This window comes from Oreochromis niloticus, linkage group LG7, assembly GCF_001858045.2.
Source record: "Oreochromis niloticus isolate F11D_XX linkage group LG7, O_niloticus_UMD_NMBU, whole genome shotgun sequence".
NCBI lineage: Eukaryota > Metazoa > Chordata > Actinopteri > Cichliformes > Cichlidae > Oreochromis > Oreochromis niloticus.
Genome location: NC_031972.2, coordinates 61,644,923 through 61,775,256, shown reverse-complemented (window position 1 = coordinate 61,775,256; position 130,334 = coordinate 61,644,923). Strand labels below are relative to the sequence as shown.

The 130,334-nt window shown below is 41.0% G+C and overlaps 1 protein-coding gene and 2 long non-coding RNA genes across 6 annotated transcripts; 2 read left to right on the top strand and 1 right to left on the bottom strand.

Moving 5' to 3' along the window:
- Positions 1-38,646: 38,646 nt before the first annotated feature.
- LOC112847395 (uncharacterized) lies at positions 38,647-42,542 on the top strand. Its single transcript, XR_003220924.1, has 2 exons — positions 38,647-38,705; positions 40,025-42,542. It is a non-coding gene; the product is annotated as an uncharacterized LOC112847395 (long non-coding RNA).
- Positions 42,367-129,083, bottom strand: tmtc2b (transmembrane O-mannosyltransferase targeting cadherins 2b). Of its 2 annotated transcripts, XM_003447120.5 has the most exons (12): positions 128,589-129,082; positions 88,037-88,613; positions 70,287-71,133; positions 68,641-68,755; positions 68,082-68,167; positions 66,301-66,485; positions 65,182-65,260; positions 59,481-59,602; positions 54,889-54,970; positions 52,164-52,278; positions 48,614-48,677; positions 42,367-44,404 (listed from the first exon to the last, which is right to left on the bottom strand). In XM_003447120.5, the coding sequence occupies exons 1-12, from the start codon at positions 128,669-128,671 to the stop codon at positions 44,225-44,227; spliced, it is 2,535 nt and encodes an 844-aa protein (XP_003447168.1). In that variant the 5' UTR covers positions 128,672-129,082; the 3' UTR covers positions 42,367-44,224. The 2 variants fall into 2 exon arrangements, 1 of the variants encoding a protein (XP_003447168.1); XR_002062952.2 differs by lacking the exons at positions 42,367-44,404; positions 59,481-59,602 and having other exon boundaries at positions 128,589-129,083.
- LOC109202945 (uncharacterized) lies at positions 120,842-124,005 on the top strand. 3 transcript variants are annotated; one of them, XR_003220923.1, is made up of 5 exons: positions 120,842-121,128; positions 121,846-121,924; positions 122,509-122,666; positions 123,041-123,127; positions 123,509-124,005. It is a non-coding gene; the product is annotated as an uncharacterized LOC109202945 (long non-coding RNA). The 3 variants fall into 3 exon arrangements; XR_003220922.1 differs by lacking the exon at positions 120,842-121,128 and having other exon boundaries at positions 121,643-121,924; XR_003220921.1 differs by lacking the exons at positions 120,842-121,128; positions 121,846-121,924 and having other exon boundaries at positions 122,079-122,666.
- Positions 129,084-130,334: the final 1,251 nt, after the last annotated feature.

Below are 130,334 nucleotides of genomic sequence, written 5' to 3'. Positions count from 1 at the left end.
GCAGTTAGTCTTTGTAAATGATTTTTTAGAGCGATGGTGACTTTGGTTTTTGTTGGCTTTACTTAGAGACAAATGTGGTGCATATCCATTACAATTTAAGGTCATTATATCATTATAACAATTGCCACATGTTTAAAAACAATGCAGTCTCACCCTTTCACCCTCACCCCTAAATCGGTTCATTTAAAAACGGCAGACAATGCTTACGTGTTGGAAAAAGGCTTTAGATGTATATTTGACATACATATATATTGCAAGTTCATTTATTGAAACAAATCTGCGCTTTTAAGTCTTAATTGTCCTCCGGTAAAGTTGCTTGACCTTCCCTTCCCGCTGGATGTGGCAAAACATGATCAACGCCGCAGGCAACAAACTCTTTATTACATCCAGCCATGCTTCATCTGTTGTGAAACTGTAATGTTCCCCTGCTGTGCTGAACTCTCCACACCATTTCTCCCCAAACATGATGAGTCTTACCCAAAGCACATTAGTCTTAATTAAGCTAAAGTGTTTTCTCTCATCTCACTGCATCCTTCCTCTGCTCACCCCCCCTTTCACTCCTCCAGTCCCCCCCGTTCTGTCCCTTCCTTATTCCCCCCCTCCGTCCTTCCAGCAGAGCTTCATCACATTTAATGACTTGGTCTCATGGGAGGTACAACCAGTTTACATTCATTTATTCACAGAAAAAAACCCACTTTCAATTCACAACACATTGGGATTCTGCCAAGGCGTTTGCAGTGGCTCTGGTGTAAATCACTGGCTATGTATGTAAAGCCTGGTGCAGATTTCGAGGCTCTTTGCAGAGTATCACAAGTAAATACAGAAAACATGCAATATAAAAAATGTTTTTACATTCCCAGTAGATACTTTCTGCATTGTAAGTAGTGCTGGGGGAGCAACCTCTATCACTGTAAATATCATGACACATTTTGTTCAGTTCTTACTTGGATTCCAAATAACTTGAATATAAACACTGATTTTTATTGTTAAAAGATCATTTATACATCGTGTTTCTGTAGAAAACAATAAATCCCATTGTCTGTAATCTGTAGTTTAAAAACACTTCAGTGCTGTGTCTGCCAGCTTCCTTCCTGTCCCTGACCTCAGAGGTCAGAGCTGCATAATGAGCCTCGCTCTCCAGTTTCTCCCTCTTTTCCCTCTGTGTTGTCCGTCCTGTCACTGTGTCTCTTGCAAAATAGCACACTCTGAAAGTTGTTACCGTTATGCTGCTTGCATTTACAATTAGCGATAAAATCAGGCATGACACTGACTTATAGCAAAGGGAAACTGCAGCAATATCAGTAATTACGACGACCCGCGCACACATTAAAGTAACATACCGAGCTGAGCACGCTGCCACCTCAGAAGAATGTTTGTAGCTTTAGGGCCATTTATCCAACAAACTATCACCAAGTCCTTTAAACATCTCAAAGGTTTTTTTGAAATAATGAAATCATCTCGAGCATCAAAGAGACTGTTAGCTGTTTGGGAGACCGCAGTAACTTTGGGAGGCAAATTTTGGCAAACCTCATTAATGCTGGCCAGATGGAAAGGCTGTTTTTAAAGCCATAAACTGTGCTGGATCAATAGTGTCTTTATTTGTCTATACGTGGCCTGTCAGCAGGTTCTCTGTGTTGTTTTCTTGAGAGTCACTTTTGATTTAACACATAATCCATTTTCATACAGTGGTGTGAATGCAGAGCAGTGAAGCTTACATTTTATCCTGAAAAAAAAATTGCAGAGGAAATTCAGGCAGTGACTCAGTTTTAAAAGTCAGTGCACACAGTGTGATCAGATTCTGGAGGATTTTTTTGTTCACAGCCAAACAAGAGTTGTGGCTTCATGTCAGGTAATGATCAACCCTGTTTTTACTGTATTTCTTATGCAGTAGCCTGCTAATTCTTATTGGTGGCTTCAGATTTCTTATTGTATGAACAAGAAAGAGAGGTTTGCAATCCCAGCCTTACTCTATAGTTTTTCAGGCTTCTGGGAATATTTCACAGCTACATGCAACATCACATGATATGGTGCTTCATTGTGAGTGTTAGAAAGAGATGTAATGAAATTGCATTTGCCATCAAAATAAAATCCACAAAATAAAACATGTGCAGAGGTTTTGTTTGACTGTGATGTAAGCTTAGCAAAAGTATTTATAAAAAAAAAAAAGAACCTGGACACTGGGTGGGAGAGCGGGTTTGTGGGGTGAGGGGACACAAACAAACAAACAAACAAAAATCCAGACTGATAATGGAAAGATCAGACAAAGGAAGGGAGTGGGCAGTGTGTACACAGAAGGCTAATTACAAAACAGAACAATGGCGAGGGCAGAACAGAGGACGAAAGCATCGCAGGTGGAAACAATAAGCAGACAATCAACAGAGAGGCAACAGAAAGAAAGAAGTAAAACTCAAATGAGGTAACACAGAACAGCGGCTTTCAAATTAAAACAGGAAATGACCAAAAGAAAACTTACACTTAGACATGTAAGATGGCACTGAACAAGAGGTCAGGGACAAGTACACACAAAAAAGTCCAAGCGCATAAATGAAACATAGATTAAAACACAGTGAGGAGACTGACACACTTAAAAGATGAAGAATGAAGAAGAACGCCAAAAACTTACATGTAAGAATCACAAATTCAACACTAGAATGAAATGAAGAATTCAAATAAAACAAGAATTGCTGCTCAGCATGACTAGACGTGTGATAACCACACAGTGATCCACATAACTCAACAATAAGCACAAAACTCTGGCACCATGACAGAAAGGCCTGGACTGCAGTCATTCTGAACGTTTCATGGACTGTGAAAAAGTCCAAAAGAATTAAATAATTTGATTTAATTATTTATAAAGGACAGACTACACGGTGGAAGACAATGACCATATGATCTGTCAGTCAGGGTTATAGACTTGCAGTTCTTGCAGTGTATTTGAAGATATCAGTGTCATTGCGTTTACAGTAGCGTGAAACTTTAAACAATTTAAACAACTAATTTAAACAATAACTTTTATGCAACAAGGGGAAATCAAAGCACCCAGATGAAGATGAAACTTCAAGAATAGGAAAGAACTCAATGGTTTCTATAACAATGCATGCACATGTCTGGAATGTCTGTGGAACGTTTGTAAGTAATGCTTGCTGTCCCACTGTGCTGTGGATCCTTGTGGCAGACAAACCCCTCTCTCTCTCAGTGACCCTGCAGAGCCGCTTTTGTCTATAACATAATTGTATTCCCTGCCCATGTTTTTTTTTCCCAGTAAAAATGCTTGGTGTAGCTGCACAACTCATCACAAGCTCACAGTGTAGGCTGAGGCCTGGTGAAGGAGGGCAATAGTCTGCTGGTGGATGTATGCGTAGTTACAATGTGCAGTGTAACTTAAAATGACAAAACCTTTGCCTTCAAGGTTGTGTGAGTGGTAGTGCAGATGCCTTTGTGGGACTCTATGAATAGCACGGCAGCTGAAGTCAGAGAGGTGCAGCACATGCTGAGATGTTAAGAGGAATAAGCTGCTGATGAGGATTATTCTAAAGGAGGTTTAGAGAAGTGGGTGGGCAGATGAATAAATAAGTTGTTTGTATTTTTTGAAATAAAGGGGCTAGTGTTCTTCCTGAAACCCCTCCTGGTGGAAAACTATGAAAAGCCTAATCCAAAGCAGAGCTTTTAGTACCACAGTTGGCATTTCCCCTCATCTTAAAATGATCACATGCCACTTTCAGTTTTTTGTCTGCACTTTGTATATCATCTCTCACCTCAGCTGGATCAGGCGGAGGTCTGGCACCAGCCATCTTGATAATGAGGAGAAAATGAGAAGAGCGGAAGCTATGAAAGGAAATATCCCTTCAAAATGCGCCCCTTTCTTCTTCCCCCTCGCCTCCACTCCCTCCTTTCTGTCCCCACTCCAACCTCTCAACCTCTATTCCCGGGCTACACACCAAGCTGGGCCCTCCGTGGAGATCAGGAAGCTGGTCTGGGAACTGGGAGCCTGCTGTCTCCAAGCCAAAGGCAAGTGGGTATGAGATGTCTGCCTAGGAGAACGTGGCCACTTTCCCAGCTATGAGCCAGAGTTAAACTGACAACCATATTCAAGAGACCTGGGGGAAATTACAAAGTCTGAAACCCCGAGTGCAAAGGGGCACAACATGAAAATCAGCACCCAGTGGATGAGCATAATAACACACATTGTGCTTGCTGGTCCCATCCTTTGGGAAATAATTAAACAAATCTCTCTCTGGCACACAGAAAATCTGGGAAAGATTTGTTGGGCTTATAAGTTATTTAGGAGAATTGGTAAACCACAATACAGAACTTTAAGAATCCAAGTTTTGCCATAATTACAAATGCAGATCATCGTTCGTTGTTACCCTCTTCGTGCATAGTTATGAAATATGTTGCTCCTAAAAGTCGCGTGAAAGTATTTACGTCTTTGGTGCCGATACACAATGTCAAATACTGCTGAATCTCCTTCTTTACACCAAGGAGTTGACTTACTGACATTATTCACTGCTTTTCCAGAGTAAAATAATACCGTATGTAATGTGAAGATTTCGTAATTGTTACTGTGGCATTTTCTTTTCTTGGATCCCACAAAAATGCGCATTTTGCCTGAAGGAGGGAAAGTGTATTTTTGCACGAAAGTCCAGTAATCCACAGCCGGTTTGATCTGAAAATGAGAAACTTGTGAGAAGTCTTTCTGGCTGTCTGATTAGCAACGAGGGAACAAAAGGTGTGTTTTATTTTCTCAACTGTGACTCAAAGAGGAAAAAGAGCATTATGTGTACTCGGTAACAGGCAGCTAAATGAAGCAACCTATGGTTGAGCTGGTTTCATGTAATTGAAAACATACTGTTCACTCGCATTCTTGTGGGTAGGAAGAGGCTTGTTTTTAAAAGGCCAGCCTCTCTCTTTTTGTCCTGTTTCTCTTATATGTCAAGTATGGTGGAGATATAAGATTTAATAGCTTCTCACCCCGTAAGCCCCCTCAGGATGTTTTTCAACCACATTGCTGAACGTCTTAGAAATCAGTTTTGCATTGAAAATTATTGAATTGCTACTATGATTTTTTTGTATTTGGTCCAAGGGTTTTCCATAAAACATCTTTTGGATTTGAGTTTTAACAGTAAATGTGAGCCCTGTGGGAATTTGGGGTTGATTTAGAAATAGCCCTCACATGAGTACTTATGACATGTGCAGATCATTTCAAAAATCATTCACATAACACAAGAGATTCTAACATTCAATGGATCTGACAATTTGTTTGATGGTTTTTGGTTTGTAATAGACGCTTTTCTTTTTTTTTCTCCTTCCTCGATTCTGGTCAGCTAGTCAAAAACAGCAGTGCACTCACATTGGCCTACTTACCGTAATTTAGTAATCTGCAGCTGTTATCGTTGATATGTGGATGCCATGGAGAAACTAGCGCACATTTGGTTGCTTGGTTACACAACAGCATTTACACTTTTAGGTTTCGTTCGCTCTGGGTCGGATAACCTGTTGTGCCATTTTAGTTTCGTGGCTCAGTGTTTTTAAAACCCACATTCTATTTGTCTTGTTTGAGAATTTTTGTGGCAAAGCTTCTCCATTTGTTTGCCTGTGTGGTTTCTGTGTTTTTTTTTAACAATTCTGCCTTAAGCAAATAAAGCTTGTGTTGTGTTTGGCACACTTGCTTCCTGTCTCATGCATTTTGGTCCGTTCTTTGAAATGAACCTCAACAAATTGAATTATACTCATGTTTTAGCTCCCTGAAACTCACTGCCTCTGTCTCCAAGGAGCATGTATCCAAGGAGATTTGATTTTAGATTAAGCATTGTCATTTATCTTTCAGTCCATCATAACACCAGAGTCTATGATTGCTCTCCAAAAAAGTAAAGGTAAGAAAATGTTACAAATGTTAAGGGTACATGCTGCTGCTGATGCCATAAACCTTTTTAAAGGTTTTTTAATGAATGACAATTTATGATGAAGTACAACTGGCTAAATACATTTTTGACAGAATTGATGATGCATAATTATACCTCTCTCTCCATCAAGCTGTCTAACTAGTGGCTAAACCTGAAAGCTGAAATGGTCTGACATCAAAAACAAGACATCGAACAAGTAGGCCTACAACAAGACAAGCCATAGCAGCTGACATCTGACCACATTATGTTCTGCTGCTGAACTATTATTCATACTCCAAAATATGTTTTTGCTGGCATGCAATATGTGGAGAGTTTCTTGGGAGTTTGTGTTCAGAAGGGTGACATCAAGTTAAAACTCGGACTTTGCCAAGAGTTCCTTTTGCTCTGGCACTAGTTTTAGCCAGAATGGGTCAGATTTATTCAGTCTGCAAAGTTGGCTGGAAAAAACAAAGAGATGGCTAATGTGACTGTGCTTGCCTTTAGCTGGAGGTTGGTCTGTCCTTCCCTTGCCGCAGGGCTTTGTGCCCTTGTTGAGGTAATCTGATGAGCTCTGGAGATTGTACCCACACAGCCAAGCTACAAGGATCTCCAAGCATTAGTGTAGAGTGGTTGCAAATGAACGAGATTGCATTTGGTCTTTGTTTATATACGGCAAGGTGGTTACATATTAATGCATCAAATGTTTACTTCTCTAGTTTCTCACTCTATTGTGTTATCCTCTCACTAATTTTCTCCTCTAGCAGTCAAAAGAATTGATGGATTGTCTCCTTGTCCAGCAAACTGACACTTGCTCCCTTTTTTCCCCTCTGTGGCCCACTTACCAGAAAACTATAATCAGCTTTGACTGAAAAATATCAGTGCGAAGTGCAAGACGAGGGTAAGGTGTCACGGCTGTGTTATGGCAAAGATATTAAAGAAATCTGTCTTCATCTCTATCAAGGAAGAATTGCCAACCTTGCATGCCTTTGCTCTTATAGAATATTAGTGGGTGATTGATGAATATGAGAGTCTTGACACACACTCATAAAGCGAAAAGAGGAGAAAACAATTTTTTGGTTTGAAATAATACAGTATTTCCAGAAGTGATGTGGAGCTCATGTAATATGTGCCGACATAAACTTTCAGATAGCTGAAGCATCAAAAGCCCATTTCAACACAGACTCTGAAATAAATAAGTAAGTGAGTAACGTGTAACACCCAACTTTCTCACTATTTTTTGAACATATTAACAGTTTTTGCGCAATAAAAAAACAAACCAACCAAAAAAACTTCAGCAGTTTGACTACACAGAGATCAGTGGCATGTTTCGAGAAAGGATGACGAGATCTATAATTTACAGTGTTCTGCACTCTTTTGCAAGGGAAGCAGCAACACAACAAATCCATCTCTGCCATATATGTAGTAATACATAATTCGTGCACCTATTAGAACAGGAAAAGAGTATAGCGAAAAGTGAAGACGGGTAGAGCAGTAAGCAGGATCAGATCACAGCATAATGAATCATTACGCACTGATGGACTGGTGCAAGAGGAAGCTGGAATGAGGCCTTTTGACGCAGCCTGTCAGGCTGGAGTCTTCAGTTACTGTGATTTGTGAATTATCTGAATGTTCCTAATATTTCAAAGTGTCTTACTGAATGACAGTGACATCCAAGGACGAGTGCAGGCATCGTGAAGACTTCAGAGGAGAATTATCGTATTAAATTCTTGATCTGCAGTGAGACTAAAACCAAAAGGCTAAGTCCCCTCTCGAGCATGTGTACAAGATAGAGTTGAGTAAAAATGCTTGATTTTAACCTCAATAAAGGAATGTCTCAGTTTTACTACCAATCCAACATTTGACTCCATATCTCCATTCTTGAATAAATCTATAACCGCTATGTGTCGAGATATATCTTTAGAGACTTGTAGTAATGTTTAAGCATAAGAAGCAACAGAGTTTCTCCTTATGTGCTGCTGTAACAGAGGGAGGCTTTCCACCTTTGAGGATAAATGAAGGCGCTTTATTTCTCTTTGACTTCTACAGGGTCATGGAAGTAGGGCAGCATTCATAATTATGTAAGAAAAGTCTTTTTCTTTTCTTTTTTACATTGGGTTACTTGTCAGTACCAAGAACAGAGATACTTAATTACAGAGATCTAATAAATGTGTATGTGTGTAGTGATATGTTGTCTTGTATGAGGCGGGGGACGATGATGACGACATGTCCAGAGGACGGCCCCTAGAAGACTGGTTCAATTGGCCACCCTCATTTCCAAACATCCTGCTACAGGGTGGGAAGAAGTCAGCGTAGGCCCAACAATGACAATAAATGCCATTTAAGAGTGCTTTTTTACAATATCATTACTTTTTTCAAGGTAATTCTGTTAAGGTAGGTAGGTAGGTTAGCCAGTCGGTCAGTCATTCCTTCTTTCTTTCTTTTATATCCATTTCTTGGGAAAATAGCTGCAGAAAACTGTAGTATTACTTAGATTTTTGTAAATCTTGTGTAGATCTAAGATTGCAGTTTTTATTGGCTAAATAACGTATTACTTTGTCATTATATTCAAAGTCCTTCTATCCATTTATTTTATCTGCGGGTGAACCTCGGACAGGTCGCCAATCTGTCACAGAGCTCGTCTCAGTACCACAGCAGTAAAATCTTCTTAGAGCATGTTATTATACTTAATAGATTACCATTTATTATCCTCGTTGACCCTCTGCTGCTGGAAACTGTAACACCACTCACATCATTGTAAACCACATGACCCTTGGATGCAACGATAGAATACAGAATGAGAAACTTTCCTCACCCACAAACATCGCAAAGGGACAGAAGAAAAAATGCTTAAAAAAGAGTTTTAATATAGACTGCAGGTTGAATCCCTCCCAAAACTGGAAATTCTGACAGACCGCAAGATAATTGGGATTTCATGAAGGATATAATGTGATATTGTTTAAGGAACATTACTGATCAAAGTTTTTAATCAATTTAATACCACAAAGAGGCTTATTCTTTAGCTTCTAGGTTTTTTTTTCATTGGGTGGTTCTGCTTTAGATGCACAACAAATGTTGGCAACCTCATGGAGTCTGGATAAGTCATCTTTGAACAATTTAAGGGTAAAATCAGATAAGATGAAAGTTGTTGTGGCTGCAATGGATTTTTACAGCAACTGTATTAAGAAGAATTTCCTGTGGGCCACTTTACTTCACTTCTAATTTCACATAACTGACTTAAATCCTTTACTGGTCTGCTTGATTAGATTTAAAACCTGCTTTTTTTTAGAAGATTGTAAGTAAAATTGTGCTCCAGGTAAACGTTTTAGCACTTTAAAATATAATTTGATCACACGTGTAACTAAGGTTACGTACACAGACAGTATCAATGTTACATAATAGATCTTACTTAGAAAAACTGTGCAAGTTTCACCAAATCTGCTGTTTTTTTTCTCTAAAGGAAATGTTCAGCAATATTTAGTCGATACCACAAACCCACTCAGCATTTATCCTACTTATCATCATTTTTCCATCTCGGCATTTTAACACAGTTACTTATTACTGTAAATGACACTGACCACACTAATGGATTATGAATTATCTTTAAAGATGGAGTATCTTTAAAGATAATGCGAGCCATGTGTTCTTTATAAAACATCGTGCTTGAGATGATCCAGTAGACTTTCTGGAGTATCGGGGAATTTCTCACTCCTTTTTCCTCGCCTACAGCGAGCGCCTACCGTTCATCTTCTGTAAATGGGGCTATACGGGACACAAATATTTGCTGAAGGGGAACTTTTAGCTGCAGAGAATACTGCACTAAGGTGTAATTACTCTTCTGGAGAGCTTTACAGCTTTGACTTCAATCAGGCCTTGAGGTGTTTGATGAGACTTCAAGCAGCTTCCAGTGAAAGCTTCACAACTGTGATGATACTCAGACTCCATGAAACGGAGGAGAGGAGCTTTGTGACACAGGTAGTTTGGCTCATTTGTTTTCATCCAGTCATCGCGTCCGTTACAGGCATTTTCACTGTAATCTAAAAACACTGCCCTCTTCTTTTCTTTGCAACTTTAAAAATAAGCCGACCGAGCTTTTAGTGCCAGTCATCAGGGTGCCGCTCTGCTGTTTCACAGCTGCTGCCCATTTCCTCTTTTTTTAGGACTCTTCCCACTTTACTTGGCAACAAAGATCTGCTGCATCGTCATTGGCTGATCGTTGAGTTATTATGTTGCATTTTGTACTTGTTCGAAAACTTTAATGATGAAGTATATACCTACATATTTAGCTTGCTAAGGCCAAATGTTTTGAAGTTGGAATAATGGCATCGCTAAATGAATTAAAGGTAAATTCACAGATATTAAAACAAGCCCACACAGTCAGCCAGCAGCTTGTATAAAAATACTCCAGCAAGACACTTGTGGCGACATCTCTGCTGTATTTGAGAATCTAATATTACACTCACAGACACTGTGTGATAGCACCCCAGGCTAAGACATGTTGAGAAGCTCATTAATAACCAACCTGCAGTCACTGTGATAGATTTCAGTGCTAAGACAAAGAGAAGTCTCAGTCGCTGTGCTCGTGCGCTACCCGTGTAATGTTTTCTATGAGCAGATTTAACCCTTTCCCTAATTATGAATAAACTGACAGCTCATGCCATGACTGTACACAAACAGGGCATGACTTACAGACCACCTCGAGGCAGATGGTGATTCTGTTAACATCTGCGTCAGGCTGCCCCTGCTGTAAAATATATTTCCCTTCAAGGCCTTAGACATGACTGTGCTCAGGAGCACAACATGCCATGTAATCACACGGAGTCTGTGAATGTCATTAGCCTCCCTTTGAAATGTTTGGGGAAGGAGGAAGCAGGTTTTAGTTTTTAAAAACAGGTGTGCGCTCATTTACTCCTTCCTGCTCGAAAAACAGAAGAACCCAGAAAACGTACAGCTTTTAAACTGGAGACTGCAGTGTGACCCGCCTCTTTGCAATACACACACACACACACACTTAAACTCGGTCGCAGGAATAAATCAGGAAGCACGAATCCAGCACTGTTTCTCATTTATTCATCCTGTGGTGAGATCTTAATCAAACCGGGGCAGACGTATACCGTACAGAATATGAAACAATCTCTGACTGTATACTAATGAGCTGTAAAAAAACCTTAATTTATCAAATCAATGCTATTTTTCCTTTCTGACTACTTACGCATTCCACGAACGAAACAAACTTTGCTCCTCACACTGGGCCAGTCTTCTCTTCTGTGGGCTTGAAATTTACGATGCTGAGGTGCAACAGGGGCGCTTTCCCTGAGTACTAAAGGGAGAGCGGTGGAAAGGGCATTTTTGTGAGCAGTCCTCTGACACGCCACCCACACAGTCCTAAGAGGGGTGTTATCCTCTGCCATAAATCACTCGGGTCATTAAATCACACCCCAGACACTCTTCTGCCCTTTCTCATCACAGTGGTTTCTCTTCATCTTTATTCAATTAGGAAGATTAATGGCTCAGTATACAGCGCCCAGGTTGACATTCTGTTATGGGGGACATGACTGAAATGTCACAGTGTGAGTGGGACACATTTTGAAAAGATGGGCAGGGGACACTCATTTACCTTGGTTACTCCTCATTCTAAGCCACTCGGAGAGATCTTTATCTCTGTGCATTAAGCCACCTGTTGCAGTGTCATGCAATGGTTTTCTGTTTATAACACAAAGCCATTTTTGTATTGTTGTTCCCATTTGAACCCTGGATTCAGTTCAGGAGATTTCTTCTTTTCTGCCTAATGGCAAACAGACTAAAACTTCTGCCTCACACTGAGTCAAACGTCATCACACGCTGCAATCATGCTTTCAGTCTAAGCAGGAGCAGTGCTCTGTGAAGCTGTAATAGACCTGAAGACATGGAGCTCGCTCAGCGAGTCAGCGAGACATGCCAGACAGTATTTCCCTACAATAGAAAAAGGAAATGGAGTGGGGATTGACCAGTGCTTCATCTGTCAAACAGTGGACCACATCTGAATAGAAGCCCTGGGCAAAGCCTTTGAAGGCTCCTTGTTAGTCTTTCTCCAAGAACTGCCACTGAAATGTAAATTAGGTGGTCAAAGAAACCCTGTTAGGGAAAAAATATGAAAATGTGAAAAGGAAAGACATGAAGCAGGAGCACTCGGTTTCCTGATGTATTGTTCAGTTGCTAAGGAGAGCATAGCACCAGAAGGGTCTTTCATCCTGATTTTATCTAAATATAGACTTAAAATGCATATTTTATACAGGTCTTTTGGTAATGGTCTGGATTTGGAGGACAAGCTACAGTTGAAGGGCTGTAATGGTAGAATAAAGCCTTTCATTTCCCATTAAGTGAAATTTTCAGCCAGGCCTGTCATGTACACGATTAACCGAAGAAGGAGAAAATAGGATTTTTGTGGATGAATCACTAATGCTCGATTGCATGAGAGCAGCTTCTGTTTACTGTGGTTTTCAGCCATGCTACTGGCAGAGATCCAGACGTGGCAAATCTGCCTGCTTGCTGGTCACTCAGTGCATCCACCAGAGGATCACTCTGACTCACTGTGGAGATGAGTGGGATCTTTCCTCAATGCCACCATATGGCTGTTATTTGTAGTTTAAGGCACAGGAGCTATCGCATGAATGAGCATAAAATTTGATCCGAACACAATTTCCAGAACAAATTAATTCAATTCAATTTGATTTATATAGTGCCAAATAAAGATGACCGCCTATAAGCACTTTGGCGACAGTGGGAAGGAAAAACTCCCTTTTAACAGGAAGAAACCTTTGGCAGAACAAGACTCAGGGAGGGGCGCGGCCATCTGCAGTTACTGGTTTGGGGGCCAGGAGAGGACAACAGGACAAAGACACACCATGTGGGAGAGAGCCAGAAATAAATGCAGATCTTTATCAAAAAGGAAAGTTTTAAGCGTCTTCTTAAACGTAGAGAGGGTGTCTGTCCCCTCAATCTAAACTGGGAGGTGGTTCAACAGAAGAGGGGCCTGGAGGCTGAAGGCTCTGCCCCCCATTCCACTTTTAATTTGTATTCTTTATTTTTAATAACAGGCTTTGTGTGAAATGCGACCTAGCATGGTGAACATTAAACATCAAGTTTAATCATGGTAGTCCCCAAGTACAACTTCATGTAGATGACACTTTAAATTTAATGGATTTATTAAAGTGCAATATACATTCATTGATTAGATGCATTTTTACTCGTATAGCCATTTTACTCTAAGAAGATCTCAAAAAAAAGGTCACAAGCCTTTTTGCTTTTGTATCACCTTGACAGAAGTGAGGCAGCTCAGATGCTGCATGACTCGCCTACCATCATAATCTGGTATTGATTCAAGCTGCTGCTGAATGTTTGGTCTGTGTTGTCGTCTGACAGGTGACTGACAAGAGCAAACACTGTGGCAGTCTTGCTATTGTTCATTGGAGGGAAATCTCATGGGAACCCCTCAGCAGACTCCCCCCAACATTTACAAGCTCTTACAAACACAGACGGGATTGTCTGCCATTAGTTAGTATTCATTTCTTCTCCTGACTGATTGTAAGGCTCTGGGTAGCTATTATTCAGTTTGTGTAGTGTGGTTTTAAATGTTGTGTAATGTGACAGTTATTATTAGTGAAGCAGAATAGAACCTGGCATTGAGCTTGTCAAAGACAAAATGATGAAAAAGCATCATGCATGAAACTAATAAAATGATAAGGTCTTGGAACAAAATGCAAAAACTACAGGACATTATACTGTTTCTGTGACTTTGAAGGCTACAACTGGTTATTAAGACCATTATTATTGAGCTTGGTCAATGGGTAAATGGGTCTGATAGAGAAATAAATAAATCACAAATTCTCTTTTTTGAGGGGAAAATGCTCTGCTTGCATTTTTCTGGTCAGTGAACAACATGGCTTCACTTTGCAAAGGCTTTATCAGCCTGGCAGTTCAATTCAGTTCAGTTCACTTTTATTTATATAGTGCTAAATAACAATCACAGCTACCTCAAGGCACTTTGTATTGTAAATTAAATAGTGAGAGAAAACCCCAACAACCAGACGAGCTTCTATGACCAAGCACTTGGTGACAGTGGGAAGGAAAAACTCCCTTTTAACAGGAAGAACCCTTTGGCAGAACCAGGCTCGGGGAGGGGTGGGGCCATCTGCTGCGACTGGTTGGGGGTCAGGGTAGCGAGACAGGACAAATGATGATGATGATTAATGAAAAGTGGTGTATAAACACACAGAGCGTGAAACGAGGTAAGTGAAGAAAAAATGCTCAGTGCATCATGGGAAGCTGTCAGCAGCCTAGGCCTATTGTAGCGTAACTTAACCTCTGGTTGGATTAAGATCACCTGATCTAAGCAAAGGAAAACACCACAGAGCCTCGTAAACAGCGAATGACACACAGGTGTGAGTAAGAAGAGGCAAAATTGATATTATTTTCTTCTTTTCCAAGCCTAATTAATGGCAATGTTGCTTCAATATTGTGATGCTTGTGGTGATTCTGGGATAAAATTGCAGGGGTTTCCCGGATGATAAATTTGATTTCAAAGTCCAATTTAATTAAATGATGTACTGCAGGCCTAATAAATGTGTTTTTCTTTACAGCTTTTGTTTCATGAAAGAACGACTCACTAATCTCAGCAAATATACATTTTTTCCATTTTAATGTATTGTTTTCTTGCTCCACCTCCATATTTTCTTTGCGTTGCCTGGAATGTCCCTACTACACTGTCACAGAATGAATAGCTAGTTAATTCAACATTTTAATGCTGCTGACAACTAGAAATCCCGTGTGCATTGTTTATATAATTAACCTTTACTTGCCCATATGAACCACAGCAAAACAATTATACAAACGTCTTCATGCGCACAAATAGTTTGGCTCTAATAACATGAGGAGGAGTAGAAAGATCTTCACATGGGAAATATGATTATGCAGGAACTCACAGGTGTAACATTTCCAATTACTGCTGTTCTCAGTTTAATCAAAACACAACTGCCCAAGAGAATCAGCACTGAAATGTTTCTGAATTACAGTTTAAAGGCTTGGCTGCACACTGTGTAGTTGTTTTAATTTTGAATGGTACACTGTCAAAAATGCTTAAACAATTATTCTCAGTAAGTCTTAACATAAAAAAAATCACAAACTCCTTGTATTCAGTCTGTCTTTGTAATGAAAAGAGCTGCTTAGTTTAGGTATTTAACAAATGTGTTGATTTGATTTTCCTGTTTAGTAGGCAGTTTGGCACTAGCTGCTCGTATCCAAGCTGACTGTTTTGGCCATCGAACATTTCAGATGATTCCAAAGCCAAGACAGCAAACAATGGCAACTGACTGCAGCTTATGGTAATGAAGCTAAACACTTGCACAGTACAGAAAAAAAATCTTCAACACTTTCGCTCTGCAAAAGCTTGTGACTTCTACACCGTGAAACTCACAAGCTTGTGAAAGCAGGGGGGATTTTTGTATCTGTGCAAAGCCGTACTGATAATAAATAAATAAAAACAAAAGTGAGAGAAAGAGAACATTTTTAAGGATTGCACGGCTTTCCATTATTAATAAGATTAGCTTTTCAATATGCTGTTTCCTTGTTTTTCCTAACATGTGGCTATATTACCTAAAAGCACGATAAGAAGCCCCCACCTGAGTTAGTATTGTACACAAAAAAAACAAAGTGGCAAAATTTCAGCTTGGCATGTGAGAAATTGAAGCAAAAGTGCCAAATATCGCAGTTCTTTAAACGACTGCTTGATGGTTGCTCCAAATTTGAGTCAGTCCCCGTAGATCCCATATTAAAATGACCACTTTACACCATAAATAAACATGTTTACAGCCTGATGCAAAGATAATGTCTTTACGTATTAACTGCATGGGGGAATTTTTTTGAATTTTATAAATTTCTCTGTTCAACTGTATTAAGGTCTTAAGCTGTGCATAATTATGGCTGTGTCCAGTGAATAGCAAATAAAATGGAGAGAATGTTGTCTCCGGGAGGGTAGCTGATTTAGAGTAGCAAGGCATGCTGGGTGTGTTCCAGTTAAAGAACACGGAGGCAGATTCCAAGTTTGGTTGATTTATTCAGCTGTGGTCTGTAGTAATGATACATAAAGCAAACCATCAGTACAGCACGCGTCAAACATTCAATGCATCCATCCATCCATTCGCTTCTGCTTCTCCTTTTTAGGGTTGCGGGGGGCGCTGGAGTCTATCCCTATAGGGCGAGAGGCGGGGTACATCCTGGACAGGTCGCCAGTCTGTCGCAGGGCTAACACACAGAGACTTAGACTTAGATCCTCCCGCGCCGATTGGCGCATCGGGCGACAAGAGAATGCCATCAAACTCGGTCTATCGCGGCAGTTGTTGCTTCATCCCTTGACAGTTCGACTGAACGTAAATCTTCAAGGAAAGTCCTCCTCCATGTTATTTTGGGTCTTCCTCGCCGTCTCTTTCCATTCTTCGGGTTCCACAGAACCGCGACACGGGCAGGTCTCGGGTCCGGTAGCCGAAGGATGTGACCGGCAAATCTGAACCGACGCTTGGTGACTTGGACATGGAGCGGCTCTACTCCCGCACGGCGATATATTTCATCATTGGTAATGCGATCCCGATATGTGATCTTGAGCAGCCGTCGAAGACAACGTTGTTGGAAGACATCAAGATGGCGGTTGATCTTTGCAGTTGATTTCCAAGTCTCTGCTGCATACAGTGCCGTCGGTATAACGATGGTCTTCTGGAGCCGCAACTTGGTTGATAAAGGCAGTGCGGTGGTCATCCATATAGGTCGTAGTCGTTGAGAGGCTGCCCATGCTTTCCCAATTCTGCACTTAACGTCATGCTCCACGTCCCCGTCACTGCTAAAAGTGCAACCCAGGTACATGAACCTGTCCACCTCTTCTAGCTGCTGCTGCTGATTCACAGTAACCGCTGTGTTTGATGGTGTAGCGTAACCAACTCGCATAATCTTCGACTTCTCACCGCTGATCCTGAGTCCTATCGGTGCTGCTTCGTTTTCCAAAGATGAGGTTGTTTTCTGAAGAGCCCGGAGTGTTGGTGCAAGTAAGGCTATATCATCCGCAAAGTCCAAATCTGTGAACTGCTGCAGGGGATCACGTCCGGCGACCCCCATCGTGTTCGGTCCAATTGCTCGGCGCATGACATGGTCAATGGCGATGTTAAAGAGGAATGGCGATAGGACGCAGCCTTGTCGCACACCAGTATCGATGTTAAAATATTCCGTGATGCCGTTGTCTGTTCGGACGCAACAACTAGAGTTGCGGTACAACGCTTGGAACGCGGTAACGAAGCGGTCGGGTACGCTGTAAGACTTGATGATTTTCCAGAGCGTGTCCCGATTCAGGCTATCAAAAGCCTTTTCAAAGTCAACGAAGTTCACGCATAGCCTTTGCTGGAATTTGAGGCTTTGCTCAGTAATTGATCTCAGCGTGAATATTTGTTCAATGCAGGACCTTCCACTTCTGAAACCCGCCTGCTCCTCGCGTAGCCGTTCTTCCACCGTTCTCAATAGTGGCCGAAGTAATACCTTTCCGAACACCTTCCCTGGGATGGAGAGGAGGGCGGAGGGTGAGGAGGAGGAGGGTGAACACACAGAGACAGACAACCATTCGCAATCACATTCACTCCTGCATTCACACCTATGGGCAATTTAGATTGATCAATTAACCTGTCCCCACTAATTCAATGCAGCCAAACATAGAACCAAGATTACAGAAGGAAACTATCAGCACTCACATCCATCAGCAACTTCAACAATCACCTCACACAAGGTTTATAACTAGCATCATTTAGCTTAATAGCTTGCATAGCGTATTAGCGTGAGATAGCATTAGCGTACTCACAACTTAAAAAATACACACAATATCATTCAACCTACACAACATAAAGTAAGCAGAACCCACCTTCTCGCATTCACACATAGCAATAAACCAAGAAAACACAGGTTTCTGGTGAGAGGACAAAGGGAAATATACTGGCTATCAGCAGCTGAGAAGGCAGACTAGCAGCCACTGCATGGCATCGAGTCCCTAACTGTGTCCCAAAACGTAGGCTGCGTCCTTTGGAGGCCGTATTTGAAGACCGATTACGTCACAGCCAGGCGACGAAGGCTGTCCCAATTCGTCGACTCCTTTAAATGTGTCCGACAAATGCGTCCTTCATTTCCCCGAATTTGAAGGATGGGTCGGGTGTATCCCTCGTGGCCCACCATATCCCAGAGTTCATAGCACGGCCCAGCCAATTCCAGTTTCCAACAATGGTGACCGCTACTAAGTTTTAATATTACTCTTATTAATCTTTCTGGGTTACAAAATAAGCTTTTAACATATTTTCAGGCAAGAAAGTAGCCGTGTAAACTTCAAATATCTGCTTGGTTTATCAAGACATCACATATTTGCAAAAGTGCGCCGACGTTTTCGGAGACGTCCATTACCCACCAGCTCGATAGCTAGCCGGGGTGTTCAATGGTCACTCGAGCCGGCGAGAGCAGCAGACTCCCGGATTCATCGTTTTCAGACCCCCGCTGTTTTTCGCTACTCAGGTTAAACATAAGTCACTCGGATAACTTAAAAATGTTATTGTTTGGCTTTTTTCTGTGTTTTATTTGTTCCGGAGTAAATCGGTTTGGCTGAGATCAAAGTTATTAAATTAGATTAGATTAAATAAAACTTTATTAATCCATCGGGTGGGTTCCTCCGGGATTTTCACACAGCTGAATAAACGTCAAACAAAAAACTGATTAAACAGAAGTGTGAGACGGTCGAGAATTTACGCCAGTGTCCTGTTATACTTTAGATAGCAAGGAGCAGACGGCTGAGTTTATTAAACTCCACTGAGACATCGGTGACGCAAATCTGAAGGCTAGACTGTACCATTTCACAGCCTCGCACTTCTGGCCTTCTCGGTCTTCGAAGGACCCGGCCCACGTAGACCGTCCGTGAAGGCCGGGTCCTCCGAAGGATGCGGCCTACGTTTTGGGACACAGCTCCTATGTGGTGTGTTCAAGGAGCGTCAGCATTGGCATGGTGAGTTCAATGATGTAGGACAGCGGTCCCCAACCCCCAGGCCACGGACTGGAGTCGTTTGGTACCGGGCCACAAGAGTTAAGGCTCGGGTGTGAAATTTATGGTTTTCAGGGTTTTTATCGTTAACTCGGTTTCCCTGGGTCTTTTCCCGTGTTGTAGTTGTGTGTCTTATTTTGAAAGAAATGTTTACACGTTACCATAGCGACCAGAGAGCATTAAGGGGCAGAGAAGAGGATGTTACTCACACAGTGAATTCGTGTTTATTATTATATTTACAAAATACCACAGTTTTTGTCTTGGTCGGATCAGTTTATTTTATTGTATTTATCCGAGACACCTTAAAGGCTGGTCCTTGAAAATATTGTCTGACATTAAACCGGTCCGTGGTGCAAAAAAGGTTGGGGACCGCTGATGTAGGACATATCAATGTCTATGGCAAAAATACTATCAATAAATGAACCATAACACTCTAGCCAAGTAAACAACATGTAAACAGTGGGCTTTCTAACAGCAAAGAAGTGCCATTTTGCGTTAGAGTGGAGTTTACTAAATGCTAGCTTTTGGTTTGCTAGGTGAATTACTGATGCACCTTGCTAGCCATGTCAGTGCTAGCCTTAGCTTACCCTTTGGAACAGGATGCACCAAAAACAAAGAACCAAAATGCCAAACTCGTGGATTCTAAACTTGGTATATATGTCAGTCACAATGAAACTCAGCTACCTGCAATTTGTTTGATGTGCTAGGAAATTAGCTGCTATGTAGCCCTGAATTACTAGCCTGAAACTAAGTAAGTGTGCAAATTTGATCACTTCCTAAATTAGCTGCAATAATGACTCAAGTGACGCTACTTAAAACACTTAACAGAGTTAACACAGCTCCCTCTGGATCCATCCAAGTCTTTACATAACTTTTTAAATTGTCATACTGTTTTAAAGTGATGTTTAAAACCAAAAGAGCTCCTTTTAGTGCCCTGATGAGAGGTACACATCTGAACACTTTCAGCATTGCTCTAAATTAATGTACTTTTACCAAATGTGTGAATAAAATCCAAGAGATGTTAAGTTTAGATGTTTTTCTTGAGACAGTTTCTACGCTTTTCATAGTGTACAATGACAAGCAGGATTACTCTTTGGAAAAAAAATGCTTTTAATAACAGTTTCCCTTGAAACTGTATTTCCTAAATGCTCGAAACAGCTTGCTGACTTGTCTGCTGTTGACACTGGCACATTTTTATGGTGCTATTTGGAAGGTTAACTCAACTGTGAACAAAATTAAGCATTGGTTTTGAGTTGAAATAGAAGAAATAAACTGATTATAATTACATGATAGTAGAGGTGCCAGTGAAAACATGGTTTACTCCCTTGGCTTTCCATCATGACCACCGTAATGGCGACATCACAAATAGTTGCTGCCCTCTTTTCATTAATTGGTCATTTGTCATTGAATAGGAAATTATGCATAATGGCGCATGCCGTTTATGAAGCCTTTTCACTTGCCTTTATGGCCAAGGTGGACACATATGGTCTGATGAAAAGCACAGTTTTTCCATGAATGACAAGAAAATTGAGTAAATCAGACATTCTCCAGAGGTGAATGCAAATTAAAGGTGGCTGGAAAAGATTGGGCCTTGCTTAATAAAAGGAAAATGCAGTATCATGCCAGAATATTTGCTAGGGCTATAGCAATAAAGAGCAACGTCACAGAGCAAATATGGAATATAGAAACTCGTTCGAAATACATTTCAATACACCTACCTGGCGGACTGTCTATGTTCATGTGAACTAAGCAATTTATTATCAGCGTTGCACTACACCCCATCTCTCAATAAACTCATACATTGTCTAATATAAGGTCTATATGCTTGCGCTGTACTATTCTTTCATAGCGTTGATACTTAGTAGGAGGAGAAGCAAACTAGTAGCTTGGCAACATCATTAGCATAATTGCATCATTAATTGTGAATCCTTTTCACTGTGAGAAATAGTAGCTGGTACCGGGTGTAGCTTGTAGTCAAGCGAAAGGGTCCACACACAGCGGTTTGTAGCGAGCCAAAGAAATGCCTGCTGCCTCATTAGTGCTAGATCCCTGCAGGCCTCCTTTTCTGAATACAGGGGGGGTCTGATGCCTGTGAATGACAAACCCGTGGTGTTTGGTAGAGTGGAAGCATTCAGGTGAAAGTTATTACACTTTTCTTCCCACACTCAGCCGCATAACTCAGCTTTAGTGTTTCCCCCACAGGGACACTCCAAGGTTGATTGTATCTCTCCAAGTAAAGCAGCTACCAAACCTTTGTTTGAAGAAGTATTCCCAAACTGCTGTCTCCACTATAATGAGGACACTCTCCCAGCATTCCTGGCTGCTTTTGCAGCGAAACAGAATGGAAGAAAGACTGTGTGAAGAGGATGAATGAGTGAGTAATTAGGAGTGTAAGGCTGATCTTGAATTAGCAAAGGAATGACAAGTGTGAAAGCCAGCTCTTTATTTTAACACAGAGAGAAACTTAGTGAGTGGGCAGAACACGATTCACAGCGGGCAGCATCAGCTTCATTCAGGCAAACAAAGGAGAATGTGTAAAATTACCCCACAATTAAAGGTTGTTCACATCACTACGATGCTTTAGCAAAATATTTAGTGCCTTGCTGAGAGTTAGCACAGGTTACAAACATACTAATCTAACACAAAGGTAGCTAGCAATGCAAAGTTTTATTTTTTATTAGACAGACATAATTAAACCAGCATAGTTAGAGTAAGACTAACTGTTTCCCTGTCTTCAGTTGAGTTACAGCCTTACAGAGGTTTGCCTCTTGGCATTAGTTCAGTGAAACAGCTAGCTTTGTTGCTTCTGCAGATAACATAATCTGTCTACCAGCACCTCGAAAGCTCACAGCACAATAAAGAAGAAATGTTGTTCACCTTGCCTACTTTTAAGTAAGTGGAGTAACGGAATACATGTACCAGCGTTACATATTTAAAATACAAAATATGAGTAACTGTATTCTGTTACAGTTACCGCTTAAATAGGTGATAATTAGAATACAGTTACTTTATTGAAATAAATGGATTACACAGCGGTCTTTTCTTGTTTCATATGTTAGGCTATTCTCTCTCTAATTCCACACATATAACACACAAAAAGAGGCTCTAATGTAAGCGTCCTGTTAATGTTAGCAGCGTCAATTGCATAGTGAACCCGAAGTCAGCACAACAGAGCCAGCAGTGCACAGGCAGGAGTGCATTTCTTACTTGGAAATTCCGACACCACTTTACATTTAAAAAAGAAAGGGATGGGCCAAATCTGACCGTTCAATGCAAACTCTGTTTGTCAGCAACCAAGCTGCTCTCAGCGTCAAAAGACTCCAACCTAAAGAAACATCTTGCAAGTACGTTTAAAAAAACTAAAATAACATTACCCTGCTGCAATTACCTTGTTTTAGTTGTGGTAGCTATAATCATGTGCAGTTCTGAAAGCAGACAGAAATAAAACATATTACTGATACAAAAATAGATTTTTATACGAGATCACTGCAAAAAGTGCAGCCTTACCTAATGTGCACCCTAATGTTACTCATTTTATATTAAGATTCAAAAATCAAGTTGCTATTGCTTTCAGAGCTGCACATGATTATTTGCAGCTAGCAAGTTGTTAATGCTATCCATCAAGTCTAACAGTCTGCAGTCTATGAACTAACCTCAGCTAACGCCAGCTAACAATGTTAGCTCGGTGGCGAGTAGCCTTCAGTAATAGTAATAAATCACACACCAATATTACATTCATGTAGTTGTAAAGAGCTTGACAATACATCAAATACTCCAAAGTATTCAGAATACGTTACTCACATTGAGTAACTTAACAGAATACATTACAAAATACATTTTGGGTCATGTATTCTGTAATCTGTAGTCGAATACATTTTTAAGGTAACCTTTCCAATACTGCAAATATTCAAGTTAGCATACTAGTACAATGAAGCAAAATGGCAAAACAGCATTCCCAAAAGGAATTTTTGGTCTATTTCAGTGTGCACACACTAATACGGTCTATTGAGAGCGAGATGAACACAAATGTGTTTTGTTAAAATAATTTTGTCACAAAAGAAATGCAGTTCAAAAACTAAAAATAGAGAATTGTTTAGTTTTGGCACAAATAGAAGCATTCTCTTGCTCCTCAGGGCATTTCACACACCTTCATCATTAAAAAAATGTTAAATTAAATATTATTTACTTTCCCAAGAAGCATTTATGAGATGTTGATGGTGATTTTTTTTTTAACCTTTCATTGAAAACATCCATGTATTGGCTGCAGTTTTTCGCTTGCAAAAGAGTCATACAGGGAGAAATGAATAATCCTCTGGCTCCCTAAAATGAACTGTGCACATTTTTTTTATCTGCTGTGTCAAAGGGTTACACAAGACTGCTGTGATGTTTGGTTCATTATTCACGAATAATAAATAATGCAACAAGTGTCACACTGGGTCAGCTGCACATCGACTTGTGTTTGGAACGTTGCACGCAGTTTGCATTTAAGAACAGTACTTTTGTGTTCCGTGCACCGGTGTGGAATTAGGCTTCTGCAAAGTATCAAACATAAGAGAGAAACAAGAGACTCGTGATTTAATTTTAAATACACAAACCTATTCATAATGAACCATGTCCGCATGAGAATGTGGTCTCCAAGTCATGGAAAACCAAGCACACTATAGGCTTGCCTGTGCTTGTGTTGGATGAAGGCTGTGATGAAACACAAGGCAATCTGAGATTTTTGCCAGTTTGTAAGCACTCAGGTGTGGGTGAAAAAGAGCCTTTCAAACACGTCTTGCTATTCTACGGTGTAGATCTTCGCCTCTCAGAAAATCGGTGCTATTTTTTCATGTTCCTAACAAATGGAGCGTCATGCCTACTGGGAACCTTTTAAGAGATAAGCTGCATTTATTTCCCAAATGATTTTTTTTCTTGGTACGAAGCCGTGGACATCTGTTAAAGCTGATTACTGAAGCAGACCTTGTTCATGCATTTGTGCTTTTCTCCCCCGTGTTAACCTTTGGGATTGTTTATCCAAAAAAATGCGAGCAGTGAAAGCAGTGATGGGAAAGGATGCCGATGATAAAACACAGATGGTGAAGCATCAAATTCTTGATGATGATCGTGCAGACAAGTGTGTTTAGCAAGTCAGGAGAGCAACTGGAAACTAATATATTTGATTCATGTGCAGAGGTGCATGCCACAGCCTTGAATCTGGGTGCAACTGTAAGTCATGCTTGATACCGTCAGCTCTGAAGGTTAAGCCAATTTGTTTTAAGCTCTTACTGCTGCAAAGACGTATGCCTTTTGTCAAAAAGTGTGATACCGATAATAAATGCTAGCACAAAAGTCTCACACTACTTGAAGTAGAGGCAAAATGTAGTTGCCTCTTATATTCAGCCCTGCAAAAATCCATCCATCAATCTGAGAGGCAGGGTACACGCTGAATAAGAGTCATGCAAGAAAAGAATGGTTATTGCCATGTTTGTCCTTGTTTGCATCCATTTTTTAATGCAGTTAATAATTTCTCTCCTCCACTGTACCTTTTCTTTCTACCATAGCAAATGAGTAGAACGTGTTTTTCTTTTTCCACGATCCTTCTAAGAAACAACAGACTCTAAAACCACAATCACCTTCTGGTAATATTTTCCTTCCTACCCTAAATTAAGCTAACTTTTGCATGTGGGAAACTGTTGAAATAAGATAAGATAAGATAAGATAACCTTTATTAGTCCCACACGTGGGAAATTTGTTTTGTCACAGCAGGAAGTGGACAGTGCAAAAGTTATATAGCAAAATTAGAATACAATAAGAATACTGTATACAGTAGAATAAATAGAATAAAACATACAATAGGATAAAAATAGAATGCAAATGCTTTATAAAAGCGCTATATAAATACAGGCCATTTACCATTTATAGAACTGAGTAAAAATACAACTATGTCAGAAAAAGATTATTGCACATTAGTGTTATTGCACATGTGTGGATGTGTGTGTTTGATCAGTTAAAGTCTTTGTTGTGGAGTCTGACAGCAGTGGGGAGGAAAGACCTGCGAAATCTCTCCGTCCCACACCGTGGGTGCCACAGCCTGCCACTGAAGGAGCTGCTCAGTGCTGTCAGAGTCTCCTGCATGGGGTGGGAGATGTTGTCCAGCAGTGATGACAGCTTAGCCACCATTCTCCTGTCACTCACCACCTCCACTGAGTCCAGAGGGCATCCTAGAACAGAGCTGGCCCTTCGGATCAGCCTGTTCAGTCTCTTCCTGTCCCCGGCAGAGATGTTGCCACCCCAGCAGACCACACCATAGAAGATGGCTGAGGCCACCACAGAGTCATAGAAGGTCTTCAGGAGTGGGCCCTCCACTCCAAACGACCTGAGTCTCCGCAGCAGGTACAGTCTGCTCTGCCCTTTCCTGTAGAGGGCGTCTGAGTTATGAGTCCAGTCCAGTTTGTTGTTCAGATGAACACCAAGGTACCTGTAGCTGTCCACAGCCTCGATGTCCATACCTTGGATGTTCAGTGGTTGCAGTGGAGGATGTTTGTGCCTGCGGAAGTCTACCACCAGCTCCTTGGTTTTACTGGCGTTGATCTGGAGATAGTTCAGCTGGCACCAGTCCACAAAGTCTTGAGTCAGTCCTCTGTACTCCTTGTCGTCCCCATCAGTGATGAGGCCGACTATTGCAGAGTCATCAGAGAACTTCTGCAGGAAGCACTGGGTGGAGTTGTGGGAGAAGTCTGCAGTGTAGATGGCGAAGAGAAATAATGGGTCCCCCGTACTGCAGACGACCCTGTCCGACACACAGCCCTGAGTCCTCACATACTGTGGTCAGTCGGTGAGGTAGTCCAAAATCCATGTAGTGAAGTGATGGTCCACTCCCGAGTTCTTCAGCTTGTCCTTCAGAACCGAGGGAAGAATAGTGTTGAAGGCACTGCCTCTGCAGTATGCAAACAAAAGCTGAGCTCACATTTTGAGTGTCTAAACAAATAATGAAGGACTTAACATTTGACCAGAAAAGAAGCATGATTTCAAAATTAGAGGTCTACATGGTAAAGTTCTACAGTAGCGGTCCCCAACCTTTTTTCACGGACCGGCCTTTAAGGTTCGCGGATGAATGCAACAAAATAAAACCAGTACCAAAAAAAAAAGAAGATTTATTTAAACACACGGGAAAAAGACCCAGGAAAACCAAGTTAATGATAAAAATGATTAAAAAAAACCAAAAAAACGATAAAAACCAATAAAAACCCTGAAAACCATAAATTTCACACCTGAGCCTCAACTCTCGCGGCCGGGTACCAAACAACGGTTCATGGCCCGGGGGTTGGGGACTGCTGTTCTACAGTATGGACAAGATCAGCATAGCAGCTGGATCCACTTTGGTTTAGTGCAGAATGTGATAAGAAACTCGATCTCTGTTGAGTAATCCGGGCAAAGCTTCTCAGATCTCTGATGCTAAGATCGCTTCGTTAGGTTATCTTCCTTTGATTCATTGTTTGTTCACTGATAACATCAGGCACATGTAAAGACCTCTCAGAGGACGTTGACATGATGGCAAAATGTAAAAATAAAAAACTCGTTTGCATGTTGGCTCCTTTTCATCTGCTATACAAATTATCCCCCCACGAAGATATTATGTACTCATATGAGGCAGCAGGCACTGTTGAATGTTTGTGTTTACCTTACAGATTTATACAATCATCTTTCCTACAAAGTTCTAACAATTTCAGTTGGACTGGGAACAGAAGATGGTTTGAATCATTTACTGATTGCAATAGTTTATTTCCATGAAAGCAAACAACAGAGACACACATCATTCCCCCACAGCACCGGTGTTTATGAAACAAAGCCTGTGAGCTGGTTCAGGCCGTCATTTCAAGGCCTTTGCTATTCTCATATAACATAATCTTATGCTATATCTCCAAACAAGAAGATCAAACTTCCAAAACCACAGAATGGAAGAGTGAAAGTTTGGGTGTGGGAAAATGATTCCACTATTGTTTTCTTCAGTGTCACGTGCCAGTACAACGGCACAAATACTTAAACTGTTCTTCAACACAAATCAGTCATGTTGGTGACGGTGCTACAGCATCACAGATGGCCAGTTTGTTCTCCCCACTGACACCTAATGCTTGGTGAGACACATCATTAGTTCTAAGCATTATTTCTCAGTCTTGGTCAGAGGCTATTTTCTTGTATTTTAATATGAACAACATTTTCTGAGATATGGATATTAACACAAGGGGCACCCTATTAGTGTAACTGGAAAATAATACTTTTTACTGTTGATTTTTCAAGATACAAGACACAATTACACAACCCTCAGAAGAGTCCTGTCTCTGGCTACTCTTTTGCACCTCTTTTTCCTTTTATTTTTGTCTTCTTTTTCTGTTGTTATTAGTTTGGATTTGAGAATTAAACTTGCAATAATGATGCTCCGTTAGGTTAAGGTGCTAGAACTGCTTGGGTGAGTGTAGACAAAAGGCTATGGTTTGGGTTGAAATGTCAAAAACATCTTCTTTCATTTGCCCTTCTCAGCATTTTCTTTGCTGCCACACTTAGTCTTTCTTGGTCACCATGGTTACATCTTCAGCAATGATGACGAGTACAGTGACTCGCTTTAGTGAATGAAGAATCTGAACAAATGGGTTTAAGGTGACTCTGACACAGCCTGACTGAATGAGGAGTTAGGAGTGTGTCAGGGTTGGAACTGTTAGGTTTTCCTTTAAATTATTGTCGACACTCTACAATTGAAAGTGCCCTGAGATGATTATGAGAGATGTGAAGCAGGGCTGTGGATAGTATCGTGCAAAAGTTTGGACTGTCATTAAAAGACATCCCAAAGCTCTTCTTTGTTGTGTTCTCTCTCAAGATGATCCAACACTGCTTCCGTAATGTTGAGGTCCGGGATCCGGAGAGGCCGATCAATGACTGATAGTGGTGCACTGGCCGTTTGTTAGGGTTCACTGTCATGGTGTAAAAGGGACACCACATTTTGGCTAAAATGCAGGCCCAAACCATGCCTCCGCCATGTTTTACAGATTGTTACAGACACCTACTGTTGTACTTAATTATGCCGATTTAAGCCAAAGTTTTCAAATTTTGATTTATCACTCCATGAGACTGATTTTCATTTCTTGTGTAATCTGACACACCCCAGCCTTTTCTTCCTGTTTCCTGAGAGTTGCCCTTCCACTGAGACCATTTCTGATGAGGCCTTCAACCTAATAGCTCTTTCGATATTGCCTCATTGGTGCTAATAATGCCGTTTTAATCCTGTTATTTTTAGCCTTTTTTTGTAGGTTCAACTAAAGAATCGGGAACAAAATGTGCCTAAAGACACGATTCAAAATTGGTTCTTTGCTAAGTTGTGCCTCAGTGTTAACAAACAACCAAAACATTTCTCTAAAATGGTCTGGTGCAAGGACTAAACTGAAGATGAGTGAAAAAGCAGACAATGTCCAGTGCTCAAGATCAGTTTAGAAAAGCAAAAGAAAGTCTGACTCCTTGGTAGCAAAATCTAAAGAAGGTGGCTCCCACACAGACCTTTGGACAGCACTGTAAATAAAATTAAAACAGATTAATTTCCATATTATCTGACTAGCTAAACTGCTGTAATTGTGGTGGTTAATCTGGTGTCTCAACAAATGCCACTGCATGCGCCTGTGGAACCGCCGAGGAAAAGGCCACCAAGAAGAAAATATAACAACACCCTTGAGACAGCTGCCACGGTGGCAGAATATAATTTTGTTTTCATTTCACCTGCACATTAAATCTTTGTTTAGTCATTTGTGAATCACCATCACCTTTCACATATGGTGTCTAGCACTAAGAGCTTGGAAAGTCTGTCCAACATGGTCCACAGATGTTGATTTGAAGGGTCATTTGCTCTTGAGGTTCTATTAACACAAGCGTTTTAGTTGACTGACCCAGCAGTGATTTATGATCTTCTGGGAATTCCAGGAAATTGTGGTGAACATGTAATTGCTTGGGAACATTTTTAGCACCTCTCAGGTCACTGGACATTGTTGTCGGGTCATAGGTCTGGCAAACCAAATGGCACTTGGATCAAAAGGGTTGTTGGATTCTAGTGAAGCCACACCTACTTACATGCTGTCTACTAATGTATTCAGTCTAAGAAAAGCCCTAAACCCGACCGTAATTCATACAGAGAAAAAAAGAAACCTAGCCGCAGAGCGCAGAGCAGCTCTGCCTCTCCACCACCTCCATCCTCCTTATATATATTTCCACCAGGTGTCCGTCACACAAAGAGCTGCTCTGTGAAGCCGACCGTACCTGGGATAATTACACAGCAGCGCTTGCACAATGAACCTCTTTGTCCAGATCGTGTAGGTTTTGATGTATTCAAAGAAGTTTGAAATTAATCAAGAAAAGATCACACTTAAATTCAATGCTTATAAGCTCATTGGGGTGTGTCAGTTTCATGTGGAGAAAAAAGACCACTAGCAATGTAACAGTGATAGTAGCACACAGGGTGGCTGCAACTTCTAAACTGTGTTTGCTGCAATACTTTGTTCTTGTCTTGGTCACAAAGCTTGCTGTCCCCAGTATCTTTCATAGGTTAAACCACATTTGCAGAAGCACAACAGAGCAAAATGTTTTATATCAAAGACGTTGATGAGTGCACTCTGCGATGACAAAGTGTATTCTGTATGTAAAGAAATCAAACAACCATCTTTAAAACATTGCTAAGATAAAAAAAAAAAAAGAGTTACTGTATATTTCTAACTAACAGAGAAATCTGCTTTGGGTGCAACAGATTTTTAACTAATAAAAAACCACACAAGTTGTAAAACATCAAATCAGTTTTCAATTTAGGGCCAGCAGTATGTGCCCCTAGAAAGTCCTATTAAAGCAGGATTCACTTTTAAAACCCTATTAACTGGTTTAAAACACAAAACAGAATTTCCCAGAAAAATGTAACTGGACTCATCATTATTCAGACAACACTTTGTCACAAAACACAAAGTTATACAAACAGGCCTTTTTTAAGGTGATCTACCAGGATATTGTCACAGTCCGGGTGAGTGGCTGGAAAATTCCACTAGGCTCCCGAGTCACCTGCTCTCCACACCTGGAGCTGGTTTGAGGCAATCAGACCTGGGAGATTTAAGCGGCACGTTGACGTTCCCTCACTGCCAGTTTGTCAACTACCTAACGTTGGTAACCATCTCTAACGAGTTGTGTTGTCATCGCTAAGTATTATACTCACCTTGTTTTCTTGTGCTACAGTTTCCTGGATTCACCACGACTCATACCTCTGGCTCTAGCTCAGCTCTTGGACTTCTGGATCATCTCACCACCTCCCTTTGGAAATCTCTCAGTGCCTCACCTGCCTGCCCTCCTGCCACCACTGTTTCCTGGAACCTGTGGAACTCACCCGGACTCGCATCTCCTTCCCACCGAAGCTTATCTCACTCTGTCTTCAAGTAAGCCATCAGTTTAGTTATACTTGCCTTCTCCTGGACTCAATAGCCATTTCCACGCTAACACCTTTCTCCTCTCTCCTCAGTGTGACCACTAGACATTACCTGATTCGCTCCAGTGCCCCTTCCAGGCCCACGCCAAGTTCTCATCACGTCCAATGCCACGTTGTGTCAGTTCATGTTATCATTGTGCTTACATCTAGTCAAATAAAGGTTGTTAAAACTCTCTGCTGCCTCCACTCTGGGTTCTCTGCTCTTGGGTTCAGTTTTGGTACCAGCCATCAGTAGTTTTGACAGATATAGGCATTTCCTAGGACACATGGATGCAATCCGTTTACAAGTGTGTAGTCATAGAAACGGGCTTTTTAAGGTTCCTGGTAAACTGACTTAATCTAAATCCATGCAGTTAATTCTTTAGAAATAATTTTACCAGAGAAGATTGTAATTACCTCTTGTAGTGTATGTTGCACCACAAATACGAATATTACAAAGGTGACTTCTAACCAAAAACATTATGATTTGGGAACAGTTTAATTGTCTTTGTATTAAATCATTGCATTCCTATAATATGCAACACGTAAGATATTGTTATACAGTCTTAAAATATGATAAAAACAGGGATTATACTTTTCATGTCCATGATTCCAGTAGTTCTACTCGGGTCCCAGTGATGTAAATTTCATCACGAGACTGTTAGTGTGAGGGTTTGTGTGGATGTGTACATACCTACCCTACCTGGTCTGTGGTAAATTTACATTACAATGCACCAACTATGCATGCTACCTTGGCAGTGGACAAGCAGACATCAAGGAAACATAACAGCAATAACTACTCGGCTATCTGTGAGTGTAATCTAGGCTTCAGACTTTTTGTTGAATTCAAGTGCCTGTAAAGCTGCTGACAGCCCTAATATCAATGATGGTAAGAAGTGAACCACCAGTTGTCTCAGTTCCAAAACAAATAAGCAAATATTATTTTACCAAACATCTTCTGATTGCTTCCACGGCACCCTTTTAAGTCTTCCTCCCAGCATGGAATAACACATCAACTCCATTCATGTGATGACTGATATTATAAATGAAAAATTGTTACTGTACACAACATCTGACTTTAGGAGAGGAAAATATGACATTACTCAAAAGAAGAAAAAGTGTTTTTCTGGTGTCTCATGACAGCAGACAGCTGGACCTCACATTGGATCTTATTATTTCAACCCCATTCAATACACAACATGCATTTTTCACAAACCTTGGACGGTGTTCACAAGGCACCGCCTCATCAGTCTTGCGCTCATGCTGTAAATGACCACAATCTACAACTTTTGCATTTGGTATCTTGTTTATGACTGGTTTGACAACAGATGCAGTAGTACTCTCATGATTAACATGAAACTACTTGCATGGCTGTGAATGGTAAATGTCACACAATCAAAGGCAACAATTACAATCAGTCATGTAGCAAAAAAGAGCATATGTTCAGTTTTTTTGGCCTTTCCATGTGAGAAAAGAGGCTGCATGTGTGTGAAGCTAACTGAAACAGATGTGAATCAGGTGTAATCTCAGCAAACAGGGAAGTGAAATGTGGCTTTGCATGTAAATTGGGTTACTCTTCATTGGCTCAAATATTAACTGTAATGGTTTGTGCATGCTAAAACGTTTAAAGGTCCAAATGCTTTATCGAGACTCTGTCATAAGCAGATTCCAAGTCTTCAAGAGAAACGATGATGGTAAAAACAATTGCACAAGAGAATGTGTTGCAGGAAAGGTATTCGTAGTATTTTTTTCTCAAATCTTTTAACGTCTAAGTTGGTGGTCAGTGTCACTGATTTCTAATTCCAGTGGTAAATAGTCATAATCATCAACACGTGAGAATTTCATGTTAAAAGTGTATCAGAAAAGGGAAACATATTGTTTGTATCAGAATTAACAGCCCCCTGGATTTTTCTGGAGCTCAGGCAGGCCCACTGGTAGATGTCCAAACCGCAACTTTGAGAGGTTTTCCATTGGAATTCATATCAGATCTGTCAGGAGGCCTCTAGGCTGGAACCCCAGTGCTTAGCGTCCTGAAGCCTATTTGCAAATTACCTCCTTCACCAGTCGAGTGTAGAATAACACATAGCGGCCAGCCATCTGTCCAAGACCAAGCTCCCTGGGTCAGCTACTGCAAGGAGAAGGGATACGGGGCAGGACTAAGGAGGGTGTCAAATCTGGCTAACCAAACCCTATTGATATGAAACCTGTTGCTGCTTTTACAGTCACCCACTGGTGTCCCATTTCTCTTATTATGGGCGTTTTTTGAAGGAAGTGTCCAGAGTTGTTAGCACTAGACTTTCTTTTACTGGTTTTTGACATCCGGGTATAATAAAGCAGACCATAGGAGACTTGAGTGTGTGTCCGTGTTCTAAATTTGCATGATGAATGGTGGCAGTGGCTGAGTGTGACAGGTTGCCTGCTATAATGGGTCTCTGAGGAACCTAATCAGCCATTCCCACTGCACTAAGGATAAATAATAAGCTGGTCAACTCTACTCTAAGGGGGTCCAGCCACAAAACAGCTGACTGATGGCACTTTTGCAAAAAATACTAAGAACTCTAAAGAATTACATTGATAAAAATTATATATAGAGAGAGCACACAAACCAAGACCTCAATTCAGTTTGCAAGTCAACATTTTAGAGTACACAGGCATGGATTTGCAAGTACAGAAAAAGACTTCAGCAGAAGGGAAGACAGAATCATGAGGGTAATTATTTAAGCGAGAGAATGATTGCTGTGCTGTGTTGCTTAAAGTATGGCTGCAGTAAACTGCAGAGGAAGGAAGCCGGTTTCTACTGGCCAACATATCTCATTAATTCACTTGTCAAGTGTATGTACAATATGAGCTAATAAAATGAGAAACAGCGCAACTGAAAAAAAACCCCATGAAAACTTTTTATTAGCTCATTGAGGTCTGAGGTCAAAGCTCTATGGCTGCATCTCAACCAATCCCTCACATCCTCTTGTCACACCACCTGCCACACCAACCTTTTGCATGTTCAGCCTTGTTTTCTCTTGCTTGACTAATCCTGTCACTCTAAATCTTAACAAAGGCACAATGAAGCTTCTTCCGACCTTCTCCATGCTTCTCCATCAACACTCTCAAACCAAACATTGCATCTGTAGTGCTCTTTCTTGGCATGAAGTCATATCAGTAGTAATAGTTACTACAGCTTCTCACAGCACCCTTGTTCTTGAAAACTTTTCTTTCTTAGGAATCCTCTCACTTTTGATGAGTAAATGAAACAGTCTAAAAAGTTCATTGCCCTCTCCCACAGACAAACCAGTCACCTTTCCACTCTTCATGTTCTTCGTGGTTGGCCTCATTTCTTTCTTACTAATCCTCTGCACTTACTAATTCACTAATTTTCCTCCATCAGTTCTGTTCTCTTCTCTAACATACTCTTTCCATGTTCTGAACTCATTCTCTTCACTTGTGATTACATTTCCATCTCTATTCTTAATCACCCTATCCTGCTGCTCATCCTTTCCATTGTGATCTCTCCTTCTAGCCAATTAATTCAAGTCTGTTTCTCCTTTCTTAGTGTCCGGTCTTGCATACAACTCATTATGAGCCTTTTCCTTTTCCTTTGCCACCTCTCTGTTTGCTGTATGCCCAGCCTCCAGTACTCCTGTCTACTTTCTTCATCTCCCTGACTATCAACCTTTTTCTTTATCATCTTCTTCCTTTGAGTGCTTTCCTGTATTTCGTCATTCCATCGCTATGTCCACCTGTCATCTTTGCTTTGGCCAGAGAATACACCAAACACCTTCTTGGCAGCATCCCTCCCCATTTCATTTCATTTCCCAGTCATCTGGTAACACTCCACTTCATCCCAGAGCCTGTCTCAAAAGCATACGTCATGTTGGCAGAAGCTTCTGGAGATAAATTGCGACATATAATTGTAAGTGTCCTGTCAACAGCGATTATTATAAATACCCGAACTTCAGGGGATGAAAATGTGCTTTATGATTTGTTGTTCAGCATTTTGCTTTTCAGATAATATAAGGTACACTTCGTCTAAGACTGTTACGGCCGTAGCAGGGCCTCCTCCTTTAGTTGCCCTTGTGTGGGTGTGTCCCTCTGTCTCTGCCACCGTTTTTGGTACAGCTGACTCCCACCAGCAATTAGAAGTATTTAAGGCCAGGGAAAGGTGAGCTCCAGGGCCATATCTCATTATGTAATAGATGTTGAAAAAAATTGGTGGACAAAGCATAACAATATTTCTTTTTCTGAGACTGTGGCTGATTTAACTTTAGTTTCTTATATGCTCTAGGCAAGTCAAACATTGATCAACAATTATGTGTCTTCATGCTCTCTAGTTCTACAGCCTTCGCCACAGCATACATGTGCATATATGTCACTTTCTATTTGAACTGTCAGCATTCATCCTGCAAGTCATGATGTTCCAGCTCCAATGTACATCTTTTGCACCCAAACTCAAATTAGATTGGGTGCCACCAACAGCTTAGGCACGTAAAAAAACATAGCTGAGACTTAAAGTTACAGATTCTCCATTGACAGTCACCAAGTGGGTGTTTATTGGTGTTTACATACTGTGTTTACTTTGTAATGTTTGATTCATTAGGACCACACTATGTAATGGAGGAAGGAGAAATCAGGAGATCAGTGGAGCCTTTGTTTAAGTGGGGTGGCTCTACTCCAGTGACAAGGCTACACTATGCTAGACAGATGGGAAACCTGCCCAGTTGTAGAGGCTTAGCAATTTGCGTCATGAATCACTCGGTGAAAGAACTTCTGTTTCATGACTCAGATACTGGACAGAAATGCACAATGCTAAGGCAGTCAGATACAAAAGGATGACGCATAAGACTAGTTGCAGGTTGGCCGGCAGATGTAAATAAAATATACACAAATAAAGAGACTTGGAACAAGAAAACAATGACAGAAGAATAAAGCCAATCTGGCAAAACATTAGTTAAGAGGAGCTTGTAAATATATTGAGGGGCTGATTAGGTGGAAACAGGTGAGATGGAAAGTAATTAAGATCAGGTGATCTTACTGGAAGGAAAGCAGCTCAAGGGTATTGGCAGGGTTGGAAATAACAATGAAGTAATGAAGTGAAAAGACAAAGGCATAGCAGAATGACTGAGTGCAAGAATATCACTAAATTAAGACTCGAGCTGCCTTCTGAAACTCTATTAATATTACTTAGTTTGTTCTGATGGGGTGCTGAGCTGGAGGAAAGACACCACTTCTTATCTATGAATACACAAAACTATCACCTATCATGTTAGTACAAATTACTACAATCTGTTTTGGCACAAACACAAATGATGGCAAATGAAGATACAATACATTTTAACTTATCCTGCAGAATGTGCAGCAGAATGTTAAAGAAAATAATAACTTGCAAATCACCTCTCAGTGGATATTAGGTAGAATAAACAAAGTCTAGGGTGCATATAAGCAAAAACTGTTCCAGGTAAAGAGCTTCTGGCAGCAGCAGCAGTGGCAGTAAATAAGAAACACATCTGCATTCAGATTGGATGTGAGCATAAAGACGTCAAACTGGCTTCCAAATCACTGTAATTAAATGTGATGTTTGTGGTGAACTGGCTGACAGTTAATACAGCAGAAAGACGTGTGACTTTGAATATCCTTCCAGAAAAGATTCACAATAGTTATTAAGAGCGAGTCACTTTGTGGTTACCGTGTCCCGTTACAGCCTTCTGAACAGAATCTCATCTGTCACTAAAAATAGTACTGCCTCCATACAGCACTCTTATTCAACTATGGAGGAGCAGAAAGGGAAATTACATGTATGACATAACTGTGACAAAAGTACCAAAAAAGTAAATAGATGATAAGGCAAGCTTGCACATTTGGATCTGCAGCTTTTTCTTCAAAGGTACAGTATCAACAGTGTTCCCACATCGCAAGTCTAGGGCTGCTTATGGACCTCTTGCAGTTGACTCTAAATTAAACTTGTGCCAAGAATCAAGTAAAGAAAGTGTTTAGCAATGACATACAGAAAAGAAAACAGTTGATAAAACAGAATCTTCCCAGTTTTGTTAACCTATTGATCCCCTATCTAATGAGCGCTGCAGTGGATTAGTAGCGCTGTTGGTTTAGGCGACCGAGGACCGCCGCTATAGCTATCAGCATGTGTTAAATCACCTGGAATCACCCGGGTCAGATGAGTAATTCCTTTTTATCATGCTGCTGCACAGCAATGAGTTTAGAGCCCACACTGGCTCACACACCACTCACCGATAAATATTATCCCACGGAGTCCTTTCCTCTAAGCCTGTGAGCCGAACATGTGACGGTCTGAGTGGAAATCCAGCTGTGTGGGGAAGAGCCTGTTGTTTTGACAATACACTACTGGATCTTCCCATCTTGTCTCTTTCTCTGGAACTAATCAATCCTGACATCTCGATATGCACAGACCGCACCTGCTTCCTCCTTCGCCTCCACACAGACAACACACGCACACATTTGTGCAGTCGTAGTAGAGCTCTACAAAAATATGGTATTATTACAGCTTGAGCATTTGGGGAAGAGGTAAGACAAAGTACATTGTGTCAGTGTAGAAATAAAAAACGATACCATTTCCTGAGATGTGTGAGTTTAGAAAGCCTCAGGGATTTCTTTGTTAATAGCTCTCTGTACGTCTTCAGAGGTGGCCATTTGCGGGAGATGGGGATCTGGGTTGTGTCTCAGACTCCTTTTTTCTGCATACATTGTCCACCTGCACAAGCACACATAACCAGCCATGCAAGATCGCGTACACGCAGGCATGAATGTGTGTTCACTGCAGTAGCTGGTATCTATAGGGATAAAGTCTATGCCCTGTTGGAGTGGATCAACAACTAGCAGTTATTAGTTACAACTCCTTAGGGTTTTGGAGGATTGTGTGAGACGTGGCACTGAAAATGTAAATTTGAGTTGTGGGAATCACACGCATCAGCAACTTCAGTTTTAAACTTTTAATAACACATAGTGTCATAGTGCCTTGTCAGTATGCTAGTGTGAAAGCTAAAGCTGAACGTAAAGCACTGTAAGTGTTGAAAAGAAGATTTATGGCGTGGACGACAGAGAACCACCCGATGTGCTCATTTCCTGCGGAGTGCCAGAGCACTCGGTACGCTAATTTCAGTGATAACATCAAAAACTCATTCCACTTGGATATTATTACACTGCATGCATACATGCATGAAATCCAAAAAGTGAAGGATTTGACAATGTCACTTTGATGAATGTTTTGTCATTTAATACTAAATGAATGTAGTAGAAAGGATAATTTGGGGACAAACTTGCAATTTTGTGTGAGGAGAATATTAATCGAATGTTTTATAGCATTATGTTCTTATGTGGCAAAGAGAAAAGAACAAATCATTGCTGAATATTATGTCTCTTCGAGCATGCTGTCCGCTCATGGTTTGCTCACTTGGTGCTTTCTGGACACATTAGAGAAAAACCAAGTACCGCATTTTCTGCACTATAAGGCACACTTAAAATCCTTTAGTTTGCACAAAAATCGACAGTGCGCCTTATGTTTGAATTCTGGTTGTACTTACTGACCTCGAACCAATTTTATGTGGTACACGGCGCTCAAAAATCTGTCAAAAATGTTTTAGTAGGACTTTGGTAAGCTACGAAGCTGCACCGCTTGATGGATTGTCAAAGCATTATGGCTGCCGTAGTCAGGAGCCTCGCGGAGTATTCTGGGTCCTAAACTCCGTCCCTTTCAGGTCCCAAAGTCAAACAAACACTGCATCACTGAGAGTTAAAAACTGTCTGAATTCTTTCATCTTTAATAAAATGATCAGCGTTGCTGCTTTACCAGGTGTAACAATTAAGTTTAACATCCAGGCACCCATGAAAACAGGATTTATTACATTTAACGGAGTTAGAAGTTAGCAGGAAGTTAGCTCGCTAGTTTCCACCTAAACATGATATAGCATGTTCTGACTGAGAGATTTCTGAAACAGTTCAAACGTACAGCTCTGCTATCACTTCCAACATAAATGAAGACAGAAAACTAAACAGCAGTGACGTTTGTAGGGTTACTGAAGTTGGGCTAGCTGGTATATAATGATGTGCTACGTGATCGCTAGCGACACAGCTATGCTAGCATAACATAAACACAGTGAAGCTGGAGGATGAACGCTAACTTTTTTTCCACTCGATAAAAGTTAACGTGAGGGTTCCCGATGGTTAGGGACAAATGCGATCGCATGGCAGGATGCTGTAAACGGACCAAACTTCAGTCAGGAGAACAACTGAGATAATCCATCCACAATACCAGGTTAGTCATTAATATACTGCAACAACATGGGAATAGAGCAGCTGCCAGAGAATTCAACATTAATGAATCAATGGTACAGAAGTAAAGGAAGCAAGAAGAATGAGTTGAGTAAAGTTTGACTTATCTGACTGTTTTGTTTTGCTTAATGCACCTTATGGTCCGAAAAATACAGTAAATAAAACTACAGCCGACGGAGTCTACAGACATGTGGGGACTCTGTATAACTGTGCATATGCTGTAATCATTATATCAGCAGAATGCAAAAACCAGTAAAAAGGTGGTTTTAGTGCCAATCATCCTATTAACTGCTTTTGTTCTACAAACTATGAAAACTCAGGTGAAGAAGTAATCTGCATACTTTACCATATTTCATTTTACCGCTTTGCGTTTAGGAACAGTAGCTCCTGTATAAACAGCTGCAGTACAACATGTGCTGTAAAATGCCAAAGAAAGACAATTTCCTTTCTGGACATCAAAACGCTTCAATAATATGAGGCAAAATCTAGATCTCATGGAGGAGCTTCATCCTAATGCCTCTTCTATCAAATAATAACAGTGGGTATTGGGTCCAGAGGGGAAGACTTCTCTGCATCACGCACAGTGAACCACTCTAAACAAGCTTGGTCGGGTGCTGTGAGCGCCTGGCTCAGGTGCTTGAGATCAAAGTAGCGATAGTCCATCGGCACATACCACGAAATGTTTGCTTGATAACAGCAGGCAGATTTTCCAGTTCACAGCATAATAAAATGAATTCCTTTCTCCCAGTTTGAACAGTTGGAGAGTGCAAGAGGTCATATCAAGCAATGAAGTGCACTAAAGTCATAAGAGCAGAAGTCATATGACTCTGATTTCCTTGGGGCCAGGCTTGAGACAATCCTTTATCTCTTACAATGAGAGAAATGTGGAGCGTATAAAAGAAGCAGGGAAACCATTTTTACATCTAATTAAATATAAAAGCAATTCTGACATACATTGTTAAAGAAATGTCGCTTTTAGCATGAAATATAAATCAGTTCTGTATAATTTATACTACGGCCATGTCACTTTATATCAGTCTAAAATTCTTGATTGAAATCAATTTGCAGGGTTTTTTGCACCACATAATGACATTGTCAGTGATTTGGCCTTGTTGGTACCACAGTCATCCAAGCTGCAAAGTACTAATGAGAACTCGCACTATTATGTGCTTGCATAAACACCCACGTGTTGAGAGCTTTAAAGGCAGACGAGAACCCAGAAACACTACTGTTTGCTTAAAGGCCACTGACACAGAAATCCAAAGTTATGTGCTCACTGTGTGTCTTCTTACCTCATTTTAGGAACGCTAGCTTAAGTGTTTTGGCAACACTAACACAAGCGGACTGTGGTACAGAACGCTGCTGCTCGCATGCTGACCGCTTCCAAAAAGAGAGACCACATCACTCCGGTCCTCTGCTCTCTCCACTGGCTCCCAGTTGCTTTTAGGATTGATTTTAACGGTACTGCACCTCCTTACATGGCAGAGCTTCTTAGCATTTACTGCCCCAGGAGATCTTTGAGGTCAGCAGACTTGATGCTTTTAGATGTTCCCAGGTACAGATTAAAGACTAGGGGAGAGAGGGCTTTTGCTGTGGCTGCACCCAGACTGTGAAACAGTTTACCCCCCCCACATCAGCCTAGGAACTTTTAAAACTGCTCTTAAAACTCACCTCTTTTCATTGGCTTTTAGCAAGGTTTAACCTATTGTTTTAATTTCTTGTTTTATCAGTGAGGTATTTTATGTACCTGTGTTTTATAGTATTTTATATTTGTATTTTATTGTACAGCACTTTGGTCAGCCTTGGTTGTTTTTAAATGTGCTTTATAAATAAACTTGACTTGACTTGACAAGCGAGGAGAGAATTTCATTCTACAGTGCAGGTGCACAACCTGGATTCAGGTGCATTACTACAGTGAACATGTCTTAACCCGCTTTAACTCTAGACTTTTACATCTTTCAGACGAGTGCACAGGGTTTACTCTTAAGTATTTTGAGACAAAAAACAACTATGACTAAAAAAATGGCATGAAATAATTAATAAGCACATTTAAACAATTATTAAACATTATTTATTTTAGCTAGCTCACTTGTTCAAACCTACTGAAAATTCAGTGCCTGGACCTGGATATTTTTATGCTACTTTCTAGTCATAATCTGTCCATTTCCCTTTTTTCCATCCGTCCGTTCTCTTTTGCTTATGCTTGTCAGGATCGTGTGTGTGGGGAGGGCGGGGGCTATCCCAGCTACCACAGGGTACACCCTGGACAGGTCGCCAGTCTCTCACAGGGCTAAAACATAGAGACAGACTCACATTCACACCTATGGACAATATAGAATTACCAATTAACCTAACCACACTAAGTGCACACTAAGAACCCACGCAAACAGGGGGGAGAACGTGTAAACTCCACAGACCCTGGCCAGGTGTGAGGCAACAGTGCTAATCACCGCGCCACCATGCTGCCCCTATTTTATTATTATTCCCTTCCTTTATTACCACTGGTATGATCAGAAGTTCAAGTTTGCCTTGTTTTAATGTCTGCATGAAAATCTACTTGTCTGGTTGCAGACTCTACTGGAAACACGGCATTCCCTACTTTAGGGAATGGTAACTATGTGAACTGACATGTAATTTCACAGTTAGCAAGCTATGGGAAGACATTCAAATGCCTACCGTTTCATATAGCAATAAATAAAACTACATCGCATTTGTGGCTTGACTCCACAACCCAACAAACTGTCAAATTTTGCTATTTGATGCAGAGATTAAGTGAAGCGCACCTGTGTTATGAGAAGAAGAGGCAAACTGGACTGGACAGTGCAAGCAGCGTCCACGCATTCCAGCTCGATAAGGAAATCTGGGCACCATGGTGAGCTCGGTTCATGGATGCAGACCTTCCAAGCAGAACATGTGAGAAACATCACAAGGCAGACTGCTTCGTTCACAGGGAAGGGCCATTTACTTGTCAACGGGGTCTGAATTGTGGGACGGGTGGAATCGAAACACACCGACCATATGTGGCTCCACACTGCTACCCTTTCCATATGGGAATATTTACATGTCTCCTTTGTTGTACAAAGATCAAAGCAGAGGAAATTCATTTGAGTTGATTTTATGACACATTTTAGCAAATTTACAGGGGGCAACTTTATATACCCTGTAAAAGCTGTTCCACAGCATGGAAGATCACCCCATTAAGTCTTAATACAACGGAAATTTGATGTTAAACTTGAGCTGTTGCTCCAAAGTGTGAGTGGCAAAACCTTGATATCAATCTGTGACCTACACTATCAGCAATAATGGCTGCAGAGGCACTCCTCAAAGCAGAACACCATAAATTTATTGTGGAAAAAAACAAACAAAAAATTAAGCAGACAAACAACCAAAACAAAGAAAAACACCACTGGGAAGAAAGGTCTACTCTGGCACATGGTTCATTTTATAATACAAAAAGGAGAAAAAATGGGGCTACAAAGCTTGATAATTTATACAAATACAACAACTTTCAAAAATAAATTTTAATTTAGTAAACGCTCCGTGAACAAGTTTCTGCAATAGCCCGCCGCTTGAGATCCCTGAGCAGAGACACAGAGTGAAACATTTTTTTTCTCAAACACCTTCATTAAAACAAGTTGTCAGTGTTTCTTCATGAACACTTTATATATACATGTGATAATAACACGATATGTCTGATGTGTGTGACATACAGTGCTGGGAATTAATGTGAACTGTGAATCTTAGTGAAAATTTCACTGTCGCCATAATAGTTAAAAACAGAACGGTGTTATAGCATTATGACTGTAACAAATGACTTAAATTCAAAAAACGACGCTGCTCTGTATTTACCCACGATGGGCCACATAACTGGGTATTTACTCCATAATGACCACAGAAGTAAACATAACAGCTGTCGTTTCCTTCTTTTTACATCTAAAAACACAGTACCAGCTGGTTCTGCTGCTCGTTAACACAGAGCAATAACTTAAAATGAAATAAACAAAGGACACGGATAGCTGAGAGGTTTGTGACCAATAACAAACAAATTATTACAAAGATGGCACATGCTGATACCTCTGGGAAGGTGCTGTTTCACTTGCTGACAATAAACAAAACAAACAAATTACACAGAATATGTACAAATGAGACTGAAAGACTGACAATGTGAGAAATACTGTAATAATGTAAAAAGCCAAACTTGCTCAGTAACACAGAGTCAAATTTGTGTCTGGCTACTTTTTTGCTGCTTTTGATGATTTTTTTGATACTATACACAATGTAGGTATATATTAGAATTAATTTATACACACACACACTAAACTTACTTATATCAACATAAAGGCATTAAAATATTTCCCTCAAATGCACCATGACTGTGCATTGTTCTGTGGTTAAAAGGTGTGCATCAGCATAGTTTTTGTATTTGGTTAGAAGAACTCCTTCATCTGCTTAAGGTCCTTACACACTCTTCTATAAAAGCTTCGGGCATGTAGCAAGGCGGTGTACCTGAATCTACAGTACCTACCTATTTTTTGTCTGTTACTTCCACAGGAAGGTAGCTTAACATTTCTATGTATAGTTTCTTAACTGCCATGGTGACTTCTTAACCAAAGCAGAGAAGATCTGTAATGATAAAAACACTTCCTGCTACACTCATGAAAAAGATATTACACCTTTTAAGTCATTATAATGCAAATTTTCCTCCACTTTTTGAGCTTACCTGCCAAAATATGCTGGGTTTTGCAAAGCGGAACGTTTGCAGAGGCTACCGTTGTGCTGCAATGGCTAACAAATTAAATTCCCTTTTTCAAGTTGTCACCGAATATTAGGACAGTGCTACAAATGGTTTGTAATAATAGCAAAGTGTGTATATTCTAATGAACAAATTTCATCACCGAGACTATGAATCGGTACACAAGCTGGAGATTTGAGATGAGTTGATTTTGAATGTTGTTAGTTCTTCATATACTGTCTTCATGATCAAAGTGGAGTATCTGGTCAAACCAAGAACTTCATTTAATGGTGATGGAAACTACCTGTTCCCCCCCAGTGCAGCGTTATGAGATTCTTTCCTCTCTTTTATCTCTAATATTAAATTTTACCCAGTTCAACAATTCTTTTTGAGAAACTTTTGAGCAGAATTGCTTAGTTTAAGTATAATTCATCTCAAATGTTAAAGGATGTACCTGGTCTTACTTCAAGTGCTTTTGTTATGAAGGAAAGAAAAGCCTTAATTTTGAAAAAAGTACTTAAAAGTCCAAATACCACATAACGTCTGCCAAACTGTGAGCAATGATTCTGAGGAAAGCTGCTGGCCTGAGGTGTATGTGAAGCTCAGGAGTCATTAGGAGAGCTGTGTGGTACAGTCACGGCCTCTGTGAGCAAACATTCTCCCTGAGTCTCTTCCATCTTTCCTGGATGAGAAGAGCAAATGAGGAGCGTGTAGGCTGTCCTTTTCCCAGGTCTGGTGTGCAGATGGCGAGTAGGCGGGGTCTCTTGAGCTCAGGGGCTTGTGGTCCTCAAGCCCTGTTTCTCCATGATGTTCCACAGCTTACGCAAATTGGACTGGGTGATGGCATCATCTGGTTTTAGTTGAAGTGCTCGGAGGTAATTGGCTTCAGCTTCTTGCAGCTTCCCATTGAGGTGGAGGATTGCCCCAAGATTCATCAAAGCTGCAGGGTACTGAAATTTAAGAAGAAAAAAGAGAGCGAACTTAGTTATTTTAGGGTAAGACCAATTGGATTCAGAGATTAAGCTTAAAAGACAATGCAACAGTTTATAACCTAGTACAGTTGGTACAAACACAGCTGCACGGGACCTAGCAAACGGGAGCTAACATACACATAAGGACAGTGTTTTAGCTAGAGACATGTTTTAATAAAAAATTCAAATTTTACTACATCCATGGGCTGATAAATAATGCACATAAAGTCCATCTGTTCACACTTTGGGATGTACATAATTTAATGGAAATGGAAAAAATGAGTAACAGTAACTTGTTTCTTATGACAAAAGCAAGAGAAAATGCCCGAGGTGAGGCTTAAATAAAGAAAGTAGTTTTTCATCACATGATGATTTAACACAGTGGTTTGTGTTCGTCTGATCACCCAGACCCTGTTTGGAGTTTGGTAACTATGCTGCTTTGCATGTCTCTGTGTCTTGTCTGTGGCCATAGATGTCAGGGCGGGCGACCGCGACTTTGAAGTGGGTTGAGATGAATATACTGTTTATTCCCGTTAGTGCCGAGGGGCAAAATCATCAGCGGTGCAATGAGTGAGTCATGAGGACCAAACTACAGGAAATGTGTCTGGGGTGCAATCATGTCAGAAGCATGGGATATCCAGGGCTAGGGAAGGGCCACATCTGATCACTATTTCAGTTTAGACTTGTTTTTCACATTTCAATCGTGTAGTGAGGCTACTGCTGCGGACTATTGTGATTTCTATCATTGTAATTCCTGGGATACAAGGATGTTAAAATTAAAAAAAGAAAGAAAACTTTTTTACTAAAACAATCATCACATCCACCAGTTACTTAAAACAGTGCATGATTATGATATTTCAAGAGGTGAACAATTTCTTTTGGTCCATTAGGTAACCCAAAGTATTTCTCTTGTTGAAAAAGCGAATGGAGAAATCATAATAGAGGAAAACTGAACAGATAACACTCTGAATCTATATCAAGATATAAGAAATTTTCCAAACAAACAACCCCAGATGAATAACTGAACAGTTTACATTCTTATATTAATGTGAATCTGGAGTTTAAGCTTCACACTTTTAAGCACAGAAGCTCTCCTAAGAGTGTTGGCCTTTGTCTCATATATTCCCAACTACGAGGAATTATGTGAACGGCGCCGTTTGCTGGACTGTTCGCTTACAAAACATTTCACTGTTTTTCCAGTGCCAGGGTAGGATGAGTGATGCTCCATGCATGATTTCCATTTTAATGGGAAGGAGAGTGCTTTTCTCTTTGGCAGAATTCAACCAGTATAGTCCAACTATGCCACTGTCCCCTTGAGAGAAAACCATTTTCTGCTGTAAACACACAAAATGTAAAACATAGAACACATGCCTGGCCCAAAGGAAGGACTGACACGACCAACACCTCTACTGTAGCTCGTTGGAGAGGATCTTTTTTTAATTTAAAGCATCCTGGCAAAACTAAATTTGTTCTGCTAGCAGCCAGGGTTCTTGAATTTAATGGTTGGGGTAATTCTGAGGCTGGTCGCACTTTAAATGACCTTCTTTTTGACCCATCATTGGATGTTTAAACCACAGAATAACCGTCAGGCTTCACTTTACAAGTTGGTGCATTTTAAAAGTCAGAAAATTGTGAGTCAAAGTATTTTTTCTTATACAGATGGACACAGTTGAAAGTAAAAGTGAGAGGGTAACACATAAATAGAGCCACAATCTATTGATGTGTTGTGTGTTAACAAAAACCCCCAAAATGCCATTGCCCCTGTCTCTGTCTGATACATGTGTGAGTTCACAGAAGCAGGTGGGCAGTAAGCCTTTAACAAACAAACTCTGTCCAGCCGAAGTCAGGGTTTGAATGGATGGGATCCTGGAGAATAGAAGTAAATGTTTTCCAGAAAGCTAACAAAGCTTGTATTCACACTTTTTACCGCTCCCCAGGACACTTACTGATGAGTGGTGTAACATGTGAAACACTGTGCAGTGACTCCTGGGTAGAAAATCCACAGAGTGCTGGTTTTCTTCTTAGCACAGCTGCAGCATAGCTTCAAAGATTGCTCTTTTCACCCATGCACAACTTAGCAATCCCTGAATTTTGTTTCCCTCCTAAGGTCTACCCTGCAGACTCAAAGCTAAAGACTACTAAAAGCCTTTGCTTCTCCCCCTTCTTCATATATCTAAGCCGTTTGTGATTTATACCCCCGTTTCTGCATTCTTCCTAGCCCTTGCAACACACTGCAGAACACTGGCTTGTCAAAAGCTTTTATTTTTTTCTCATTTCCTGCTGCTCTGTAACCTCTCCGCCTCCCCACCCTTGCTGAAATCGGCATGCAGGAGCAGAGGCATGTCCAGATGCAGAGCATATTAGCCTAGACTGTAAAGCAACATATGCTACAGAGGTTGTGAATGTTCAGTGTAAAACCAGGTGTTGAATGACCTGGCTGTAATGACTTTAAATAGCCATTTAAGCAAAGACTATCAATATAAAGTTGGAGACTTTGAAAGGGCAGATGTCGTAGGTTATAGAGAGCGACTGATGCTAAGCAAGCATCCAACCGGATTTAGTTTATCTAGATTGAGGGAATTGTAGGACTGAAGGATTAAATCCTTTGAATGGAAGGAAGTGTCCTCTCTCACTCAAAGCAAGCAGACATATGTGCCTAATATAAAACACCAGGGCCTTTGGAGAGCAAAGAGTCAAGTCGCAGTAAAGCATGAAATGACAAATGAAGATAGACAGTGTACATGGCTTAAGTCAAATCACATTGGAAAGAACAAAGGATAAAGGTAAAGAAGATGGATGAAGATGCTAAATTATAATAATGCCTCAGCTGTAAAGCAACACAAATAACAAAAAGTTTCCCAAAAAATGGACCCGACAGGGGCAAAACAGTGTCTCTGCATGTGGACGAGGACTACGGAGTACACGAACATCTCAAGACTTTAATTTATAGACGAACTGAACAACACTGACACAGAAATGGGTTTTTTTTGCATTTCATACACTCTCCAAACAGTTTGAAGAAAAACTTGTTAACTCCAAACTGGCTGTAGTTGTGTATGTAAGAGTCCCTTATGGATTAATTACAAGATCCTGATGGGAGTCTCCATGGTGATGTGTGTTTTGCTGTTCAAATGTATTAAATCACAAAATTGATGTGTTATCAATAATGAGTTTGTACTCTTTAAACCTTGCAGAACCCAGTTATGCTTTAAACACATGCACACGATTCTGCAAGGGTTGATTTCTTATCTAAAAGTACTCGGAAATCATCCCATCATATATCAAAAACTGCAATATTTGATGTACAATACCGACGGGATTCATTAAAAGCTATAAAGTGTATAATTTTTATTATTATTGTTGTTATTTAAAGAACAGTATTTCACATCTCCTCGTTCCTCACTTAGCTGGGCACACAGAGAAAGAGACTGCAGCTCTACCTCAGTCTATTGTCGGCAATGTGGAGCACAATAAGTGGCCTCTAAACATCTAATCAACGATGGCTGTGCATTTTGGGTGGAGGCAGTTGACAGTAATTATTTAGACATCAGAAAAAGTATCAGTGGGAATGGTCAGGGTTTTGAACAGTTAAGCTCTTTGAATTTCGTCATGTATGGAAAAAACATCTAATTCCTCTGTTATACTCAAGTTTTGGTTGCTCCATTTGTCATTATTTGTTTGCGTTATACCAGGGTTTATGTGGTCCTAACACTAGACTTTGCTTTGTCTGTATATCATTGTTCAGATATAGTTGATCATTAATCGCAAACTGATTTCTTTTAATCAAGACGCAGGAATAAACAGGGTGACCACATGCCAAACATACTTTGCTCCTTCTGTGACCCTCACTTAAACAACTTGACCCTCCCTGTCAGAGCTCTCAAAGACTGGATCCCATTCATTTTCAAGACGTCACCGTCCCCTGACTCAGTGTTATTATCATTATTCTTTTCATTCTGCTTACCCTGGCCTCTCCTTTGAAGTTGGTGATGGATGTTGGACAAGCAAATCTCTGGGCTTAGTAAAAACCTAGCATTCATCTGTCTGAGATCCACTGACAATGCATGGTGTTGTGCAAAAGCAGATCAGAGAGTAATAATACTGGAAAGCCACCCAGACTGCGATTGCGCATTGTCCATCAGAGTAAATAATAACGGGGGAAGATTAGCTAGCTGCGGTTTTACTCACGTTGGGTCTCAGGCTCGCTGCTTGTCCGTAATACTTCTCGGCTGCCTCATTTAGGCTGGCTTGTCTGCAAAAGGAAAACAGAGAGGCGGTCATTACTCATTTTTATTGCTGCTGGCTTCGGATGAGGCCTTGAACCCCTCGTGTTTACTAGCGCTCGAGGGTCAGTGAGAAAGTAACGCAGAGGAACAGCATGAGGGATGAGAAAAGCCAATCCAATCGCCCGTAGGCTTCTCGTTCGATAGCATCTTTCAATAACATCTGCGCCGAGCAGTGCACTGCAAGCACTTTCTGTTCTAATTGAACCTTGAGGTCAGGACTTCTAGTTCATTGCATATCAAGACACCGAGGCTCATCTGGAATATTCACTGTACATATCTGTTTACATTTAGTCTGGAAAAATGTGGGTTGCAACACTTGATAGATATTGAGATAGTTAAACTGTGCAAACACCATTAAAACACAAATGTAATCATACCATCAATAAAAACCCCCCAAACCAAAACAGGACAGCAGAGTGTACAGATCGAATGCTCCGAAATACGCTGCATATGCCAAACTGTGACAAAAAGGATTTTTGAGCAGATGGCTTGTCGGCATGAGTCCCTGGAACCAGAAACACACTGTTCCCGAGGACACGAAAACTACAGTTACAACACGGCTGTGCTGCATCATCTTCGTTCATAGCCCACTGTACTATTGCACATAAACCGGTGGCTCCTCGTTATTAACTTTCTGGCATATCAGAAATCACCTTTATGACACACAGCTTTAGGCTGTGCACTTATGGTAACAATTTCCCAATTAAAAACAATTTAACACTGTAATAGTCAAGGACGGAGTCAACAGCGGCCGGCTGTGGAGCCCCTTAAGTCGGAATGATCAAAGGAAGCGAGGCTTTTATACCCACGCTTTCATTCAAGCTGTCGTACTTTATTATGAGATCGTCATCTGGGTAGTTCCAGAGAAAAGTCTGGACCTGCGTATACATCTATGTTTTGGTTTTGTGAAATCTTAATCCTTTAATTTTAACAGATGAAGGAGATGATTTATAATTCAGAGTTAGAAAAAAATAGCTATACCTTTATACATTTATATTATATAGGAAAAAAAAATCCCCCAGAAAAACAATGCCAAGCGAACAGTCGTGCTCGTAGCTCTCAGAGGCTAAAGTTAGTCACAGTACTGGGTTTAACTAAATGCTAACGCTAACGGGTGTCTACATTAGTGAACATTCGCTGTCAGTCCATTCCACTTCACTTCAGCTTACACCATGAATAAGGAGATCATTGTGATACTATAGAAAAAAAAATCACCCCGGTCAGTAGTCGTTTCCTCTCAAGACTGTTTGTACAAAACTTGATGGTAGTTGTTGAGATATTCAAGTCTGTGACCACAGTGGGTCAACTGACTGACACTGCCAAAGTGTTGTAATTGGATCTTAAATGAGTTATACGTTGTGTTTGCTTATATATTCAGATATACAAAAGAATATGCTATGGCTGGGTTTCTCCCTTTTTTGTTTCAAAAAGAAGCATTTTACATTCCGACAGGGATCCAAACACCAACTTGAGTTGCTGAATTTGTCCTGAGATTATAAATGTGGCTTTCACATTCAACCACAACCATATGTTTGTTTGCCAGCATAATATTTAGAAAGCAGATCCTTCACAGAAGAAAAATGCACAAATCTAATTCCATAATATCATTATCACATTTATAAACACATTAAGAGAGGAGAACTGGAAAGCTGCCACACTGTAACCAGCAGAGCTACAGGACCTCCTAGAGCCGTCTGTGGGTTGTGAGAGCACTGTAGACAATGAAGGCCAACCACTGGAATAGGAGCTAGTGTAAGGCTATACCAGCACAGGAACTGGGAGAGAGGCTGATGAGAAAACGAGGCATTAATGAAATAAAAAAATAATAATAAAAAAAAACCTTGAGAGGAATAAAAAATTCTTGACCATATTTAAAAACGAGTGATCTTGTTAATGACGCCATCTAAAAAGCAGAGATCACAACAAAGACAAATTCTGCTGTAAGCATGACATTGGACAGCAATTTCAACGCTTAGTTGCAGTCATCAAATATTTCACAAAATTTACATTTGGTCTCATAGTTGGCATGCTTAAGATTATGGCACGATAGCAACGTACAGTACTCAGTAATCTCGCAGATATGGTCTTTAATAAAATTACATTGGGCATATGGTTAGTTTGGGAATCTATGAGGTAAACTGCGAGTGGATAAAGTGCTTGTGTGTATTATAATGTTTGCTTTTCCCAGGGCTGCCTTTGGAAATCTACAGATTGTACTTTACTCTACGACTTCACAGTGTAATTTTTCACTTTCACTGGCATTTGACATGCTCATGGGAAGTACAAGCATGTACCTCTTGGCCTTACTATTGCCCAACTTTTCCTGTCCTACATTCGTAGTGAAAAAAATAAAACTCTTAAAATGAAGCAGATGAAAATTATTAGTTTGAAAGCAAAATAGTCAGAACCAAAAGCCCAAAGGGGTAATAAACAACATTTGCAAATTTGAGAGCTACTGCTCCCCCTTTTAATCTCTTCCCCTCTCCTGTGCAGATTCACTTGTGTCCCCACCAACCGATGGGCTTTCCACATCTATGTCCAAGACAAACACATAAAGAACATGAGCTGTGGAGGGAGTGAGACCCCATGCCAAGCAGGCGGAGATGAGTTCAACTCGAGCGCTGCTTGATGCTCTCTTAGCTGCCAGGAGTCTGGACTCTGGAAGAGGCTCTCTATGCCTGAAACTGCTGGTGGTGAAGATACTACACGATCAGAGGAGGTACGCTGAACATAGCTGAGTGGGAGTGCACTGATGTACTCTTAAGCACAGTAACTTCGCAGATCTCTGGTGAGTCAAGCGAAGCACTTGTCCAAGAGTTATCTCTTTCTTTACAGCTGGCAGTCGTAGTTTTGACAAATATGCAGAGAGTTGCCCACGATGACTAATTAAACAAGGAAATCGCTACACTGGGTAATATAAAGTTGGAGGTTTATTCAGGGGGAGGGGGCACATAGCTGTATTTATACAATCCCACACATGGCTCTCATTCACAAACAACAGTTTGTGGGCTTTCCTGCTTAGCCTCAACAGCTGAACTTTCCACTAATTTGTAATCATGCTTTCAAATATGAGCACCGGCCAGTGGTGGAAGACTGAGACAGAGTGGTATATGTAATTTGAGAGACAGCACTCTGAGATATATAGCAACACTACGCACTAAGATAAACCAGGAGTTCTAGAGCTGGCACTGCAGCAAGAGAAGAGGATTACAAAGTATAGCCAAGTAAATCACTGAGGCTGAGGAATGGTGTAAGCCCCTGGATAAAACGTGCAGACAGTAGACCTCCCTCTCTCATACACAGCTTTCTTTCTACTCAGCCACGGAAAACTGGGCCCACCCATCTCATCTAGGCAGAATAAAATACACGCAGTGTCTTTACGCATGCTCTTGCACTAAGGAAATCATCAAACCTGAAGAAAGAGAAAAAAATCACGCCAATCAAATACATACCTGAGCATGTGGGCTGCATTGAAGACCACATCAAATTCCCCACTGTCAAGGCGTGCAGCTGTCTTTGCCATCTCTGCTGCTTCAAGCAGCCGTGACTCCTCCAACAAAAACTGACCTGGCAGGGCAGAAGGGAACAGCACCATTATTAAAACACTTTGGGATCCCCACAGGGGCACGTAGGGATACACGGCCTCGCAGTGTTTCTTTTGGCCTAGGCAGAGGGACAGACTAGTCTGCCCTTGTGACAATATGATGAAACATTAAATATAAGTGCAGCATAAAATCTCTCCTTGGCCATCTTTCAGACTCATTTGTTCAGATTATCAGCCTTGATAGATCTGTTCCTTTTGGATGAAAATGTTTTCAGCAGGAGGGCTATGTCTTATTACGGGTGCGCCTGCCTTGCAGTTAACCTCTGTGGACCAGCCTAATAAGAGGGGATTATAGAAGCCTGACAAGGCCGTGAAGTGCGGGGTGGACCCCTCGGTAAGAGCCAGGTTTAGGGGGAATTAATACACTGTTGATTTTGGTAAGGTCCACTGCTGTGCCAGGATGCTAAACCACCAAGTGAACCCAAGCGCATTTTTTTAATAACTGTGGATGAAACTGGAGCATTTAGTACAGGACAAGGCAAGAGCTATATTTTAAGTGAGTTTTTAGGCCACAACTGTGCACTAAAAACCTCCAGATCTGTAGTTTTGGAGTGTTTTTGATACATGAAACCAAATCTGTCAGAGACAAACACATCAACTAATAAAACGGACCCGACTTTGATAAACAACAGCTAAAATAATATGCTTTTACTTAAAATATAATAATTTTATCTTTTGCATCATTTCTTAATTGGAGAAAGTATGGCTGTACGACTTTGTCAGTTTAAGCTCATACCCAGAATGTTGGAGGACAGATTTTAAGTTTTTGGGCTTTTTTCTTTCCTTCGAGCAAAACTTCAGGTTTGAACAGGTGAATAAAAAGAACTCGGGCTAAGTAAATAACTTATGTTATTTATGTTGAGTATCCTAACAGTTAAAACTAACATTAATGCTATATTATTTACAGATTATCTTACACAGTGTATAGATAGAGAATTAAATGGGACCAAGACCTGAGCCCTGGGGAACACCACGCGAGGTTTTCATGTGAAAACTAGGCTGGACAAGAAAAAAATAAATAAATCAAAGTTTCTTCAGAGCTTACCACATTTACAAAAAAACCCCAGAAAATGTATGTGTAATAAAACAATATATACACAAGTACACATACTTGCATTTACAAATACGAATATATATGTAAATACACACACGTATGTGCTCAGACAAAACAAAAAAAAGAAAATAAATAAAATAAAACAGAGTCTAAATGACAATTATTAAGTCTGAAATGGAGTAATACTTATTAATCCCTACCCCATGCTCAACATTCTATTGAATCCCACTTGACACTTTTAATTTACTAAGTAGTTGGAAATGCAAGTCTAAACACAAAAGTATCACCTATTAATGCTATTCCCAGGCATATATGACAAAATTCTATAATGGAAGTAATAAATTTACCTTAGTAACCAGCAGAATAGATGAATGAAAGCAATAATCAGCTAACTTCTTCTTTACTTATTACATTTTTTTTTTAAACTAAAATTCAAAAGCCCCAAATGAGGCAGTACACTTCTAATAATGCTGAATGAAACTTGGCAAAAATGACATTGAATAGCTCTTGCAGCACCATTTGTAGCAGGATAGTGTATGCCTTTTTTAATACGAAAGAAAAAGAAACAAGCATTGCTGCCTAAGGCAGGCAAGTGAAAATGATCAAATAAACACAGCTAAATTAAATTCATGATTTTAGTGCACTCTAAGACCTTTTTTGAAGAGTCTTCTTCAGGCCTGAGGACACTCTGTGAAAACTGCAGTCTCAGAAACAAAAACATTTTGAAAACCAAACAACTTAGTCAATCTAAAGTAATGAAAACCGAACAGTATATGATAGATTTTATGCCTGCTGATGTGTTTAGCTGTAAATAGATATATTTATAAATTAAACCATAGCTGTGAACAAGAAATAGAAATTAATGGATGCATATTTTTACTTGGGCTAACAGAAATAAGATAAATGACGTTATATGGATGTTCCATATGAATATTATATCTCCATGTATCATTAGTACCGTTTAGTAATTTCTTGAAATAACACTGTCTCTGTGCTTGGATCAATGCAATCCATATCCTCATTGGCTGGATAATTAACCTACACACACAGTACTCAACAAAATCCCAAACTCCCCATTAACCAATTACCTTAAATGTCACTTGCGACCTGGTGCAAAGATAGTGAGCGAAGCCATCATAAAGAAAGGCTTTAAATGCTTTTACAAACTCAAAGGTACTATGAAAGACATTAAATCCAGGAGGTAATACTGCTGATTAATGGAAAGCTTGAGAAGAGGCATACGCTAAAATTGTCACGTTCGGTACGCCCATCAAATCAGTGAACAATCTAAGGAAATCAACCCTGCTTCCTGTGAGTCTTGACTAATCAAAAAGAATAAAAAAAGAAATGGCAGAAGGGTCAGCCAACACTGTTGCATGAACAATCGGCTAAGGTGTGTAAGTGCCCGTCTTTGCACCAGTGCAGCATGTATGCGTGAAATTACCAAATCAAATATTTGAAATGTAAGAAGAAATCTGGCCTGAGTAAGACTGGAGGAAAAATATATATCTGTGCTTACCATAATGCATGTAGCAGTTTCCCTTTGTGGGATCGAGTTGGATGGCCTTGAGGAAGTACCTCTCCGCTTCTGCTTTCTGCCCCTGAGAGAGATGGATTAAACACAGTGTCATTATTGTTTCAACTGCTCCTCAAAGCTACTCAGTCTAAAAACACCACACTCGACTCAACAGCCAAAATACCTCTGTGTATACCTAATGTCCCTCTTCCAACCACAGACGTACTTTAACAATAAATCTTAACAAATAGACACGAAACACACGGATTGCTACTGTTATTGTGTCAGGCTCATGTGTCATCCCAGAAAAGCAGACACTGTCACGTTTAGCACAGCAGACCAGACAGGGTAAAGTCTCATTCATTAAACAGATTATCTTTGCAAATAGCACTTCCGGAGCATAGTTGCAGATTGTCAGCGTGTGTGGCCTAACTGCTATAAAACAAGACAGTGAGTAGGGAAGCAGGGCAATGGAAAGGAGGGAGGAGAAAACAGAAAGGCTTGTGTCTATAGTGCGTTTAGCCTCAAGTACAGGTGTACTGCACACAAACACGTTTGATTTTTGATTTATTTTTGTTTTTATGTTCCAGAAAGAATCCATACCGGAGGGGGGGCGAGCATAATATGATGAGAAGAAGACACACTGAAGCCCTGTGGACTGCAAAAGCTTCCTCAGGCCCTTTACACTGTGACATGTAACCAATCACAGCTCTAACAGAACCGAGCAGCTGGCCAATAGAAGTGCCAACTGGGACTCTGACACATCGCTGATCTCAGTTGGGCACCAGATGTCATCTGATCAACAATTAACCCTGTGCACTCATCAATAAAAGCTGATGCATTAATAATGCAGCCATCAGTATGCATTTTAGAGAGAGATTAAGCCTTTCATGAATAATATATACATGTTCTTAAGTTGGAGTTGTACCAGACTAATATACTAAGGCATTACTGGATTATGCAAAGCCAGTAAAAACAACCTGAATGAGTGTGACACTTAGTGCATAACTTTAATTCAGTCGTACGGAAGGAATGGGCCCTATATCGTATTAATGACAGCAGACTTCATTTTCAGTGAGCGGTAGATTCAATAAATACAGAAATTTCTAATGTAAACATCTGAGTGTAGTTTCCATTGATGCTGCAGAAAATTAAGCCTGTGCCAAGGATACGTTTAACAGAGCTGATTGTGTCCAAGTTCCATTCTGAAAAGCATCACTTCTGTGTATTTTTATTCCTATATTCACAGATGGAGGAAAGCAAACATTTTACCAGAAGCTGCTTTTTACAACAAAGACCTACAGTTATTAAACCTCAACAGCTTAAACTTTGACAGACTGAAATGGGTTTTAGTTCTAAGTGCATGAAAGATGTGGACTGTGACACATTAAGAATATTAACAGAGACCATACACAGAATAAGCTAGATGTTGGTAGGACCACAAAATGTAACAACTTTTTTCTTTTTTTATAATTTGTTAAAAACTCATTTGTTATAGGTCAAAATTAATAACTATGCTACCTTTTTTAGTTTCGCTGAAGATCCCCTTAATCAAGCAACAATCTCTTTTTTCATCTTTTGGATTAGAAGCTATGATTATGAGTGGCAATAATTCTGGGATAACTACTGAATAGCTTTCATCTAAGGTATGACCAATGCAGCATGAGAAAGGGATGGAAGGAACCCTGTCTATAAATGATGACTGTACTCTGTTTATTACTCCAGTAAACATATCACTTCACTGGTTATTGTAAAACAGGCAATAAAGCAGGATGTGCTTTAGGACATGAGCTAAAGGTGTAACCAAGTTGCTGCCATATGGAGATGTCGTATCTTGGCTTTCTCAGCCAACAAAAAGATACTTTGATGTGGCTGTTTAGGTTTAATGTTAAGCAGAATTTATTTAAAGTCTGTTTGTCATTGTCCAACACTAGTTTAGCATGCAAACATACAAACGTCTGCTAAGTACATGTGAATACAGTTTTGTCGGATATCTACTTATTATGCGAGGCTACTCATTGTGTAATATTCTCCCGTTTGTCGCACACTCGCTGAGCTCATTTGTGCACGCCTCACACCTCAAATCTCCTGATAACATTGGGCGAACTGCAGATGTATCCCTGGCTCTGTGAGTGTCGAGGTTATTATGGATGAAACCTGTATTGTATTAGTTGTGGAAATGACAACTGAATGACTGAATCCAATATTGCGAGCATTATAATTATAATTATGCACAACCAACAACACATCCTGCTCCTTTAGGGTGTCAGTGGAGGTGCAGGGGGGTCAGCAGGGCTGAGAATGCAATACTGATCTGTGCGATTAACTCTCCCTTTCTTCCCCTGTTTGTCCTTGTCACCATCCACACCATCTCTTTGCTCTCTGCGCCTCAGCAGCCACAGAAAGGCTCGCTCCGCCACCCACCACTCACCCTTCTCTGACCCTGCTGCTAAACCTTATATTGCGGCCTCTCCCAGAGGGATTTGAACCTCAAAGTCCCTGACAGCATCTGAAGTGTCTTCATCACTCACAGTTGTTGCACAGGGAGGACAGAGGTGGGAGATGACAGACGGCTGCTCTTCCTGCACTGCTTTGGATCATACTTAAACGCCGGGGTCGGTACATATTAAACGACAGCCTGTTTTCACGGGTAACATTTTTCTGACACATTTCAATAAAATCTTTCAGAAATGCCTTTAAAGAATAGAGTCACTGTAAGCTTATCCAAGTAACTTAGATCCCTTCTTTGATCGCACTTTCATTTGCACTCAAGGGATCACAAGGGTTCAAGACCCCTAAACCATCCATCATGGTCAGAGAGCTACAGAGATTTATCCCTGAAGATTTGAACTCTACTTTCCCCCAAATCAATAACACTTTCCTAAATAAAATGAGTTTCTCCTCACAGCTCACAGACTTCTTCTCTGAATCAACTTTACCAAGTCTTAATACTCTCCTTTAAAGTATTGAGTTATTCCCTAAAAACCGTCCTTGCTGATGGGATTTGGTTCCATTGAATTTTTCACAGGAATCATGTCAACTTAATAAGTGAGTTTTATCTGCGTTGCCAGTTGATCTATTCTTTCAGCTGGAAACTAGTCAGCGGACAGAACGGCAAATCAATCTACCGCCAGTGTGCAGAGGACTAATAATAATGATCCACAACTGTACAGCACTTCAGCAATTCAGATGAAAGACAGTTTGTGGTTTTTCTGAAGACTCTAAAAATGCAGAAGCAGTCGGCCCATCCAAGCCTACAATCTGTACAAAACACACTAAGAAAAAGACACATTCTTTGTTTTTTTCTTTAGGGGTATATGCCAAACTATTTCCTGGCTGGGTTCAGTAACTTTTGGCACATAAAAATCTTATAACACCACAAAGTGTGGTTTTTACACCTCAGTTTTTGTATGGATTAAACAGCCCAAAAATAACGTGTTAATTAGTGATCCTCAGAGCCAAGCTTTTTATTTCCAATTCATGTGCTATGCTATGCTCACTAGCTACTGGCAGTAGCCGGTGCCATACAGATATATAAGTGGTAACTGACTTCAAGTTTATTTCCAAGGCTTCTGGTTTTATATGTGTTGACACAAAAAAGGCTAACATTATGTCTAAAAACTGTGGAAAAATTGGTTTGCTTGTTAAATTCCTCCACCTATCAGTGAGGATATTCACAAAATGATGATTGAGGAAAAACTATAAATGAAACAAACTTGAAAAGAATTCTGTTTCCATGAAGGAAATAAAAAGGGCCAGGGCCAGGAAGAGTGCAGCCGTTTGCTGGAAATCCAGATATCACTGCTGCAGGCTCCTCTCATTAGGGCCCAGGCAGTGGACGAAAGGGGTGTCTGCTGATCACAAGGCCTCCACCCTTTGTTTGACCTTCTACGCAAGCCTCTATCTGATTTGTTTATTTGTTTTCTGACAGTCCTTTTCAGATCTGACTACTTTGTTTCTCAGCTCTTTTCCAAGTATGTATGTCTTGCTGCAGTCTATCACCGAACGACTGCACGACTCCGCCGCAAGACCAGCTCCTCGTAAACTCAAGGACTCTGGAAACTGCTCCTGTCCCTGAGAGGCCTCCATTTTTTTTTTCATTAGTAAAACACAAGACAGGTGTCACTTTCATTTGCTGACCTGGAAGATGCCGGGCAGTGTTAGCTTTCTTTCCATATAGTGTAGAGATTCGAGTGCTTTCTAGGCAGTTGATTAAGGATACTGTTGTAGTAGCTTTTAAATCCAGTAACACATTAAAGAGGCAAACGTGGAGGCACGACAAAATCAGGAAGTCATTTCATTTGATTAAACTTTACAGAGAAGCTAAAATGACCCTGATGACATCAGTGTGTTTGTTTTGCCCTGAAACTTGACGTATTTGCTCCAAAGCAAAGGAAGATGCTATAAAACAGCAAAAGTAGAAATGAACGTGTCGGCTAAATTAATCTCATAAACCAAACCCTAAATGTGGGACACACCTTTAAATAATAAAGTTGGTCGCAGGGTAGTGTTTAATCAGAACATTCACTACAACTTATGATAGCAAATTGAATGGAAACACAGATAAGGGAGGATCAAAACAAAAACAACGTTACCGTCATTGCGAGAAGTTTTCCATAAGTGAGGTGTGCAGGAATGTGGTCTGGCTTGGCTCGCAGCGATTCTCTGTACCAGAACTCAGCCTCAGTCAGCTTACTCAGTCTAATGTAGGCCTCCCCTGTCATGGCAAAGACAGCGTCACACGAGGGATCAAATCAAAAAAGTGTCCGAGGTTAAAACATCACACAGCTGTCTTTTATTCTTTTGAGGATTTTTATTACAGGGCGGCAACAAATTCAGACTATAATCCAGTCATCAAACTTAATGATTTTTCTTCTGGCACTTTCATCATATTTTAAACATATGGAGCAATAAGAGGCTTTGGAAGATGTTGCAATTGCTTAAACATGTCAGATTCATACTGAAGAAATTATTGTTGCTCTTATTTCAGGGTTTTTCCTGAAGTAATTCATTTCAGCAAAGTGTGCTTGATTATTACATTTCGGCATAGCAGAAATTCACCGTAATGCTTACAGAACAATAGGACAAGATTTCTCCTGTTGTCCTCCTTCACTCTTCCTGACCTGTCAGACATCATCTGATACCTCCCCCCACTGCCACATCTGACCCTCTGCCTGCTAAAGCAACACCTGAAATAACAACACTATCCAGCAACCCTCGCATGGGTGGAAAAAAACTGACTGGCTGGTAATGCAACACAGTTAAAATCAACATCAGGATGTATTTAGGGGGAAAGTGTGAATAAATCCCACTTGTTAAAATATGACTTGTAATATGGTTTATATTTCAATCTACAACAAGTCTTATGAACTGCCAAATGACTGAAAGAGTTGTTTAGACAAGAGGAGACTGAGGTTTGAATTCAGTGGGGATTCAGATTAATCGCTTTACTGAAAAGATAAGCAACAGGTGACATACGCCTGAGCACAGCCTTTTAGTCTTATGAAAACACACCACCTCCCTCTTCACCCACGACTGCAGACCTGCTGATGGTTCTAACACCATCATTAAGTTTGCAGATGACACCACGGTGATTGGCCTCATCAGCGACAACGATGAGACCGCCTACAGGGAGGAGGTGGATCATCTGGCTGAGTGGTGCGACACAAACAACCTGCTGCTTAACACCGAGAAGACCAAGGAGCTCATCGTGGACTACAGGAGGAATGCTGACCCACATCCACCCATCCACATTAAGGGGACAGCTGTGGAGCGTGTGAGCAGCTTCAAGTTCCTGGGAGTCCACATCTCCGAGGATCTCACCTGGACAACCAACTGCTCCAAGCTGGTCAAGAAGGCTCACCAGCGCCTCTTCTTCTTGAGGACTCTGAGGAAGAACCACCTGTCCTCAGACATCCTGGTGAACTTCTACCGCTGCACCATCGAGATCATCCTGACCAACTGTATAACAGTCTGGGACGGAAACTGCTCCGCCTCGGACCGGAAGGCGTTGCAGAGGGTCGTGAAAACTGCCCAGCGCATCGCCAGAGCACCACTTCCTGCCATAAAGGACATCTACAGGAAGCGGTGTCTGAAAAGGGCTGGGAAAATCATCAGAGACCCCAGTCACCCATCACATGGACTCTTCACCCTCCTGCCCTCTGGGAGGCGCTACAGGAGCCTCCGGACTAAGACCACCAGGTACCGGAACAGCTTCTTCCCCACAGCTGTCAGACTCCTGAACTCTGCCTCCTGACATCTGACCCACGTTAAACTCATGGACTGAACATACACACACCCACAACCACTAGCACTTTATCACTATCACAATTATCCTAACTGCACTACTGTATAGTTCTGTGTGAATATCATTCTGTACATATGATAATTTTTCAATCCTACAACTGTTTATAACTTGCATAGTTCACATTTCTGTATAACTGTATATCTCAGATTTCTGTATAGTTTTTATTTCATATTTATATCCTGTTCATAGCCTGTACATAGCTTGTACTCACTACAGCCTGTACATACTTATAGTTATAGAATATTCATAACATACTTCACACCGTGTACATTATAACATACATAATAGACCCATTTCTGTAATATACTTACACATCTATATTATTGCTAATATATATTGTAATATATCTATATCACGGCTAAAGCACTTTCTGGATGGATGCAAACTGCATTTCGTTGCCCTGTACCTGTGACATGTGCAATGACAATAAAGTTGAATTCTATTCTATTCTATTCTATAAGTGATAACGCTACACAGTGATACCTCTTTCACAGAGACGTATGCATGCATGCACGTAAAGGGGATTCAGCTGAAATAGTTACTGTAAAGAGAAGCACAAGGCTTAAATTAATAATTAATTATATATTAATTTTATTCCAAAACATGTAAACATACTGTATTATCTCATGTTATATAGTGTAGTGGTTTACACATTTGGTTAACAAGTGAAAGATCCCTGTTTTGATGGTGAGAGGAGCCAAAAATCCCTTTGGGGTTGTGTCAGGTGTAAAAATCCAACATGCAGCGCTACCTGCTGCAGCGATCCCTTGTGAATAAGCCGAATGTAGCTTCTGTTGTTCTACCATGAGAGCCTCATGCTGCATGTTTCAGTGTGTGTTTCCATCATACAGGGAGTGCAGAATTATTAGGCAAATGAGTATTTTGTCCACATCATCCTCTTCATGCATGTTGTCTTACTCCAAGCTGTATAGGCTCGAAAGCCTACTACCAATTAAGCATATTAGGTGATGTGCATCTCTGTAATGAGAAGGGGTGTGGTCTAATGACATCAACACCCTATATCAGGTGTGCATAATTATTAGGCAACTTCCTTTCCTTTGGCAAAATGGGTCAAAAGAAGGACTTGACAGGCTCAGAAAAGTCAAAAATAGTGAGATATCTTGCAGAGGGATGCAGCAGTCTTAAAATTGCAAAGCTTCTGAAGCGTGATCATCGAACAATCAAGCGTTTCATTCAAAATAGTCAACAGGGTCGCAGGAAGCGTGTGGAAAAACCAAGGCGCAAAATAACTGCCCATGAACTGAGAAAAGTCAAGCGTGCAGCTGCCAAGATGCCACTTGCCACCAGTTTGGCCATATTTCAGAGCTGCAACATCACTGGAGTGCCCAAAAGCACAAGGTGTGCAATACTCAGAGACATGGCCAAGGTAAGAAAGGCTGAAAGATGACCACCACTGAACAAGACACACAAGCTGAAACGTCAAGACTGGGCCAAGAAATATCTCAAGACTGATTTTTCTAAGGTTTTATGGACTGATGAAATGAGAGTGAGTCTTGATGGGCCAGATGGATGGGCCCGTGGCTGGATTGGTAAAGGGCAGAGAGCTCCAGTCCGACTCAGACGCCAGCAAGGTGGAGGTGGAGTACTGGTTTGGGCTGGTATCATCAAAGATGAGCTTGTGGGGCCTTTTCGGGTTGAGGATGGAGTCAAGCTCAACTCCCAGTCCTACTGCCAGTTTCTGGAAGACACCTTCTTCAAGCAGTGGTACAGGAAGAAGTCTGCATCCTTCAAGAAAAACATGATTTTCATGCAGGACAATGCTCCATCACACGCGTCCAAGTACTCCACAGCGTGGCTGGCAAGAAAGGGTATAAAAGAAGAAAAACTAATGACATGGCCTCCTTGTTCACCTGATCTGAACCCCATTGAGAACCTGTGGTCCATCATCAAATGTGAGATTTACAAGGAGGGAAAACAGTACACCTCTCTGAACAGTGTCTGGGAGGCTGTGGTTGCTGCTGCACGCAATGTTGATGGTGAACAGATCAAAACACTGACAGAATCCATGGATGGCAGGCTTTTGAGTGTCCTTGCAAAGAAAGGTGGCTATATTGGTCGCTGATTTGTTTTTGTTTTGTTTTTGAATGTCAGAAATGTATATTTGTGAATGTGGAGATGTTATATTGGTTTCACTGGTAAAAATAAATCATTGAAATGGGTATATATTTGTTTTTTGTTAAGTTGCCTAATAATTATGCACAGTAATAGTCACCTGCACACACAGATATCCCCCTAAAATAGCTAAAACTAAAAACAAACTAAAAACTACTTCCAAAAACATTCAGCTTTGATATTAATGAGTTTTTTGGGTTCATTGAGAACATGGTTGTTGTTCAATAATAAAATTATTCCTCAAAAATACAACTTGCCTAATAATTCTGCACTCCCTGTATTGTAGCTACATAATAACAAAACTCCCATCAACAACAGAGTGGATTAGGCAGCATTACACCAAGCTTACCATTTCCATTCGGTCACAATGAAAACCTCTGTGTGTAAAATTCCTACACTGGTCGTTTTTTAAAAATATATACTGAATTATTAGTTTGAAGGTTAATAAATAATCAGCGTGTTTATATAGAGGATTATCTAACCTGCAGTGATTTATAGCTGATCCAAGGCGCTAAGCTGTTTAAAAATGCACATATTGGTCCGTTTTGACGCGACCTCTTCCTATATTGATTGGCTTAAAAGCAGCCAAATTACTTGACTCCATTTCCTGGCAGCAGACCTCTGTACCTCTGAGATTAGCACAAACATTAACGTGCAATTAGAAGTGACATCAAATCCAAGGAGCTGAAAACCAGCTCCTCGGAGTGGAACATTCCTCAGCCAACCAGAAAGAGCTGGAGCGAGACCAGCAGGGTACAGATTACCACCCAGGTCCGCCTCTGATGAAAGCTTCTGCTCCTTGGCGTCTGACAAACAGCATGAGAGCAGTGCAGTGAGTGAAACTGAAAATAGATATGAGCAGGTGTGCCAAATGTGCAAATCAGCTCAGCGAGGAAACAACGCTAAGCTGCAGAAATCACAGATCTGTGGCTCGGTGCCTCCATTACAGGCGCAACGCTGCTCCTTAATGGGGCCTGAAGCTTTCATCAACATTTTGACATAATCTCAGGAGCTCCGTCACATTGCATTTTGCCAACACATAAGCAAACCTGTGGCACTGCCTAGTCTGGATTACTTATTGTTCCAGGTTTTCTCTGTGTGTGTGTATAAGTAGCTTTGTGTGTGTGTGTGTGTGTGTGTGTGTGTGTGTGTGTGTGTGTGTGTGTGAGAGAGAGAGAGAAAAACAAGCAGGAAGGGCAGAGAAAAAAGAAAAAGCAATGGAGTGAACAGATATAATGAGCCTGAAAGCAGCTGTTCTACAGCTGTAACGTAACAAGCTGGGTTGCTCTTGCAGTGAAAAGCATCTGTTTAACATGACACTGTAAAGCTTCCGGTTGTCTACTTAAACCTCTGTCTAACTGTATGAATCAGATCAGCTGTCTCACACACTGCCTTCGTTCATTTAAATTAGTAAAGTTTGCTTCACATGTATTTATTTTAACTTTTGTTTTTGACCAAAAAAATAAATCTCAGCAACGCCAACAGAAATCCTGGTTTTGGTTCATATTACTCATTTTTATGACACCGTGCCTTACAAATATTTTTTCTTTCTTTATTTTTACAGGATATTATAGACCTGAATAGTGATTTTTTGAAGTTTTCATGTTTGGATTTTTATTGCCTTTTATAGTAGCCTGCTCCGGAAATCTCATCTTTAATTTTTATGCAAGGAATAAAGAAATAGAGTCAAAAACAATACACAATATGCAGGAAGTACACGGCCTTTGTACTTTTCTTGTGTTTTGTGAAGCAGAAATGTGTGATGACCAGCTGATAATACCTCCACAGACTTTTTTCTTCCACAGTAAAAACAGTATCTATTATGCTCGTGGTCCTGAAACACGAGCAGCTCTTACCCATCATGTTGTAGAGGCTCTGCGGTGCAAACTGTCTCGGCATTTTCTGTATTGCTTCTTTAAACACAGAGAGGGCCTCCTGCGAATGAAACAAACGAAAAAGAAGGTTTGGGACATTTGCATTAGAGAGCACAGAGACCCCGCTAGAGAAGCCGGCTCTGGGGTAACTCGTCATTCCTCCCGTGCAGCCGGGGCCATGACAATATGAATACACAGCGTGGAATTGGGGGTCGCCAGAAGGCTGCTTCATACAGAGCTGAGCACAAAGGCTCTATCCTCAGTGTCACGGCTGTTAAGACAACTAGAGCCGTGTCGCTTGTTGACTTTAGCATGTATAATGTGTTGGTCCAGCAAGTCACCTCAGACTCCCTCAGAGTTTAAATGGCAGAAGGACCTGAGAGTATTTTATTGCTGAAGCAAATGTTGTGGTTAGAGGTCAGAGGAAGTGGGAATGCTCTGTTCCTCAAGGATGCCAACAATTTAAAAAGGCCTTTATTGAATCGGCCGTACTACCACTTCATTCCTGATTGAATCAGCAGCATCAGTGCGTTTTTCAATATAATTGTACAGCAACTGGAAAACCAGTTACTTTAGCCAGCACTGGAGGTCTTTTGGGGCATGAAAGAGAAAATTTGTTAGAAACAGCCTGAGGAGGATCTGCACATACGCTTTGTCCCCTATGACTGAGACCATTTTGTAACATGTCCATATAAAAGTAAGCTTTTTTTTTTTAGTTTCCCCAAAAGGCTGCTTGGGTAACTGCCTGCATTTTGTCTCAGTTCACTGTGGTATGAAATTTTCCAACATGTACGTATGCAGAGGAGTACTGTTTCATCTCCCATGGTAGCAATGGATCTGTTTGTTAGACAAATATATAAAACAAAACACAAATATGGGACAACAAAAGATTTATATTACTGGAAATGCAATCAAGACATTTCCTTTTCCTGTTTCAGGGGCGGGATTTGGGGGGGATTGTAATTCACGAAAATAAAAAACAGTATTCTTGTCTCCACTTGGTGTATTTTATTGTATCCTTAACTTTTATTATGACATGCTATAAGGTTATTATTGCCTTAAATATTTTCTTAGCATACGAGATCTGCAATCTGTCATTACCTCCTGGTGTCCCTGTTCGTGGAGCAGTTTGCCCAGGTTGTACAGGCAGCTTGTGACTGAGCTCTTGTGGGCGTGAGGGTCCTTCAAATTCTCATCTGGGATGTCAGCACAGGTCAGGAAAGTGCGTTTGGCCTCATCTAGGCGACCCTGATTCATCAGGATTATGCCTGTGTTCAAGTAGGCTGCTGTTGGGATCAAACGAAACACAAACAGAAAGCTTAGACTGTTGCTGTCGCTTCACTCGATTGATAAAAGCTCTTCCTTTGCTCAGTGATAATTGTCTTTACAACGATAAACTGGCATCAGACGCTCCAGTCACAGTGATATCAAGCGATAATGCACATAAGATTGTAGTGTGGATCATTTATCTGGGATCCAGGATTCCTTCTCCCAACAAAGTCCTTGTTTTTGTGTGTACAGCCTCCGTTGATTTGAAGCAACGGCTAAAAAAATCATTTTCATATGAATTTCATTAAACCACTGTTGATGCTTTTCCAGCTTTACTGTATGTTTGATATTTGCACACGTCCCGCGGGATACTTTGAATGTATGTTAAACTTTCTCTTGAACGGTCAAAGACGGCATCTAATGATCAATACGCAGCTGAAGGGTAATTAGTCTCTGTAGACCTTCTTCTCTAAACAACTCCCTGTCAAGTCTGACTGCTGGAATAAATTAACTTGAAACAGGAGATCAATCTGGACATATCAATTCAAAAACAAATGGCTGGGAATCAAATTCTTTTTCATTTTTTCCCCTCCAACGTCCTTGAAATTCATGATCCTGATGCTTATAATGTTTTACTCCTCACTCTTCCACCTTACAACAATTTTACCCATTCTGCTTAGCGTTGTGCATTTGGTGGTAAATATCTAAACCCTTTTCCCAACGACAGGCTCTGCAGACGATGGAGGACAGATAAGAAAAACACAGAGACAAAGGAAAACTTTTCCAATTTCGTCACCCTCCAATAAATGATTCTCTCTCTCAAAAAAGTGACACAAATCAATAGTGCTTTATCAAAGAATGGGATAAATGTGCATGTCAAGTATAAATGTGACAGTTTGGCCCAGTTAGCTCCCAATTAGCCGGTGAGTAATGGTGTAACCTTGAAAAAACACACATTAGCTGCCACATTCTCATTCTGCCTTCAAAACGTGTGCTGCTTAGGGTAATTAATTAACCTTGTTATCAGCGTTAACAGATTGGATAATTGCACGCTGAATGGAAATTTTCTAGTCTAACTGTGATCTTGATTAGGTGTATAATTAATCTGGGGAATAAAGGAAGAGACTTTCAAGATTGTCTGTTTATCTGTCACTGATTGATGCGCAGAACAACGGGGAGCTAATTTATTTCATGATCAGGTAAGAATGTGAGTGATTTACACTAATCAGGGAGCAAAGAAATATGACAAAAGAAATGGAAAAAACTGCAAAGAACTCGTGGTGAGAAGAAGAGACAAAGAAGAGGAGGACAGGACAATGGAGAGAAAAATACGTAAATGAAATGTACAAAGCAGGAATAAAATAAGCAGAAGCACCATGGCTTCAATCATAATAAATCACTTAATGTTTATGCTTTATCTGTGGACATATCGGGCTTTGAAACCAGTCGCACAGCTGCACCGAAGGTTTAATTCAGCTGTACACACACTGGCCTTTGCCACCTCTTCCCTTCCCTTCACATAACCGCAGCCAGTGTTCGCTGTTGCCTGGACACAGCACAACCACGACCACAAGTGCTGGAGATTGTCAATAAAAAAGGAGAGCTGTACTTACAAGCCAGAGTTGGCCGGCTCCCAATGGCCAGCTTATAGTAGTGAAGTGCCTCTGAGAACTTGTTGCTCTCCTGTAGCAGCAAACCACTGGAGCAGACAAAAGAAAAGACAGTTCTGACAATTTAGAGCTTTAAAAACTCTAAAGAGGAGATCGCTTCAGTTAAAAGCCTCTGTTATGATTAAACACGAACATCAGCCAGCTGATAAATGTGAAGGGAACAGTTTCGCAAACCACAGACATTTGATCACACTGTGAGTGTTGGCCGGTGTTTTGTGTTTTCCCCTCAGACTAAAACAGCATCATTAATAATGCTGTCAGGCGGACAGCACCCCGGGGAATTGAAAACAAGACGGCACTTCCTCTGAGAGGAGCTCTGATCAATGTACACATGAAAACGGAGAGTTTTTCCAATCGTTCATTCATGTTCTTAAGACAATGAGATGGTTATAAATGCACAGTAGCATCAACAGATTAAAAACAGACAAACAAATAAAAAATCTGGGGCCAATATTTGAAGAAAATATTGAATGCAACAATAAGTGTGATTAAAAACACTCACAGGTTATAGAGCATGTCAGCCATGTTGCTGCGGTAATACAGGGCATTTCTGTAAGCCTGCTCTGCCCTCTCCATCTTTCCCTGGCTCTTCAAGACATTTCCAAGGTTCCCCCATGCTGACGGGTCACAAAGGATCACAAAAGAAGAGGTTAATCAAAAGAAAAAGAAAAAAGTCGGTGAATTATAACAGCAGGAGGAACATTTCTATGGCAAGTAATCATTTTCTTTTGTTATTCACAGCCTCATGCTGCCATGGCTTCAGTGCCTTTTAACCTCTGAGGAGGACGTTGTTCTGCAGCAGCTGGCATACCAAGACAGTACTGGTGAAGAGAGATGGCACACCGGGGGAGCTTTGTGTATAAACCACCAGTTTTTCCAGTGTGTATGAAAAGAAGACCACCACAGCGCCATTGAATAGCTAACGGCATTAAATAGCAAAGAGCAGTAACTGACAGGAGATGTAAGGCTGCCAAGATGTTTTGTACATATTGTGCAGATACTCTGCAGTGTGAAAATACATCCAGAAAACATGAACTAAGTAATAAATACGAAGAGAAAAGGGTACAATAATGGGATTTTATGCTTAATGGCAGCGTGCAACATTAGCTTCTCTTCAATTTGCTTTGGAATAATTTATAAAGTGTACAGTATTAAAAATAAAAGACTATTATGACTCAAAAGATGAGCCTAATGAGGTGCATGCTGCTCTAAATGTGTAAGAGTGGAATATTTTAACCTTGAGGTATTGTTCCTTTTCTCCTCTCTACTACTCATTCAATAGAAAGATAAAATCTATTAATGGGTGGTTACACTGCTGTAATGTGCAGCTTTTATAACTCACAACTGTTTAGTGTAACAGGAAAAAACATAAAAGCTTTCTTCATTCACCTATCCAGTTATGAATGCTTGTGAAAAAAGTGTCTTAGACATTCTGTGTATTCAGAATCTCACACTTTGAACAATCCAGTGTGTGTGTGTGTGTGTGTGTGTGTGTGTGTGTGTGTGTGTGTGTGTGTGTGTGTGTGTGTGTGTGTGTGTGTGTGTGAGAGAGACTGGGCTCTTTTCTCATCTCATATTAACTTTATTGAATGTGAGTCGTGGACATTTCTGCTACTTGGTTCGGCTGATGGCCTGCCAAAACAAACAGCTGTCATGCCTCAGCGCCGCTGCAGAATCTGAAAGGGAAATTAGCTAACGCAACATGCCCTTCTGCTGCTTTGTGGGGCCCTGTCCTGCTTCTCCGCTCAGCAGCTCCAAGAGCTTCGGTTTGGATAGGAATCAGTGTCTGATGACCTTTAATATGAAGCTTTAGAATATTTGATCTTTTACTGAAGGTGCCAGTCACAGATGGTGCCTTTCCAATTAAACAGATTGCATGCCAAGTATAAGAAAAGTGTCAGATCAAAAAGTACAGCTCTGTTGTATTCCTTAGAATAATAGTAGACTCGTAAGAATATTGAGAATTAACATGTGTTATTTGAGTTATTCAGGATGATAGCAAACTGATGGACGGTGCACATAATCAAATTCAAAACCTCGCCTAAATATTTGCTTTGAATTATTCAGACAAATAAATATAATGGTTGCATATAAAGTGCGTATGATTTTACATGTTTACATATATACGAATAAAGGCACACATCTTACCTTTAGCAGGATTGACATAAATCCCTGACTTGTAGAGCATTTCTTCATTTTGCCAGTCCTGGTTCCTCAAAACTGTTTTGACACCAAAAAATAGAACCAGTGCTGCGCTGGAGTACACCAACATTGTTCTGGATGATCTGCGCCGTAGTCGGATGTAGAGGGACCTGATCCCCACTGCAACCAGCAGGCAAAAGCCCATACTCGGGATGTACAGTACTCGCTCGGCTATCACAAATCCCACATAGAAAAACAAGTTTGTGGCAGGTAGAAAAGGGATAGCCAGGAGGCCCAGTGAGAACACCACAACATTTTCAGTGGTAGGTAGAGGAGTCCTGCTCTCATAGTGCTTTTTGGTGCCATTTTGCGTATTATTTATGTGAGCATCCGTATTGGAATTGTTCACGTGCTCATAATCATTATAACTGTAACTGTGCCCATTACTGTTCCCATTTCTGCCATTGGTGTAATGATGCACTTTGCCATTAGTGTCCTTTCCCCTGGGTGCACGATGTGTCCACAAGCCGAACCAAGCAAGCAACAACAGACCAGAATAGAAGACTACTGTATGAAAGTTCCTCCAGTCAGCAAGGCTCCTGATCAGAGGAACGGCATCCATCGACCAATCGAAACTTAGTGTGTCTGGGCAGAGGAGGAGCCAGAAGTTAACAGCAGGAAGGTAGAAGAAGGTCAGAGTCCTGGTGATGAGCGAGGGCGAGTCAGCCGCTGGGTTGTCAGAGTTGGAGAAGTTTGGAGGTTTGTTGCCCATCCAGTAGAAGCGACAGGCCAATAGGAAGAATCCCCACGCTGCCAGCACAAACACGTTCAGCAGCAGGTGGGCGTTCTTCCTCTGAAAGACAAAGAAAACCAAAAGCAGAGATTATACCTTCAATCTGCAGGAAAGGAAAGTAGGAAATGACTGTGTTATAAAATATACTGCAAACATAAAAGGCTCACACCGCAACTGCTTTCTCAGCGGCTGCATATTTACGACTCTCAGACCTTTACTTTCACTTTGACCCAGACCAACGAGTGGAATAATAGAATCGCTACTTTGTGGCCTCCACTACAGACGCAGCGAGTCATCGGAAAGTGAATGATTCAATAACCATTTCTAAAGTGTTGACTCGACGGAGCAGCTTTGAAATGTGTTTAATCAAAATCTTCAGTTGTGCTTCCACAGAAAGCTGTGAAATAAAAGCAATTAAGTTTTGTGACACCTTTTTCCTTTCTTTGAACTTTATGCCTTCCAAGAGGAGGAACACCACATAAAGTTTTATTAAAGCAGGAACATTAACACTGTGTCAGTTTGTGAATTTTTCAAAATAAAGGTGACCTTGCATCCTAACGTTCTATTTATGGCCTTTGCAGACATAACAAAATAAACACAACTATATAAACTCCATTCATCGTGTTATAGGCTTAATATTAAACACTTTCCCTAATGTTGTGTGGGAATGCTGATGCAATATTTATAGCGTGTTTGGTTGTTTAATCATTTGCTGGCACAGCGTTGAAGAAAGACTGGCTCTGTTTCTCCACGAGCCTGTTCCAAAGTTAGGACCAACCAACCTTTTTTATGTGCTAATGTTGGAAAGTCTAACTTAAAAAACATGTTTGTGTCCTACAGTAGAAACCTGTACACGGCCTGGAAATAAAATTAATAAAAAACTGAAAATATTATTTCAGACCCCAAAAGCAAATAATATAGATCATCAAAATATGATCTATTGGCTGATAGCTTGCCCAAAGAGTCTCAGCCACCTGCATATAAATCACCAGGGCATCATAGCCCTTGATGCTGTAATCCAATTATTTAAGCTGAAACCCAAGGCAATCCTGAACCCACATTATTTTTATTCCAGTGAATGTGATCTTTCTCCATCTCCACATGCCAAAGGGGATGATGATGTCTCATCTGTGATCATAGACATCATGCCACGACTGCTTTGGGGGTTGTACTATTGATTTTCTCGCCTGTCCATTGTCATTTCAGATTGTATCTGTGAAGAAAGGCTTCAGTAACCTCTGGGGACAGCTGTTGTCTGCTAATGATCACTGCAAATACTAAGAGCTGTCGCTGCCACACAAAGGCAGCAGGAAATTAGGCTTAAAACACAGCAGGCGACACCACAATGATCTACAGGCAAAAAATATTACATTCAGTGAATTCAGTGAGGGTGAATATAAAAGACACGTGCATAAAAAGCAAACCAACAGAAGTACTTTGCAACAACTCCCACTGGTGTGTTACAGTGAAGAGTTAAATAAATCAATTCCCAAATGGCTTCTTTCACCTTATGCAACAACAACAACAACAACAACACAGACTCGCAGCTGAATATTGGATATATTATTCAAAACAGTTTGGGGAAATATCACAAGCATGAAAAAAAAAGATCTCGCATAAGGTCAGCTCTGTCAAACCCTTCACTGGAGGCCTGACATCAACCCCCAGCGATTCAGTATTTTGTGGGGATGTGCCAGGATATGCCACTGTTGGATAAGTCGTTTAGGCACTTGGCAACAAAAGGTCAGATCCAGATCACAGTTTCTCATTAATCTGAGCAACTGCTGAAAGCGCTACGGTCAGCTCCCTGTGGAAATCCAGGGGAGACAGTAGGATGAAGAGGAATTTTCATTAGATGCTGTTAAATGGCATCAAATTAGGGAAATGAAACAATAAATCGCTGTGCGGGGTCCTAATAGATGAACCAAGTGAAACAAAAATCAATCTAGTTTAGATTTTATGTTGAAAGGCCAGACAAATTCATAAAAAAACAATGCCAATTATTTTGCCCTAACCACCTGTCTGTGAGGCAATAAAGGTTAAAAGGTCTAGTAAAGAAAAAATAAACCATCTATAATCTGCTCGTTGCTGGATGAAGCACAGAATTGGTCAAAATAAAACAAAACAATAGGGAAATGAGACAGATCCCCAAATATGCAAATATGAAGCTATACAGCTAGCAGCTGATTGGATCAATTACACATAAAAAAAATAAAACCGCTTTTTTGATTCTGTTTTAAACAAAATCAAACAAGTGAGAAGTGTTAACTGGGGAGCTTTAGAGTCAGTATTATTGAGATGTATCACCTTTGCACAGAATCAAAGACTTTTATTTTGTCAGTCATAGTTCATATTTATTGCAAAGACGTGATAGTTCCAAAATGAACATGTCAGAATAACTTGTCTGTCTCATAAAGTTCTTAGCAAGCTGCACGCTGCACATGTGAATGAATTACATACTTTTTAGCTTTGGGTAGCACTGAAAATCAGATGCACTTACACATATAGCAGTCCTTTAAAATGATTGCCCCACAGCCCAGATTTAAAAGCTGTCATCTGAACTTCGTATGAACTCTTCCTCTCCCCGGCACTTTTAATCATCTCTAAAATCACAGAAGCTGTGTCCAGTTTTGAAAGAAGCAGGTGAGCAGGAACCCTACGAAGAAATGAAGTGGACTGAAATGGTCTTTGAGGCCCAGCGGCTGTACTTTGAGCAGAGTTTAACAGAGAGGCTTGCTGAGCAGTGTTAATACATCTCAATGACTGCTTCAGGGAGATCCAGCTGGGATTTATGAGGATCTTCGACAGACTCTTGAGATGACTCTGGTTTAAGCACGCCTTGACAAGACGCTACCAAGCTGCAAACGTAAAGCACTGCAGGAGAAACAGGAAGAAAAGCTCTGTCTATTTTTGACAGATTTTTCAAATCCGAGTGTCCTCGGTCGCAGCGCCCGGTTCACACAACACTCGAATATCCTCTGAGGTGGTTTCAGCGCCTTTAATGAATTATGCTGTACTTCTCTGCAAATAATTTTTGTCCTTGGCGTGATGCAGATTGCTGTCTACTGGACAATGAAGTCGCAACTATGTTTCAGTTCAGTCCGGGTTCACCTGTGACAGCCCTAAATTACTTCTAATCGTTCGTACCTGGAAATGTGACAAACAGATATTCCTCATCTCTTCCCAGAGAGCAGCTAATGCTCAGACACCTCCTCCTTAACCACATCCATATGCCAGTGCTGTAGACTGAGGCGGTGTTTCATTCAAATTCTTGTGCTGCACTGAGGTTTTTCTGTGCAAATCGAAGTCTTCGGGCAGCACCCAAAACATAAAACAGCCCTTTGATTTCGCTTCAGTACACATTTGTAACTCTATTACTCCTCCTGGCATACTTTACCAAATGCATTGACCTTTGAAAAATATATGTGGCAAAAGAAAAAAATGTGAAAATGCTCCGAATATATTCTGGGACATGAACCCTGTCGCTATAATCTCTGGAATAAACAAACATGTGCATCTTCTATATTATGCTTCCAGTTAAAAACGTCTACTGTTCAAAGGCATAAGTTCAGTTACTACCAGGCAACGGCTCCCAGGGCGCTACGGCTCTATTATGCAGGAAAACCAAGGCGTTCCCGCTTTGTGTCTTTTGTCAATAATCCAGTTTAGTCTGAAATAAGTGGTTGAACACAACCCTGTAGGAGGCATGGGGCAGTGTTTTTTCTTCTCTTTTGTGTTTTAGCAGCAATCAGCTGAGAACTGAAACAATTTAGGCTTTATAAGGCATGCGTGTGAATAAAATATCCTTGGAGATAAAATGCAAAACAGGCCAATTACAAAATCCCAGTTTGTGCCTGTGCCTGCCTTTTTCCATGTCTCCACTTTGATTAGGTTCATTTGACTGAGAAGAAAACTCAATCAGGTTTTTTCTTTTAAACATCCATTTAGTTTTGTGAATGAAGGTTTGTGGCAAAAAAGTGGAAAGACCTCAGGGAGAAATTTAATTAATTTGTTTGGAGAAAAACGCTCTTTTCTCAAGGTGCATACAAGCCTTTTTTGTATTTGGTAAATGGGCATTATACTATTGCTCAAGAGAATTTAAAAAAAAAAAAAATCGATCACACAACACATATAGGTAGCCTATCAAAGTGCAGCGCTGTGACTGGCTTTCACTTCAGCGAGCACCTAAGTGAAAATCCGGTGAAAGAAGTGGCATGTCTGACCTATCCCCACCTCTTCATCATTACTGAGATCAATTGTCTGCAGAAGGCCTTTCATCAAGATCCTGCCTCACATTGATAGACTTGTAATGGAAGAAAAAATGAGCTCAGGGTACCAATCAGTGAGTATTACCTCTGTCACACGCGTGTGCACACACTCCCAGAAAGCTCGAATTTAGTACGAGTCCCTAAAAAGTCTGCATAAACCTTTCTGCAGGCTTGATGGATGGATACATTCTGTGCTTGTGCCTTTGATCTTTAACTGCTGGATCAACTAATCAAGCTTGTGGTTGATGGACCACAAATTTACCATCTATCTCTCTGCTGCTGCAGCTGCTGTGCTCTCCCTTTGTACGACAGACTTTGGGTGTAAAACCTGATAGTTAGTAAGAAAGACAAGATACGAGCCTGTCCATTTCCTAAAAGTGCGTTATGGATCACCAACAGATGGCTGATGATAAAGCTCAATTAGCGGCTCGCAATTTTCCTTCGCACATGCACGAACTGTTTTATTTTATTATTTATTTAAACCTTTTGTTGTATTCTATAGTAAAGAAATGTATTGAATTTTTATTTTTTACAGATTGCAAAATATGCTCTTAGGCTTTCTTGTTTAAAGTTACATCCGTGGTTCATTTTCAAATTCTTAAACGGTGACTCCACAGCTACAAATTTTTGGTGATTGTTAAATTATGCACAGGCACATTGAAATGTATTGTAAGATATAAGAAGTTAGTTGGATCAAGCTGAGGACTTGATCTGAGAAAGACAACTGCAACTGTGAGCATGAACAGTAATTTCAATTCTATTCTATTTATACAGCGCCAAATCACAACAACAGTCACTTCAAGGTGCTTTATATTGTAAGGTAGACCCTACAATAATACATACAGAGAACAACCCAACAATCATATGACCCCCTATGAGCAAGCACTATGGCGACAGTGGGAAGGAAAAACTCCCTTTTAACAGGAAGAAACCTCCAGCAGAACCAGACTCAGGGAGGGGCGGGGCCATCTGCTGCGACCAGTTGGGGATGATGGGAAGAAGACAGGATAAAGACATGCTGTGGAAGAGAGACAGAGATTTATAACAAGTATGATTCAGTGCAGTGAGGTCTATTAACAGATAGTGAGTGAGAAAGATGACTGAAGAAGAAAAACTCCACACATCAATTTACCTGTAAAACGGTGACTCTGTCTTATGGCTGCCTGATAATCACTGTAATACTGGTCATTACTAAGATGATGATTAGTATTATTCAAAACACATGGAGTACATTGCAGTGAGAGAGATATGTTTGTAATGAAGAAGGAGGTAAGACAAAGTGGGAAGGAGGCCTACAGGAGGGGAATCCCACCACACTGGCACTGATATGTTAAATGTGAAAATAACATTTTCATTTGTAAGTTCAGTGGAATCACCTGCTGTGGAAAAACTTGGAATTTATATGATGAAAGCAAACAAATGTGAGCAAGAATATTTTCAACCAATACATAACAAAATATGCCAGTTCACGCTCTCTCGGTCAGCCTTTATTAACCATAATCACTGCAGCAACATGGGATCCATTTCTCTCAAAACCGTTAAGTCAACATTCCAGCCTCACTCGCTCTGTTTTACTCTAACTGAGCCTCTTTAAAGGCACTTACTTTAAAAGGCTAAAACATGTCATCCTTTCATGCTGAAATCAGAGGTCAGACAGAGTCACTCTCTCCCATTTATTCTGTCATCAGTTGCAATCAGACATCTATAGATTTGTAATGGCACAGAAAAGGGGAACTTTATTCTGTCCAACCAGACGGAGCAGCTGAGAGGATGAAATCTACACGTAAATCTTGTAGTAAAGGGAGGAAGGTATTGTGTGTATCCATGAGGAGGATGACAAACTTCCTGAATGAAAAAACTAAATTTCATTTCATTCACCAACTTCTGCCGTTTTGCATCTGTAAAGTTTTCCCCAGTTTATTTGCTGGGTCACATGTGAGAAACAAAGAATGAACCGACTCTAAAATCACCTTCTATACTACTCTGTATACACACTGGAAAAGGCAAAATGCTCAGGCTGCCCAAACAATAAGAACATAATGACAATGGAAAACCAAAGTGGACTCAAAGCCTTAACATTTCAGAGATGATATTTATTGAGTGAAACCACAGAAATGGTTTGAAAAATAAACCGACTGTTCCCGATTTCTGGGCTTTCATTTCCCATATTTATTTGTACTGCAAGGGCCAACCAGACTATGTGACCGCTACTGCAAATTTGCTGCGACAAGATGCTGATTCAAGCTTGAAGGGGGGAAATTTTTTTGTTGCTGGAGGGAGACGTGTGTGTGCCCTGTGCTGCTTACGGTACAAGTATGAAACTTTAAAGATAAATGAAAAAAAAAGTAAAAATGTACCGTTTTTAAAGAATGTTGCCAGTTGTGTCCAGACTAGATTTATTCTGTACATGCTTGGATTCTCTCTCATTACTATGCATTTGGGAGATAAGAGTCATTGTACTGTTGGGTTTAGAGCAGCAGTAAGCTCCTACGGTGCATGAATGAATGACTCAAAGCCAGAGCAGGGGTCCAAATCTAAGCAGATAGACTGTCAGAGGAATGTCACATGCTGGTTGTAGACAATTGCTCCAATTGCATTCTTTCTTCTGTCAACCACTTTCTGAACCACTCTGTCTGGTGTGTCATGTTACAGTTGCCCACTGAAATAGTGACAGCATGCCATTTGTTACTTTGTATACTGGCCAGTAATAAGCATGAGAGAAGCCCCCCCCCCACCCCCACTAATAATGAGTTGACACAAATGCCAAATAAAAAGCAGTTAAGAATGCACTGAGCTGAATCATCAGTTGGTTTTGACGGCTGTTTGTGAGTCTAGCTCCTTTCACACATTTGCATTAATCTAACAGTATTCGAATGAGTCAGCTTTATGTCTGAATGAGCACCTTGCTCACGACTGAAATCCTCATATTGCACTGCTACACTCACATATCATCATTTTAAACAAAAGTGCACGCCATTTTCTTAAATGGGAAGGGGACAAATTTTTGGTTCATCTGCACAAATCTGTGTGTAAACCATGCACGACTGTTTACATGACTGTGTACAAAAATATGTATAAAATTATAAAATATGTATAAATGTATGTATAAGCACACATCAGTGAATGACACTGAACTGGGCAATTTTAGCTTGTTAGACAAATGTGTAATGTTTTTTCGCCTTTTTTAATGTCTTTTTTTATTTACAGTGAGTGTCTTAGGGGAAATTCAATATGTTAGATTTAAAAAAATTTTTTATTTAATTTAAGTGTATTATCTAATTCAAACTATCCTCACTGCCGTGGAGACACTATGGAAGGGTGTGCGTTGCCGGTTTTCCTCCTCAGGCACCGTTTCAGGTGTTTCAGTCAGACCTTCTCCTTCATTTTAGCAGTACAGGGTTCACTCTTCTCTCAGCACTGTACCCAAAGGTGAAACTGCTTCCTTATATTGAGAAATGGGGTGTAGAAGCATGCAGATAGCACAGGCCTGTTGATTTAGAATAATTTTGATTCACTAACATACCACAGTAAATATGCTCATGTGCACATTTCTTGAATACAACAATAATTTTGTGTGTGCACTGAGTACAAAAATTTCTACACATTAGAAAAAGGAAAATCTTGGAGTGAGCCTCCTGCTCCCAGTCGGCCACAGAAACACTTCAAAATGCTCTTTTAAAAAAGAAAAAAAAACCAATGAACAAACAAGCAGAAACAAAGAAAATCGACCCATTTCAAACATGTCGGCACCAACAATAATCAACAGACATCAAAGAGTGCGCAACAGACACACACCTCACCGGCCTGAGTACACAAAGACTGCTCCAAAAATCACCTTTCATGTCTGAGTTGCGTTCACTACGATAGTGAACTCTATCACAGTGAAAGAGACATTCTGTGATAGGGCAGATTAAGTATGACTGCAAACATTATATGTTGTTTTTAAAGCAGAAGAGCAGGACACTGTACAGAGGGAAAGACTGAGGTTGTGATGAGTACAGTCACCAGACCTTAACGGAGTGTTTCAGCTCATTGTTTCACACATTTCACAGAATGTATCATCTGGTAAAATCCATGGCGAATCATGCAATTACTTTAATTTGTAGTTTTCAGCAAAGACACTAAATCAAAATTGGCCAAGCAGAGAATGGGCTCCAGAGAGTGAATTATTGATCAACATTACAAAGAAAAGGATCAAACAGAAAAGGAAAAAAAGCGTTAATATTGCAGGCATCCCAGATATCTTTCCGTAGGTCTTCAGTAAAATATCTCAGTACAGCGGTATGGTCTGAGATTACCAATGAGTCAGGGATTGACAGAAAAATTCACAGATGTGCTGGCACAGAAATCAGGCAGGTTTGACATCTCTTTTGCAATAAAAGGATTTTAAGATATTACATATTTTTTTCAGCTAAGTATGTTCTAAATAAAGGTATCTTTAATCCATTGAAGCCTCAATACAAATCACATTGTTGAGGAGGCTTCGTCTCACAATCTGAACCCATGTTTACAACTGATGGATTGTTCAGCGTGGCTTGGCTTTACCACTGCAACCATCAATCCAGTGTGTCATTACAGAGAAACTAGAACTGGGTGTGGGCCAGATTCCATCCACACCAAACGGATGACTGAATGTTTAAGGACAAAAAAAAACTGCAACTCAGCAGCTAAACAAGAAGGAATGGGAGATTATTAGAGAGAACAGCAAGAAATGAGGGGCAAACAGCTGAAGAGCAACACTTGGCTGCGTTAGCATGCCCAACAATCTGCATGTGCTTAATCACAAATTCAGCACACTGGAAGAAAACTCTGGCTCCACATGAAACTCTTTGTTTCAATACTAGCTGAGCATATAATCTTAGAGGAGAACAGCAGCTTTAAATGGACATAATTCAAAAAAAGGGAAAAATTTACTGAAGTAGTTTGGAAGTGAAAAGCTGAAACAATCTGTTTCGTGACTCCACGATGTCATCTTTATGCATCTTTCAGAGGATAAATTTCACCTACAGTTTTATCTTATGTGGTTAGTGCAGATAAAACAGTATTATTTTGGTCTCATATGCAGGTGTGTGACTTTTAATGCAACATGACTTTGGGGATGGGGGAACCCCCCAAACCCTAAAAGAAAACGTGATTTGCATGCTTTGAAAAGTCCCAGAGGGATCCTTCATGACTGACTGATTTGATGAGTTCAACATCACCAGCTTGGCATCTGGGTCTATTCCTAAATAGCATCCAGTGATTGAAGGCTCATGGGTAGCGACAGGCCATCCAACAGAAGTATCTCACACAGACTCTGCATCCTAAATTCTCTTCAGCAGACCTGGGGTCTTCCTCTTTGTCCCTTGGCTGTCCCATCCATTACCATCGCGCTTCTTTAACACTTCTAACACATTTCAGCTCCCTTCCTCTTTGCAGATGCACAGTTTCTCATCAGTTCTTGTCCATCTTACTTGGAACGCCCACGCTGATAATCCTAGATTTGGACCTCATGTCATTTGTTTCTCCTGCTTCAGTTTGTGTACAGTGGCAAGCTGCCCAGGTTATGCATGTGAATGATTTTATTTATGGCAGCAGTTTAAAGTTTCCTGGATATCTGATTACACTTGTTTTGATTAGACTTCCTAAAAGCTGTATTTACTGTACTAAGAATACAAACAACTAACTTGAGAAAATTTCCCAGGAGTACTGTAAACCTGCCACACCACTCTGAGCCATTCCACATTTTATATTTTGACTGTGATTTGATTGTTTTGCATAACCATACCTCACAAAACCTCTGAAAACAAAGCGTTTTTGTAAACAACTATATTATATGTAAAACTGAAGGGTGTAATTTTTGGTGACCATTTTCAATTTTACCTAATTAAATTAAATAACACTGAGTCAAGCGTTTCAAAGAGAGGCAAAAACAAGAAAGTACATGAGATGAAGTGCCTATATAAGGCCTTACAGAGGGTTACGCTAGTCCATTTATATCGGCACGTTAGCTGGAAGTCTAGACGAAATGTCATTCTGGCTGACTCATTTTATATGCCAGTTGATTTGCTGAGACCATAAAAGGATCCATAAATAGGAGTCACGGATAAAAACTGAAAGAAGCAGTACTGAAGGTTTAAACTATAGTTTGCAAAACTTTAAACTTTAAAGTATCAGTCAGCCTTACTGTACTGTATCCAAGGAAGGAGCCAGCTTGCTTTAAATGTTGACTAAACAAAAAAAACATGTGAACAAATACACTGAAGTTAATTACATCACCGTGACTCCCTGTAATACGTCTGGCTGAATAAATTATCCCTTCAGAAAGCTTAATGATCTTGGGAAAACAGAAGGAACAGTAAATCCATACACATCTCCATTAAGACAGGCGATGTATGCAGCTGAAGGATAGAGTAGGACACTGGTGCTGTGGGACGTTCCTTTTTAGAGCCGAGGTCTTACATAACGTACCGCTATCGATTCTGAGACACGCTGGCTACAAAAAGAACAAATGGTTTTCAGCAAGAAGCGAGGAAAGGGACAGTGTGAAATATTTCAAGCCCCATGCACTGTTTCACATCTGTTTTTATACCAGCATGAATCTTTTTTGTTTTTGTCAGCATAGTCAGGGCCGCCATATTGGCTGTCGCTGGCAATGGGCCTGTCAGGTCCACTTATGTTTAATGATCGGTACGCTGAGCCAAAGCCAGCCAAAGTCAGGTTCCATCACTGTGGTAGCACTTGCACCGTTTTAGCCCGAAGTGAAAGATATTGAAGGGCTGAAAGCCCGCCTCAGTAGTCTGTGTGTGGAATTTATCTCATATTGCACTGCTAGCATGTGAGCTGTTTTTGGCGTTAAAGAGACGAGGTATCAGCAAACACTTCCAGTATTTTGGGTTTTTTTAAAATAAGAATGCTGACTTTTGATTAAATGTATTGGCATCACTGAGTTGGATGAGAATATCTATGAGAATGTTAACAGAACCAAAATGTAATTTCAGCAAGTGGTTAACTTGCAATCCTTCTGAAATAGGATGTCAAGCTTCAAGTGAAAGCTAACAAAGTTAGCCCTTCTAAAGCTCTGGTGCTAACATTTTTGTTTGCTTTTAATTCTATTGTTTGAGATCAAAGGATGTTTTCCAATGTTTTGCTCTCTCCTGGTTAACATTTAAGCTAACCATTTCTCTATTTCTAGTCCTTATGCTGAGCTAAGCTAATATACTGGCAGGTGTATAACAGTCTTATAAAAGCAGTTCATGTCTTTAAAAAAATACTATTTCCCCCAAAATGTCCAACTAACATCATAAATTATGCAGCCTAAGCACTAATCCTGGTTTTCTATGAATGTGTTTACATTATCTATGCTTCCGATTAACCGTCTCCCAATCAAGACCAGAAGTGGCGATGTATTTCCCCACGTGAGAAGCAGGTGGGTGAGGGCAGGGGGCACTAGCTGAGCCCACCAGGCTCCATCTATCACACTGTGACAGGAGTCATTAGAGCATGGAGGAGCATCTGTGGAGCCCCAGGTAAAAATGTATGGGGTGGGCTGTGTTTCTAATGCACAGCAAGGGTATGTATGGATGTCACATTTGTATGCAGGCTCTATAAGTTTCATACACAAACTGGCATGTAGACATGCATTACACATGTACATGCTGTATGTTTGCACGGACCTCACATCTCCCACGTGCCCCTCCAGTCTCATGAGGTCAGGCCTTGCTGAACCCACCACCTGCACAACACCTGAGCCCTCAGTCCGAGAAAACTTTCAACCTTCAGACACGTTCCACCCACGCACACGCTTTATGCTCGTGCATTTACCATACAAGTGTGAACAGAAAACAGGAGGTGAGGAAAAAAATGACGCTTGTGAGTTTGACAATCGCTAAGGGCCAGCTGGGTCTCATCCTAGATTTAGAAATGACTTTCCAGTGGTTTCGTTGTCAGATGTTGAAAGTGACTGCAGAGGAATGTCTCATGTTTCTTTTAAAGATGTAGCTGAACTCTTGTGCACTTGGGAGTTGCTATCGCTTGTGCAATATTGACATAACATCAGACAATTCGTCTTTATCCATTTTACACTCTTAAAGCATCAGATTCCGACACCGTAGCTTCAAAGGATTGCTCTTGACACAGTCATATCAGTAGTGTCGGGGCCTTAAGAACAGCATACTTTCAGGAAGGTGAAAAAATATCAAGACTATTTTTTTGGTTAAATAAGGACATGTTTAATATGGCCATGATTCAAAGAGAAGAAAAATGGGCCCTTAAATAAAAAGAAAAGCATTTCATGAAGGAAAAGTATACGGCCTAACAGGTCCTGTTTTTCTCCACTGTTAGAACTTGCAAACAGGCCAGTTTCACTGTCTTCAATTTTATTGGTGAGCTAACAAAGAAAGAGCACCAGGTCCCACGAACAAACACTTTATTGCATTATGCTATGGAATAAATTCGTCAGATCGCATTAAAAAGCATTCCTTCCTCAGCTAAATTAGGACACTTAATTGCGTTTCAGTATCTCTTATTGAAAATGAGCCTATTAGCTAACGCTGTGCAGGAAACCGTCTCATAAAAAGCACGTTTTTCCACATAAACTGTGGTTACACCAAACATGCGCCATTGCCAACTATGTTACATTTGAATGCTATAAACTCATTGCCTTTGGAGTAGCAGGATACATAGCAACACATGGCCATAAAAGCTTTAATCAGGCACAAAGCAACTGGTGAGTATCAATGCTGTAAAGGTCAACTTGAGTAAACAATTTAATGACATTTTTTTAATTTTTTTTCTAGTATTAGGAGACACCACGTGTCTTAGAAAGAACTAATTAGCAGCCAAGGTAGGCAGAAGGCAGTAGTGACAGATATTAACACAGTAAGTGTTGGTACAGTCAACAGTAATCGCACACAGACTAATGACTGCAGGGAGGAAAAATAAGTGGGGGAAGGTGAGATTCTTCAAAGTAACATGTCAAACTTTAAGTTCGACATTTTCACAACTTCTTATCCAATGTTACATTCTGGAGGTGAGGGCGATGGGGCGAGGGGTACGCCTGCAGACACCATGAATCTGGCATCAATGCTCATGCAACACCTGTTTTTTTAATTACTGTCTGCGCATATTGTTTCCCTCTAATCTCTTTCATTGACTTTCTTTCAGAGCAGCGAGCAATATAAGCAGAAAGAGTCCTACACTTTGATTTTACTCCAAATGCAACATGTGTGAAACATTCAGTGTTCACAATGCACAAAGCCAAAAAAAAAAAAAGATGCCTGTAGAATTGACAAATAAATCAAATTAATCAACAATACTTGGTTTTCTCTCTTTGCAGATTTTTTTGGTGCAAATTGCAAAAATATGCTCCGTACGTGCTTATCAACCCTGCAACTTCCAGCTTTAGCAGCAAACCTATTTTCTTGTATGAAAGTGTGTAACCAATAGCAATTGAGTTACAAATATGCATAACCCCTTTTTCCACATCCAGAGTTTCACAGCAGTGAATGTGCCCAGAAGTTCATTTTAGTTTCAGTCTAAAGACACTGGAACAGCTTCTATATACAAAGCCTGGTAAAGAACTGTGTTTTATTTGGGGGGCAAAACTACAAGACGACACAATCTGTGAACATACACGATCAGATGTTTTGAAAGGAAATATATTATGAGGCTCAGAGAAAAAGACTTTACTCCAGTTTTACATATTGCATCATATTCACATAATTCTCATGCACCCAGATCTGTTATGCAAATTTCAACACATTAAGAGAAAAAAAAAAAAAATCAGTCAAGCTAATACCCATGCATTAGCTCCTGCCTCTGATTTGTATGCAGAGAGTCTGCAGTCAAAGTCTCGATGAGATGAGTTATGAACCTACATGGAATTACAGTGACGCTCCGAGTTTCGACTGCCTGCACTCTTTAAACTGCACACAGAAGCCGCAACGACACAAAGGGAGATTTGCAGCAGATATAAAACTCTAATGTAATTGACTGTGCGCCACAATCAGATAAGCAACACTAAATGTCAAATGACTCCAGCTGAGTGGAGCTTGGCGATAAAATATATAGCGCCCATTACGGCGTGTCAGTCATTCATCGAGCCAGCCTCTTTAACCTGAATGAAGAATAGTTCCTTGAAATCAAACATGGAAAAAGCAAGGACAGGGTGACAGATCCTTTCTCTTGCTTTTTATGCCTAGTTTCCCTCTTATCACAGAATATTAATGTGCCACTGTGGGTAGTTAGCAGCTGGATTTTCAGCACCTGATAAATCTCAACCTGTAATTTAAAGCTCAAACTGTATTTATTTTCACTGCGATCATCATTTGCAACGCTGTATACAATTTAAATTTCATATGGGCGGCTGAAGGCTCAACTCGCCCTGAGGAATAAGTCCCCCTCGCGTACCATTACTCAAAGTGACTGCCTCGCTCCACGGAGACGGAGAGAGACAAATGTACACGGTGCAGTAATGAACTGTTTGCCATTTGGGTAAGCGATTGGGTCACGAGACTCGCATACATACGTACTCACGAGAATACAGTACTACAGCATTTCATCACAGATGTTCATATAAGATGGAAACGTCTCGAGTTAACGGGATTGAAGTGATGATGACAGGTCTCTGGCTGTTCTTGCTTTTAAGTTGTCTGTGGTGTGACGAAATGATATGCTACGATAATGATGGTTGTCAGCTAAAGTTAGGAAAATCAAAAATATGCTTTTTTTTTTTTACAGTCTTGCCTCAAAAAATCTTTGTTCTTCCAGTGTGCCTGACAGCCCACAGCTCCTCATTTGTCTCCTCAATGCACAATAACCCAAAGCGACCTGACTTCTCTTTGTCTTGCAAAGATCTAACTGTTATTTTTTCATACTAATTTTAAGCCGTTTTGACTTCAAAATGAGTTACTGAGCACCTGTGACACTGCTTTAAAGAAAGGTGATTTGAATGTTTCAAACACCACAAGGATACTCCGGCAAAGTTTACTGTTAATGGCGTGCCCTTATAAATTGCATACTTTTAAGTGGCTTTGCAATTCTTGAAAAACAACAACTGCAAGACAATCTTTGAAGCAAATGACAGATGTGACGTCAATTCAGCCTTATATTCTGTTATGACAGCTACAGTAAAAACAAACAGATTTGTACTGAGAAAAGCTGACACACCACACCACACCCATTGTAGCAGCATTACACAGGTGTGTCCTCTTTTATAGAGCTGATAAAAAACCTTGTATTCCCATTTTACATGTCTCTGACTGGCTTAGCACCAATTAAGACAAAGTAATAGCAATGGGAGAGACGGCCTTGATTCGTCAGTTCCTGCAAAAACAAAGAAACACATGCTGCAGGAAAAATCTTAACAACTCTCTTTTTAATTTTGCAACCTTGTTTACTTCCAAGAAACACATTACTCTTATTCTATTTTAATATTTGTAAAAAGCTTGAAACAAACAAACATCCACATGTTCCAGTGGAGTTTTTCTTCCCGCAAAGACAATTGGATCAGCAGGGTTTTTGGACTTTCAATCAAAAGTAGAAAAACTGTCAGCTTTGAGGCATCATCTCCTGTAGCCCTTTTGGCCCTGCTTCCTTTCTGGTCCAGCCATGCCTGACAAGCCATTAGAAGGTCTGTCCGCCTGCCGCAATGGATGGGCAATATTCCAGACAACACCAGGAGTCTGATAAGGCTTAAATCATGAGAGGACAGCTTGGAGATGAAGCTAGAGTCCCTCAACCATCATTTTTAGACTATGCTGCACACTAAAAAGGAGAGGCTAAAGGAGAAATATCTCATTTTCTTCTTTGGCTTTTATCGTTTCATCTGTCTGTCTCATGTTTTACATGCAGCCTTGCTGACCACAGTCCCTCCTTACCACACGGCATTTCCAAAAGAGAGATCCCCTTTCATTGGCTCCTCTGGAACACTTGTCACATCTGTGCACATGTCTCATTGAATTTGTGATGATGGGTAGGGATTCAGCGATGTCACAGGAACTAGACAGCAAACAGTAAATACTTCTGACAGGAGCTGTTGGGGGAAAAGGGCTTCTTAATGGCTGGATGCTTCAAAGGCGACAAGGAAATATAAAATGACCATCGCTTTTTGTTATCTCAGCTGTTTGTCCTGAAAAATATTTTCATTTCCTGCTCTTTTTATCTCTGCACGCCGTCTGAATACACACACACACAAAATGGAGAAAACCTCCAATGTTCATCGAATAAAAAAAGCCCACTTGTGAGAGGATTAGTAGTTTGCTAATCATTCTCACCCCGAGTTCAGTTCAAGCTTAGATTTGTCCTTAATCTCGATTACCAGCTTGTAACAGCGTGAGCGTTACAAATCTAAGCAGATCAAACCTCCAGGATCAAAGTTCTAAAATGTGCAATGTGGTTCCATTTTTTTTCCTCTGTTAAAATAAGTAATTTCCATCATGAAGACATTAACATAATAATAATTTGTCTCAAATTAGGTTCAGTGTTGTGACAGCTTACATTAACAAACAGCTTTAACAACAAGCTCAGATCAGGGATTTCAGGGAGCGATTCAAACATAAGAGGAGCACTGAGAGATCCTTCTGAATCACTGCACAAAGAGACGATACTGAAGGGGGCAGACCAGTTCAGATTAAACATGGACTTCAGTTTTAAAAGGCTTACCTTGTTTTGCAAACATAAATGACCAAAAAACTCCAACAGAAAAAACAGTTTACCTTGTAAAGGAGCACGATGATCTGTCGCAGTTTGAGCCTGTGGAAAACGCAGACGTCATACAGCGCTGATACAGCCAGAACGGTTACTCCGAGCTCCTTCCAGAGCATGCTGCAGGCGGCGCAACCCAAGCTACCAAGGAACCAGGCCACGAGCCGCCAGGACCCAGCACGGCCCCGCAGCCTACAGTGACGTATGTAACACAGCAGGGACAGCAAGAAGAACAGGGCGGCACCTTCATCGGCTCGGCCGACGACACCTGACACTGCCTCGGTGTGAATTGGGTGAGCGGCGAAGAGCAAGCCAGCCAGTAGGCTCCACAGTCCTCCTCCGAGCAGCAGGCGAGCGAGTGAGGTAAACAGGCCTGTCACAGCCCCATGGAGGACCACATTAACCAGGTGGTAACCCCAAGGCTCCAGCCCACCCACAGCATGATTAAGGCGGAAGGAGAGGGTACACAGGGGTCGGTAAGACTTATGGCTGCCGCTGTGTGTGAGTAAGGTGCCCCAGAAATCATCGTAGAAGATGTTTGTCCAGGGCGTCTCTGGAAGCAGGTCCTGATTGGTCTTAATTGCACGGCTGTAAAGAGAGAGAGAGAAAAAAAAAAGGTCAGACAAGAACTTCTGATCACAAAAAAAACAAGAAAATAGTTCTCTACACGGACAGATCAATCAATATTTGATCTGAATGTTGCGCTGACTGCTACAAAGACTACTGGTCTTTGAAAATCAAACGTGAACTTTAAGTACTGGGCAGCTTTGCCACCACCACTTTGGGATTTAAGCAAGAGAACCACACCCAAACCCACAAATACAGACATCCGGTGTGTAATTTTCTGAAGTTAAGAAATAAGGTAGACCGAGACGACACCAGTTCAGTTTCTGCTGCAGAGACCAAAGGAACAGAGCTTAAAAAATCGAGGTAAGTGTCCATGAGTAAATACAAATTAAAACATTTAATGTGTAATTTTGGCCTGTGCTGGCAGCCGTGGCCACCAAATAAAAGACCAGTTAGACAGCCCCTGACAGGGTTGAACCTACATGACCTATCCTAATGCTGCTACATTAGCCACAAGCTGTGTGTCAGTGGTTGTGGGCACGGCCGACAGGGGTCAAGTAAGGGGGAAAGGAAGGCACATTTCTCCCTACGGGAGTCCTTACATAGATGTAAACTGATTTCCTATCTGTCCTGTCACGCTACAAAGTGTCTGACAGCGCGTCAAACCTCTGCTGCTTTTTATCTGCTGATGATTTATCGACTCTTACAAAAAACAAAAAAACAAAGACACCAAAAAAGCAAAAAACATAGCGGTGTAATTGTAAATGTGATAGGTGGTTCATGACAAGTGATAACAAGCCAAATGCACCCCATTGTAGTCTCTCCTCACAGTAGTAACAATTAACACACGATTAGTCTGAAGACAGATGGGAGAAGGTGAGACGGAGTGTTCAACACCTCATGACAAGCCGTTTTTTTTAAATATATGATTAAAATAAACACAAATCTGAGAAGAATGAATGTATAAAAAAAACCCAGTTCTCTCAAAGGTAATGAACTGCTTCCTCAGCCACTCTGAGACTTTAGGCAGAACACTTCACCTTGGCACAAGCCCAGCTCTCAATAGCAGAAAGCTCATGAGAAGTTTGGTGAGGTGCAGTGGGCATTTCAGCATTCATCAAATCACAAAATGATCCATCACCCAGTCTCTGTGAAACCGGTGAGCAGAAATAGCTCCACCTATGATGGATCTAAGGAAACAAATACTACCAGGCTACAGGATGTTGGAAAGGGCATGGAAATAATCAACAGGGATATAATAGAAATGCCTTGGATGTCAGCAGACAAATGACTGGATTTTTTTCAATCTTCTCCAGTCAGACTGAAGAAGCAGGCTCACGAGTCAGTAGCCCAACTCTACACTTCACCCCTCAGACACGCCAGTTTGTTTTCTCTGGCCCATTTGTCAAGCGAGATCTTCATTCCTCTGCAAAATGCTCACATAAGAGGCATTATGGTTCAATTAAATCTCAAAGCCATTCTGGATAGAGTGTACTCTTTTTCCATTGCATAGTGCAGTGGAGCCAAAGAGGCCAGATACAATATATATCGCCTCAAAACCACACCAGATTTTTCTGGCAGCAAAGCACAGACAGAAGCCGATGTGAGGCAGGCAAAGACCCACTGCATTTACGCTCTTGGCTTCCTGAGCCACCGTGCCAGGGCTCACTTCTCAGATTGTCTCCTTCTTATATGTCACAGAGGCAAGTGAGCAACTAACACACTGCGGTCAACAAGCAGGGAATCGAGGAATACCGAGAAAGATGGAGGTGTGACATCACAGTGCACTTTGCAACAACTACACAGACATGCCCAACTAAATGAACACATTTGCAGTATGGATACGGTCAGTTTCTATGGTGTATTTCTAATTAACTCCACTGCTTGTCATCATCATCATCATCATCATCATCATCATCATCATCATCATGAAGCCCCATTGCTGTACCAGCTAAGAGGCCAGCTGGAGAGGAAGGTTCAGTTTCTGTTGTTGGCTGGGCCCATTCCTCGGTAGAGCTGGCAGCAGGAAGGACCTCTCTGTGCACTGCAAGCCTTTTCCAGCCGAGAGCACATTCCTCCTCCAACCGCCAGCCTGTACTCTGCCTCCCGAAGGAACAGACGGATCATGTGGCCACTAACAAGAGAAGCCTCAGAAAAACTTTTCTACCTCCCATTACTCTTTCTCAATCATCTGCTTCTGGCTACCATCCTCACGTTGTCTGGATCTCATTCATGTGCTTTAATCTGTCACATTTGTTTTCTTGTCAGAATGTGGACTGAAACCGAGGGTCATGTCAGAAACTGCACTTTTATCCCCGTTGAGATTTGTTTTTTTATATGAGCAAAGTTTTTGATTATTTACAAACGGCGTGTTTACTTACACAGCATGAAATATTTAACAAGAAGAAAAAGGCTGTTGTATAAGGCTGGAGTGTGTGTTCTACTACGCATGCTGCAACCAATTGGAATAATTGTGGCGAAACTAGAAACCTGAGAGATGTTAAAAACATTTCCTAAACTCAATATTTTTAGAAAAGCGTAAGGTCACCAAAACAAGATGTGTGTGTGATCCCACTGAACAGAGAAAATAAAGACAGCATGGAGTCTGTTTATATCACTTGCCTGACTAACTCCTCCTCATCGCTTTACAAAAATGATCCTTTCCATTCTAGCACCACTTCTGAAAGCTGAGCCGGGGCACTGACCGATTCGTATACATCAGGCAGTCTTTCTGGTTTGTCAAAGACTCTTTGCTCATGGTCGACTTAGAAAGAAAGAAAAAAAGGCCCGACTTTTGTTTGTATGTCTACCTGTCTGCAGAATCTACAAGGCTGAATTTTGTGAAATATGGTCGAGGGGTCACGAGCAAGGGAAAAACCCATTTTGATGCTGTGTTTTGGAAATATGCAAAGATTATTATCATGGGTTTGCTTACAAATTACATATTAAAGATGAGTGGACTACTGGCCTTGGGAGAGGTCTGCTATGACCACGCAATGCAATTATAAACCCAGAATAAAAGCAGCATATCCATGAGAAACCTCCCCATCTCCTTGCTCTCTTAGGCAGATCAAGAGAGAAGAGCTACTGGAACAGTTTCATTTATAATAAGAATGCAGAAGAAGCAGGGTGGAGAAAAATAGCCACATCTAATGACTGCAGGATTCCACGTTAACAGGCCATTGAAAATTCAAGATTGATTGGCTCTTTATGGTTCAGAGACTAAGCAGCACATAGGAGACGAGCCTGGATATTAGAAAGGAGACTGAAATCCAAGGACATGTAAAGGGAAAATCCTGATGACAAGTACTCAATGAATTTGAGATGAAGCCATGAGGGAAACACAGCTGTATGACCAGACTACCCTCACCCCCTTTTTTTAAATCCTCCAAAGCCTGAAGGAAAATGACATAAAAACAGGCAAACCATTCTCCCCACAGAATGCATGCAGGCTGGGCATGTGACCAGAAATAAATTACACAAGAGTAAAGGTTTTTGTAAAGTACCAAGTGCCTCGTTGCCTATAAAGAAAAATATGCAGCAGCATTCAAGAAGTAAATAGGAAGCATATCAATAACCAATTTTACAAAGTGGAACACTTGAATTTTACTAGTAAGAGGCATCTTTGTATGAGTCAGGTGTTCTCATCGGATTCTAATTGAACACGGCTGAAACATTAATTCAAATCAGGTGATGAAGATCAAACTAAAGAACTCCGGCCTGGACACCGGTACACTGGAGACAAAGTTACCCTTTTAGAATAAAATACTTATTAAGATTTCAGCTTCTGACAGCATGTAAAAAGAAAAGAGTTTGGCGAAGATCTGCCAATTTTATGTCATCGTGGAGATTCGATATCTAAACGAAGCCCACTGGTATTTTCGATCTCCCCACACAGACACAGTGGTAGCCCACTCTGTGTTTCCCAAAAGTTCTTTCCAGTTTTCCTTCTCATGAGCACGCTAACAGGTCATTCTCCCACTATGGTACTCTTCGTATATGCATGAGTACATTTTCTACTTTTTAATTGACTAGAAGGATAAATAAAGAAATAAATAGCGCTGTTTATAAATGGGGACGTTGCATCTGGAAGGGCATCTTGCGTAAAATCGGTGCCAAATCAAACATCAGCAACAGGGATCATCAATAACTCTATAAACAATATTAGCAAGAAAGCATAAGGCTATTTCAGCTGAGCAAGACGGGAAAAACAAGTTATTTGATTTGGCTTGCTTTTACATCCCCACACATTCTGTATCTTAAACCAAATTTCGTTACAACTGCAGTTTAAAAGAGTCAGTGACTGATTTCATAGATTTTGCATGAAAAAAGAGGACAGTTCAAGAAGACAAACAGAGCCAGTGCCATTGTGGGGTATCTGCTGAAGCCAACACACTACTGGGGCCCACCATAAAATCCCCATTGTCACAAATGAATAGCTTCTTTCTTCCACTTGACACATGTGATTAGCATGTTTATAATACCATTTCTTAAAACGGCCCGACTGAACATTACGGATGTTTCGGTCTTCTTTATTTTAATGTAATTGATAAAAATTGAAAATTGGAAACGAGTTCAATAAATCTTACAAGAGAATTAAGAGCATTGCACTGTCGCTCCTTACTATGGATCTCGTTCAGTCACTTTAATTGATGAGGGTAAGGGTGAATGAGCCGGTGGCTTTGTAGGCAAAGTGACGCCTAGAGATGAGGGAAATCATGGTTCCTGCCAATTACATGGATATAATTTGTGCCTAGCGCTATAGTCTCCTATGTATGTTGAAGAGTTTAATTACTGGTGGTGTACCCAAGTTTATATTGGCCGTTTCCTTTGAGTTATATTCTTACTTTCTTCTAATGGACATGCACTCCTGTGGATAGTTTGCTTTAATCTGTGCTTTAAAAACTATGTTTAATACACACACACAAAAAATAATGATGAACTCATTCAAAAAGATCTAAGTGGTCTTCAGAGTGTAGCAAGTAACACTGTGCCCAAATCACCCAGCAGCACTCCTAAGCCTCCCTAGGTCTTCCTGTATTTGCATTGCTTCCCTGGCACAGTCATGGACCCTTACTCCATTTCATGGCACAGTAGACAAGCAAACACTGGGACACTGAGTCTGAAGTGGGCCAGGCTCGTCCAGTGAGCCTGCAGAGAGCTCACTGAATACTCCTGCCTGCTGCCTAGCATCCCTGATCAGCCTTTCAGTGGGGTACAGGATGGCCACAGCAGGGTGTGAGCTGAATACTGATCAGCTCAGCAAACCATCCAACCAACCAGTGAATCACACTTCTACTTGGCCAAAACAGGACTGACAAAATAAGAATCCGGCCAATCTAGTACTGCATCTCAAGGGTGTCCTTGCTAACCTGTGCATTTAAAAACAGAAATAAAAGACTACCTATTAATTTTCCCTGAATAGCTTCGGTTCAAGGAAAAAATGCATCACAAGGATAAAATATTGTCTTTCTATTTTAAAGAATGTTGTTGATGATCTTCAAAAGACAAAACCGACCCTCAATCACTGTCCAAAGCCACAGTATTCTGAGTAAATCATCTGAATGTCACATTTTCGGGCCAAGTGTAAAGTTGTGTGATGTTTATGGTTTATTCCAGGTGCAAGAGACAATTATGAGGAGCTGCCCATGCAGAGCAGAGTGATATACACTCTGATTATTGCATCTAATAAATCTGTCAGCATGTGCAGGGCTGTGAGAGACAGCAAAGAGCTGCTGGGTCACCCCTGTACTCCTCTCTCTCACACACATCCCTCTCTTTCTCAGGCACTAACTCTTTTCTCTTTTGTGTCGAGTGTTCTGTAAGGAACTGCTGCTTTTGTATAAATGCTCACTTTAGCATGTTAACATGTTTAAAGTGTCGGTGCTAATCTGAAATGTTCAATCGCACGCCGTCCCTTGGGCTTTTTACGAACTTAAGACAAAATCTGGAAATGTTTCCATTAAGTTTAGTTCCAGCTGAGTGTTTTAAAGTAAATGTCACAGCCCAACAAGACTAAAGTTGTTATCCTCAGACTATTCCAACTGCATTTCCCCCAACGCTGACCCATGTCTAATGCCGCGGTAGTCACCCAGGCCCTGCTTGGAGGGGGCCACTTCACAGCACTCTTCCTCACAACAGGGGGCTTTTGTCGTGCTCTGACCTTCTTGGGCACACGGTAATAAATTAGTTTGACTTGTTCCTTCTCTCGTGTTCAGGGTGCATCTCTTTCACACTGCGAAGCAGCGGAGAACCTACTCTGCGTCACTTTGCGTATACGACCCCTTCAGCCATCATTAGGCTATTTAGGCATCCTCGCTCGGGTTGGGAGTATGATGAACCATGGAGCTTTTCATTCCAACCCACATCAGATGGATGGAACAACCACAGCAGGATGGAAAAATCCTGTGGAAGAGTTCATGTATGCAGAACACATGAGTGAATTTGCTCATCTAGCTAGCGTTTTGCCATCATACTTCCCTTTTACATGAAGGCATTTTACGAGACTCAGCAGCCCCGAAGGTTGAGCATGAATCACGGAGCATCACTGCAGAGACCTCTGTTCGGTGATGTTTATGGCAGGGGAGCTTAAGTGCAGGAAGGGCCTTTGAGAACGCCAACAGAGCAGAAAGGAGAAGACATCTTTAGTACCCCTAGCATCTTATATGTTCAGCATTTGAAACAGCTGCGCCTCGTCTCAGATCTCACAGCTACGTCTGTTTAAATATGAAGAAGATCCTTTAATGCAAGCGTGCTCACAGAGCCCGTCTCTGGGCATAGCGGTTAGTGGCTATTTTCAAGAAGTCTTGTGCGATCAATCAAATGCAAACAAATATGACAAAGCTGCAGAGGGCGGGACCTTATATGCACTAAACATGCTGCAGTCAACTATTTAAATATACAAAGAATCGCTGCATTAATGAATGGCAGCATTCAAGGATGCAGCGCTGACTAATTTTATTAGATACTATGACAACAGGCCAGTGTTCTCACACTGCTCTCAACCCAGCCTTCCTTAGTGCTCCCATTCGGACTCCAGTGCTAATTGAATGCACATGTAGCAGATTCACAGAGAGACGGAGAGCCCAGATCAACAGCCACGTGATAGTAATGAGACTGCCGTCAGTGTTAATGTGGAGGGATGGGCCTCTGGTGCTCCGTCAGGACTCAGCACAGACCTGTCTACGACAGACTGGACTGCGAGTGCTCGAATTGCTGCTGCATTAGTGTTTGCTTCCCTTTAGATAACCAGTGTCAGTGTAAGACTGTACACAGTGATGAAGAGTAATCTGTTATTAATTTCAACTTAAACTGGAAATGAAAAATTAGTTTGCTGAGTTAATACTTTGGGTTTTAAGGGATTGAAGATCAACAAAAGTCTCAGCTTCTACTTGATAAACGAGGTTTGTCCATGAATGTGGAAGATGGAAAAAATGACTGAAATAAAACGAGGCTCATCTCCGTGGCCTGAAGTCGTCTATTAATACAAAAGGAGCTCACTGTAAATATCTCCACCGTTGCTTTCCGTTGCGTGAGACTGCTTTGCATCGTAAACTCATAAACATATCCACGAAAAACCCAAATAGCCTCTCATGTGTTTTTAAATGCTTTGTCTTCCACATGGTGTCAATTTGGATTTTTGTGAGAGGCTCATTTACGCATTTGAAATTTTACAGCCACCAAATCGCACAAACCGCACTGACTCCTTAACTGAGGCCTGTGCTTTTTACAGACCCTGAATTTCCTCATTTACTTTTCCACTTTGAAAGTGCAAAAATCAACACAAGTAAACAAAGTGATAGGGCACAGTTAAGCCATACCTCCAAATATTACTGAGGAGCTTATCTACTCTTGTCACACACAGCTCCTTTTTTGTTTTCCACTGTCACACAGGATTTTTGTACAAAACGTTCACCCTACTCAACTGACACGGTGAATAATTTCAAAAGCACTTTTCTCATCTTGATTTTGTTGGACAGTCTTGTTTTCTCCTGGGTGGCAGCCGTTAGCACAGTGAGCTCACAGCAGGGACCTGCAGGACTAACCTGCAGGTCAGCTTGCATCGTCTCCCTGTGCCTGGGTACACCAGCTTCTTTGTGTAGTCTAAATATATGCATGTCATTGTAAATAGTCCATAGGTGTGAGTATAAGAGTGTGTTTGCTTGTTTTTCTGTGTGAGCCCTGTGATGGACTGTTGGCCTTTCTCAGTATACCGCACCTCTTGCTCCATTCTCATGTAGGATGAGCTCCGGCCCCCCGGCATGGGTGGTAAGAAAATGGATGGATGAATCTGTTTTTGTTTTTTTTTAATCACAAAAGAAAGAATACTGCTACACTGATACAATTATAAGAGCAAACAGAGAAAGACCCATAAAATTAAGCATAACAATCTAATCTAATCTTTGTGCCTTGAAATAGCAGAAAAGGGAAACCTCCACTATTAGCAGTACTGTTTCCTCCCATGTCTTCTTCATGTCTTCTCTGTATTGTATTGTCGCTCCTGTCACTGCTCCACAAAAGACTTTCCACAGCTAATCTTTTTCTCCAAGTCAATAACATTCAGAGGCAATTTTCTTCAGTTCCCTTTGTCGGGCTAAATTGAATTCCAAACTAAGCTGAGCTGCTCTGCAACAGTCAGCACTACTGGGCTTTCCAAAGCCAGCTGTTGAACACAGACACTCCCGGGTTACAAAGTACAAAACACTGAAATAATATCAATAAAGTAACAGTTGACGTTGATGAGGCTGTATCATTAGCTTTAATCATCAGCTTTAGGTCAGCGGGCTTTGAACTAAGCAGAATCAACGTGAGCAGAAATCAATGTGTTTGGGTGGGTGGCCACTTCTGAGAGCAGGTATCACACAACATCAATCTATAGTGTCTGTCCTAAGGGCAGATCTGGTTGCTAAAGAGGCTGCGTAAATAATCAGTCATGTGACTCCACAGGGGGAGTTGCTTGATTGGATCATTTTCCCTGTGGCAAGCTCATATTTTAAAATAAATAAAAGATAAATGCTACAGATTTACAAAAGTTTGTAAAAGATGGTGTGATGTAACAGACAATGCAATGTTGGTCAGTAAAGAAAGTTTTACACGGATGCCAAAAATTCATGTTTTAAACCCGTAAACGGCGTTAAATCGTTAAATGCTGCCGACAGCACAGTGACCTGAACGGGTTAAACAAGAAATCCTTTTTTTCAAGGTCTCTTCTACCCAAGAGGCAGCAAGTTCTCTTTGAGGTTTTTCTGTAGTGTAATTCTGGTTAGCCACTAAACAATAAAGGAGCATGTGGTGCAGAGGTCTGATGAAATGAACAACTGTATGCCATGCTTTATTCTTCAGCCAGACTGGCAGCACCAACAAATCATAACCATTCGTATGGTAAACCAGAGCAAACTAGTAAATGACTCAATGAGATCCATAAAATGACAGTTTAAAATATCTACAGAGAAATCCTGCTAAAATAAGAATAAGGTTATAAATAAATTGACATAAATTAACATCCCGTATGCCTCGTGTTAATAAAGCATCAGGATGATAACCGTTGCTAGCTGCAGGCCTTGACAGAAGTTTTCTAAATTAGCAATAATGAAAAAAACCTTACTGACATTTGTGTCAAACATCAAAAGGCTCCAGTATGCAGATACAAGGAAAAAAAGGAAACTTAATAAGGTTTGCACATAAAGATTTATGCTTGCAAAGTCAGACACTGCAGTGAACGTGGAGACATGAGGGACAGATATAAAGGACGCAGACGCAAGACTGATGCCTGTTTTTTGGCTTTTTAATTCACTCAAGTATGATAAATATGTCTACCTCACCGACTGACCACAGTATGTGAGGACTCAGGGCTGTGTGTCGGACAGGATCGTCTGCAGTACGGGGGCCCCACAGGGAACGGTTCTGGCTCCGTTCCTCTTCACCATCTACACTGCAGACTTCTCCCACAACTCCACCCAGTGCTTCCTGCAGAAGTTCTCTGATGACTCTGCAATAGTCGGCCTCATCACTGATGGGGACGACAAGGAGTACAGAGGACTGACTCAAGACTTTGTGGACTGGTGCCAGCTGAACTACCTCCAGATCAACGCCAGTAAAACCAAGGAGCTGGTGGTAAACTTCCGCAGGCACAAACATCCTCCACTGCAACCACTGAACATCCAAGGTATGGACATCGAGGCTGTGGACAGCTACAGGTACCTTGGTGTTCATCTGAACAACAAACTGGACTGGACTCATAACTCAGACGCCCTCTACAGGAAAGGGCAGAGCAGGCTGTACCTGCTGCGGAGACTCAGGTCGTTTGGAGTGGAGGGCCCACTCCTGAAGACCTTCTATGACTCTGTGGTGGCCTCAGCCATCTTTTATGGTGTGGTCTGCTGGGGTGGCAGCATCTCTGTCAGGGACAGGAAGAGACTGAACAGGCTGATCCGCAGGGCCAGTTCTGTTCTAGGATGCCCTCTGGACCCAGTGGAGGTGTTGAGTGACAGGAGAATGGTGGCTAAGCTGTCATCACTGCTGGACAACATCTCCCACCCCATGCAGGAGACTGTGACAGCACTGAGCAGCTCCTTCAGTGGCTGCGGCACCCACGGTGTGGGACGGAGAGATTTCGCAGGTCTTTCCTCCCCACTGCTGTCAGACTCCACAATAAAGACTTTAACTGATCAAACACACACATCCACAAATGTGCAATAACACTAAGTGCAATAATCTTCCTGGCATCGTTGTATTTTTACTCAGTTGTATATAGCATTTGTATTCTATTTTTATCTCATTGTATATTTTATTCTATTTTATTCTATTCTGTACAGTTGTGTACTGTATTTATTCTTATTTTATTTTATTCTAATTTTTGCTTCATAACTTTTGCACTGTCCACTTCCTGCTGTGACAAAACAAATTTCCCACGTGTGGGACTAATAAAGGTTATCTTATCTTATCTTATCTTATCTTACAGGTTTGATCGAAAAAGCTGTGATGGGAGTTACTTAACTGTTGCGGGCTGCTACGTAGTCTGAAATGCAATTGTACATGAGATTTGAATTTCATTATTCACTAGCATCATAACAACAACTAAGGAGATGGTAATTTAGCCATTTTTTTTTTACATCAACCATCAATGCTATCAGCTCATCTCAATAAACAGCCCAATAAACAGCAACACCTCCAGAGCAACATGAAACTAAAAACCTTTTCCCCCCTTCTTTACTTAGGCTCTGTTCACTGTGACAGAAAGACATGTATTCACTGCATTTCTGAAATACTTGTTGGTGACATATTGTAGGGGGATCGAACAAAGCTGAGGGAGTGGACGCTGGGGCACCGGGCCCCCAGATAGGAGGACAAAGGATCCCGCATAGCTCCAGCTATGTGAAAGGGTCCTAACAAAAGGCTGAGAAGAAGAGTGCTTTATGAAGCTGGCTGGAGGGAGAGGAGGCAGAGTCGGGGTCTGTGCCCACAAACCGAGGCCCCCGGTCTTGGTGAGTTACTGGAGCACGACCATGTGTGGTCCGTAATCACACCCAGCAAGCAGCAAGGACCACGCCTCCCTCAATAGAAAGACGGATGCCCCCTTCCTGATTGCTTCAAGACCTGGTAAGAAAGGCTCAAGGAACAAAGGAACCTGCCCTGTTGGGAGAGGGCCATTCAACAGGTCGCAGGAGCATGCCTGTCTGGGTTTACTCTTCTCCCGACGGAGGACAATAGATCTGACAGGTGCTGGAGGAAGAAAGACGAGAGAACGCGGCGAGAAAGAGACAGATGGGTGTGCAGAGGTAGACGACGAGCTGAAAAGAAGAAGACCTACCTAACATGCAAATGGCTTTCAGAGGGGAGAACAACAAGTAGTCGTGGGCAACGTTTTTAATTAGCATGAAGCCAACAACGGAAACCTCGTTATAGGAAGACGCGTAGTCAGCGACGCTGCCCATTGTTTGTTCCATTTGTTTACAGAAATTCCTGTCAAACAAACATGTTCAAAGTTATCTACCAGCCTTGTCAATATTTCCAGCCTCACATGCTCAAGCAGAAACACTTGTCACAACATGACAATAAAGCGATGACTCATCCTTCCGTTTATTCATTTGTCTTCATCCTGATCGGACTGCAAATGCTGCAGCCCTCAGGAGCAGGAAACAGATGGAACAATGTCCCTCATCACATCATAAAACCAGCGACGCAGTTCAGGCACTTCAGTGCTTCGTCTGCGTCAGCTGCTCTCCGTACCGTTTCCAGGTCATCTGCCAAAAAGGGGGAAGGGAGCAAGAAGTGTCTCTTCTCAGGAAACCTTTCCTTAAGGAATTAGGGTCAACGGCAAGGAGCAGCTGACCTCTCGAGTGCTCAGGATCAGAAAACGGAGCAGAATGGAAGGAAGAATGGGAGGACACTTACGTCATTCGCTATCCCCTCCTGCCCTGCCTTTGGTGATCAGGTCACTTACACAAGAGGCTTTAGAGCCGCATTATCCGCTGCTAACAGCTCACAGAGCAGCGGGCTGGTGATGCTGCTCATGAGATCCTGCAGTCCTCGTCCTGGATGTTTAGGCCGTATCTTACAAGTGTCACTGGGTATCCATCAGCACTGAGCACTGTGTTGCAAATACACAACACGCACACTTCAAGCAGCACTCAACTGCTTTTTACACAGAGTGATGGATGCCTCAGAGTAGCCTGGATGCGCTCAGGAAGCTCAGCAGTACTCCTGTTTCCATGCAGCACGCCATCTGAATTCAACTCAGATAAGGTTAAATAAACTGCAACATGGAAAATGCTTTTTGCTCTTGGATAGGGTAGTGCGTCTCAGTGCTGTAAAATATGATATTTAATGTTACGCAGCTGTAAAAGCTCCAGTTTTAGCTCCAGTGCTACTCATAATTGCATTTAAGTGAAAAAAAAGTGAACCATGCGTTCACACTCTGAGTAACAAGATCAACAAGTCACCAGAGGGCCATTCATTTCATACGGAGCGCAAAGAGGAGCAGAGAGAGCAGGGAAGCTCACGCTTGTGCGAGAGGCCTCGGACTTATTAAAAGGCCACCATATCTGCATCTTTCAGGGCCATCGGCTCATGAATAGGCCACGGCTGTATGTCAGATAACATCTGCAGATATGTCAGAACTGACGCTTAAGTCAGACAAAAACAGCGATTCTTCGACTGGAAATTCCGCTAAGATACTTTTTTAATGAAAAAAATGACCCAACTGACTATTTTGAGACAGTTTTTAAACAGAAAAACAACACAGGAGTACATTTATTCATGCTATCTTTAAAGCTATTTTCTGTCTGTTTTTCCAGTGTTTTGTAAAGGTCCTAGGTTCAGTGGACGCACATGCACATTTCAAAAGATCTCCATGAAGTGATTTTATCATGAAGTGGGCAAGAAATATTGTTACAGAATATTATGATGAAGAATTCAAAAAGATAGTCGGCTTAAGTCCCCCACATCTACAGAAGAAGGTTCTGATCTTACAGAGATAACTCATCTTCTTTAACTAAAAGTAACGAAGAGTAATGCCTATTTTAAACAACAGATTTGGTCGAATGGATTGTCTTTATCATAAAAAAATGTATTTGCAACATGTGATCCGGATCCACACTGTTTTGCTCCACCCCACCGTCTGGCTTTCATCACGGAAAGCATAAAGGACGGGCCGTCACTGGGATCGCATCCTTTGGAAAGGAAACACCTATATGACAGTTTAGTGCTAACTTATGTGGGCAACCAGTTAAATACAAATATAAAAACAATATTTGGTTTACAAACAACAGGCATTAAACGGGCATTGTGAAACATTACCAAGGGTGTGACCACCCATGTCCAGCATCTGGGATTTAGTTTGGAAATGAGTCAAACGCTATCCGGCTGTGTGCAACATAAAAAAAACTGCCCACATGTTCTTCCTGTGGTGCAAAATCAAAGCTCTTCCCTCTAAGATAAATATCATCCAGCAGAGTATCATACACATCTTTCATCACAAGGCCAAATGTGGAGGGGAAACAATCATTTTAGAGTTTGTGCAAACAACATACAGGCTAATTTCCAACCGTCTGGGAATTTCTGGGGAAGAACAATAAAGTCACCCCAGCCAAGAAGACTTCACTGTATCTGCTTCCAGTCACTCCAGCGTGCTAACCTTTGCTGCATGGCTTATTTCTCTCTGGACTGTCTGAATTAGCCTGGGAGACGCTGTATCACACCATCAAGACAGGAACATTTAAACAACACTGCAGAGCCAGCTACCTCGAAAGCCTCTGCACAATCTGTCTGGCCTAAGACGAGGTGACACGTTCATCCTTATTCAGCCTCCCTCACTCGCTATCATTTCACTCCCACCTCGCTGTCAGATAAAGGCACGACATCCAGATATAAACCGAAAGAGGAGATCAAAGATGCTTGAGGTTAGCAGGCCAGAAATACCGTTCTGAGGTGAAAGTTGCTCTCCAAGTATACGTCCGAGTAACAAACTGTCATTTCTGGTATGTGCTACTGAATATAATTGGCTGGGAAGCTGTTCGCAAAGGTATATTTTCATCTTGCAGCACCTCTAGCTATAATTCATGCAGTACACTCAGGCATATGCAGAATATTAATAAATCAAGACAAAAATCATCCAGAGTGCTGCTTTTGGATGTTTCTTAGACACTGGGGAGTAATTTGTTATTGCAGGTGGCCCCTTACAAGCCCAGTGTTCCTTCTCAAGTATCCCAAATAAAGAAAACAAAGGCTCTCAGATTAGAACTGCAGTGGGCTTTTTCCCCCCTTCGCCTGCACAGGAAGCTCAAAACACAGAAATTGTAGGCTTGGGTAATAAAAAGAATTAAAACTGTAAATACAAACAACTTTTGCAACAGTTTATTCTCACTCTAACATTAAGCCGATGCCAGGTTTGTGTGGTAAACACCAAAATACGTAAATTCGCAGAAGTAGATTAGTCCATTTCCCCCATAATCCCTTTGTTGCCTAGAAGGAGGGATTTGTGGGTCAAGCCCGTGGCGGTGGGGGGTGGGTGGGTTGGATGTTTCCACGTATGGAGAAGCTACGATGCTCCAACCAGACAAGGAGATGAAGCATCCGTGCCCATTCCCCCTCCCCCCACCCGCACACATCCAGACACACAGTCAGGCGCATGCATACATCCTGCCTCAGACAGACCAGGAACAAACCATAATGGCACAATGACCTACAAACCACAACCCCATGGGAATTATTCACAAGCTTTCAAATCAGATAGCATTAAAAGTCCTCTGCAGCAGCAACACCGGAGAGAGGGGGGCATGTAACTCTACCCCACCCCGAGCGCATTCTAACACACCATCATTTCATGATCTCACAAAAGGCCTGCTAAACATATGCTTTTGTTTCTGATCCCCTGCATACTCTAGTCATGATTAAACGGCTGCGGTCAATGACTACATGAATCTGTAAAAGCAAAAACAACCTAAAAAACAACAGTGTGCTACGTGTGTGGCATTTTTCTTTTCTAACGCATCAATGTGGAGAAACAACATTTAACATTTGTACTCTCTACGGTTGAATTTATAGAAACAGCTTCACGTACTGTATGTTAGTAATTTGTATCCGCTTAGTGTGACACAATTACTGCTTAATATCACACAAACACTTTACACGCACTGTGAAGGCAAACGAACGTTGTGTACAAGCGAATAAACTGGAATTGCAACTGAAAACAATTAACACTTTTACCACATTTCCAGCAACACTTTTAATTGTGGCTGTATAAAATTTGCTGTTTATAATGCGTCCAAAGTTGGGGCGGGGGAAAAAAGCAGCGCGTTCACGGCCCTGTTCACACAGTGGTCAACAGCTCTACATCAGCCAATAAACTGAGAGCACCTTTCAGGTTTTCTTAAGCTGTTTGAGCGTTTATAGTATAGAACTCGAACAGACAGCCGGTCCAAGAAATATCGTATTGACGATTTCATTTTCATGGAGAAAAAAAGATTTGCTACTGGAATATAAATAACCGTCTCCACGCGCACACACAGCAAATAAGCATTACCAGCTAATTCCTCTTTTCGCCGTTCTCTGATGGACCACCTGTTAGACATGATCCTCATTAGACTGGGGACTGAGAGGCCGCCATGGGGCTGTTCAATCAAAAAGTCAGACTCATCCTGGAGGAATCCAGCTGTAAAACACACCCTCGCTGGGAAATCACTCAAAAGAGCTCATAAAAAAACCCACACACAAGCATTTACTCACATAAGCTCCTCTCTCTCTCTCACACACACACACACACAGCAACAGTATACCCAAACAAACACACATTTTTAAATTCTAACTGCTTTCCAATGAACTCAGAGGCAATTGCTATCGCCGGTCCTCGAGGATTCAAAGGCCCATTATCCAGCAGGCTGGGATTTGATTTTCTGTTCGGGTGGCTCCGGCGTGACAAGTTGCTGGTGGAAATAGATTCTCTCACCAGGGAGTAAGAAATAACTTCCTTCCACAACAGATTATTTCTTGTAAACATTTTGCAATTCCGTTCTTTTGATGCTTCTGTGTCGTCAGCGTTTATTTGGAGACTACTTGATTCTTAAAGATGTTCATAAATTAAGCGTCGAAGTAGAAAATCTGTGGAATTGGCAAGAACGGCACAGCTGATGGTCCAATCCATTTAGTGGCCATCCTGTGCCCGCCCCAGGTAACCTCACCTCTGCAAAGAGTGCTGACAGTATTTACACATTTCCTGATGTCTGCTACATGTGAGCAGGCGATAGAGGCCAAAGTAACTGGAATGTTTATTTTAACAAAAAGTATTTTTATAAAACAAAAGATGCTAATCTGTCCAGATTTTAAAGGTGTTAAAAAGTAACAGATGCCGTTTCTTTTTACGTCCTCTGCTGGACTGTTTTCTATCTATCCAACTCGCCTTGGGAAGCAGGATCACCTACGCCAGATTGTGGACGATGTTAAGTCTCCCACAAAATATTTCAAGCTTCAGGTTACGCTGTTTTACATGAGCACGGGAAGTTTTTCCAGAGGTAATGAGAATCTGTGCCAGCTCGGAAAAAGTGCAAAGCGCACTCAGCGGGCCCCAGGGGCAGACAAAACAGCATTAAGTATTAAGGTTGCTTAAATGGAAAGAAATTCACTGTGTCAACTCAGTTTCCTCGTGAAGGAGCGGGAAAGCCAGAATCTCAAAAATAACATGTTGACAAAAAGAGCGTGTTTAACGTGTGGCATTGACCAAAACGGCGAGGTGCTGAGAAATGGCACTGGCTCTGTTTGTGATCCTCTGACTCACAAGAGCAAATTAATAGTGATGAAATATTCAAGTCTATTGTGCGACTAAACACGCATCCCTACTCACATGCTATTGTGGGTTTTTTTAGGTTGTGTGGTGACTGACTTTAGGATATTTTAAGTTAAAGAGCTTTGGGGCACTTTGTTGGACAACTAAACCACCCAAAAGCTGCGTCGGGGTCTGGAAAATGGAAAGAAGATGTAAACAAAGCAGCAGGATTCAATTATATGAACCTGCAGGGTTTTATGCCTTTTTTGACCTAAAACAAGTCCGTGAATTAAAAATGGGAGGATGGATTCATTTCAGCCTCCTACCTAGTAAGTCATATATAATCCAGAATTATGGTTAGGTCAAACATTTTTGGCTGCATACTACATTCTCTATATCACCTCCCTTTTATATCTTAACTTATGACCCAAGAGCAGACAAATACATTTTTCTTTTTAGAATAATGTTATACCCACACAGGTGTTGTCATGGTGCGTGGTATTTTATCAACCTGCACAACATTTTGTCCAAACATGAAATCTTAAAAAAAAAAAAAAATCTATGAAATGTTAACCCAACATTCACGGGAGCCTCTTTAGCAAAACCACTTTAGACTGAAATGCAACAAAAACTAGAAAATAAAACAAAGTTTGGAGCATGTCTCCCTACATCGGGGGTCCTGCAGATTTTAGATCTCACCCTGTGTCAACACACCTGAAGTTCATTACCAGGCATCATGTTGAGGAGGTAATTTAGCCATTTAAATCAGCTGTGCTGGATCAAGGACACATCTAAAACCTGCAGGACACCGGCCCTCGAGGCCCAGCGTTGGACACGCCTGCCCTACATGTTTTCACTTTCTTAATCTGTTGGCCTTTTTGAATTCAGCATTGTACCTGCTATTCGTGAGCATATTAGCTTCTTTACATTGGTTCTTGTCCAAAGCACCCCTGGTCAAAAGTTCACACCCTCTGTCCCACCTTTGCACCAGTGCTACTTCTGTGGTAGCTTGTGCCAGTTTCAACTTTTCCCCTTTTCCACCAAGGGAGGAGTCAGTGGCTAACAAGCTGTCCAAGTTTTGCTTCCAAAAATTCCTCTCCCAGTTGGGTAACTGGGATGCTTACAGCTGCTTTCAATGGGGTGAGGGCTGAATTATTCTAACAATGATGAACTTTATGAATGCAAGTGTGAATTTATAAATGGATCTATGTGTCCGGTGCTGATTGTGTAACTACCAGCATTTTTTTAATATGCGCATTTATAAATACACTGCAAATGGCAAACATGAAACATATATTCAGCAGAGGTTGATTATGGTGGTGTCTTAAGAACCCAATTAGTTTTAAATCAAGCACTGTCGTAGAGTTGCTAGTGTGGCTATAAACTCTTCTTGTTAAGGAATGATTTTCATGTTTTGTCAATAGGTTCTTTGCAACAATGAAACCAAAGCAAGTGACATTGAGGTCATTAATCAGAGCTAATTCTGGTCTCGGGTGTTTCTTACAGCTTAGATGATCAATCAGTATTGCCAATTGTTTGAGCAGTTTAACAAAAGACTCACACAGAACCAATCTGTACAAATCTGTGAGAGTAAGGACCAAACAAATGGTCATTTGCCAGTGTACCTGGTCATAATTCATTTAGTGAAGTTCAATTCCAGCTCAGTGCTAAAGATGTTGATGGGTGTTAGCGAAGCTCTGCAAACCACAAAATCAAGTGCAGTAAATGCAATGAGACTCTGTAGTCTCCCAACCCTGTTATTTCAGTGAAACAGAGTACATTCCTGGAGCTCAGCAGATATTAAAAATTCAAGTCATGCAAACTGGGTTAAAATGCCACACAGCACACACATTTTGTTCAGCTCAGTAGCCGAGGGTTTAAGCCAGACTTCTGAATTTGTGGCAAAGAAATACCCTTCTGGCAATTTTTAGAGTCAACTGGCAGCTGTGGACATCCAGAAGGAAAAGACTGCTAAACTATGACTCTCTAAATTTATGGAAGTGTCTCATCATTCTTACAATTACAAGTGTGTTTTAAGGTGAAGTACATTAAGACGAGAACTAAACACACGTATCAGTCGTGTGGAGGCAGATAGGATGCACACCACTCCTCTCCACCTCTAAAAGCTTCGAAGGATTGAGGCTGTCAGTTGAGAGACCTTCAGCAAAAGGTCTTCAGCAGCAGCACTTGAGGTGTGCTCATGGACTTTATGAGGTGCAAAGTGAGCTATTATTCCCTCCAACCCTTCAGCTGCCATTCCTGAAAAATTCTCTCAAAACCCCAAAGAAAAAACTTGTATATGGATTTTTATGACTTGAAAAGTGCACTTGCAATTGACCTATCCCCTCTCCTGGCTGAGAAATGCTGACTGGGAAGATGATGTTGCCAAATCCCACACTGCCTGGCTCGACTGTGCTCTACACCCACAAACAGATCAAAGACAAAATGAAGGTGAAGCCAAACCTAAAAAACATGCCCACAACATCGCTGCCTCAGTGTCCTTTGTTTGTTTTATTCATGTTACACCAACAAATTATTCAGACCTTGCCTGAAGGCAAATGTCGGTATACGGTGGAAAGTGGACGGACACCACGTTCCTCCACATAAGTCTATGATCCAAACACGTGAGCTCAACGATTTCTAATAGTAAAGACGGACTTGAGTTTGAATCCTTTCAGCAACCTTTAATGTGGGATTTCTGTGTGATGTCTCCCTTTATTTGTGGTGATTCCATGTCATGGTGCTGGATATTAAAAGGCTATTTTGAGCATCCACATTGCATTTTATATCCTTGATATCACTTACAATGGTGGGCAGTTAAAAAAAATTATTCTCGGCCTTGGAATGGAAAAACCACATGGTCAAACACATGGCCAGTAAAAACAAATGGCCTGTGTCACTGATATAAGTTTTTCTTTTTTGGTAATTAGATTCCAGCTGTAATGTGGCAAAATGGCCGGTTGATAGCAAAGGCTGAATGAGAACAAAGAGCTGCAGCAGCATTTCCACAGCTTTATCATGTAGTATTGATCTTCCTGTTGGGTCATGGGTTTTCCTTTTCCCTTCTTCCAGTCAGCCATGCATCAGGGCTGTAGTTGGCATTTCATTTCACAAAGCCAGGAGGGATGCTGCCTCATGTAGTACCAGCCTTACTGGATAGCTGGTTATAAGCAACCAGTTATCCTTGATGTAGGGAGCCAGCACAATGACTTAGTCAGCCAAACCATTGCATTTTAAGATAGTTTTTCTTTGATCAATTAAATTATATGAAAGTTGAGACAGAACTTGGTAACCTGCATGTTTAATGATACATTAATTAACTATGTGTTGACTGCAAATAACCACAAGGAGCACAAAGCCTGCTTTCAGTTAAAATAGAGTTAAAATTTTTAATGATCTGAAAAAATTAATCCCAAATACACAATATACAGTCTATCTGCAAACATACCCATTAGAGCAGCAAATTAGTGAATTAAAACGAATCCTGGACTATAAATAATTTTTAAGGAAATCACTGAACTCTAATTTAGAAACAGAAACAGATACTTTTACTTCCTTCTGAGTCAAACTCGGAAATTTCACGAGTTTCTTAAAACCAAAAGAAGATTTAGCTATACCAAAACTCTCGAGGTAAAGTCTGCTGAACACTAAGCTCTTTTTTTATATATATCCAGCTCATAAATGTCTAAATTGCCTGAATAGACGTACTGTACGCTGCTGGTCCCAAATAAACAACTCTAAATCCTGAACAAATAAACACAGTCCCAACACCCATAAACACATCACTGCCTGAGCCTATAATGCAGACCAATGCTGCTGAAAACAACGCAGTAAATATGAGCTCTCAAACACTGCAGGCGTACCAGAGAAAATACTGTTTTCTCTGAACTGATGCTGGTGCTATGCCAGGAAATTTTTCCACAGCAGTGCATCTAGTTATGAACGACGTAAATGAGATTTAGTGATCTTTGCTGAAAGATTGAGGCAAGTGTTTTTGCATTACTGGAACGCCTTATTCACCTGTATCAGCTTAACAATTACCACGAGGCATCGCGTGTTATTTCATATTTTTCCAAACATGCAACACTATCTTCTCTACTTAGAAAGTGTGGCTGACCTGTTAAGCATTAGTGAATGAGGAGAGTTTAGGATATCTTTAGAGTATCCCCCATTTTTATAAAAAAGGGAAAAAAGCAGAAAATTGTAGAATATTAAGAACACAGTTTATCCCGAGGAGACTTAAGGCGAATTTTCCAGTAAAACTAATGCTGGCTACTGCACAAAGATGGCAGGAGATTGATTCAGATCAGACAGCGGTTGCACCACACACGGCTAAACTTGCATCATTGTGGTTTTTATTACGTTGACAAGGTGAACGCTCTCAGCTGCTCCAGATTTTACATCGTCTTGTCATGCTGCAGTGAGTTTTGTGTTGGTATGATACAAAATCTGCCACAAGCTATTTATATAGGAAACAGCTGACCTGAAATCATTTGTGTTGCTGTTTATTCTCAACAAACCCCAATATCTATGCACATGTGAAAATATTTAGAACTCGGCATCCACGTCATCTGTACTGAGGTTTATGAATATGCGAGTGACCTCTGCTTCAGGGTTTAGAGCTGTCAGAGAGCGTAACTGTGCTGTGGTCATAACGCTGTGCATACACACAGAGGAGAACTGGGTTTTCATCCCGTACTGGGACGGAACAGGTCGATGCTTTGATCAATGTTTTAAATAAGAACACGATGTTTGACCAGTTCTGATATCCTTTCATCTCACTCATCAATGCTGTGATGAAACCTGTGCTGGAGATCAAATGCGCCTCACCTTCAAGGCTTTCTTTTTCAACTCTAAGAATCATGAATATAGAAAAGCCTGATGTTTTTTTTATTTTACTTTTCTCCTGTATAGGAGAACTATCCAGACTACAGCACATGCACCAACATGAGAAATCCCTCACAAAAGGACATGGATTTAATAAAGTAAGAGAAGTAAAGCAGTCAATTAACCACAGACTGAAAGATTAAACAATAATCTGCTTTACACTGTGGCTCAAGCAGATGAATCCTCCTTACAGTAAAACGTTTAGATATTGAATATTGATATTGAATTTGTTTTTCTGCTGGTCTGTTTTATTACAAGAGAAAGCCAAGCTTCAGACAGTCCATACTCAGGAGCTGGAACTGTGTAGTGATGGTACGACACTTTGCCTAGTAGACCATGGAGTACATTTTTCTTGTATTTTTTCTTGTGAAATACTGTTATTTTACATTTAGCATCATCTTAGTTTTACATTCATGTTTCCTCTTAGTTGGCTTTTGTATTTGATTTGACCCCCTTTTAGTGTCCCTTCAGGAGAAGCCAACGACTCGCCTGCTGATCATGTTTAAATATCCCCAAAAGATGATTCTGTTCATCTGGACGTCGCGTTTTCACTCATCCAAGTGACTTCTTCAGTCTCAGCTGACTGCAGGTTTCCCCAGTCTCTTAAACAGTACATTGCAGTGGTTGCTGATCAATGGTCATGAAAATTTGCATATTAATGATGAAGGAACTGACCTCCCAGCCCATTGTTCCTTGTGTGCTGCTAATTTCAGTCATTATGCAAATTTACTGTTTATAATACTGGGGAAACCTGCAGTCAGCTGAGACTGAAGAAGTCACTTGGATGACTGAAAACGCGACGTCCAGATGAACAGAATCAACTTTTGGGGATTTACTTACCTGGATGATTGAGCATGCATCAAGACATGTTTAAATATATCTGAATGGGTGTAGATTTGCTTGTGTTTACCTTTAAAAAACAACATTGAGATTAAAAATATGTTCTGATCGCATCCTTGAATAAAAAGGTTATATTTTTTGAATTGTCATTTTCTCTATCAGTCATACCGTGGATGTTATGTTACACAGCACAGGCTACTTTTGGAAGAAAACCAGAGGTCTTCTTATTAAATGCCATGAGATCATTCATAATGATAATTATGTGATCATAGCAGGGCTAAGCATGTGTCCTTTCCAACAATACTCAGACAGCATATTTTAAAACTATTAGGCTTTGGCAACACTGAGCATGAGTATGAGATGACAGGAATTTGAGTAATTTGTTCAGGAAGTGCATTTTTTTAAGTCATATTTCTATTCTAAATATTTTCTATTTCCACGTAAAAAATGTAGATTTTTTTTGGATTATTGCAATAAGAAGGCTGGCCTTGTCTGGAGCCCAAGCATAGCTTAATCACGGCTCTCAAAGGGGAAATTGTAATTGCACGGAGTGAGAGCCAAGTTTGTAATTTAGTGTAAAACACAAAGTGCCTATGAAAACAACAGCCAATTACACTGAAAAAAATACAAATCTGCAACAATAGCCAAACTGAGAATCAGGGATAATTATACGTGTTAAACAAATAAATACTATAAACTAGCCATGAAGACAACTGTAAATTGTGTCTAATAACTGCGGCTCAGTAGAAAAAGTGGAAGTTGTACTGACTAATGCTTTCTTACCCTGATACCTTCTTTTATGTATTTTGTGTACTTATAAAAAGTTGGCCTGTTTAAGGAAAGCTGGGCCTAAATAATATATTTCAATAAGCTCAACTCTAAAAAAAGAAGATGAAGAAGAAGAAAAGCAAAGCTGCAAGTAAGTAAAACAAGCAACTTATCGGCACTCTTCTATCAGGTATATGAAACAGTTGTTTCGCTCCTTCACAGAGGTCTGATTTTCTGATTTCCAAATACCCATAATTTGCCGATGTCAAGTCGTTACCGCAAATTAAAAACTCATTGAGCAGGAAAACATGCCAGCGTGTGTTCCTGCCAACTCATCTGTTCATGGTGACAACTGGCATCCATCATTCATCCACAGGATTTACTGCCAAACGTCTCCAACAGTAAAGTATCAGATACACAGTAATCCCCTTTATAAATCTGACCTATAATTGTTGGCTACATGAAACAGATTATTTTACATTCTCGTGTTAGTGCGTCTCTTTGAATCAAGCCATAAAAACAACAAAAAAAAACAGGGAAAATGACCACACGTGTTAAATGGAGACGTATGCTACTGTGACACTGCAGACAACAGAAATATAAGTCATTAATTTTTACACTACAGGGTTACACTTCGCTGAATGAATGAATACGATTTGCAACGGTTGGAGGAAGAAATAAATGACATCCTTATTCATGTAATGAGCACCGCCCGTCTGTGGCACTCGCAGGGAAACTGTGGGAGGATTTTTCTGTTTTCTCTTCACTAAAAATCAATAACCTCTCAATGAGCTGGTGGGCCAAGATGTGAGCTCCTGTGGAAAATCAGCACTTCGGATTGTGTTGTTTAGCCAATTAGAAAACAGAAGCACCAATCAAGGTCTATTCTCCTCGAAGAAAAGGGGCCACGTCTCAATGGAGTGCACAGGAAGGTAGGTTACCTGCCTGGTTTACTTTAGCTCTACTTTACTCGTATTGTTTAAGAGTAACCAATCTTATCAGCTAAAGTAGAGCGACGGGTATAATTAATTAGGAAATGTTTAGGTGTTACATCAAATGAACGGTGGAAACAGTGAAAGTGCTCATGTTCAGTTCTGATAATGCATTTTTCTTTACACAAGTGAAGGAAATCTGCCAAAAGGATAAGATTTCTCAGTTCTTCGCAGAGAGAAATTCACTTGCCTCAAGACATTTCTTATTATAATTGTCATTCTTCTCGTGGTATCATTTGTCTTTTTCCAAGACGGTGCAGTAAGCTTCTGAAAAACATAACATTAATCCGAAACACTTGCTAAGTGGTTCAGATTAATGTTATGATCAAAAAAAATTGGCAAAAAGAGAAAAGACTGGAGGTTTATGAATGATTGTTTGTTTGAACAGATATGTCGGGTGGTTAGGGTCTTCATCTGGGACCCCAGCAGTCACTCACACTAATGAAAACAAAGCTTGCGAGCCAGCAGAGCTGAGGATGGATTTTCTCTTTAACTGCTTCCTAATTAAAAGAACCACTGATGTATCTACCATGTGGTGGCAAGAAGTGAGTCTTCTGTAAATGCTGGACTCTTTTGGAGCAGCCACTTAGAGGTTTGGTTTGGGGCACACTTGACATTTCATCAGGTAAGTATTATAAGGCACTGCATAGTTAAATCAGGAAAAGACCTGCACACAGCAAAAAAATGTAGACTTACCACCAAACTTTCACAATCCAGAATCAGACTTCCATTTACTGCCATATTATTGAGAGCTTGATATGGTGGTTTTCTTTCTCTGTGGTTGGAGAAAGGGGGGAAAAAAGGCTGTCTTGGACACCTTTTCCTAAACTAAATGTTCTCTGCTGACCAGGAATAAACCTGTGCCAACTGTGCGAATCCACCTCGTGGTGAAGATGAAGACCTTACTCGGCAGAACGGCTGAAAAGGGAAAGTCGCTCACGTAAAAGGTCAAAGTTGAAGAGAAACACCTCAGCCGCAAATGCCAAGGGTCAGCACCGTGAGCCAAAACAAACCGCTGAAATCAACCCTGTAAACAATCACGATCCCATCAATCAGTCACCGGGCTGATTGTGTTCACAATGACAGAGAGAGAGTAAAGCAGAGAGAAACAGTGAACTACAGACTTGGCCCCGTGCGTGAAATACTATACAACACAAGCTGTTCTCCATCTGGAGAGATGTCAGACTCGTCTGCCTCACCGAGCCATGACAAGCTACATTAGAAGCAGTCAATTCACACCACATTCGATTGGATTTGGTAATTCCACCTTTACATGTCCAAACACAAAAAAAAATTTAAAAAAAATATGCCCCTGATGGCCCCACAGAGGTATTCAAAATACAGAAAATCATTTATTTTAAAAAATAAAGAAAATAACCTGAATACTTTGCAGGTGTAGCTGCTGGTGAAAGCACATGTACCAAAAGAAACAGTAGCAAAAAACAAAAGTAGGAACCTACTTCTTTATCTTGTATGGAGCTTTGATATCGCACACAACTATTTAGTGAGCAGCCCCCCAAGGCTAAGATTACAGCTCTGGATTGGATTCAACTCTTGCCCTCTCCCAGTGAAGCTGTTTGATGAAAGGCTTGGCAAAGGCCACATCCAAGTGTGGTGGAGTTTTCTTCCCCCCCCTTTTTTTTAATTCACTTAAACTATATGAGGTCCTGGACCAGACTGGTCGTGTGGTTGTAAATAACCTGTGGTGTCCCAGAGGGTGGCATGCTGCAGGCTGTTGTGCTTTGCACGCATTTTTTCTGAGCGCTAAAACCACACTCTGGCTTCCCAGGGCTCAACAGTATCAATTAGAGGCAGCTTGTGAAAAGATGTGCTTCCTCCGTTGCTGTGGTCTGGTAAGAGGTAGGAAGTGAGGGAAGAGAGAGGGAGGAGGCAACTCGCACTGCTGGGACTGTCCGGGTCCGCAAGAATTCAGTCTCCAATTTGCTCTGTCAGCTTCTCCATCCACATATATAGAAAACGAGTGCAACAACACATAAACAAGCAGTCCTTCTCAATTTCCTTTTTCTCATCTGAACTGTGCAATAATCTGTCCTCCATACAACCTCAGCTCAATGGCAAACAGCACACAACTGCAGAATATGTGCCACAAAAGGCTTCTGCTATGTCCCGGTGTTAAAGGTCCAAGGGGAGCAGCAGCTGCAGCAGGTTACCCACAGTAGCTCGACTGGCCAGACCACAGGCTCTACTGCACTGCATCTGACTCACTCACTGCACTTAGGAAACACCAGATACTGTAATCATATGTGAAAACCACTTAAACCACAATAATAACAGAAGTCAGAGGATTTCTAACACTTGTTTCCCTTAAAGGAACGAACCTGAACCTGACGAGAAGCAGAAAGAAATCCTCAACCCTGCAAAGTTAAAATAACTGAAAAATCCCACTCATAGTAACAGAGCATTGCAGGAACACACCATCTAAATGCAGCAAAGGTTACGTCACAAACACCGGAACATAAATACAGTCCCGATCAAAAGGTTAAGACCACTTGAAAAATGGCAACAAAAAAAAGTTTTATATATGCACGGTTGGAGCTTAACAAGGTTCAAAGTAGAGCTTCAACACACAACAAGAAGGAATGGGAGTGAGACAAAACACTTTTTTGACCATGCAATTTATTGAAAACAACGCTTAATACCATGTCGCTTTTTTAGCAATAATGGCATCTACATTATGAGTGTTTAGTCCATTTAAATTGAACTTGGGTTCGTTTTCCCCCTTGGTGCGGTGCGTTTGTGCAGGTGTGAGCACAGCACTCGGGTGTGGACCAAAACAACTGCACCAAGACCCTTTGGAGGAGGCGTGATGGTACGGCTCCGGACGAACTCTGGTGCGCTTCGTTTGAACGTGATCCGACCCCGATCTGAACCGACTACCAGGTGTACATTACAAGTACTATAGATGTATTAAGTTCTGTACAGGCTAGCAGCTAGCCACAAATGAACATAAATTCTGCGCTTTCTAAACATTCTCACGTACTGTAGTTTTAGTGGAGTTCACTTGGATTTTTCTCTGTGTGAAAACAAACCAAACCACGGAGAAAAGCTACAAGTTTACTAACTCATCAACTGACTCGGACCAGAGTAAAAGAACTATGGGTGTGAAAACACCCTGAGACAATGAACTTTAATTATACTTTACACTGAACTTTGTTCATTATTAAAATATGGTTCGAAAATGAAAAACAGTGTAACTGCTATGATGATCAATTTAAACAAATAAATAAAGAAATGGAACTACTTTTGTATCTGGCAGCTTTGTTTAAGCAGGTTATTCGTTTTCAGTTTGGAAGTCACGAGTGCACTGACGGACGTGATTTTCTAGCAGTACAACCAAGACACTGGATAATTTAGCTGGCATATTCATAACAGTCGGGCTTCTTTGGGATCACCAACCGTGAATCCTCTGACCTCATTCCTCTGTCTTCTTACCACTTGAGAACAGCCAGAACTTTGAGAGCATGTAACAGAGCGCGTACAGCCGTAATGGGATTGCCCAATTGGTTCTGACAGGTTTGGTGCACAATGCTGCAGCAGTTTTCTGCTCTGTTCAAACAGTGACCTCTGGGGTCTTGATTCTTTGTCCTTCATAAACAACAGGACAACACAAACGGGGATTAATTCCCCTCTATTTGGCGACAAATGGTCGCCTTCACTGGGTCCAGGGAGAACAGAGGGAGCACACAAAGCTTTGTTTTAACAATGAACAAAGGCACTGGCTCCGAACCGGCCAACTTGTGTCATAACCTTATCGAAATGAGCCAGTGCTTCTTGCCACAGAGATGGTGAGGCAAAGTGAAAAGAAGCCTTTTCCTCTTCATTGCTGAAAAGGCCAAACTATAGCATCCCTGTTGGATATGGGGGACAGGGAGGTTTTTGTTTCTAATAGCTTGGGGTTCTCTGCTTACACGCCCTCATCCATAGTGCTGTTAATCCCATTAATATGAAGAGGGCCAAGAGCCTGAGAGTGGCCGTGGCTTAAGAGCCATCAGCCAGCATTAGCCCTGGAAATCCAATCCCTTGTCTAGACCCATTACCAACTTAGCCCACCAGAGTTTAATCATCTGAGACATATTTATAATGATGGCAGCAAAACCTATAGCTGCCCTTTATCAATCGATGCGCTGATTCTTGGCAGCGTCAACGCTTTTCTCACATCATTGAACTGTGGTCGTGAATGTCTGCCACACAAAACTGACCGTGGGTGGGATTCAGGTTGGTACTACACATTGTTTAAGGCAATTATTGTGTGTGTGTGTGTGTGGTTCTGTCTGCAGTACACTGTGCCTGCAAGATCTATTAACCAAGACAATCTGTCAACTTTAATTAAACAGCGAGCCAAGGCAATGAGAATACTCAAAGTGGACTAAGGTCAACATCTTGTGTAGGATTGTAAAGACTGATCTCTAATGCCTCAATCCACCACCAGGCAGCACACCTGACAGCTACATATGGACCATGTTTCATCCCACTGCATGGCAGTTGGGTGATTACCCTGCTTCAGAGCCTGATTATTTTAAAGTAGCTTGATCTGGCCTGGTGAGAGGACAGAGGTGGCTTTCAAGAACTCGTGGGCATGCTATGTATTCATTATCAGCTTCAATCTTATAATAAAACAATGCATTCCCTGCATTTTAGCATGCAGATATCACAGAGTGCCATTTGAGCAGGAGCATATCAACTATTAGAGGTATTTAAGACTCATGTATGTATCGTGTTTCTCCAATGTCTAGACACCATCTGGACCTGGAGGTTATGCGTGTCCAGAAGCGAGGGAGGAGCATGCTCCCTGTGTAAGATGTCAGTCAGGATTACATATTAGGTTTAAAAACCTGGCTTAGCGTTACAGCCTGTTGCTGTGCACAACCTAATCAGATTTAGTAACAATGTTTAGAATATTTAGGTTGTAGCACATTGAATGCCTTAATGTTCTGTAATGAATACAGGATATTTTAATAGTTGTAAGAGAAATTCAAGGACACTTTGTTGTCATTGGTTTCTGAGGCTGTACTCACAGCACAACAATGCTGTGAACTAAATGCTGGGCTGGAGCCTATCCCAGCTGGCAGGGTACACCCTGCACAGGTCACCAGTCTATCAGCGAGAGACAGAACACCTTTCACGCTCTCATTCACACCCGTGACCAATTTAGGATAAACAATTAACCTAATATGCGCATCTTTGGACTGCGGGAGGAAGCCAGAGTACCCGGAGAGCGCCCGTGCAGGTACAGGGAGAATACGCCAAGTCTGCACAGAAAGACCCCAGCCGGCCGGTGGATTTGAACCCTGGCTGTAAAGCAACAGGATTAAACCACCAGACCGCTGTGTCATGGAAATATTATTCATATGAAAATGTACCTAAAATATCCTAAAAATGGCATGACATGAAAACTCAGGATTGGCAAAATCATCAGAATTTATCCTCTAAAGACCATGAATACGAAAGCAAAATTTCACAGCATTAAATTCAAATTGATTCTTAATCTGTCTTGTTGAAATCTGCTTTGCATTTAAATAACAGTTAGTGGTTCACAAGAAGTCACACAAAGCATTGTGGGAAAAAAAAGTTTCCAAAAAATCCAAAAGTTCCTTGGACTGCAAACGCCGTACAGGAAGTTGTGGCTGAAGCATTCAGTGCATCAGCAGATCCTGCCGTGCCACAACCACACGACCGTTTGCTGAATGTTTTTTACTGGTTCAACAACAACCAGAATATTCTTTGTGCGCATTTTTACATGTTAGGACGTCCACCAATAAAACGCTTTCTCAAGTTTAGTCTCTATTGCATGTTTTACAGATATGCGGGTCTTTCTGTCTTATTTTCCCCTTTCTGTCCTCACCACAGTGAATGCAGCATAAGAGCCAACATTTTTTAAATGAACTTCAGGAGTTTCGGTGCAGTAACAAAGATGCAGCGCGGCCATTTCTGGGCCCGATGACAGTGTGAAGGAGTGAGAGTAGCATCGTATCTACTCAGCTGTTTCCTATTAACCTAAATATGAACTCACTCCATCGAAGACGCATGCTTCGAGCAATTCTGTGGGGTTTTGTTGGTAAGAAAAGAAACTCACAAACATATCAGAACCCCTCATTAATGGTATTTTTAGAAACAAATGAATTTCTGCCAGGCTAGCTTATCTTGCAATTGTGGTGAGCGAGAAAATAACAATTTCTACCCTCACTGGCTATCTGTCGAAAACGAGAGCTTAGGAAAATTGAGATCCAATCTATCTGTGGTTGAAACTGAGCTGATCTTTCTGGGCTGGTGTAAAGGAGTCATATTTTAAAAGAAGAATCGTCTTTCTTCCTTTCCTCTTTCTGGTACATTTTAAGGGAAATCTGAGAGATGTTGTAATGAAGATTTCAAAAAGTTGTCACATTCACCGCACATTGGCAGCGCTCACACGTGGAATGTCAACAGACTCACGCTGGAGCTAAAAATCTGTAAATGATCATCAGAAACATTCCTGTTAGAATATTTATTAGAGAAAGTGTGGAACCACCAGGAGTGAGTAGGATACCTCCCACATGTCTCTTTCCTATCCTGCCAGCAGATTATACAGTCTGGCAGTCGAAGGAAGGAAATGCAGGGCCCAAGGTTCTTACCGTTGACAACAGAGTCACACTGAAGAAAACCATTACAGCTCTTTCATCTGTGCTTTTTAAAATGAGCTCTTTGCATTTTTAACTTGATTTAAATTTGCAATAAGTCTTGTTTTAACATTTCCTGTCATGAAAACAACAGGTCATTTATATAAATATATTTAATATATATTCAATATAAATAATATTTGCAATAACTTTGAAGATAAGAATCATTACATATGTTAATGTCCAAAGAACTTCGGGATCATTTACCACATGTTAGAAAAGCCCTGGCTGAGTGGAGAACTCTGCCCCGTCAAAGGATATCACAATATGTAAAGTCTTTCAAACTGAATTTAACAGAACAGCACTGCAACCTAAAACAAACAGATTGAGGAATTCTTCACATTTACACAGAAGAGCTTTAATTGTCTTCAACTGAATTGTTCGGGAATTAAGGAAACCTGACTCCAATATTAATTCTGCCTCACTTTCCACCTAGCAAACCTATTCCACGACCCTGTGCTAATGTTTTCAGTCTGCTGCTTGGTGCTGGGAAAAGCAATTGAGGAATATCAATCTGTTGTGATGGAAAACCATATAAAAGCGGTGAGAATGAATCAAAGTAGCTAATCTGAAGGCCGTAACATAAACAATGAGCTGAAAAATGCTGGAAAGCTCTGCGCATCACAGAGTTAAGTGATAATTATGCACTGTAAAAACGATAACTAGTAATTGTTGATTTGAGTAAAGTTTTCAAATTAAACTGACTTAGAAATAAAACTTTCCATTTACAACCTAAAATAGCTTGTCTGCCCAACAAATTTCTTCCATTGTTGTCCTAACTAAGATTTTCTAGCGAGCATAACAAAGACTATCAACTTTTGAGAAGATTTTTTGAGTCGAGTTGGGAACCGGTGGGAAACCCCGTAGGTGACTGGCACACGTCGTGGTCTGAATAAGTTTGAACTAGACCAAACGAGTCTGAGCAGACTGTGTGATAGTGGTTTGTCGATGTGTTCTGAACTGAAAACCTGCTAAGAAACTTTGAACAAACGTGGCCAAAATTGGATGAAAATTACAATTTTTCGACCATTACGGATTTTACCTGGTCTGAAGTTGGAGTGTATTATTTGACCATTTTTTGGACTGGTGCGGGAGCTGCCGGCCATTTGCCCTAGCAGGTAAGCTAACGACATCTGTTATTAGGATTTTCTACAAGCGCTAGGGTGCATCCTCCTGAGGACCCAGGAGGGTGGAACGAGTAAAGCACTGAAAAAAAGCCAAACAATAACATATTTGAGTCATCTAAGGGACTTATATATCATGTTTAAGCTAGCGAAGGACCGCGCAGGGGGTTGAAAATGATATGCCAGGAGTTCGCTGCTCTAGCGAGCCTTGAATCCCCAGCTAGCTATCGAAGCTGGTGGTAACAGACGTCTCCGAAAACGTAGAAGCATTTTTGCAAAAATGTGTTGTCTTAATAAACTGAGCAGATATTTGAAATTTACACAGCTACATTCTCGCCTGAAAATACCTTAAAAGTTTACTTTGTGACCCAGAAAGAGTAATAAGAGTAATATTAAAACTAAGTGGCTGCCGCCATTGTTTGAAACTAGAATCGGCTGGGCCGCGCTATGAATTCTGGCATAGGGTGGGCCACGAAGGATACACCTGACCCATCCTTCAAAGCCGTGGAAAGTATTGTATTGTTTTGAGAGCCTTTTTGTTGGTGGAGTATTGATTTTATGTACAATTCCACGGGTAGACGCGATCTGTACGGTCCGACTTTGCACATGCGCAGTAAGGATCGGGGAGTCCGATCCGTAACTTTTTTTTCTCGTTTTTTTTTTTTCTACATTATATTGAAATGTTTCATTATTGCAAACATTTTCTCTCAGGCGGAGAGAGGTCGTGGAGTGTCAGCCTATGGTATCTGAGGTCCAGGAGAGATGACCTGCGCTGTTTAACTCTGAGGAGGTAAGACTGTCCTAATTTATTTATAATTTAATTATTATTCAAATTGGGCATGATTTATACTTATATTGAAGCAGTACGGTATTTGCTGGGGTAATGCATTGGCCAACTTTATTATCTTGTGTTACCACTCCAGTCAAGGCCCTTGCCAGTGTTATATTGAAATCCTTACCCTGAACATTTCTGCCAGTACAAGAGTCCCCATGCTAAATCAAAATTGTGAAACAGAAAGGCAATCTCATAATTTTGACTTAGCATGTATTTTTTTTCTTTTTGTGCTAGAAATAGGACTTCTATAGTCTGAGATTGTTAGGGAAAGAATACTAAGGCAGGTCACAGAATCTGATTGGTCACAGATTTTGGTGCAACTTAGAACATAATATGTATTTTCATATTGATACTGGGTTTTGTGGGAGGTGTTTCTATTCCTGTGCAAAAGACGTATTCATGAGAGATTTTTGAAGTAGGTAGGTTTTGCTGTTGATGACACAGTCAGGCATATAACATGGTGCAGACTGTCCAAGACAGCTACCCAGGAATTTTCTGTGTTGAATAAATGACAATATTTTGGTGAATGTATTGTTTAGATATCTGAAAATTTCATCGGATCACAAGCAAAGACCTCCTGGGGACCTTCAATGCATCCCTTGACAAAGTTGTGCCTGGCCTGCTGAAACTGTACTGGTCTAAGAAGGGAGTTCTTGGTGAGGAGATGGAAGACCTCCTGGATAAACTTGATGAACAGGTGAGTGAAGTGCTCCTTTATCTGACATTTTCAGAAGAGAGTATACTTTTCTCTTAACAGAAACTGAAAAAGATGTTGGCTTCAAATAAAACACATCAGTGAACATGTCAGTAAAAATGAATGTCATGAGTCATTGCTTTGTTCTTATTTGGCAGTATTTTATTTAATTTGTAAAACGAAAGTAAAATTGTTAACATGGTGGTGTTGTTGTTTTTTTGGGGCGGGGGGGGGGGGGGGGTTGTACGTTTTGCGTGTTGCTGGGTCTGACCTGTGCTTTACTTTCATTACTATGAGAGTTCTGATTTTGCATTGTGTATAGTACACCATGTTACTTCACTAATTGAAATTCTTGTTTTCCACTGAACACTCTTTAGACATCCAACACTGTGTCCAACGGGCACTGAGAGGCCTGCCCATTTTCCTCAAGAGAAGATGCAACAGAGGTTTTCCTGAAGTGCTTAGTAAGTACAAAAAAGTAATGCAAGTAAAACTAATTGCTATGAGATGTTTTTAAAGGATGAGTTTATCCAAAATGGAAATGTACACTTTCTCAGTGCAGTCCAGATAATTTTATAGTGGGGATTGCAGTTGTCATAACTCTCACTCCTTTTTTTCTGCTGAGCAGCAGCTGGGCATTGTTAGTGGTTGTTCCATAGCAGAAAATATTTTTGTACAAAACTCACAAGGTGGCATTAATTAAAAGAAAATAAGCTTTTTCTTCTTAAAACCTCCATGGGTCAAACGACCAGCATGGTATAGAGGTTAAAGTTAAAATCTTTAGAAATTTGTTTTGTCTTTAGTTTTTCTTAGCTTTCAATAATTCATATTTTACTTTTCTTCAGGACACTGACATTTTGGAACCAGTGTTGAACGGTGCATCAGTTGCCATCCTCACCATCCTACAAGATGACGATGCTGATACGTCTGTGCGAGAACATGCAGTTGTGTTGGAAGGGGACATTGTGCTACATAACATTCCAGATCTCTCTACTGCCCTGGCACACCTCTTTGGCCTTCTGTATGCCCTCAACATTGATTATCCAAAGCAGATGAGTTTTACCTTTGAAGCAATTCAGGCCATCTTATTTTGGCCTGGTCGGACAATATGAAGGTGAAGTGGATAAATCATTATTCGAAATGTAAATTTTAGTCAGATGAATCTGTATTGTTGAGAATATATGGTGAAAATTTGTCTTGTAGTATTTTAAAAGATTTGTTATAGTGTTAGTTTCCTCTTCATTGATGGTAACATTTCTAAGAACTTTTAACTTCCATAGTTCATCATAGTAAGCCTGTGTAAAATGTCAATGTCTGGGTGCATAGGCAATCGTTTGTAGCACTACCCTATTTAATGTGCAATAGTAATGTTCAGCTTTTACAAGACGGTCAGGGTGTGTGTGCATGAATTATTAAGTTGCTGGACACTTTTCTTTTTTGGTTCTGGACTCTGGAATTTTAAGGTCTCTGCTGGGGTGCTCAAAGCACCCAAAAGAAACTGGCAACACGTTTTTGTTTGTTTGTTATTTCTTTTCTTTCTTTCTTTTTGTTTTTTTTTAACAGAAATTCACCCTACTACCCATGACATTCTGAAATGTACTGAAAAGACTGTTGAACAAAATAAATAAGCTTTTAGATAACATTGAATTGTGCTTTGTTTTATTCTATATCTATTTATTAAGTGTTTTTTCAAGTATAATAACAACATACATTTTCCTTTGTTTATATAGGTAAATTTTCAACTCACTGGAGTAAGAATTGTATGATTACTCAACTAGAATATCTGTGTTTGGTGAAGGCAGAAATACATGGCATTGAAACCAGAATTTCTTCGTTAGACTTCCAGGATTATCCTAATTAGGTGAACAAGAAGATCCAAGTTGGCAGAACTTGTAAATCTTAGTTGAGTCAACAACAGTTGGCAAAAGTTGAGAAAACTCAAAAATCTCTTGCATCATGTTGCCTTGAAATTTTAAGTTTTCTCAACATTTTCTTTTTTACAGTGTGTGCAACTTTGTCATTTTGGTTGCATCACACAAATTCGATCTATTCTAAACAGTGATTGTAGCTCCTTTGAAAAACTAAATACATGAGTTTTGAATACATTATATTATTTTGTCATGAAGCTATCTTCACCAACTGTGTCAGCATGAACTCTGTCTCCATCCTGGCAACTACAAGCAACAAACAAGCTCCATTTGAATCCACTTCAAATGCTCCCTTGAAACTGGTGAAGGGAGAAAAACCCTAAACTCCTTACCGAACGGGACCATCTGGAGACACTGGATGATAGAAGCCGGGGGCCTAAAGGTTTTGGGGGGGTAGCTGAAAGGAAGACAGACAGAGGGGAAAAAAAGATGCAGAGAGAAACAGCAGCGAAGCTACATCTACGAAACCATGTCGTGAGTCCCTCTCTGCAGGCAGGACGATAATTACAGGGCGCAGGCTAAGAAACCCTGACTGGGAAAAAAAGTAAAGATATTCAGGCTGCTGGGTTGCCGCCCTTGGGCCCTCAAGATAACCGCAATGCTAAGCAGCAATCCTACAGTATAGGCTATGAGAATAGGGTTCAAGATCACTGCAGTGACACTGTGCCAAAGAAGAGACCGCTATGGGTATGGACAAGCCTATACTGGGGCAGGTAGGTCAAAGTACTCTGGTCTCCACCTCAGAGGCCAGATACAGGTTTTCCACACGTCTCTGAAGAAAACGTGAATACATTTGAACTAAAAACAAATATTTAATAGTTTCTTTTTCCTTAACCATATTTACTATAACATTTGGGTGGTGTCAACATGAGTCACCACCCAAACCTCACATAAACTGCCTCAGCAAAGCAGGTTTTGGTTCTGCCCTCAATCCCAACTTCTCTAATAAAACTTTCAGAGCATGGAGCTGTACGATGACTCGCCTTTACCAACTGTCTGACCATTATAAATCACTGGCCATGCCCAGGGAGGCTGCGTCCTTCAGCGTGACCCACAACCTTCACACATCCTCACACAGTCAAATTGTACACCATAACACGAGGGTGGAAAAATGAGGTGGGTGCAGTTCATCACATCCATCAAACTCCTGACAGTGAACAATAATCCATAAAGCCAGGGTGTGTGTGTTTGGGGGGGGCGGTGAAATATACCTTAAAACAGTCCAGTGTTTACAGCTATTAAATGGAGAATTTGGCAGCTTTTTAAGCTTCATTAAAAACATCGTCACCTTGATTAACCTGCACTCAACAGGTTTTTATAACCGAACAAAAGAATCCTGCAACCAAACCACGGAGGTCTTTTCATTATCACGGTGGTACCTGGTGCACACGGCTTACAGGGAGCCGCAGAATATTGCACCAGTATTTCTCGTCTGACATTTATCTGAGCTCTCCCATTCCTTCACTCAGCCCCAACCGTAGATTACAGCAGTGCTGATATGAACTACATGACGTATGATTCCCATTTTCCAGTGCAGGTGTCAAAGCTGTGTATGTGCTAATGATGACTGTGTCCCAGGGAGGGAAAAGAAAAGCCGCCCCTCCTGGGAATTTGGCCGTGGAGAGCAGGTCGCTCTTCCACGCTGTCATTCGTATCAAATGAGGGGCCATTACCGGCTGCAGGGTCAGAAAACTGACTTGCATGGAATTATTTATTTAGACTCTGGAGAAAAATAATTTAACATGTGTAAACAAAATTTTTTCCCCTCTCCTTTTAAATGTGAACTTCCTTGGTTACGGCCTTGGTTACCAGGCATAAAGTTTGCTTAAATTAATGTGTAACCACTGAACACACATATGATAAGACGCATGTGACCGAGGCACTCCTGTTACCACGAGAAGAATGAATTTGAAAAAAAAAAAAGTATTGCACTGCTACAAAGCGACTATGAATCCTCGGGTGTCTCTTCTGTGGCATCTTTGTGCCCCCCAGGCATTTTATGCACACTGCAATCTTGAATTCTGATTTTAAATCACAAACTGATTTAAGTCTGGGCACTGGTTTCACAGCCAGGAGCAAAGGAGAAACACAATCGATCTTTTCACAGACAGGAATCAATGTCGCCTTCTGAAAAACAGCTATATTTATTTTTTTCTCCTCAGCTGTTTACCATAAAAAGTTGAATCGAAGCTATAAATCTTTATTTTGGGGCGTGCCGTCGTTATATTCTGTAACTCTGGTGTCCTTTTAGTTTATGAAAAACAATATGTGAATGATGCATAAATTAGTGTCACAGTTTAAATAAATCCACTCTAAAGGCTGCAGGGTGTTTAGTAATGGCAAGCTCGAAGTCTGATTTATTGCCATTACAAATTTAGTATTTTCCATAATGACAGCATAAAGACATCATCTTTTTTCAAACCTAACCCAGCATTAGCAAGTCAGATCAGTTTGTATGCCCAGGACTGTTGTACTTAAAATGATACAGCACCGCTGCACACACCCTTCCTCTCTCCTCCCTCCCTCGCTCTCGGTGGAGCCCAGGGGGGACAGGAGACGGCTGCTAATTGCAAGCCTGGAACACGTGTTAAAAACAGATAACGCTGGATGTGACAGATAGCCTGCAATGGAACAAGATGTCAGAGACAGAATACTGCACGTCAGAGCAAAACCCCGGCTGGGATGGGCGAATTCTGTCACTCATCTGTTTCACCAAAAAAAACCCTGCAAAAACCTGGAGCCAAACTCCTGCGGTAATAAATAATTATTTAACAATTATGTTAACATCTTCTCATAGAATTATCAAGGTTTGGCTTTCTGTGTCACATTCAAACTTGGAGGGGCTCTCACCTCTCCACCTTCCTATCATGTAAGTGTGTGAATCACCCGACCTAAGCACAAAGTGCAAAACGCACAGCAACACACAACTGTAAAAGAAAAAGTGTCATACTTTCAGCAAAAAAAGAAAGAAAGAAAAAGACCAGGGGGAATGTGCTCAGCAGGAAATGTTCTATATACAGAGCAGTGAGCAGAGATGTGCAGGAAATACACCACTAGTTGATGTTCAGTGTTTGTACACTAAGCTGTATTCTCTGTGTGCGCTCTACTCTTTAAAACACCTATAATAAATGCACAGCACTGCACAATATACTGTTCAGAGAAAAAGCATCCCAGACTAACAACTATGAATACTGGCTGTATTAATATTGATAGGATTTTGATACAGTGATAGGAGCATAAAATGTGCATGCAGCTGACCTACATCAAGGCAATGGATGGAGAGTAGGGAGCCGGAGGCACTGACAACCATTCAGCCATCAAATATCAAAAGGCCAGCTATGAGTAATGCATTTCCCTGCATAACAGCGACTGAGCCCACAAACCAATGAAATGGGTTACAACTTTGAGTAAATGAATAAGAAAACGCTTTGCACACTGGTGCATGTGTGGAACTGCTGCAGAGATATGAGGCACATTTTTTTCCTGTTGGGATCAATTAATTCCTCAGCACATCTCAAGACTTTGAGCAAGTCCAGACTTTGAAGAACTTATTTCTGAGGCGTACGGGCGCGCTGCCTATTTACGTCTGACTACACTTTTCAACTTACGGAAAAACAACAAGCTGTGATCCAAGAAAGCTCAGCTGTAACACGGGAATGTTGAAATATTAGCCCAAAGGAATTATCTTTCAAGGCAGCTGCCACACATGTCACAAACAAGCACACGTGTCTGGACTGTGGACTCTGACAGTGACTTTCAAAGCAGTGGGACATTTCCATCACTCAGCTTCTCCTCGGAGCACAAACTACTGATACCTGATACCTGCCTTCGGGCGGACTGTTTGTAGTGACAGACACAACGCTCTGTTTTGATGCTGACGCAATGAAATGCCCCCTTCCTCCAAGTTGTAAATCATCGTTTCGCTACAGAACTGATGAGGTTTCCCGCTAGTGGATACAGCACCGTGCGTTTGGATGTCATTCATTCACTCAAGTACCTGTCATCGTAGCAGAAATCGGCGCCCAGAGTGTTGACATACAGGACCAGAGCCACGGCGCCGCACAGCAATTCTGCAAACATTTCTGCCTCGCACGCGCGCGGGGAAATACTAACAAAAACAAAACTAAGCAAACTGGGAAATAAGAAAAAATAAAGAAAATTAAAAAGATGCAAAGCGAGACACAGAGAAGCAGCGAGTCCCGGTTTCTAGCCCCTCTCAGTTCCCGTCTTTGTCAGGATGTCTCTGCGAAAACAAGTCCATTCTCTCCCCCCCATCATCCTCGCTGAAGTGCGCAAAGTGGATAATCCATAGGTGGCTTTCTTTCTAACCCATGTTGGGTCTGAGCCCGAGAGCTTTTTATCCCGCTGAGAGTTGGGCAGGAAATAAAACACGAGCAGCGTTTCGTGAATCTGTGACAACACACGCAGCACGCCTCCCTGACACAGAGGAGGATCAGCCTCCGATGCTCAGCGGCCGCTGCTGGCTAAACGTCGCGATTGAGACAGAGGTCAAGTTAGACAGTCTGGAATTGTCCAACATCCGGGCAGACTTTCAAAATAAACTTGTCAGTGAGGCAGCGCGAACAAAACAGATCTGCGATATAGTGTTAGGATGTAGATGAGTAGATAAAACAAGGAGTAAAAGACACATAGCTGCCTTTTGACCCCACATGAGGTTAATTTTAACAAAGCTTTATATTGTTCAGTGAGCTCCCCCCATATAGGATTTTTATATATACTCTTTTAATAATTGCATTAATCTCCAATAGATTCGATCCATATTTAGTTTTCTAATAACTTCATTTGTGTCAAACCTTTAGATTTAATATGGAGGATCAATCTGCTTCACTTCCGCGCCAAACCTTCGCATTTCTGCAAACTTCACGCAGCTATGCTCCTAACGCATGTGGTTTGAGAGCACTCGAGCGCATGCGCACGCTCCCCTCCTCTAGAAAGGGGATAAATCACACTACACGATGCTGAGAACCGTTGGTAGGGGTCACTTAATACTGCTAAGAGTAGTCCATAATGTCAAGGTGGTCCTTAGAGTGTATGCTTCATAAACGAATATCATATTAAATTTCACAAAACCGATCCCAGCGGGATGTCACTGTAATCTGTGGCGCTCATCTAACATCTACAAAAGAGAATAATACATATTTGCTGGATATAGCTCTTATTGCTTACATAGGAGAATTAATAATTAAAGAAACACAGGCTTGCTTTGCTTTAAGAAATATTTCCCTCTACTTTAAATGTGGCTTCAATTTGCTGCACATATAGACATACAGGAAACAGCAGCTGAATAAGACACAAACATCCCGTGCGCTTGCCTTGATGACGATTCTTACGAATTATGGGTGAAAAAATTACAGTTGCTTATTAAAAGCTACATTATTGTAATTTATGTCAGTCCAATGACAAGATGCTGCGAGAGTAGAGACCTCTTTGACCTAAAAGGCTGACTTTCTGAAATAAATGATGAAGGGAAAATTTTTTCCTGCTTTTGATGTGAAGAGTAGATTATATGTTTACCACACTGGAACAATGAGTCGCGACAGTGTGATTTCAGGAACTTCTTTCTCCTCAACCAGGGTCGGAAAAGTTGTAAAGCTGGCCCCAAAGGGACCACTAGAGGGCCCTTAGGCCAAGAATGTCTGTGAGAAGACTAAACAAGGTAAATTATTTCAGCCTCTAATATACAACTGAATGTATTGTCCTTAGCTAAATACAGAACATTTCC

Bases quoted from the DNA above. Each gene is read 5' to 3' on its own strand.
- tmtc2b (XM_003447120.5), bottom strand. From the start codon at position 128,671: ATGTTTGCAGAATTGCTGTGCGGCGCCGTGGCTCTGGTCCTGTATGTC. The intron at 71,134-88,036 runs GTAAACTGTTTT...TTTGTCTTTCAG, and splicing joins TCATCGTGCTCCTTTACAAG to AGGAAGAACGCCCACCTGCT. The intron at 48,678-52,163 runs GTATGTATTTGA...TTCCTTTTGCAG, and splicing joins AATGCAGCCCACATGCTCAG to ACAAGCCAGCCTAAATGAGG.